Source organism: Crocodylus siamensis, chromosome 1, assembly GCF_052110815.1.
Source record: "Crocodylus siamensis isolate JL-2025a chromosome 1, ASM5211081v1, whole genome shotgun sequence".
Classification (NCBI taxonomy): Eukaryota; Metazoa; Chordata; order Crocodylia; family Crocodylidae; genus Crocodylus; species Crocodylus siamensis.
In genome coordinates, this window is record NC_143395.1 from 136,569,239 (window position 1) to 136,698,352 (window position 129,114).

Sequence of the window (129,114 nt, forward strand, 5' to 3'; positions counted from 1 at the left end):
CATAGCTTGCTTCAAAAGGTAGATTTAAGAAATGTTTACCTTTATGTCACACAACAAATGAGACACGAGCTCATTCAACATATACTTTTGAAAAAAGCATATTGCCCATATATGCATTCATGCTTCAGGCCTGATGTTTAAACTGTATCAGGTATATTTGATATCCCAAGACATGATCAGTAATCCCTCAATTCAAGAATGATCTCTGCCATGACTCATTGAGGTGACTTAACAGCCTAATCCTTGAGAGGTCAATCCCCAGAATGTGAAGGTCTTTCTACAGGGGCGAATAGGCCATAGGCTGGAATCTCTCTCCTTTTCCTTTCACCACTATCTCTTGTCTGCTTTGAAGGCAAGGTGCTTTACCTCAAAGTGAGCTGCCATTTAGTTGAGGCTGTGGCACCACTGCAATCCATTAGCAGTCAGCTTCTCCCAACTCCTGACCTCGGAATCCATTTTCTTGAGGTATTGCTTCAATGTGTCCTTGTAGCATTTCCTCACTGCTGTGAGATCTCAGGCCATGACTAAGATTGAAGTAGAGCACTTGTTTTGGGAGTTGAGAGTCTGGCATGCATAGAGGTGGATTAAGATTCACTGGGGCTCCCCACTTCCCCCTGACCTGTGCTCTGTTGCGCAGCCATGTGCTCCATCCCTAGCTGGTGCAGTGGGAGCAGTAGCTGGAGTGGGATGCACTGGCCCCAAGTCCCAGGACAGTAGCTGTGGCTGCCACTGCCCACAAGTCCACACTGGAGCCAGATCTCAGGGCTGGTTGTGCAGGACCCCACATAATATTGCCCAATGGCTGAGCAATGCCAGGGGTGCAGAGCTGCTTTCCGCTGCGTATGTTTAGTGCAGACTGAGCTCCGGGGGTGGCCCCTTACCCTGCCGCGGCTCAGTCCGGCTGCAGAGGTGCCAGGCAAAGGCTCAAGATTGTGGCTGTGGTGGGCCAGGCTGGGACCTGGCTGTGCTGGGACCACCCTGCTGCTGGCAGGTCCCAGCCATGCACTGCACCCAGCTCTGCTCCCTGACATCATGTGCCCCATGGCCCACCCGGTACCTGGCAGCCATGGCCCATCACATCGCACATTCCCAGCCTGGCCTGGCTGCCCCCGCTTCCCCCTGTGCCTACCCTCCAGGCATCTGGGGGCCCCTGTTTTGGAGGACCCCTGGTCCCAGGCCCAGCTGGCCTGTATGTTAGTCCACCTATGCATTCACACACAATTTGCCAAGGCCCTGATCCCTGGCTATCATGAGTGCCCCATTTCTCTGGAACTGGATTGGCTGCTGAAAGTGCCACTCAACCCTTATAAGCACACCTGCAGTCTCAGGCTTCAGACAACCTTTGTGTCTTCTGGCAAGCCTTGTGTCACTGCCATCTGGTCTTCCTGGCTCCTAATTTGGCTTTGGCTTTCCTTACCCTGATCTTTGATCCCCCTTGAACCTTGGCACTGGCCTTGCTCTCTCTTGTTTCCTGGGCATCCTGACTCAGCTTGGCTTCCTTGACCCTGACCTTAGATCTTCCTTGGAACTCAACAACAGTTCTATGACTCCTGGCTCCTGACCTCAGCTTACATCTCAGAGTGTGTTTCTTGGATCTCCCCTCTTGGCTCTGGTAACCTGTGCTCTCATCCTGCTGACCCCCAGGTCACTCCTAGTGGCCCATCACAGACCTGACTGCTTACATCCTGACTGAGCCCTCACACAATGTCCCATCCAGCCAAGTTGGAGCTTGAGGATCACCGACTCAATGCTGGCAACATTGGCTTCAGCAAGCGTGCTGGCATTTGTGCATTGTAATCTGCCCATTTGATGCAGAGGACTTTCCAGAGTCATTGTTGGTGACACCTTTCCAAGCTCTTGTGATAACAATGATAGGTTACCCACATTTCACATCTGTAGAGAAGAATGGGGATGATGACTGCATTGTAGGCCTGGTTATTGGTGTCTTTCTAGAGATGCTGATCAATAAAACATGATGAAGTGATTTCCCAGAGGAAACGCTTGCACACTGGATCCTGGGCTGGATCCCTTCATCAATCACCTTTATCCCATGCATGCTTACCAGATGCATAGAGAATAAGACAGTTTCTCCAGACCCCTTCATCATTCACTCATTAAATAATTGACAACATGGCTACTTTTTCATGCATGCCTGAACAATGCAGCCTGCCTTCCCTCAGAAACTAAGGCAAACAGTTGATAATACTCCAGTTATTAAAAATGTACTTAGTGTGCACAAAGCATGATGTCCAAAGGCACATAGCTCAAGCAAATCAAAGGCATTTATTACTGAAACACTCCAAGGTACTTTGCCTCCAGAAGGGCTATTTCCCTGCCAAATTCTAACTTTCAGCCTGCAGCTGTTTCAGTGTCAAAGCTGTTAACAAACTTACATTTTTTTCTTTTTTACATCAAAGGGAAGATATATATTTCTTATGCTCCACTTCCTTGAAAATGTTGACCAGCTTTTCCTCAAGCCCTTCAAATAAGGTCACATTTGGGCAAAGATCAGGCCTATTAAAATTTCAGCCCAAGAAATAAGTAAAGTTTTGTTAGTCAAGTAAGTCTTAAATCAGGTAGAAGGCAGGGCAGTTTGACACCTTAGAGGCTGCCTCAGTCAGAAGGGCATAAAAAAGTCACACAACCCCTTTCTGAGTAAGGTAGTGTCTAAAGTGCTGCCCTGCTCTGTCATCTGTTAATCAAAAAAATGGAGGGTTTGGAGAAGTATGAAAATAGAGGATTAAAATGGAAATCTTTAGGCACCTATAGATTTAGCTGCCAGCAGCACTTCAACTTCACTCATTTTAAAGATATTTTTAAAGGAAAAAACTCTTCGTCATTGCTTCCAGGTCCACATTATCTAACTGTGAAGAACACTTGAGGTGGGGAGGTGTCTCCAGACACCCATGTATGGGCTAACATGTGTGGGGTACAGCAGGCTCTGCAGGACTAATCTTCTCCATTCTCTGTTGGAGGGATAAGAATACATTATAGCTAAGCTAGCACAGAGGGGGCTGTAATATGCGTAAAGCATAGGGCTGGCATGGACAGCTTCCCTCAGAGCAAGGTGTGAATGAGACTTGATACTCTGAGATTTAATCTTCTGTGGCAGTGTTACACAGTGGGCATGTCTACACATTCATTAATGCACCCTAGTTACTGCACATTAAGTTTAGTACTTGGTTAACCAAATACTAATTCAATATACAGTAACTCATGCTGCTGTGCAGGAGCACCAGTGCATGGTGTTTTAGTGACGCTTACTACACAGTAGCCAAATAACACTGCGCAGTAGTGTATTAGGATGGATTTTGCCCAGCACACTGCTGCACAGTATTATTTGGCTATTGTACGTAACTGTCTCATGTAGAGACGCCCACTGGCCCCCCACCCAAGTTTATGCTAAAACCACAGTCTAAGTCTTTGAAGTGTGGTAAAGTTAAAAAAAATAAATATGTAAAAATAGCACTGTCTAATTCCAAGCACATATTCCACATTTTCTGACTCATTGCTGTTTGTTTTGCTGATAAACCACTTTTTGTTCCTAGTTATGCTTTGGACCCCCTGGGGACCATACTTCTAAGGAAGAGTGAGAGGGGTTTGTTTTGCCTTAGACACCACCAGCCAGAATGTCCATTCAGCTCTGACTTTCTGCCTTTCTGTACTGTTGGTGAGGCACTGAGAGGCAGAGAGAACATAGGCTGAAACTCTAGTTCAAGGCTGGGTTTGCAGAGCTGGGAATTTATAAATAGAACAAGTATAATGATTCCCATGCTTGTAACAGGGTAATGCTTAGGATCCTGCATCATGGATCAGGACTCTAGGGGCTGTACAAAAACAGAACAAAGACCCAGCCACAAATAACTTGTAATCTAAATGTTACAAATCATTCCCTAAGAGACAATAAATGGGAAATGCCATTATAGAGCATGTAAGGAATTGTCTTTTCAAGAGTAATCAAATTTTAAAACCAAGTGTGTTGTATGGGGGTAGTGCAAATAGCCACAGGACTCTTATACCACTTCACCTCATGCATAGCATCAGAGAAAGATTCAATCCTCTCTTCCCTCCCAGTCAGTCATGTAACTAGGGGTGGGTGAGAAGGACACTTGCCCTGGGCACCAAGTTAGGAGGGGCACTGGAATTGCCCCCCACCCCCACAGAGCCTGTGGCCCCACAGCATTCCCATGCCTGGAGGATTCAGAACAGTTCCTGGCTTTTGAGAGCAACAGCCAGGGCAGGCTGAGGACTTCCTGGCGTAAGTAAGACTTCTGCCCGCCTCCAGTGCTCCCCCTCCACCTGGCTCTCAGAACCTGCACCCTCCATCCCCTGTCCCCCTGCTCTCAGAACCAGGAACTCTACCCCCACCCTGACACATGGGACCCGCACACTCCCCTGCCACCCACAGGGTTTTGCCCCGGGTGCCAACTCTGCTTGTTAAGCCACTGCTCCCATTCATGACAGTATAATATCCTTGTGGCAGCAGCAGTGCTCAGATGGGTGGAAAGCTCCTGGTGTATTTTATCCATCTTTAATACTATTCGACAGGTCAATAAAAGAAGCAGATTTAGAAACATGTGGCTGACATGTTTGTGGCCCTGCAGCAAACTTTCTGCGGACTGCCAGCCATCCACAGCCAAGTATGGGAGAACTATGACTGTAGCCAAAGAATAAACTGAAATAGCCATTTTATGTCATGTTTTTAACATAACTAGTCAAACAATAAAATAAGAGCTCTGCTTACATTGGGAGTCAAATCAAACTCCCACTGACTGCAGTGGTCCCAAATTGTGCCAGATGAATATCTGAATTTAGATGAATATCCAGCAGAACATACTGCACTCTGCTTCATATGCTTTGATTTTAAAAGAAGTGTGATTTTGTCACTTATTTTAAGGACTATTTTGACTGGTAGGTGAGGTTGAAGGAATTTTCCTAGAAGTTAAATGATTTATTGGTGAAGCTGAGACCCTGTGCCTAATATAATCTCAACCCCAAAGGGCAGGTTATTTGGAGCCCATTACTGTTAGTGTACTAAAAATATAGACAGGTAAAGGGTGACAAAGAAACCCCTTCTATGTGGGAAAGTTAAAAGTGGAAGTGCAGGTTGCCATGGTTACAATAGCCAGTTGACTGTAGTGGTCTTTCCCTTGGCACCAAACACCAGTATAAGTAATTAAGAGTAAAGCCAGACTTTATTTGTAATGTTTCATTAGGTTTGTATATGTACTGAGGTCCATTAAAACAACCCCAATGACTTTTTTGCTTTCATTGTTTTTATAACCTACCCGAGCTGAGCTTTAGTTTTTCCTTTCTTACCCTCTGCACAATTATATCATGTATGATCAAACAAATACTAACATTTCTGACATTTCATTTTTCCACATTCTAGTGCTTAGAGACTCATCTGTGTTTTGGGTCACACTTGGTCCTGTTAGCAGCTGTCAAGGCCATTGTGAGATGAATGCATGACAGCTGAGCACAGGGCCAAATGAAGGCAAGCTAGAATCATGGGCAAGCCTCAACGTGTGGGTCATCCTGCCTCAGAGCTGTGGTATTACCCCCAAGCCATGGTCTCCCCATATTCAGAGTGGTTGGTACAGATACCACCCACACAAGACCAATCCATTCAAAAGCTGGGAGGGGCACAGAAACCATTTCCTGGCTTTAGCTGTCCTAAGACTTGTCCCCGTGATGTCTGGGGTGTTCATTGGTAAACAGGGAAACTGACTTCCTCTGCTTACCAAAGCAAGCCCCAGAGATCTGGGGGTGCATCTTGGTAATCTGGGAAAGCTGAGCAGGTTCTCCTAGGGCTTGGGGGGCCCTACTCTACCTGGAAATTCCTTGGATGTGCAGGATCAGGCTTCTCAACCTGGGACAGCTAGACAGTGCAGCTAGAGAGTACATCTGCCATAATAAAGCAGCATAAATTATTACTACCCTTTGTTGCAACCACATCATTTTATGGAATGCACAAATTTTCATTTTTTTTATGGTGGCAAAGATGACAAAAGGCAACATCTGATTCAGGGCAGATTCAAGCAGATGTCACTGCATTTTCAGGCTTACTGTGCATTTTTAAAAAAAATTTCTGCACAAACACAAGAGCTAGAAATGCATTTGTATAATGAAAGCTTTAATTCTCATCACATGATTCCAGGAGTTGAGACCTTAGGCACATGTCTATGCCTTAATCCAGCCATGCTTAATTCCTTTGTGTAAGCTTTTTGGGTGAAGTGTGAAGGATTTGGGAGGTAAATTCCATGCGTGAACCAACAGCTCCCTTACGAAGCATTATTTCAGTCTGTGAGCTGCTCCTCTATACCACTAGCCTCCTATGTCCAACAGGCCTTGCCTTCCTCTATCTGTATGAACTTCCAACACAATACTTTTTGCTTTCATAGAGGATGTGGAGATCATCCCTCTACATTGGGGTGGGCAAAATGCGGCCTGTGGGTCGGATGTGGCCCTCCAAGCCATTCTATCCAGCTCGCGGGGCCCCTAAAAAATTTAGAAAATTAATATTAATCTGCCCTGGGCTGCCTGTCATGCCACCCTCAATGGCTTGCCAAAACTCAGTAAGCGGCCCTCCACCCAAAATAATTGCCTGCCCCTGCTCTACATCATCTCTAATTGTCCCCTCCCTCAGAGGAAGCTCCAAAATGCGTTCTCTAAACCGGGATTAATTCTGCACTGCATGCACTATGAATGCTATATCCCTAACAAAATTACATTGCTAATACCTATACTATACAATAATGTAACGTAGAACCACCAACACCCTTAGAGTAGAAGTGGCATCGCTGGGGTTATGTTTATTGTGTCTTGTGGGATGTACATAGACCAGATTTCTTTTGTTAAGAATGTTATTTTCCAGCTGGCAGCTGACAACCTGAGCTCAAGCTGCTCGCTTAGTATCCCCAGTAAGAAAGATTCTGCATCTCTGTTTATGTCCTTTGGGCAATTCCACTGTTTTCAAATGATTACCAGAGGGTAACAATATTGTTTAGCAGGTTAAATTTGAAGTCACCCTCAGGAGACAATGGAGATGCACAAAAGTGACTAAACACTTAGTTTGGCCTATTAAAGCATTATAACGTGATGCTGAGAAGGAAATAATCTATTTTGCATCTCATATTACAGCTTGAGTTTGCTGCAGTAAAAAATATGCCCCCCCCCCCAAATCCCTAAAAGAAATTTTTCTTTTTTTGCAGGTATAAAATTAGTTCATTTTATACTTGAACATACATGCCATAAACATAGAAATTCATAATTTTATTTTTCAAAATTACTCTTCAGAGTTATACTAACCCTAAATTAAACTGGTGCCTCGTATGTGCTCAGAGAGGGATTCTCTCAGAGGGGACTTGTTGGGCACTTAGTATAAAGCATTTGAGTTCACTGAACTTTTCCCTATATTTTTAATTAGAAAATTCCAGTTTAAAAATACATTAAAAGAACATTAGGTAGCACAGGTAAGCACTTACATCTGTATGCCTTTTTGTGTATTGTTTCTGCTAACTCTAGAATAATCAGAAAGAAACAATTAACTTTGATTTTAAAAGGGAGAGAATTTCAAAATTATAATATTTCCAATTTGCAGCACAAAATGGATGTTCAGATTAAATTAAATTGATTTTTTAGAGACCTCTGTTGTACGTTACGGCACGTTATAACAGGTTTTCAGAGAATTTGCTTGGTGATCATTTTTAAAAAAGCATTTCTGACAAAGGCTGAAATTCACATTCAATATTAACCACTGTTTGGGAGGGCTGGGATTATCTTTTTAACAAGTATTTCTCTAGCGACTACTGCAGTGGGTTGCCAGTCATCTTCCTCTTCTGTCTTCTCCTTGAGCATGGCTCTGACATGGTACCAGGTGTTAATTATATTAAACTCTCTAGACACTCTGGTTTGCTGAGAATTCATAAGTGCAGCCCTATCTGAGCATTGCAAGTTTTTCCTTAATAAAGATCAGGTCCTTTAAATTGCTTTATAAAATCCTCTCATTAATTTAGGGATATTTTTAGCCATATTCGATCATTTCAGCCAGTATATAATTCATTTTTTTCTTTATTTTATCTCAGGCCACCATATTAATTTTTAAATTAGTTGCAGGCATGTACATATCTGCTGGAACAACTATTACTTCACACCATATGATGACCCGAAAATAAGAGACAAAGGATTTTAAGGGCCCGTCCTACAGGAAGCTGGGTATTCTGATCTTGAACCAGAAAAACAACGTGCATGTGCTTAACTTTAAGCAAGAGGCAAGGATTTCTTAGTGTGATATCTTTTATGGGACCAAATATGCAGCTGGGTAAAGTTAGACAAATTCTTTCAAGTTCAAGAGTCTTCCTCAGATTTTGAATGTCTTGCATTCAAAAGCTTGTTTACCTCTATCCCAACTGCATAGCTGGTTCCATAAAAGATACTACCCTAAGAAATCCTTACATCTCACATCATTTCTGGACTATCATGACTAAAACATCACTGTTACACTACCTTTAGCTTTAAGCACATGAATAGTTTCACCAAAGTTAATGAATGTATTCCAGGGCTTAAAATAAGCATGAATTTAAGTGTTTTGCTGTATTCGTACACAGAGTTAAGCCCACCCACATTGGCTCACGTATTTACTTCTTCAATGGGCATCTTACTGTGAAATAAAAAATATTGTGGAAGGCTGAGCTGGTTCCTGTCAGCTCAGGGTGTCTTAATCCCAGTTATTTTTGGACCGGTGAAAAAAGAAATCTAACATGTTGCAAAATTCTTAGTCATGTTTATCCACATGATGTGAAATCATGAAGAGTTTCACCATGGCCTAGAACCAAATCCTACAGAAGTCATCAAGAGTCCTATTAGCTTCAGTTTAAATGGATTCAGGTCAATATTATGGGCTATCAATAGGATTCTTTTTATACTCATTAGATTTTAGTTGCAGCTGAGTTTGTACCACTGATTTTGATGCCTTGCTTAGAATGCATTAGTCATAGAGAAGTAGGGCTAGAAGAAAACTCCAGAGGGCATGTAGTACGACCTGCTGCCTGAGGCAGGATCAGCCCAATCCAAACCATCCAGTACAATCCATAATCTAAATGCTACATAAGACTACCATCAACCCTGAAACAGCACAGACCAAACACCCTAATCTGCCACAGGTAAAGCAGGGGAACCATGGCAGCTAATGTCCTGCTCCTATGAAATGTTGTCAATATGTGTTCAAGAAATTCCAGGTAGAGGGCCACACTGCCCGTTACAGAAGAAGGCAAACCCCCCCACAGTCTGTACCAATTTGACTATGAGGTCATATTCCCTCCTGACCCCAAATATGGCAATTGGTCTGATCCTGAGCAGAAGGTCAAGACCCTCTACTCAGGAACCTCTGGCTTTGGTCCCAGAAGGAGCATTGGAAAACTCCAGTCAAAGTCCCCAATAGCCAGGACCCAATGCCTCAGGGAGGGCTTAAAACCTCCCTGAAACACTTCAGTTAATTGTAACACAACTGACATAGATTTGGGCCAGGGAAACTATTTTCCCATGGGGTGGTACCCAGCCCAGGCTATTTTTCTCTCTTGAAGGAACTGGGATAGAAAAAGGAATCGTTATTAAGCTGATAATTTAGGATAAAGTGTGCATCCTCCGCTCTCCTTGCATGTTTTGGATCCACTCTGGTTTGCACGCTGGTAGTGTGAAATGCTCTGAAAGACCTTAGTCATGCTGCCTGGGCCTTGCTCTTCTGCTCACACCTGCTGGTGAAAGTGTCACCTTCCAAAGCTGGTCTACCTCTGCTACTCAGTGGTTCCAAGCCCAGGCATCACCTTTAGACATCCTTGCCTCTGCCTAGAGTAGTGGTTGATCATGGAGCCTCTGGCAGTTGATCTGAGGCTAGGGGGCTACCCAGTCTGTGGGGGAGGGAAAGGGCAGGGGCCAGATTGAGGTCCCCGTGGTGAGGGAGGGAATGTGGCACAGGCAGGAGTGGGGGCTGAGGTGAGTTGGGCCTAGGTGGGCTGGATGGTGGGAGGATCAGAGCCCAGGTGGCTTGTGCAGGGCTGCAGGGGGCTCCTATCACTGTGTGCACCGCGGCAGAGGCCTGGGGAGCACGTGCCCCACCATCTGTGCATGGGGTGGAAGCGGCTGCTACTGTGCACTGCGTTTTGCACCCCGAACCTTAATGTAGCTGCCCCAGGAGCGGCGGGATGCACATGGCATTGGGCTGCAGCAGGGCTCAGGGCACAAAGCACAGCGGCAGCTGCCTCCACCCCATGCACAGATTGTGTGGGCACATGCCCCCTGGGCCTCTGCTGGGGTGTGCATTGCAGCAAGAGCTCCCCTGCGTGCCTGGATGAGCCGCCTGGGATCCAATCCTCCTACTACCTGGCCCAGCTGGTGCCCCACTCACCGCTGCCACTGCCACTGCCTCTGCCTCTGCCTCTGCCCCTGCCCCACTCCCTCCCTCATCACAGGGGCAGTGAGATTACTTTTATACTTAAAGTGCAACCCAGGATCTACTGCACGCTACCCCCTGTCCCTCCCTGCCCCTTCCCTCCCCAACAGACTGACCTGCTGGGTGGAGGTGGGGTGGGGGCGCACAGTAGATCTTGGATTGCACTTTAATTAAAAAAGTGAACTCATACTTTAAAAGGTTGGAGACAGCTGGCCTAGAGCAAAGGGGGAAGGAAGCCAAGTGGGGCGTGGTGGCCATGTGACCCTCACAACACTTCAGCTCAGGTGCAGGCTATGTCTTTCTCATTCCTTCCCCTTGCTTCCCTGTTGCTTGCTGCCTCCCCGTGGCTGCCAGCAGGCCAGGACCTGCCCCGCTTTGACTACGGCCAGTCATTCAAGGCCTTGTTACACCTTATGCTGTCAGCTGCATGCATGTTGTTCAGTATTAGTGCTAGCTTGAGTTTGGACCAGTCACATCCTTAGTCTGGAAACCTTCTCTGACTGTCCCCCACCTGTACAGCTGTGACTTGCCACCAGAGGCCTTGTGAGCAGGGGCAAGGCTAGGAGCTGGAGCTCTGAGTTGCAACTAGAGCACTGGTCTCCATACCTTTCTACGTTGGAGATCATTTTTTGAATTACAGTCCAACTCAGGATCTACCGGGCACCGGTGCCACCTGCCTCCTGCCCAGCAGGGGCCTGCTGGGTGGTGGGGAGGGGGCACTGGTGCCTGGAGGGAGTGGAGCAGAGGCAGGGGCAAGAATGAGTGCTCTGGGAAGAGGTGGCTGCTGCTGTGGACTGTCCACTGCACTTGAAGCATAGGTTGCAGGGCATGGCTCCCCAAGGCCTCCACTGGACTCCACACAGCAGCGGGAGCTCCTCACACACCCCTGGACCATGGAGAGTCCCAGACTCATCCGGACTGGGGCCCGACTCCACTTCTGTGCCACTGCTGTGCTGAGCCACACCTGCGCGGAGGGAGGCCAGACTCATGTGACATCAGGCCCCAGCCCAGCCTGGTTTTGGACTCTCCATGGTCTGGGGGCATGTGAGGGAAGCCTCCCAGTGGAAGCCTTGGGGGCCCATGCACCACCACCCCACACACCTGTGCTCCAGGTGCAGTGGGCAGCCCCAGCAGCAGCTGCCTCCACCTGGAACACAGATTGGGGTGGGGGGGGGATGAGATGTTGCAGCTGCCACCAGGCTATGTCCCATGGTGGGAGTGCCCGCCCTGCATGTGCCCCTAGATGACCAGATTTTCCCAGACCCAGCTGGGCCATGGCCCAACCCACGTGAGTCCCGCTGCTGAACTGAGCTGCGCCCACACATGGCTAGCTGCAGCAGGGTTTGAGGCACAGCGGCAGCTGCCTTCACCACCACAGAGATGGGGGGCATATGCCCCCAAGGCCTCTGCAGGGGTGCGCCCAATGGTAGGAGAATGGGGGAGTCCCCCAGGATCCAATCCTCCCATACCCTGGCCAGGCTAGGGCCCCACTTACCTTCCACTGTTCCTGGCTGGGCTGCAGAATCAGTCCCTCACTGGGGGGGCCTTGATCTGGCCCCTGCCCCTGCCCCTTCCCTTCACCACAGACTGATCTGCTGGGCTGGGGGGGTGGGGTGTGTGCACATATGCACGTGCGCCCAGCAGTCCTCTCCATCCCCAGCTCAGGATCGACCACAGTAAGCTCCATGATTGATCTGTATACTGGGTTGGGGACCACTGACCTAGAGGGCTAGTGAGTCAGGACAGGCTTCTATCCCTGCTCTTGAGACAGGGGTGTGAGAGATCCTGGGATACCGGAGGACTTCAATTTGAGCTACACATCTGTGGGGAGTGGCCACACCTAAATGGACCAGGAGCTGGGTAGTGCAGATCAGAGATAATCCTGCCCTGGAGTGGCCTCACTTTGAGCTACACAAAGTCTGTGTCTACATGACAGAGCTGTTACTTCACAGGCATTTATTTAGTACCTGTGTATACAGCTGTATAGGAGCTGTGCAGTAACAACTGCAGTCATTTAGTACTTGTGTATATGAGTACGAAAGGACTACGTAACTGTGCAGCAGTATCACCAAACAGCTTTTAGGTGATGCTGAGCAGCTTGTTACCACTGTGCAGTAGTATCACGCCTTGCTTTGTGCCACTGTGCAGTAGTACCAAACTCCTGCACAGTCACTGTCTGATGTAGACCAGGCCAAAGAGTACTTCACCCTGCTTTAAGGTATTTAATGGGCAGACAAGTCAGGAGTCAAGTGCTCCAAGAGCAGCCCCAAATGCCCCTGTCAGAAGGCCCCCAAGCACAGGCCGTGTGCCTCTGTGACCCTTCCCCTGTCCCTTGCCCCCTCCCAGTAGCGGCTGTCGCCCAGGAGCCCCACACTTTAGCTCCCCCCCACAATTTTATTGCATTTTTGGGGATGAAGTTTTTGCAAGGAGGTGGCTCTCTTTGCATTGGAACACTTGGCTATTTATCTGCTTCCCTCAAAGAAGATTAAAAAGACCCCCGCATGACTCTGTCGCCCCTGGGCGCGGCTGAGCTTCAGAACCAGGGCGGGGGGACAGCTCCGTGCGCCCCCAGCGGGGCGGGGCGGGGCGGGGCGGGTTGGGAGGCGGGCGGCCCCCCCTCCCGGGGGGCGGGGCGGCCGTAGGCCCCGCCCCGCCGTCCCCTCCCTGCCGGGCGCCGGGCGCTGCGGCGATCATTGGCTGCATGTGGTACTTGGAGATGCTGAGCTGGAGCCTTCCCCCCATGGCCCTGCACGCGCGCAGGGGCGGGGGGGAGCGCGGGGCCGGGCGGGCGGGGAGCGGCGGCCCCGGCGCCTGCCTGCCCGAGCCGCTGGAGCTGCTGGGCTGCTGCCTGCGGCCGGCGGCGGCGGAGCCGGAGCCGGCCCGGGGGGAGCGGGGCATGATGGCGGAGGGCGGCGGGCTGGGGCTGGGGCTGCGGCTGCCGCTGCCGCCGTCGCTGCTGGAGGCGGCGCGCTGCCGCTACGAGAGCCTGCAGATCTCGGACGACGTGTTCGGCGAGTCGGGGCCGGACAGCAGCGGGAACCCCTTCTACAGCACCTCGGCCGACTCCCGCTCCGCCTCCTCGCACGACGAGGAGGGCGACGCCGGCCCCGAGCTGCCCCCCGGCGCCGCGGGGCAGGCCGGGGAGGAGCGCAGCCGGGCCGGGGCGCGCCGCGGGCGGCGGCCCAAGGAGGGCGCCCCCGGGCAGGACGAGCCGGAGGACGAGGGCGGCTGGAGCCAGGCGCTGCGAGACGTCCCGGCCCCGCGCTTCAAGGATAGCTGTGGTAATTGGGGGGGGGGCCAGGGAGGCCTGCCTGGGGCAGCGGCCCGCGGCTTGCAAGGGGCGGGGGGCTCTCTTAGTGCCTTTTGGGGTGGGGGAGCTGGGCCTGCACCCGCTAGGGCGGGGTGGGAAGGATCCCACCCTCCCCAGCACAGATATGCCAGACATGCATGCAGACATGAGCATACATGACATACATGTGAGATGTGGACATGAGACACATGTTTCTCCCCCTGCCCCCCACAGAGATATGACAGACATGTGGACACAAGGCACATGGATCATAGCAGGGTGCAGGGCCCAGACACAAGAAGCCAGTGGCACGGGTGGTGAGCGCACAGTCACCAGCACTAGGCGGACCCTGCGGGAGGGGCCACGGCTGCTCCGCCTGGCTTCACGGCACCCCCCAAAGTGTGGGGCACAGGGTGGCCACCCCAATTTTCCTCCCCTTCCCCTGCCTCCCTGGATGGCCTTGGTGGACATACAAGAGACCAGTCATCCCCCCCCAACACACACACACACCCCCCCACACACACACACACACACACACACACACACACACACACACACACACACACACGGCAGATGTGGGTGCAAGATGCATGGGCACAGACATACATGATGCATGGACAGGACAGGAGGGTGTGAGCATGGGACATGCAGACATGTGACATACCTGAGTCACACAGACACATATGACCAACATGAGACATGCAGGTATGTTGAGATGTGGATGTAAGATGCACGTTGCCCACCCCAGCATAGATGTGACAGACACATGAACACAAGATGCATGGATGCAGACATACATGAGACAGACATGTATGACTGACATGAGACGCACGGCAGACAAGACATGCAGACATGTGAACACAGACACAAGACACAGACTTTCTCAGGGCTCTGGATCTGTGGTCCTAGCTGGGTCCCAGCCTGTACTGATGGATGGATGGATGGATGGATGGATAAAATCCCTGGGCCCAGGTGCCATGACTGAAATGAAATGGTGTGTGTAATAAGAGGGGAGGAGAGGTGGGGAGAGACCCCCCCCCCCCATCCTTCTGTCTCCTGTTCTGCTCCTCAGAGCCACAGGCTACCTTATGCTATTCTGTGTTGCTTTGGAAGCTAGAAGCCCTGCTCAGCCACTGCCTTTCAGGATGCTAGTAGTGTGGGAAATAACAAAGACAGCATGCTGCTGTGTAGAAGGGCAGGGGGTGGCACAGAGCAACAAAGCAACCTGCCTCAGGTCATGAAGGAAGTCAGTAGCAAACCTGGGAGCCAGGTGTTGGATCCCTGGTGCTCACAAACCCCTCCTCAGTCCCAGGCAGCGTTATACAAGCCTTTGGCAAAGTAAATCCTGAGAGATCTGAGAACTGATTTGATGTATTATAGGCAATGTATTGTGTGGAGCTTTTAATAGACCTGTGTGCATGACATGTCACATCACAATGTTTTATAAGGAGCTGTGACAACCTATCGGTCAACAGTATTGAACCATCATGTTGTGTTTGTAGCCCAAGAAAAGGTTATGCAGGATGAAATATCACAGGCTGGGAATAGCTCAACGATGAAATAAAACTCTTACATACGCTTACAAGGCATACTAATCGAGAGTTTACCATGTGCTTCTAAACTGATGCCTTGCCCAATCTTGCATTTTGCTAAATGCTGCTCCTCTGGCTTCTGATTCCTGATTTGTCTTGGAATCTTGTGAGGCTTAATTAACATTGCTGATAACAGCTAAATGAAGATGCATGAGATACACCAAGTGCACTTCAGCACATGCAGTGCACCACAGTGGTTTAAAACAGAACTGGAGGAAGCGGTATTTTGGTGGGGCTGGCACTAAAAAGAACCCAAGATAAGTTAAATCCTTAGTACTACACTACAATAACATTATATTTTTGACTGACCTGTAAAAAGGCTGCCATTCAAAGCGACCCCTAAAACGCCTAGATTCCATGTGATATTAAGCATTCGTGTACCGATGCAAAACTGCTTTTGCTCTTTAAAGAGATATCCAAAAAGGCCCTTTTGGATGTTTCTCCTTCCTAAACCTATCCACATTAAGTATTTGAACTATAAGTTTCATGGATTAAATGAAGGTTGAAATTTGTTAACATTTAACTTCTTTGCTTTAGCTAATTTATTTATATATATCATGTATCTTGTTCAAATGACTTCATATTTTTATATATCTATATCTATAGCTATAGATATATAAAAAAAATTTGTGTGTGTGTCTAAAATCATGAGCTAACAGGTCAGCAACTTCATTTTCTTTTTTTCAAAGCAGCAATGAAACACTAATCCCATCCCCATTTATGCTAAAGGCAGAGCACTACTTTAAAGATTGCTATATATATAACAATCTTAAAGTAGGGCTCTGCCTTTAGCATAAATGGAGATAGAATCAGTGTTTCATTAGTGTTTCAAAAAAGGAAATTAAGTTGATGACCTGTTAGCTCATGAATTCAGATTTCCCTAGAAATAAAGGAGGCTGTCTGATTTGTGGGAGACAGAAATAGATGCAGAAATCTCTGGAGAAAGAGTTGGTAATGCAGAGAAGGTTTCTTAGCAATAGATTGCGAGAGATTGCAGCTGCCTCTTAATCTGATGATGATGATGGTATGAACTGCAGGCCATATCTAAAATAGTGATTTGGTTTGGCAAAAGCTTGCTTGGTAGAGTGTTTTAGTATGCATAAGTCATAAGCCAGAAAGGTTCCAAATTTAATAACTCTGAGATTAAACAAAAACAAAAAAAACCCCAAAAGAAACCAGAACAAACAACCCTCCTCCCACTGCAGTATTTTAGCGCGTATGTCTCTCCTCATGGTAGCAATAATGTTACGGTCTTGTCTATGGTATAGTTAGAATGATGTTATGTATAACCTTTTCTCCCATAGTTCTGGCTACAGGTCTCAGACTTCTAACCCTCAGCAGAACATCCCTACTGAAATTAATGAAAAATTCTGTGCAAGGACAAAATGAGCTTTTTTTAAGCCTCATCTTGAGATTGCAATTACTCAGGCAACTGTGACTGCAATTAGTTAGGCAAAATGTAATGCATAGGAGGAGGAGAAAATACGGGGTCAGGTCTGTAGCAGTGACATGAGCTTTGTGTCAGAATTCCTTGCCTGAACAGACCATTTTCTTTATAGTTGGGCGAGTTTATATTCAAAGCCTTAGATTGCATTGATACTAAAATCAAGTCTTAATTTGGATTAGGTGGCTTCAGAATCTTGCAAATTGTACTTTGTCATTTGGCAATTGTGCCAAATGGCAGAAGTCTTACAAGATCATCTGATCTTGCAGGCTTTGCTATCATGATTGGTGGACAATTTGCAACATGAGTTTCAAGATGAATATTCTCTTGAGTTGAAATGTCACGAGACTGCTGCATCTGTACTGGAAAATGAGTCCTTTTTTCCCTTGGATCTGACAGGGGACTTGAAGTGCTTTGCTAGCTTCAACTCCAGAGACTTCCCAAAATGTAAAAAGATTATCAATTCATAATTTACATTTAGCCCCTCTTTCTTCTCCTTTAAGAAAATTTATTTTATACTTCAAGGGGCCTCTTCTAAAAATTAGTCAGAAAGGAGAAGCTGATGGGGAGGGAGGCAGGGGTGTTTGTGTGCGACTAATAGCTTCTGCAACAAAACATTTAAATGCTTCCTTTCTTTTGCCCCTCAAGTGGATGCCTGCCTTAAAGCATTGTATTATCACCTGTCAGGCTGGATGTGCTCAACAATGATTTGATAAGTCATCACAAAAGCTTACAAGAAGCCTGCTTTCTTGAGGACGGCTGGCTATTGGATGGCACTATCTGTCTCCAGTCTGGAGTCGGTCACCTGGATTTTTGCATTTGGACAGAACAGCTTTATGACTCTGGCAGCTTTCAAGGAGTCAAGAAGGGTTTGGACTTCTGGACTGAGCTAGTTCCATGTTGGAAGAGACATGAGGAATGGAGGGAGTCCACTTTTCTAACATTTAGGCATGTGAGTGCTTAGAAGCTCTGAAAAATAACACACACTGTTCCAATTGATAGGCTTCACATGGGAGAACAAAATGCTTGACCTGAATGTAGCACCAAAAATCTCTGTTCTCATCTCCAGCCAGGTGGATCTTTTCCCAAGTTAACCATCTCCAGCTTATGGAAAAACAGGCAACATTTTGAACTGTTGCTCTGTGCATGCGTTGGTGCAACTAACAGCGTAATATTATCTGTGGGTGTGTCTACATGAGATGCTTACTGCAGTTGCTTAATTAGCTCTGCAGTAAACATCTCAGCATCTACACATGCAGTGCTATCAGGACAGAGTAAGCTAATTAACTCTGCTGTAGGTTGGTACTTGTAAATACAAGTATTATTCAGCAACCAACACACATGTAGACTGGCTGGGGCAGGAGAGTGCTTCAGTGCAGGGGGTGCCTGCTGGCTAGCCCTACACTTAACCACCTTTGTGCCCCAGTCAACCTGGCTCCAGTATGTTGAGCCAGGTCAGAGCAGCTCCAGACTGGGAGGCTGACCTGCAGACACCCTGCCAGTTGGGGCTGCTGTGACCCATCTCAATGTGCTGTGGTCCCTGACATGCATGTAAATGTGGCACGCAGGAGCAATGAACTCCAGCGTGGTATGCATCAGAGTTCATTGTGCACTAACAAGTGTAGACATACTTTGTTTGTCTAATTCCTTCCCTTCCCCCCACTCACCCTCCACACTCCTTTTGTACTTATGGTAGTTCAGGAAAGGAGAAGGATCTCAGCTGGGTGGGGAGGGTGGAGAAAAGAGAAGAACATGAGGACCAGTGAAAGAATTTACTCTTGAATAATTTACATTTTTGAGCATAGTCAAAATGTGTTCAAACACTGGGCAGCATTGGACTAGGACATGGTCCTGGTGATCTCCCATATCTGAATCAGCCAGGATGAAGAATCGCACCATTGTGATGAACCTGGATTGATAGAAGGGAACGTGGAGGTGGAAGAGGGAAGCAGACAAACAATTGAGCAGGCTGCAGGGAAGTGTTCCTTCTAGGAAATGGCTTTTATTAGTGCTGTCATTTCCAACCTCCTTACATTTTAAGAATCTTAAAGAAATTCTGGATTATGAGATGGGGCATGTTGGTGCCCATTGTGGAGGAAAGAAAGGAGTGACTGGGTTCTCTAAAAGGAAGGGAGACATGGGGGGGGGAAATCTCATTTTAGAGGAGAGAGTAAGAAAAGGGGATCCCAGCTTGGGAAGGGGAGCATTTCCTCTTCTTCCTTTCAAGTGTTGGTGTTGACACTTCACCCACTGGTGGGAAAGGCCAACTGAGGGCCCCAGGTATCCCACATGCAGGCCCCTCTGCTTCTGTTGCTACCCCTTTAGGTTTATTCTGTTTGGAGTGACCTCATTTCCTCAGGTAAAAAAGAGAGGCATCTCTGGAGAATCGTTTTCTGCAGTGGTGTGGGGAAGCTTGTACTAGAAACATGCCAAATAATTGTGCATAAGCACACTTGTTAACCTGGTTCCAGCTGCCTGATGTGGAGGGTTGGTATTAGGAAGTGTCTAAACTAGGCTGTTATTGTTTGTGGCCTTTTTGGTTTGTTTTTAGCCAAGCATCCCAATATTGTTACAGCTAGTGCAACTGAAAGGTTGATGGGTGATACGAATCCTGACAGTGTACCTACATGTGTTGATGTTTCCCTTTTGTGTGTCTGTCTCTGTTTTGTTCCAACTAACACAGCCCTCTGAGTGTTGCTGTCATTGGGTCTAAAGTAACACACTACCCAATTCTGTCTACTACTGTTGAACCAGAAATACTATTAAGTGCAGAAATACTCTTGTAGACATTTTGAATGCAGCGGGCAATCAGTGCCAATAGCATTGATTGCCGCTTTCCTCTCTTCTCCCACCTGCATAGTTTTTATTTCCTATTAGAATTTACCCTCTGGTATATGACCAAAGATGCATGTAAAACTGTTAGAGATTTTTTTCCTTATCCCATCCCCTGTTGAAAATGTAGATTGCCCCTCACTGTGCACATGTACTCAAAGCATGGCTTATTGAGCACTATTCTGTCTTTGCACAGTATTACATACAGTAGAAGATAGCTTTCAAGTCTTTGAAGAACAAATTCCAACAGAAAAGTAAAACTACTAGTGAGAAGTCATATGGAACATGTTGTTAACACTTATCAGACTTTGCTAATGATTTGAGGGGATTTAAATGCTTAATTAAGCATTCTTTCTTTATTGACCTGCATTTATGGTATGGGAGAATTTTCTAAAAGTCAGATGATAGAAAACGTTAAATGAGCATATTGTATTATGTGCAGTCAGCACATATGTCTTGAACCGTCTGTTCAGATCACCTTTGGGAGATGAGGATTTCATTTACATGGAGCAACATAGCATATTCTAGATCTTCATGTCAGGTAGGAAGGGACAGCCTTAGATTGACACAGCAGGCTAGCCACATCTTTTGGGAACTAGTGAGTTAAATATTTAAATTGGATCTGCTGCTCCATGATAAATAAACAGACTGAACCCTCGACACTTTATTTAAAGAACTTTCATTTTACTTGTTTTAATAGTTTAAAGGGTATGAAAGTTTTATTTATAGGTGTGCATTATAGCAGCTTTAATCAATTATTAAATTTGGCTATGCTTACTTCTCAATTAAAATACTCTGAGCAGCAGCTGAAGCACTGACTAAGCATATCTGAGAGAGGCAGTCTGTCTTCCTGATTATGTGATCATTAAACTTAGTACTTGGATTCCTAAAACTTTGTAAGGCAGGTTTTGGTGAAAAGCAGGGAAGAGACTTACGAAAAATGGGCCAATCTCCAATTCAGTGGGTGACAGTCATAAGAATGTCAAGGTGAGAATTTTCATCCAGGTGTTTTTGATGCCTTAGTATAGCACTAGGAAGTGCTAGACTGACGTGCTCTTCATACAGTACTTCTCAAACAGAAGTATCATAGCAGGGTTCAAGCAGCACTGGCTGAGTGCTAGTAAGCTCCCCTGAGAGGCAAGGCTTGTTGACCACGTTCCTAGTGTTTCCCTAAGCCAGCTGCGTTATTTCCAGTTTGGGAGGTAGCGTGCACAAAGCTGACACAGTGCTGTTCTGGGTAAGTATAGATGTATGATTAGTATGCTTGTATAGCATCTAACACAGAGGAATGCTCTGGTTTAGGCTCTTTTGGCAATGCTGTTTAAAAACAGTAAACAAGGATAAGGAATTCAACTCCCTTTATCTAATCTGGTATACTGATGTAGTCTGGAGCCATTCATATGACCTACACTCAAATAGTTTGCAAGAGTTTGTTGCAGCTGGCATTAAGTAATAACTAAAGAAAAGGAAAAAGGATGGCTATGAGGGAGAAAAAGGAAGGTTTTCTTTAGGGATTTGAAAGGATACAATCCCGGCTGTGTAGAGAGGGAAGACTGTGTGGAAGGGAAGAGGAGATAGAGAAGGCTCACACATCAAGAATAGCAAGGTCACGTAAAAGAAGGGAAGCCCACATGAGAGGAGCAGGGTAGAAAGCAGATGGAGGGAGCTCTTGAGGTAAGCAGAAGCATGTCTGTGTCTCCTTGTAATAAGGAGGTCAGATTTGGTGTGAATTTTGAAAATGAATCAGGAGCCAATGGAATTGTGGGTGAGGGACAATCACTATTCCCGAGAGCTCCAGAATAGCAGGAAAGATGAAGCAGAAAATCTTTAAGCATCACTTTTGCCAGAATCTCCTTCAGAGTTGTATGGGCCAAGTTCTCAGCTTGCATAAGGGGGTGCAACTCCTCTGTGTTCATTGCATATCTGTGCTCTTGAAAAACCTGAAGTCTGAACATCCTCTTCAGAAGGCTTTACTGGGCTTAGAGGAGATTTCTCTACTTCACTTGCTTACAGTGATTTCAGTGCAAGACAGACAGCCATACCGATCTTAAAATATAATGCAGTTTAAGTCTCCCTTCCCCCACCACAGAAGTCTGTATTAGTCACTTGTTGTAAATTCAGTAGCAAAATGCTGATAAACTTGGCAGGAAAACCAGTTTTTCTGCTCTTAGAAGACCAGTGCACTGTACTTGACACATGAAAGTCGACAAATGCTGCAAATTAAGGGTTCTTGCATACACTATATCTGCAGTCTTCTGAGAGGATCATCATTTTCCCAGATTAATTTCTTGCAATTGGCTAATGATTTCTCCCCCTTCTCTTGTGACGTTAATGTAGTGGTCATATTAAGCTAATGGGCAAGGTAGCTTTGCCACTTCTGCTGTTGATAGAGATCCTACAACTATATTGATATACCTCAGACCCCAGAGAACAGGCAGGCGTGTGCAGCTGAGGCAGTTGCATTTCTAGTAGAGGTGAGGTAAAGGGAGTGACATTTCCCTTGGCCTGCTTCTGTATGCAAATTTGTAACTATGTATGTGCAAATGAGCAGCTGTGCTCACTCACATGCTGTGACTGGATTGAGCAGCCTGCCATCTGAAGGAACAGTGGTCCACTGGTGTTGAAGGTAGGCTGAGGAGCAATGTTGGAGGGAGGAGACTGGAGGTCCATGCAGGGGAGGGGGATGCCCCCACTTTACACTTCCAAGGCCCCTGCCACACATTACATATATTGCACAACTAATTGCTCCCAAGACAAATTTAGATTGGCCACAGCTGCAAAGTAATTAGCAAGCCATGAAAATAACCAGCCAGCTATAAAAAGAGCCAGTCAGCTACAAAGTTAGTGCTTGAAAATGTGTAACAACTTTATAGCTAGTTTTTGTCCAGCTATAAATTTGAACATATGGCAGGGCCCTTACACTTCATGTGCAAGGGGCTAATGAACTGGTGGGTACAGGAATGCATGGTGCTGGAAGAGATGGGTGTATTTTGGGGAGGGCTATGGTAAATCAGGCGGGAGGGTCTGGGTTACTTGGGAGTTGTGGTGGATGTTTTGGGTATGGAACAGTTGAGATATAGGGCGCTGAGCATGAATACTGGCTTGAGGACATTTAGTAAAGGTTGAGGTTCAGATTTGTTTCAAGATTGTTGTAACCAGCAGAGTAGCCTCTGGCTGTATCCTTGATGGGTCCCTTGAGGGCTAGGCTGGGTTGGACCTTGTCTGCTGGGATTGAGGGATAGGATGTGGAGAGGGAGTTTCACCAGTTCCATCCTTGGGGACTACGTGAGATTGATCAAATCTATTATGCAGGTGTGGGATACAGTATCTGGGGAGCCAGTCACTCTCTGCCCACACTTTTGGTGAGCAATCACACTCTCTCTGTGTTCCTCACCCCTTCCTACTATTTGATTTATAATCTCAAAGTATTATAGCAAAGAGATTTATGCATGCCATACCTTTAGAACTGCAGTTTTCAAACCGTTTTGATTGCATAGCTCTTTATGTGCAAAATACTGCTGCTCATACCCCTATTCCATATGCATCTCCGCGTGTTAGTTTCATAGGAAGTGTGTTGTTAATATGGCCTCTCAATCTCTGTTCTCAGCGCTTTTCCCCTCCTTTCTCTTCCATGCTCAGTGACACCTCCTCTGCACTCCTATTTGCCCCTGCCCATTGCTGCCACTGTTGCCAGTTAACTTGGGAGTGGGCAGAGTGCCAGAGCTACTCCTTCCCTGCTTCAGCCCACCACCTTTGCTGTTCCTGGATGTGGCTATCTCCCTGTGCAGCCACTGCCTGCAGCTGGAGTAGGGCAGGAGTGGCCAAGGCAGCATCAATCAGACCTTCACCCAGAGGTGTTAAGTGGGGGGGGGATTCAGGAGGAGAGGTGCTGCTAAGTGTCAGGGGCACAGGGTAAAGAGAGCAGGGTGGGGAGGGGAGGGGAGGGGATTCTTACTTGAATCTGTCCCTGTCTGCTGCTCCTGCTGGCCTCATTTGGGGTGGGGGTATGGATGGAAGCTACTGGGGGTGCAGTCACCCATGTAGCATCATTGTTTCTCCCACACCCTCTGCCCTCTCAAAATTCTGGATCTACCTATTACCATATACATGTTGAGCATTCTCATGATCTGGGACTTGTTTGCAGAAGCTATTCCTCAGGAGATGATCAGAGAGGAGCCTGTGCTTTACCATCTGGGAGAGAAGGAGCAGAGACATTGAAGCACAGAGTGTTGCCAAAAGCCCTCCTTGAGAGAAAAAATTGTGCATTGGATAGGAAGATTACTGAACTGACATAACAGCACTGGTATGGAATAACTGGTGATGCTTCTGAAGCAAAAGCAGAAAAGAGTCTTAGCAGTTGGCTGCAAGAGTGATTCATCTCTGATTGCATATGACAGAAGCAGATGGGATATCCAGTAGATTAATAAGGCAAAAAAAAATCTAATGTTGTTGCTTTAAATTAGAGTTTACCTGAGGAATTCTCTGTTGCACAAAGTAGTCGTATAGCTTTAAAAAAACAACCCCTATCTAACTTTCTGGCCAAAAACAACCTTTGCAGTTGTGCAAACCTAGAGCTCTAATACGGCAGGATGGTTAAACTCTTGCCAGCTGTTCCCTCTTAGAAGAGAAGTGCTGGGCCCTGGACTGAATCGCATCCTTCTTTCTATACCTGCCTTTTTGTGATTTAAATAAGACATGACCCTCTCCCAAGAACATACTTTCCTCTGCCTATTTCTGTACAGCTAGGTAATGACTCATTCTCTCACGTCAGTTTTAGTAACAATCTGAGCGAGGGATTCTCAGACACTTTTTAAAGAAGTATGACTCTTACATATAACCACCTGTTCCCAAGTTGATTCCAAACCACCTCTGCAACCAGCTCCTCTCATGAGGGAGAGGAGGATAATGAGAAGGAAAAAAATGACCATGGTGTTGTTGCTTGGCTAGAGAGTCAAGATGGTAATCTTCAAAATGACCTTTTTCTGGCATTAGGACTTTACTTACAGATACGAAACCTCCACTCATTCCTGAAACCATCATTGCTGTAGTCCAGCAGATTACTTTGTGGTTTTATTTAGTTTTACCATGCATTGGTTGCCTTTCCAGCTTGGGCACAGCTGGCAGGAATGTAGCCACATTTGGCTTTGCAGAAAAATAAATGTCAAACGTAGAAAGCTACTGTATAGGGCCTAGCCTTTTTTTTCAAGCGCATCTGACTAGAAACCCTGACAGAGTTATGGACTGGTATGTAACTAGCAAGAAATAATGCTGCTTAGAGCTAGAAGGACACTTCATTTGTTACCTTATGCTCCTCTCTCTGTCTGCCCCTCATCATACATTTAAATTATAAGTTCTTTGGGTGGGGGAGTGTACACAGTTTGGTGCAGCTGAGCCTCTATACATTACTTCAATGGAAATAAATAAATGTAACAAATGTACCTCCAGCTGAAATAGAATTACACTGGGGGTGAATGAGGTAATTTACCATTATGAGAGCATGTGATTGAGCAGCTACATCTTTTTAATGAGATTACTCAAAAGGAACCGTGTCATATCATCGCTGTTCCTATCAGCGTGTCTCTCTTTGCAGTTAGTCGAGATGCATTGACTTGCTCTAACTGTGTGTCTGGCTCAGAATTTCTAAAAAAAAAAAAAAAAAATTGTTGCATAACAAAGGCTTCCATTTATTTAACGTAGTATTTGTTCTGTTTCCCTGATTAATTTTTGCCTTTGTTACAGTTCAGTGTCAGCCTAAGCTGCAGGGTTTGTAGTAGCTGATGGGGGAGAGGGTGTTGGGGCCATGGAGGAAGAGGGTTAGTATCATCCACTTAAAAAAAAAATATTGGCTTGGATCATTCTGGGGGCATTCCAGTCTGGGATCAGGCATTGGGCCTACTTATGGCTGCCATGCTGTATTGTCTAAACAGATCTGTTTGGGCTTCACAGAGGAATGAGAACTCCCCCTGATCCCGCAGACCAGACACACCGGCCGCAAGTTGTATGCAGCCAATGGGAAAGATCTCATAACTGCTCAGTAAAAACCCTTATACTTCATTAGGATGAAATTCCTTTGTGTTATTTTTTTTCTCAATTAGGATGGTGCACCACTTTTTAAGGGTGCGATGGTATGCCACCCAATATTAGCATTGTTAGGTGTGTAAACACACACACGATTCACAAGATAAACCCAGAGGTTTTGAGTAAGAAGGAATCCATGGTGTCAAAACATTCTGACCTATTGCAGGCTTTCTAAGTTCCTTGTAACAGAAGAACTTTCCTATTTATTTTCCATAGTCAAAAATGAATGAAAGATGAGAGCTGGCATTTTCTTAGGGGTGCCATGAGTCTAACGAGGTTGAGAACCACTGGTGTAGAGAAACAGCATGAGGGATGTGTGCCATTTTCATCATTGTCGACACTTGCAATTTATCTCATAAGCCTAGGTGTTTTTTCTTTTTTTGAAAGTTCCATCTCCCAGACTCAAATGCTTTTAAGACAATCTCTTCTGTTTGAAACAAAGTAAGCTTTTATGCTTCATGGTTGCAGAGACATTCTTAAACATGAACACTGCGCGTCCAAATTTTTCAGAACCAAGGTGGTAAATGAAAAGCAACTAAACAATAGCTTAAATCAATCTTACTGAATTAGGTACCCAAAGAGAGAATTTGTGGAATACTTAATGGGTTGACAATACTGAATTTTAGACACAGTCCTTCAAACTTTGCAAATGGTGAATAGGCCTTGTGTTGGCTGTCTACCCAACCTCTTGTGGAAACTGTAGACACTGTAGAGGAAATACCTATAGTATGGTGTCTCCAAATAGATCCAGGATTTGGCGTTCATGACAGTGCTGTGGATGTGGGAAAGATGGATATTAGGGCTCTGCGAAATTTCGCTGGGTGTTTCGTTTCGAAGCTGTTTCAATGCATTTTGAGCTTGAAACAGCAAGATCGAAATAAAACGAGGGCACTCAAAACATTTTGAAAGTTTTTGTTTTGCAGCTGGGCTTACTAGGCTTTAGCGCTGGTCCCAAGTGGCAGCTTCCACTCATCCAGCGCGCAGATCTGGGGGCCTGCACCCCAGGGAGGGCTGCAGGGCTGTGCCAGACACCTCCCAGGGGTGCAAGCCCTCGGATCTACATGCTGGATGACAGGAGGCTGCCGTGACCAGCAGTAGCAGCAATCTTCCCCAGCACCGGGCAGGGGCTGTGAGCCCCCGAGTCTGTGCCCTGTGCCCTAGATGAGAGGAGGCTCAGGTTGCCCCTCCCACCTGGCACCAGTGCAAGCTGTGTGCAGCACTGGACAAGATTGCTGCTGCCGCCTGTCCTAGGACTGAATTTTCTATTAAGAATATTTCAGTTACCAGACAGGTACATTTTTAATCAGTGAAAAGAAATCTGACGTTAATAATTGAGTTGCTTTTAGAGAACAAAAAGCAGTTGCCTACATTGAGAGGAGAGCGCTGATAGCATTTTGTAGGAATGTACTGAAATTGTGCAATACAGATGGTGCCTACCTTCTACTTCATAGATAGCTCTGTTTTTCTACATTTACCTTTCCCAAATACTGTTAAAAGAGGCAGCTGGTTAGCTATTGACCTGAAGTGGTCTGGCTTCAAGCAGTGGACCACCAGTTGCTCTTAATATGGCATTTGCTCATAAGATGAAAAAGCCTAAGATGAGAACCTATTTCTTGTTATGCCAAGCCAGGCTGGTGAAGGAAAAAAACTCTTAAGCAGAATACTCTTGATCTGAAAAGGAACAAGAGATGCATACAGCAAAACTGTGCTAAACTTTGCTTTGAAGTTATCTGTATCCGCTGAATCTTTTTAATCTGTGTTGTAACCTTTTCCTCACCTCTCTCTCTGTGATGGTATTCGGTTTGTCTAATAGTGCTTAGCTCCATGGAATCCTCCAGACTGAATGCTGCTTTTCCTTTTTGCTATAGCCTATAATGAGAACTAGAACATCTCACTGTAGGACCAAGTTATCAGTTGTTTTGTCTTTATCAGGTTGTTTGGGGCAAAATTTAACACCAGGTTTTGCCTCAGGCTGATTTTTATTTTTTTTTAATTTGGCTCAAAATTACTCTTTTTTTCTTTTTTCCAAAGACAGAACTGAGGAGGACAAACACATTGTTCAGTCCATATTAAAACCCTCCTGCTCTTTCCTTTGATTACCTGTAGTGCCCCCTTGCTTTGGAGAAAGCACTTGAAACTTGGCAGGAGAGTGGTCTTACGGTTTCAGGATTGCTGCGTCTTCCCATCTCTACTAAAATATGCTGAGAGTAAGCTTTTGAAAAAATAATTCTGCACGTGTTCAGAGACTCCATTTTTTACTGTAGCAGCTAAATTCCCTGAGGATCCTATTCTCACCCTGAACAGGACTTTCCCTGCCCTTGCAGTTCTGGAGTGTGGTAAGCTGTACTCTTCCAGGCACCTTGGTTGAGAACAAGAAACCTGAATTTCCTATGCTCTCAGTAACCTTCCAGCTGCAGAGAAAAGGAAATTGTCAGATTCCGATGCAGAAGGTAGAAGAAGCCAGACCTGCAGAGGTGCTTGAGGGTGTTTTGGACCAGACAAAGAGGCTGGGGGTGGAATTAGCTGGGCAAGGAAATTTGAGAACCAGCGGGGCAGACGGAGGGAAGTGAGGCAGATGGATCCTGACACTGAGCTGGACTGCTGGGTGAGAACCAGGACTGAATGGGCACATTGGGCTGAACAGGTGCGGGTGACATGACCCTGCAATTGGAAGGGGTGTCTGGAAGATGGACCTTCGTGGGAAGTGATAATTCGGAGGCAAGGGCTGGGGGATGTTAGGGGAAAGACTGGTTGAGGAACTGGGAAGTGCGGCAGCTAGGACTGTGGAGAGTCTGGAGGAGCAAGGCTAGATCTTGAATTTAAGGACTGTATCATATTTTGTGTGTGTTGGCCTCAAATCTAAGGATGCACAGAACCCTTAATGTCTTTTTTGAGTGCTTGACTTTACAAACTTAATGTTGTTATTTTTTAATGCAGTAGTTTTGAAGTGTAAAATGTATTCTAGTCTTTAATTTCCTTGGACTTTTCTCAACATCTGTCTTTTCAAGGTTTGTCTTAGGCTGTTAGCACTTTGGAACAGGGACTGACTGCATTTTTAAAAAATCTCTTCTGGAGATTTAAAAAACACTGCTGGAGCTTCAGTATTAACCACCATATATATATGTGAGTGACTGCCATGTGGTCAGTTGCTTTTATCAAGCACCTTTTTACCACACTATTAGTCCACTAACATTCAAAAACTGAGGAACTTGTCAGACGCACACAATTATTTTATTATTCTTTGTAATAAACTGCCACACACAATTCATATGCGAGTACTCTACACCAGTGGTTTTCCTCCAGGAAGTTATGCTCTGCTTCAGGGTTTTCTGCTACCTGATATGATGCAAGTCCTGAGCAGATTGGACTATGGAAAAGTGTTAGGTATCAGGGGGACTGTGTTGAATAGACTGTACCTTTCAAACCTAGACTTTGCGTGGAGGGGGAAAAAAAACCGGTGCAATCTTCACACAGATAGGTAACAAAAATAAAGTCCAGGGGCTGTGGAGGGGCCAGGGAGGAGGACACATCGTAGAAGAAAACTAGCTTACAAAGAAGTCAATAATACATTATTAAGATAGACTGAGACAAGAATTTTTGCTCAGCAGGTTTTTAAGAAGCATTCCTTATTTCCCTGGACCATCTATTTACCTTCTGCTCACTTCTCCAACTTTTCTCAGTACAGTCTCCCTGATGCCCAAAATAAGTTTTGGTATTGTGAGCAAAACAAAGTAAGCCATATGTTTTCTGAGTAGAGCTAATATTTCTGAACAGTATTGATCTGTTAATTTTCTCTTTCTCGCCTTCACTTGTGATGCTGGTTGATTCTCTGTCTTGCGTCCTGTGTAGTCTTTTATAGTGGATAGAAAAATTCACCTGATTTAGAATAGTAGCATTTCACATTTATTTACTGCTCACTGGTGACTGGTAAAAATGGGTAAAGAAGAGGCAGAATAGCAATGAATTGGTCCCTGCCTAGGTCTGCTTCAGTAACAGGGATCAAGGGGGGAAAAAACCAAAGTAAGTTGTGCCTGTCTTGTTGCCCTTTTGTAGGGAGATACTGTCATATGAATCTGGGAGTGAAAATGAGTAGGAATGGGGAGAGAGGAAGATGGGCTTTTTTTGTATGTCATGGGTTTTTTTGATTCCCTGTTTCTCTTTGGACAAATCCACCCAGGCAAAACAAAGGAACTGTCTATAAGGAAAACAAGGAAAATAATCATAAATCAAATGCACATGGTAACCAGTCTGAAACAAGCCATAAGCCAGTAATATCGTAAGGTTCTTATGATGCCATTGCTCCTGGTCTGAGTGGCTTATGAAGGGAAAACTTCTTTAATCATTGTGACATTGAGGTAGGGAAACACAAGTTTATCCTTGCTTTGTAGGCCTTGTTCCAGACACACTTATTTGTGTGCTTCTAAGTTGATCAAAACTGTAGTCACAAATTAAGCCTGTGCCAGAATGCTTTGTTGGATTGCAGCCCAAATAATGTGTTAAAGTGGGCTGTAGGACTGCCAGGTATTAAATGAGGAACTTGTGAGTCCTAGCTCAGCACTTTAGCTGCAAGCTTATCTTCCCTGTTAAAGATTATCTGCTGTACAAAGTTTTGCTCACGTTACTCCATCCATACCCCAAACCTCTCTATAGCAGCAGTGTCCTCCACGTCTGGTTGGTGTAGGGCTTCTGCTGCCACTTGGCAGACAGCTGACAGCACATGTCCACACCCCGCTGCTGCCATGGTCCGTTCACCAGCTGGTGCCTTCCCAGACTGTATTTTACAAAGCTGCTATAATGGAGCTACCAGAAACACACACGGTGTAAATGCTCTCAGCAGCTTGGTGCACAGAATCAGAATCTAGAAATGTGGTCTCTAATGTCCTTCTGATCTGAGTACCAGCGGAGGTTAGAGAGAGGCAAAAATGTTCAGACAGAGAAGGGTGCATTTTCTTTTAGACAGTGTTCCTTCTGATGTAGTAGAAGCACACAAGAGTGAATGATGCTGTTACAGTTAACGCTGACAAGAAATGAGAAAAGACAGGCGATTCCATTATTTGAGGGAGGGAACTATGGCCCCATACTGAAGGAGAGACCAGACTTCAAGCCCTGATGCCTGCATCTGAGAATTGCTGACTAATTGGCATTGAATTGATCAAAACTGCAAGGACAGTTAAAGTAAACATGACAAAGAGAAATACCAGCCAAATGAATAATCACTGAAGAAGAAACAATTGAGTAAAAGCTTCCCTTTCTCAAACCAATCAGCTTCTGTTTCTGGGAACAACCTTGCTAAAATCTTATTGAGGTATAATATAAAATTTATAAAATGACTCGTGCTCGTTGCCAACCCCATGCATTCAGAAATTATGCATCATGCCACAAGAAGCTATTAGATATAAAAGGGAGGATTCTATTTTTGCCTGGTTTTTGTATCTGAACATTAAGGGGACCCCCCCCACACACAACCTCCTCCTCCCCCAGTTTGTGTACTGTTTTAAATGTTAAGCTTAGTTGTGTGCACACACATACAGACATACCTAACACTGAAAAGAAAGGAATTCTACATATATCAAATCCCTGGGATGAAGGAGCTGCTAATGTCACTTCCCACCTACATCTGTGTGGGTAATATTCAGCTGCTTAGAGGGTCGTGGAAAGTGAATAATAAAGGACTTGACTGAAACAAATTTTTAAATTTGAAGTGATTAATCTTTGAAATAGAACTGAGTGAGTAGTCCAGAATAGCTCTTTAGCATCTTATAGTAGCTAGAAAGAACCAAATTGCATAGGCAATCTGGGTATAAAGAGAGGTACCAATATTAGGATACATAGTTAGAAGGAAAATCTGTGCTACTGAAGAACACAGAGTAAGAACAAACAGGATACACTGAAGCAGTAGAGCTATATATAAAATTAGCAACGGAAGAACGGGGACTGCAGAAAAAAACCTTTGTGCTGGAGTTGGGTGGCTCTGGCAAAGGTAGAGGTATTTTCTAGCCTTCATGGCTAGGTGCAGATAATCAAAAAGCCCGAGCTAGAATTGATCTAAGTTATGTGGCTTTCTGTAAGCAGGGTAGTTTGACTGATAGGCAAATAGACCACACATTTGTCCTTTGGGAGAACGGGGGCGCTAATCTTAGACGGGGGCGCTAATCTTAGACTGGGCTCCACCATTTTTAAACGAGTCTGTGCACCAAACGGCTGTTCTGTTACAAGTATAGACCAGGTTTTTGTGTGCAACTTCTGTTACAACTGTAGACCAGTTTCTGGTCACTTATACTGGTAAAAAAAAACTGTAATGTCTGTACGCGACCGATATGATTTGAGTATATTTTGCTTGTATGAGTAGTAATATGAGACACAATCAGTGCACAATAGGCTGTGCTCTGAGTACATCTTCACTAGAGAACAAACCCAAACCTGTTAAACCTTGCTTTGATTATTGAGGGATGCAGATTAAAATTTTAAATGCAGGTATCAAGGGATGTTCCTATCCTGCGTTAGGCCTTGGATCCAGAAAAGCACATAAAAGCATACTTAAAGTCGCAGGCTATGTACGAACCTACATATTCTGCTTAAACCATAGCAGGATAATTAAATCCCAAGGACGGGATGTTTTTGTATTAATCTAAATAATTCCCCTTTCTGAACAGGGATAACTGCATTAGAGGGGCGTGGTTTAATTTCTGTTCGTTCAAAATCCGTGTATAGACAGATCCTTGTAGAAGGTGACTGGATGCAAATACGTGCTTGATGCTTAGGGCCTGATCTGGACTTGTTATACCACTTTAGTCCCCAACTATCAGCACTAAATTATGAAAGGATCTTGATTAATAATAGCCTTGGAGACTGAAATTTTTAAACTGAAGAATAGATGCACAGGAAACAGTAATGCAAGCTTCCCAACTTTATGTAGGTGCTTCACCTCTGGTATGGAAACACTTTATAAGGTAGTTCAGTTCTATCTGCTAGGAATATTAATAAAAGAAAGTAGTGGCTAGCTGTATTGTGATGACAAGATATCACTTCTCCCTTCCCCCCACAATATTCAACCTCTCTCCTTCCAGGATGTGAGGCTAGAGGTGCCAGACTATGCCCAACTATGCTTCAATGGGACTTGCTGCACTTAGCACCTGATATCATCAGGCCCTAAAGGAGCAAGGCAATCAATTCTTGATGTGCAAGGGAAAGCACTGCCTATTCAGGACAATATGCAGCCAGCAGGAAGGAAAGGAGCCACATCAAAGAGGATGACACAACACAGCTGAGGCACTGGGGTTTTTTTTGTTATGGTCAGCAAACCTGGAAATTTCTTTGTGAACATAGCAACAGGGAGCTGAGAAACACAGAATAACAGTCTCAGCCAAAAGGAATTCTAGCAGTTCCACAAGATTATGTAGCATAAGATTTTTGTGGAGTTACACGCACGTTTGTGTGCATCTGTTTACCATATCTTCCTTGCCATGCTATCCCTGCACACGTTACCTTGAGCAAAAGACTAATACACGAACCTTGGACTATAAACGGCTTTTAAATTCCATGTTTTCTAAGACCAATTCAAAACTGAAAAAGAACCTCAAAGAAAGCAAGACAAGGGGTCATCACTGAACAAAGGGGCACCAGAGCTGTGTTATCCTTAGAGCAGTAGCATAGCTTTCTGTCTTCAGGAGAAAGATCTAAGATCTTGGGTTTGATGGGTGGAAACTGACTTGACTGAGGCAGTGTCACAGCAAGGGTGTGAAGGGAGTTCACAGAATCCTAGAACAATTGATGGTAAAGTCACAGTTGGCAACGTGGAAAGGAAGACTTTACGGTGTGGGAGTAATAATGGGCTTGAACAATACTAAGCTGTTTGGTTTTTTTTTTTTTTTGGTTTTTTTTAAGGGGGTGGACATTTTTAAAGAAAGTTTGCTTTACCAGTGTGCTGATGTAGCACAAAAGAAGAAAATTCTAGGAGAATTCAGTACATATATCTCAAGCCGTTTCTCATCTGGAAGGCCCGGAGACAAAAAAAAAAAACCAAACAAACTTGCAGTTTATCAGTGTGAGTTGTCATAGTTTTCATCTTTGTCAAGAACTAGTGACAGTATTTTGTTTTATTTTATTTTTTTCCTTATCTAATTCCAAAAGTGCATGGGCCTTCTCTGCCTTTAACACCACAAAACATAGAATTAAAAAATGTCATGGCCAATATGCCTTTCAATATCCATATGCTGAATGCAATTTCATACTATTTACTTGTGCTGTAACATCTATGTGGAGACTGTGGGTGAAAAGGATTCAACTCTTTGCCTGGTCATGCCATGTAATCCAGACCTCAAAACAAAATGCAAAATCAGGGGAAACCCCCAGTTATAAATTTAATCCACAGGCAATTTGATATCTATGGGCGTGTCTACACAAGACTGTTACTGTGGAGCTGCCTAATTAGCTCTGCAGTAAAGTCTCAGCATCTGGACATGTAGCCCTACTAGGCTGCAGGAAACTAATTTGCTCTGCTGTAGGTTAGTGCTTATAAATACAAGTACTACCCTAAAGCAGCGTTCTTTAGTGCATAGCAACGCAAGCATACATGCTGACGGGGCTGGCTGGGGCATGAGGGTGCTTCAGCCTGGGGCTTTCTGCTGGCTAGCCCGGCACTGAATCACCCTTGTGCCCCTTCCAGCCCTTCTGCAGCACGCTGAACCTGATCAAAGCAGCCCTGGGCTGGCAGGCTGACTCCCAGGGCCCCTTGCCTGCTGGGGCTGCTCCAACCTAGCTCTCAACATGCTGCAGTCTCGGGCACATGTAAGGATGCGGCACCCAGAAGCAAAAAACTCTGGCATGATATTCACCAGAGTTTATTGCTTTGCGTTAATTTCACATGTAGACACGCCCAGTGTATATGTATATGCGCATGTGTACATGCGCTTGCCTGTTGGTTTTTTGGAAGGAACCCCCAATGCATGGCAAACTCCACTATTTGAGTAGGATCACAAAAAAAGTAGCGGTCTTAACAATACAGCCTAGGGGAGCTAGTGTGTGCAAACAAGCATTTGGAAGATGCAGCTCAGGTTTAGGCAACTTAGTTTAAACTGCCTAAACCTGAGTTGGGATTGCTGTGTGCAGGCAGTCAGGCAGCTGGTGGTGGCAAGTAAGCTGGTGGTGGGAGGGTGCTGGCAGGTCCACAGGGGGTGGGGTGCTGCCTGGTTCATGGGTATGTTGGTCTGGGGAGGAGTGGAAAACAGCCTGAATGGGTTCAAGGACTGGTGAAGAGGGGTGGTAAAAACAGCACAGCACAGCACAGCACCAAGATTATGGAGAGTAGGTAGGCTGGGGGACCAGTGCAACCCTTGGTAACTTGGGTTAATCCTATGCCAACTCTTGTCTGATAAGAACTAACTTTAGTTCGGTCATGCCATTTTTCAGGCAATCTAAGCCCTGTGAACACTTGAACACTTAGCTATTTAGATATAATGCTTGTATATGAACCTAGTATCTCTTGCCCTTGTTCTTTTTCTTAGTTCCTTTATTTGTTTTCTTTTCTTTTCCTTTTTTTTACTTAAAAATAAAAAAGCGAGATCAGATATGCAATCTAGAACTGCATCTTCTATGATTTGCACTGGAGATATCCCCAGTTGACTATTGGATGTTACTTCCCCTCTGTACAAATTAGGCTGACCCTCCATTTATCTGACAATGGATTTTTTGACCCGAAGAAAGAACAATAGAAGCTGCAGTTAAATGCCTCCTGCTATTGTAAGTCATTGCCTGTACCTCTGAATGTGTGGCAGCCTTTGCAAAACAGAGTTTTGGGGGAGGGAAGAGAGAGAAGAGGAAGAAGCAAGATGAGAGACTAGGAATGAACACGGTTGAAAAAAAACAAGAAGAGACAAATTCCATTTCCCACTTGGGAAATGGGTAAGCTGAAGTATGCATTTAACCTCAAGGCATACAGTGGCAAGTCCTTAGCAGTCAAAAACTCTGGGGTGAGTCAGAACCTCTGCTCTAATTAGGTATTTCCATTCTGTGGTGTTTAGGCAAACCCAGGGCTGTGTCAGCTGATTTTTATGTACTACCCAAGAGAGAGTGCTTGTTTTCCAGGTCGTGGTTAAAATGTGTATGGTGTAATACTTCGGAAGTGGAAAAGGTCAATACATTTAATGTACAGTACAGTAAATATACTTCCCTTAAACAAATCCTGAGAGAGTAAACTAGCATTTAGGAGCAAGAGCTTAAAAGATTTTTTTTTTTTTCATTTTCCCTGTAAGAAACCCAAATTATAAAGCTTTTTTTGTTAAAATGACCAGTGAACTTTGCTTATTATTAAAGGCCAAGATTTCACTATCATGAAAGTCAGTACATTCAAAGATGGTATTCTTGCTATATGAATCTTCAGTCAGAAATATGCTTATGTCTGTGTAATTAAACTAAAATTTAGGATGCATTACATTTTGTTTCCAGCTGAAATACAAGTCACAAGATTTGGATCTGGATCCAGAATGAGAGACTTAAGAGTATTTGGGTCTGGACTTCTGGCTGAAACTAATGTAGAGACATGAATTGGTTCTATAGACTGAAGATCTGCAGGTTCAGTTTGGGTTCATCCCTGTATTGGAAGTGTGTGGTTTTCTGAGCAGCAGGAAAATGGAGGTAGTGTGGAGGTGCAGAACATGGCAGGATCTCACTAGCTGTAAGAGAGAAAGAGATAACTGCCAGCAGAGGTTAAATTTCTGGCTTAATATGAAGAAAGGCACTGTCTCTCCCAACTACATATATGATCCAATAGGATTTTACCAAAAAACAACCATCTTGCTTCTAATCTAGAGATGCTGTTACTTTTACTATGGTCCCTAGAGACCTCAGTAAAGAGCAGGATTCTCAGTGTACCAGGTTCTGTACAAACTCAGTTTTCTTCTGTTGGGCATATTTTTATAAATGTAGATGATTACATTTTCTATATTTAGATTGGCTGTTCAAAAATCCTGAAGCTGGTGCTTCATAGGCTTGCCAGCATGGAATTTTGAGTCCCAAGGTTTATACAGGGACAAAAGAGGTGCTTGGTGCTTTTCTGGCTTTATTTCTATAGATCCCTTAGAAGTCTTTCTTCCCTGCTTCCTGGAACAGAGGCCCAAAGTTAAGCACTTCAAGGAGTCCCTCTCACTGTATTGTGACTGCATAGTAAAACACCTGGAAATCTTGACTACATTACCACTAGGCTTTAAATGAGAGATGTACTACTTTTTCTTTTATTACGAGCTGAGGTGCATGACTCGAGCTGCTGCTATTAAAGAGGTATAACAGAGCAGCTTTGCTCGCTGGCCAGGGGTGGCACAACTGGCAGCAGTGGCAACTGGAAACTTTTTTGCACCCTTCCCATGTTGGTGCCCAGGGCTCCTACCCTGGTTGCCTTCCCTGCCCCCACCTTAGTTATGCTATGAATAACAAATACAAAAGGAACGTAGGAAACTTGACATACAGTGTGAGGGGGTGGAATTAGTTGGCCTTCATGCTGGCTGCCTAAGAAAGAAAAAAGACTGATTGGAAAAAACCAAAACACATGAAATTTGCATCTGATGCCTTGAGGTCATCCCTCCAATCTGATTGGAGGCAGGGCAGTGAGGCAACACAGCGAGGATCATGTCCATAGCATACACTGCTTATCTGGTAACTTTAAATACATGATTTCCTTGGTCTCGGAAATGTGGAGCAATAAAAGATTAGGTGGGCCAGAGCAGTCTCTGGGACAAATTCCTTCCTGAGAGGCTGGTGAAGGTTACAGTAAGGTGATAAGGGATTGTTTTTATGGCCCACTTCTGGCTCCAGTGGCCCTATGATAGCTGTGCAATGCAGTTCAGACTCTGGACAAAAGCTCTACGACATGCTGATAATAACTTATGTCTCTTGAACACAGTAACTAGAAAGAGGTTGCAGTGGTGGTGCTCTGCTGCTGAGGGACTGCTATTTCTAGATGCTGCTCTGACTTCACCATATTTGAGTGTGATTTGCATTTCCCACTCTGTGCAAGTACAACTCCCTAACAGCCTCCCCCAGAGAGCCGACTGCTGTAAACACCTACACTGCAGCATGGATTCAACATCAGGCATGCCAGGAAGTGAGGCTACCAATGGCTGGAGTCACACTGATGACTGCAGGTTTTATACATTTAAATACACTGTCCAAGAAATTATTTCAATTTCCTTATACTAAGGAAGTATGAATTAACATTTAGGTTAGTGGGAAGTCTAATCACTCAGTTCTATGGGAAATGCTACATATTCTATATGGAGAGAGGCTTAAGAATGTTTACTTGTATGCTCCCTCTGGGACTTGGCAAACCTGTTTAGCCTCTTTATACTGTGAGTTGAGAAGTTCAGAAGACTTATGCTGTTGGGATCCGGTTCTGCTAAGCAGAGGCTCTGGAAAGAAATAGAAGTAGAAAATGTAATTAAATAAATGGGGAAAAATACAGCAGTGTGTGCAGAATTGCCCTCGGGCTGGATGAGCAAAGTGTCGACAAAAATGTATATACCACAGCCACCTGTATACTTCCTCCTCATTCCCCAGGAAATGTCTATCTCCAGGCAGAAAACATGGGGTTCTCTTTAGCTAGAAAAAATATTTGTTTAATTGACTTCCACCATAGTAAAAACATATGTATAAAACCATAGGAAAAACTCACTAGCTAAAACTAATTTTGTGAACTCAGACTAGTTTAAAGGGATCCCAATAAAGAATCAGCAGTATTCAGGTGAAGGTGCCAGTGATCTGAGTATTAGATCAAAGCATTTTTTCCTTTATGAGCCTTTTAAAGAGAAAAGCTCTCAAATGTCTTCCACTGGCTGATCTGTTCCTCCCTCACTCTATGCTTCTGCCTACAAGAGATCTCATCCTTTGGCTTACGGGTTGGGATTGAAGCTTCCCCTCAGGCTGTATCCCCTACAGCAGCAGAATCCAAAGCTTGGGGTAATGTTGCAAACCAAGGTGGATTCAGATTCTTTCTATTTCTAATACATGAGAGAGCTTGTGTTTGGAAAGTGTCACTATTGTGGAATCCATTTTCCACCAACTTATAGCATGTAAAGCACGTAAAGTTGAGAGGTCTTGTAGAAATTTTAGTCTGGCAGACCAGTATTGTTGCTCAAAAAAGGTGAGGACAATGGCTCTAGTTTCAGTACTGAGTTGTCTGGATTTTTGATTGATTTTTATCTTTTTATCTCAGGTAATTTGCATTTTCTTAAAAATCAATCTATGAACAAGGCATCAGGCTTGAGACTTGCTGAGAAGCCAAAGATCCATTTCTCTGTGACATGCAAGCTTTGCATGTGAATATAGTAATTGACCCCTATGCTTTTTACATCTCATTATGTGGGTCACTTGCTTGTTAACTTTATTTATGTTAAGTGTCCTGGTCCTTGACCTGGAAAGCCTACTGTGCCATTTCACTTGCATCCATACATCCCTTCCCCAACCTTTGTAAGCAGGGCCTTAATACAGCTACTCCTTGCTTAACGCTGTAGTTACGTTCTTGAAAAATGTGACTTTAAGCAAAACCATGTTAAGCGAATCCAGTTATGTCATAGTAGTTACCTACTAGCAGGCGGTGGCCAAACAATGTTATAACTGAACATTGCACAACTTTAAATGAGTATGTTCTCTAATAGATCAGTGATGTAATAATGATACAACATTAACCAGGATGACATTAAGTGAGGAGTACCCATAATATGTATTGGGAGTGGTTGATTGGGTGGATCTTTTGTTTGTTTTTAAAATTTTTAAAAATACTTTCAGAGCATGTCCGCTTAAGACGTTTACTGCAGAGTTGCCTACTTAGCTCTACAGTTAACGTCTCCTCATCTACACGTCCAGTGCTATTAGGTCAGAGGAAACTAATTAACTGCAGTGGATTAGCACTTGTCAATTCAAGTACTATCCTGCTGCGGAGTTTTTTACTGGAGGGGATGCTGGAAGGGCTGGCTGGGGTACAAGAGTGTTTCAGTGCAGGGGCTGCCTGCTGGCTAGGCCCTCCCTGGAGCACCCTTGTGCCCCAGACAACCCCTTTGCAGCACGTTGAGCCAGGTTGAAGCAGTCCCAAGCTGGCATGCTGACCCCCAGGGCCCCTGCCAACTCAGGTTGCTATGCCCTGGCTCAGTGTACGGTGGTCCTGGGTGCATGTGGAAACAGCATGCCCAGGAGCAATAAACTCTGGTGCAATATGGTGATGGACACTGGAGTTTATTGTTGTGTGTTAATTGCATGTGTAGATGTGCCTGTGGAGTAGAAGTGACCTGTTTTTATTGATTCTGAATTGTGAGCAGGAAGACTTAGTAGACTGCTTCTTGGTTCACATTTTACCCAAGAATAATGGAGACTTGGTGGGATAGATCATCTGACTAGGGTATTGTCATGGATGGGTATAAACTGTTCAGGAAGGACAGGCAGGGGAGAAGAGGAGGAGGAATTGCACTTCATATACAGGAGTTGTATGATTGGTCAGACCTTAAATATGAAACTGGAGATAGGCCTGTTGGAAATCTCTGGGTTAGGGTCAGAGGGGAGAGCAAGTAGGGTGATGTCATGGTGGGTGTCTGCTATAGAGCACCAGACAAGGAGGATGAGGTAGATGAGACTTTCTTCAAACAGCTAGAAGAAGTTTCCTGATCACAGGCCCTAGTTTTCATGGGGGTCTTCAGTCACTTGGACATTTGCTGGGAGGGCAATGCAGCAGCGCACAGGCAATTGCAGGAAGTTTTTAGAGAGTGTTGGGGACAATTTCCTGGTGCAAGTCTTAGAGAGGCCAGTTAGGGGCTGTACTCTTTTTGTCATGGTGCCGCCTTAGTCAGGGGGGCATGTGCCCCTCCCCTGCAACCACTCCCGCCAACGGGGAGGGGGGATCCCCCATGTGTGATCCTGCAGACCGTGGGGTCCCTTTGGCAATCCTACGACAGCGGATTGTTTGGGCTATCGCTGCAGCCACTCCTGGGTGTGGCTGTGGCTGCTTCTGGGAGCAAGCGCCAGCCGATTGCTGCAGCCGCAGCCAATCCCAGAAGCTGCTGCAGCAATCACAGCAATCAGCCAGTGCTTGCAAGTGTGGGGAGCACCAGTGCTCCTCCCTGCGCCCCGCCCATCACCTAAGCAGCAAGCATGGCCAGTCAGGGTGCACCAGTGCTCTCAGTGGGTGCATGTGCACCTCCTATGCATCACCACTGCTTCTTGCCCTGCTACACAAATGGAAGATTTGGTGGGGAATGTAGTAGTGGATGGCAAGTTGGCAGCAGTGACCATGACATGATTGAGTTCAGGATCCTGAGGAAAGGAAGGATGGCAGCAGAGTAAGGCTCTTGGACTTCAGAAAAGCAGACTTCAACTCACTCAGGGAACTGATGGGCAGGATCCCCTGAAAGGCCAGTTTGAGAGGAAAAGGAGTCCAGAAGAGCTGATTGTACTTTAAAGAAACCTTACTGAGGGTTCAGAAATGAACCACCCTAATGCTCAGGAAGACTAGCAAATATGGCAGAAGACCAGCTTGGCATAGTAGGGAACTCTTTAGTGAACTAAAACAAAAACGAAGCTTACAAAAAGTGGAAGCTTGGACAAACAACTGTGGGGGAGTATAAAACTGTAGCTCAGGCATGTAGGGATGAAATCAGGAAGGCCACAGCACAACTGGTGTTGCAACTAGCAAGGGATATGAAGGGTAACAAGAAGGTGTTTCTACAAATATGTCAGCAACCAGAGGAAGATCAGGGAAGCTGAGGGTCTTTTACTGAATGGGGGGAAGCAACCTACTGACAGATGATGTGGAAAAGGCTGAAGTACTCGATGTCTTTTTTTACCTCAGTCATCACAGGCAAGATCAATTCCCAGACTACTGCACCTGGCTGCACAGTTTGGGAGCAGGTGAGCAGCCAACGGTGGTGAAAGAATAGGTTAGGGACTACTTAGAAAGCTGGATTTGTGCAAGTCCTTGGGGCCAGATGGGATGCACCCGAGGGTACTGAGAGAGTTGACCAATGTAATTGCAGAGCTGTTAGCAATTATCTTTGAAAATTTGTGGTGATCAAGAGAGCTCCTGGACTATTGGAAAAGGGCAAATATAGTGCCTGTCTTTAAGAAAGGGAAGAAGGAAGAGCCAAAGAACTGCAGATTGGTCAGCCTCACCTCAGTCCTTGGAAAAATCATGGAGCAGGTCCTCAATTAATCCATTTCTAAGCACTTGGAGGAGGAGAAGGTGATTACAAACAGTCAGCATGGATTCACCAACGGTATGTCAAGCCTGACCAACCTGATAGCCTTTTATGATGAGATGACTGGTTCTGTGGATGTAGGAAAAGCACTGGATGTGATATACCTTGACTTTAGCAAGGCTTTTGATACCGTCTCCCACAACATTCTTGCAAGCAAGCTAAGGAAATCCAGTTTGGATGAACAGACTGTAAGGTGGATAGAAAACTGGTTGGATCATGAGGCTCAAAGGATAATAATCATTAGCTCAATGTTGGCAGCCAGTATCAGTTTTGTTCAATATCAGTTTTGTTTAGTAATCTGGAAGATGGCACAGAGTGCACCCTCAGCAAGTTTGCGGATGACACCAAGTTGTGGGAAGTAGTAGATGCACTGGAGGGTACAGTAGGCAATATCCATCCTTGGAGGTTTTTAAGACCCAGCTAAGCAAAGCCTTGGCAGGGATGACATACTTAGGGATGGTATTGCCTTAAGCTGGTGGTTTGGACTAGATGACCTCCTGAGGTCCCTTTCAACTCTAATTTTCCATAACTTTGATTAGAATGACTAGCATGGTGGTACATAAAAGCTCACAAAGGGATCCTTCGACAGGGGGTAGAGAGAGGAGGAGAGGGAGGGGGAGGATGTATATCAAATCCAAAGCAATAAACTGGAGATTTAGCTGTGAGTTTCTTTAGCCTTAATGGGAACTGTCCTGTTGCAAATCCCTCTGCTTATCCCAGATAAATGTACACTGTAGGCATAGCTGAGGAAAAGCTATGTTTATGATCTGCTGAAAGCAGCCTAAGGACGTTTTGTATGAATCAAACTTAGCAGGTTGGAGGCAACCATCTATATCTAGGTACATCCAGAGAGTCCGCTTGGCTGTTCCATAGAACCAGGCAGTCCTGATGACTGAGGGTAGTAGGATGTTAATAGAATCAACACCAAAAAATGTAGCAGGGCATATTGACATAGAAGCAGTTAAAGGATAAAGCCAAAGTTTAATTTACTCAGAGCACATATTCCCAGTCCCATGCCAAAACAAATAAATATATGTGCAAATGCCTGTTATGTAAGGTGACACTATATACTATTAGCTTAATGTCAGCTGTGTTGTCCTAATGTTTGGCTGTAAACCCTTGTAAACAAATGTTGGGAGGTTGTTTGAGTGCTGATTATCACTGATTGGCAGAAAGCAGATCTCCCCATAGGAATGAGCTACACATAGATAATTAAAGACATCATTGCTATGTCAGTTGCGGGCTTTGTTTTTTCCAACTCAGTAGTCGCAGCATGAAGATTTTGCTTTTAAAGTGATAAGTACAAGGAAATATGCTAATATTTAGGTTCTGGTTTAAGTTTATCTTTCTCATTATGAATTTTTAAAGAAAGGCTACCACATGGTACCTTTTTTAATTCTCCCCCGTTCCCTCTAAGTTGATGCCCTTTGGTGATTTAGGGCACCTAAAGTTAGTTTAGTTAAAGCGGCCCTGCTGCCATTTTGAAATGCAGGGACACTGAATGCGTGAATGCTAATTAGCATGCTCCAGCAGACTTGCAGCAAACTCAATTAATAGAGTCTGCTCTGAGGTGTGCTAATTGGCACGTGTCAGAGCAGAGTTGTATTGTGTATATGTCCCCAGTGGTGTCAAATATGACTCCTAGAAGGCTGATTTTAGTGGGCTGTTGTTCCAAGTCTTCTTCTGAAGACAAGCAAAGAATAGGTTTGATGCATGAACTATCCTCTTGTGTTCTTAGGGGCAGCTTTTCCACATCAGCATGGAGGTTCATCGTTCACATGAGAAACCAAATGTTGCCACTATTGCTGAAGTCAGAGCTGATACATAAGTAATGCTGTTACTAAAGAAAATCCTCTGTATAAAGCTATTAAGACTACCCTCTGCATATGTTGCACAGTAAGGGTCTGATTCTTTGCGATCCAAACTCAGCCTTACACTTCAGGTATCAGTGGAATTGCTCCTGTTCTATACCAGTGTAAGTGGGAGGAAAATCAAGCCCTAAGAGTTTGGCAAAAAGCCAGGCTTGCTTTTATAAGCCATCTTTTCTGACACCTCATACCTTGGAACTAATTTCACTCCTCTCTGGAGGTAAGAGACTAAAGTTCACTAGGCTTTCTTGAACCAAACCAATGCTAAATATCACTCCACAGCCTCCTGTGTTTTCAGAGGGCTGTGGAGCAGCTGGAAATTCATTGCTGTAGTCAGCAATAGCCCATATCAACCAGATCTCATTTCTCTTTATAGCTAGTGCTCCGGATGCCACATGTAGATCACTTATTGCCTGGACTATAAAGGAAATGATAAAATTTAATGCTGGTGGAGGGGGGAGCCAAATCACTGGAATGTGCTCTGAACAGGTTTTATGATAGAATTTATTACAAAAAAATTTGAAAGATCGTCAGCTATTTATTTATGGAGTTTTGTTAGGTGCAAGCAAGTCATATATTACTAAATGACTTGGGGGTCATCATTGACCACAAGATGAACATGAGCCTGCAATGCGATGCTGCGGCTAGTAAAGCGACCAAAACGCTGGCTTGCATCCATAGATGCTTCTCAGGCAAATCCCGGGACGTCATTCTCCCCTTGTACTCAGCCTTGGTGAGGCCGCAGCTGGAGTACTGCGTCCAGTTTTGGGCTCCACAATTCAAAAAGGATGTGGAGAAGCTTGAGAGGGTCCAGAGAAGAGCCATGCGCATGATCAGAGGTCAGGAAAACAGACCTTACAACGACAGACTGAGAGCCATGGGGCTCTTTAGCCTGGAAAAGCACAGGCTGGGGGTGATCTGATGGCCACCTATAAGTTTATCGGGGTGGCCATCAGTACCTGGGGGAACGTTTGTTCACCAGAGCACCCCAAGGGATGACGAGGTCGAACAGTCATAAACTACTGCGAGACCGTTTCAGTCTGGACATAAGGAAGAATTTCTTTACTGTCCAAGCCCCCAAGGTCTGGAACAGTCTGCCAGCGGAGGTGGTTCAAGCACCTACATTGAGCACCTTCAAGAGTAAATTGGATGCTTACCTTGCTGGGATCCTATGATTTCTGCTGACTTCCTGCCCCTAGAGTAGGGGGCTGGACTCAATGATCTTCCAAGGTCCCTTCCAGCCCTAATGTCTATGAAATCTATGAAACAGCTTGGAATAAACTTTAAAAAAAATTAAAACAAAAATGGGTTATGATTGGGTGCTCTTTCTTTAAGAGCAGGGCAAGATGGGAACTCCAAGATGTAAAATTAGTTTCCAGGGAAGGGAGGTTGCTCATCTAATGTGGATCTGCTAAAAGAGGCCTGGAGTACAAAGATCTTATGGCCGAATGAAGTAACAGTCTTTGGAATGTATCATCTCTGCCTGATTTCTTTTCTCTGTTTGGTGACCATTGCTCTGGGAATTAACAGCCTTTTCCTTAGATCTTCGCATCTTCAGGTTCTGACTTCTAAGAGGCCCTTCATAATGGTTCATACTTTCAATATTTTGGTTTGGTTTAGTTTTTGTTTTTTGTTTTTTTTTAAATGGCTGCTTTAAGCATTTCCATGTTAGGACATCAACCAGTCCCCTCCTACCATGATACTCTGTTCAGGGGTGTCAGACTCACATTTGCCACAGACTAGATCCAGATCTCAGGGCTGCTTCCAGGCCAGATCTAGCCCTGGGCACAAGGTGGCTCCAATGGCTGCCACTCGCACCTAGTGGCTACAATGGCAGGGGCTCTCGCTTACACCATGTGCCTCATGCCAAACCTGGAGCTGCTGTTCCTGACACGTTTCATGTTGGGATGGCAGCTTTGACTCCAGCATGGAGCACACAGCAGCATCAGGATCAGTTTGGGATGTATAGCAGTGGAGCTGGCAGATGAGGAGCTGGGATCACAGTAGTAGTGATGGTTGAAGCAGCCAAAGGGTAACTGGGCTGTGTCAGCCCTCACTCGCCCTCATGACACCATTCAGCCCCAACTTTTAGTAACCTGGCTGTCCAAATTCAACAGGTCCACAGGCTAGATCTGGCCCTTGGGCTGTATGTTTGATACCCTTGCTCTGCATCCTAAATAACTATGCAATATAGATCAAAAATGCTTTGTTTGGCCAGTGTTGAACAAACTTGGGTATAGCTGAAGTTGAAAATGTAACAAGCAACAACTTATTTAGATGGTTTCCTATCAAGTTTTGTCCATTGATGTGCTCCTGGGAAAAACCTTGATGAAACTGCATTTTCCAACTGAAAACTGTTCTGTTAAAAGTGTTGACTAGCTCTGATTAGGAGTATGCCTTTGGACAGTTAGTCTGTGAATATTCAGCAGTCTCTGATAGTTAGCTATGATGTCCTGTATTCAAGTTAGGTCCTAGTTAATTAAAGCCTCTTAAACCTTTCGGCATTAAAATCTGTGCACTGTTACTAGGAAGGAGTTTTCATTTTACTGCTGGAAGAAGCTGGATTTCAGGCACCCTGATGTTTAGCTGTCTTTGAGCATTGCATAAATGCGTCAACATGCTGATTGTTCAGTAGTACAGGACTTGTTCCATGAGCTCAATAACATAATGATTTGGATTTTAATATATTCATTCTTTCCTTGACTGATACTTCAACTAGTATTATAATGCCTGACCTCATATGATGCAGGAAATAAACTGAGTCTTGCTTTTGACCGTGATCTGGGCTCATCCAAATTCACAAAAAGAATCCCTGGAAATATCAGTCGATCAGGTTCTCTATGAGGCCTTTCTGTCCAGATCTTTATACATGCCCAAAATCTGGGCCTACTGAAGTTGCAGAAGTATCTGACCATAGACTCTAGTGAGACTAAGTTTCAGGTTTGGGCTGTTTTTATGTAATGGGTGTATGGCTCTCATACAAACGGGGATTTGTCTGTTTTGACAAATGATGTCTCCAGTCAAAAACACAATAATTATCCATATATAAGACTGAACAGATGGAAACTCAGGAAATCAGCACTTTGCAACATGTTTTGCCACATCTTTTGCTCTTAGACACCATGAATTCTAAGCGGTAGACCAGAAATGAAAACTGGGGATAAAATACCACTAATTCGCAGGTATGCAATATCCATTAGCTTATTCAAAGAATTTGTTCTGATTTACTTGTTCAATTAAAAAACAAAAGTTATTTATGAAAGTGTATTGATTGTCTTAATTACAGAACAATCATTATAGCCTCCATCTTGCCCTGAGTCCCAGTGGAGCTATTACGGTCACTGAGGCTAGGGACAGACATTTAAAAAGCCTGAGCCTGAATTGATTCAATCTTTGCAGGTTAGTCTAACCTGGCTAGGCTAAACTGGTTTGTAACTGTACAGACATCCCAGACGTGCAGGCACATGTCTGCCGTGGCTCAGGCTAGAAGACGGGGTGCTAAAGCAGCCCTCCTTCCCTCCCTTTCCGTAGTGCTAAGCTGAGAGGGGGCATGGCCAGACCCCAGCAGAATGCTGTGATTAGGGAGGGGTCCCCCCCTGCTTCTGACCAGCCCAGCATGGAACTGATAACTCAGTGTTTATCACCCGATTAAGAAAACAACAGAGGGACATTACCGGCTACCTGTTGATTCTTCCTTTGTCCTGTCTGCCACAGCATTGACTGTAGCCAGCATGTGATCTGCGAGCTAATGCTGAGAGATGCCTCTGTAAGGAATCCCTGCTTAGAGGGGAGGGGGTGTTGCACTTAAAAAGTGGGTTTTTAAACCTAGTTAGTGCTATAGCAGAAAGGCTTGTTTTAATAATTTCCAACAAGCTACAAAACTAAATAACAGACTCTTTCCCAATATAAAACAAGCTATTTAGTCCTTAGTATTATCTTAGCTGCACAGAGATCCTTACCCAATACAGGCAGGAAGCAGTCTTGTACAGCCCAGCAGTGTGGATCCTGCACTTCTGGCTGGGTCATGCAGGTGGCTTTTTGATCTTTCCTGGACTGCACACACCTTGCTGGCACATTTGCTTAGCTTTTATACTGTGTAATTGTATAGCTTCAGAGCATTTTCCCTTCATGGTTGGCTGATGAAAGTCTGAACAAAACAGAGAGGAAAAGGTTGATAACTGTTAATTGCCTGGCTCCTGTTCTGGATTTGTCTAGGTGTGATGACCTAGGTTTTTCTGCAGTCCCTGCAATTATGGGTCAGTTGCAGGTGATGGGCCTTGAGTGGTCACACAGAATGCTTAGAGGCATTGGTTAAAGACCTATTTTTGGGTATATGTTTATCAATGGGGCACACTTGCAGTAGCCTGTATAGGTGGTGGTTTGTTTACCAGACTCCAGACATGCATTAAATGGTTGAGACATTGGATGCTGTTGGGAGAAATGTGAGCAGGGTGTGTTTGTCATGGACAGGGCATCTTTCCTGTACCTTTTCCAAGTTTCTCTTGAAATGTATATTTAGTTTTTTGTTTTGGTTATCTGTGAGGTAAATTGAATTGCACATGTAGTTGCTTTGCTTTCATGGGCTCAGCTTTTCCTTTGGCTCTTTTAGCTTGGAATACACATATGATGAGCATGGCAGGACCCTGCCTATACTTTTAACCATTTTTATTATTTTATGGCATGGGTCTGGTATTGGGTACTGCAAGCACTCCACTGTCTCAATACCTAATGGGTTGCAAGCCATTAGCAGAGTTTGATTTTCTTGTGGCAGTCTTGTTACCACAATCCAGTCTTGCCCCAGCCATTGTCTTGTTTTTTTGCACAAGAGACACTGTTAAAGCTTTCAGTTTTTGTATGCAGCGGGGTAGGGGGAAGCAGAAGCCAGTCATCAGTTTCTGCTGGAGCTGCAGCCAGGGAGCAGAGGGGGGGGCCAGCTCTGCTGTGGAGCAGAGAGCTCTGCCCAGCCCAAAGAGCTGCTGGGGTGCTGGAGGTGTCTGATTTAACTTAAACCAAGAAGGGGTCTGGGACAGACATTGTATAAACTGGTTTATCAGTTAAGTCTGATATTACATTCAACCAGGTTTATCTCAAACTGGTTTCAGTCATTTTCCAACTGGTTTGTGAGCACTGAATTTCTGTTCTGTTACAGGTTTAAATAAGTTTTTGATCACTTAAACTGGTTTATGTGTAATGTCTGTCCCTAGCCTGAATGGGTTTTCATAAAGTTGACAGGGTCTACCTGCTCAGTTCTCATGATCAGAAACTATGCATGCATGACTGTTTTTTGCCTAAGCTTCCTTGGAGGCTTTACATTTTAACAACTTACTTCTGGCTGGCAGACTGAGTATGCAGCTAATTTTCCCCCCCTAGATGCTGGATCCAGAAAGACTGCTGCAGCAAGCACTCTTGCTTATTAGGCCAGAGAGATCTCTGCAATGCACACAGTACAAGGGCTAGGTTCCAACAGCCTAGCTTCAGTGCAAAAACAAATGACTTTCTGTGCTTGGCTTCCTTGCTGTCCTCACAATTCTTATAATTAAATAGCCATTGGCCCTGTTTGGTTTTGTAAGAGGTGTTATTTCCAAATGCAAAATACAAAGCTAGGCTCATTTGGCTAATAAACTGGTGGTGTTCAGAAGCCTTTATAGGCTGCAGTTGATTTTATGAATTAGTTTATTGTGGGGAGGGGTAATAAGTGTGTGTGAGAAACTAACTTGATGCAGAAAACTTGCTTTATTTTCCATCTGCCAATTCATCTCTTTAAAAAGTAAAATGCACCAAATTAAGAAATATGCAGAAAACACCAACATATTGTAGAGGTAACTTTCTGTGAACATTGATGGGCTGGTGTAAAATGTCCAAAGCTGACCCGTTTAGGGCCCTGATCCTACAGTGACATTGTATGCAGATGCAGTAGCTTGTGCTGATGAGTTGGACTTTAAGCCCAGCTACATGTATAGTTCTGGGCTCTGGCCTACAGAAATAGGAGTGCAATGGCCATGCCAGTGTATTTGAAAAGTAGTGTAAACCTGCAGATTTATGTGTTCTTCTAACAGGCAGCCTGATAATCTAGTCCAGGGCTTTTTTAAATATATTAAAGTCCAGCTTCTTCAAAGAGGAATAAAAAGAGATAGGCCACATAAAGTTCAGGATAAATGGGAACGCAAATGATGCACATCTGAAATCAGGTCACTATTTTGGATAATTAATTTTGGGTGTGTAGCTGAAGTTAATAAAGTATTACTACAATTCTCTGAAGGTCCAGATTCTCTGGCCAGGGTTTGTTGCACATCTCACGTGGAGGATGCATATGCTTAAATAGAGTATCTTAATTAACTAAAAAAAGTTTGCTTATTTATGTTAGCCTGACCATATAAATATATATCCGGGTACAGACATTCAAAAAGCCCAAGGTAGAATTGATTAAACTTTTGCAGGTTTCTCTAAGCTGCGTAGAATGGATGGGGAATGAACAAAACACTTGTTTTCCCTTCAGTGAGGGGAAGGGGCATGCAGAGGCTTTCCTGCTTTGTCTCTGTGACAGCCCAGGGATGGGGCCAGCCTGGATTCACCAGAGCAGGCGAGCCTGGGCTGAGGCTGGCCTGCCCACTCGGCAAGTGGGAGTTAGTGGGGGCTAGCAAAGGTTCCTGGGATGCTGGGGGACTGCAACCTAACTTGAGTCGAGAGGGGATCTGGTTCAATAGATTGGCCTAACCTCAACCAATTAAATCTGATACTGCATCCATTAAGGTCTGTCTTAGAATGGGTTCCTTCATTTTAAACCAGTCTATGTGGAAGAGCTAGACTTTAGGAAGGCTGACTTCAGCGAGCTCAGGCGTTTAGTCAATGACGCACTGCAGAGTAAGAGATTTGGCAAGATGGGAGCCCAGGAAGGGTGGCTGTGCCTTAAGGAAGCAATCCTTTGGGCACAGAGGGAGACAATCCCGATGTGAGGGAAAAGGGCCAAGAGGCTTCCTTGGCTGACCAGAGAAATCCAAAGCAGCCTAAGGGCAAAAAGGGGGGCATATAAGCAGTAGAAACAGGGAGAGATTACTAAAGAGGAGTATGCCTCCTCAGCTCGCGGTTGTAGGGAGGCAGTTAGAACAGCCAAAGCTGCCATGGAGCTGAGGATGGCATCCCAAGTTAAGGATAACAACATTGTTTTTCGGATATATAGGGAGTACGAGGAAGGCCCAGAGAAGTATAGGACCACTACTGAATGGGCAAAAGCAATTGGTGGCAGACAGGGAGGACAAGGGTGAACTCCTCAATGATTTCTTTGCCTCAGTCTTCCTAAACGAGGGGCAAGGCAAGTCTCACAATGGGATCATAGAGAGATAACAGCTTGGCACCAGATTACCAAGCGATGACCCTGAGATGGTGTAGAGTCACTTGGAAGGACTGGATGTGTTTAAGTTGGCAGGCCTGGATGAGCTCCATCCAAGGGTACTGAAGGCACTGGCTGACGTTATTGCACAGCCACTGGCAAGAATATTTGAGCACTTGTGGCGCATGGGCCAGGCCCCGGAGGACTAGAAAAGGGTCAATGTGGTCCCTATTTTCAAGAAGGGGAGGAAGGAAGATCCAGGCGACTACAGGCCAGTCAGTCTCACCTCCATCCTTGGTAAAGTCTTTGAAAACATTATTAAGGCTCATATATATGAGAGCTGAGCAGGAAAAATATGCTGAGGGGAAACCAACATGAGTTCGTAGCAGGTCTATCATGCCTGACTAATCTAGTCTCTTTTTATGACCAGGTTACAAAACACCTGGATGCAGGAGAAGGGGTAGATATCATTTACTTAGACTTCAGGAAGGCCTTTGATACTGTATCCCACCCCATACTGGTGAACAAATTAAGAGGCTGTGACTCGGATGATTACACAGTCCGGTGGGTGGCAAATTGGCTAGAGGGTCGTACCCAGAGAGCGGTGGTGGACGGGTCGGTATTGAACAAGAAGGACATGGGCAGTGGGGTCCCATAGGGCTTGGTCCTTGGACCGATACTCTTCAATGTCTTTATCAGTGACTTGGACGAGGGAGTGAAGTGTACTCTGTCCAAGTTTGCAGATGATACAAAACTGGGGAGAAGTGGACACACCGGAGGGCAGGGAACAACTACAGGCAGACCTGGACAGGTTGGACAAATGGGCAGAAAACAATAGAATGCGATTTAACAAGGAGAAATGAAAGTGCTGCATCTAGGGAGGAAAAATGTCCAGCACACCTACTGCCTAGGAAATGATCTGCTCGGCATCACAGAAGCAGAAAGGGATCTCGAAGTCCTAGTGGACTCCAAGATGAACATGTGTCGTCAGATGCACTTTACCGTGCATCATCAGATGCATGACAAACAGAACCGAGGTGATACTTCCCCTCTATCAGGCGCTGGTCAGGCTGCAGTTGGAGTACTGCATCCAGTTTTGGGCACCACACTTCAAGAGGGATGTGGATAACATGGAGAGGGTCCAGAGAAGGGCCACTTGTATGGTTAAGGGCTTGCAGGCCAAGCCCTACATGGAGAGACTAAGGCACCTGGACCTCTTCAGCCTCCGCAAGAGAAGGTTGAGAGGCGACCTTGTGGCTGCCTATAAATTCATCATGAGGGCACAAAAGGGAATTGGTGAGGCTCTACTCACCAAGGCGCCCCTGGCGGTTACAAGAAATAATGGCCATAAGCTAGTAGAGAGCAGATTTAGACTGGACATTAGGAGGAACTTCTCAGTTAGAGTGGACAAAATCTGGAATGGGCTCCTAGGGGAGGTGGTGCTCCCCCCTGCCCTGGGGGTCTTCAAGAGGAGGTTGGATGGGCATCTGGCTGGGGTCATCTGAACCGAGCACTCTTTCTGTCTATGCAGGAAGTTGGACTTGATGATCTATTGAGGTCCCTTCTGACCCTAACATCTATGAATCTATCTATGTGCACTGAACTTCTGTTGTGTTACAGGTTTATGTATAATGTCTGTACCTAGCCATAACGGGGTTTGCATTTTTAGAATTCAGCTTTAAAAGCATCATTGTGGAGTTCAGTCTCTATAAGAGTGTCTCAGTTAATTTTAAACCCAAATGTGTTTTTCATTTGCCAGTAAGACATCTGATTTCCTTAAGACCATAGGATTGTTCAAGTTGCCTTTCAATTGACGTCAACAACTACATTAATGTATGAGCTAGAAACAATTCCAAGAATGAACTGAATTTGATTGGGTTCTGCATGGCTGGAGGTAGTAAAATCTTATTTATTTTTTACTAAGGAAAGTAAATAGGATACTCCATAAGCACAGGAAGCAGATCTCTGGAGTAAGAAAGTGTCACTTTTTACATAATCACTTTTCAAGGTAGAACCGTAGTTTAAGTGCCAGCTATTGAAAATGTAATTACACACAAAATTGCCAGTTTTGCAAGCTGGATTGCTCCAAGCTTACTGAAAATGTACCTCTGTGCACACTTACTGCCAATATCCACCTGTCTCGGGGACAGAATATTCAGCCTTCCTAAGGCAGAGGGGTCTTATGAAAATATCTCTGGTGGGGACAAGTTTAAAAACATTATCCCTTTTCCCAGGTTGCTACCCCTAGGACAGGAATTAAAAAGTTGCCTCCATGTTGTCCTTGGTACTGGGATTCAAAAGCTAGGTTAAGAGATTTTGTGGAGCCAAGAATGCATTGTATGCAGCCACCAAGCTATAGGAACCTCTTGTAGTGGGCAATAGCAAAATATGGTCAAGTGGTATCAAAAAGTGCAAGGAAGTGTTTATGGGAAGATGCATTTACCCCATTCTCTCCCTCAGTTCTTTAATGTTGTCCTTCCTTTGCAGGTTACCGGTGCTTTGGCCACATGTGTCACTGTGCTCTGTCACTTATTGTTCATGTAGTTATAGTCCAGTTTGTAAATAGTCTTCAGTTTGGCCCTGGCTGGCCTGGCACAGGTATGCAGAGCTCTGCCAGAAGAGAGCTCCTTTGTAACAGGCTTGATGTATAACGAAGCAAATGAAACCCTTACAGGAGTGATTCTCAATCAGAGTGCTGCAGCCTTAAAGTTCTTAACCTTAATCTGCCTGGAGTTCATTTCAGGTGTGCCACATAATGCTGAAAACATAGGCTGCGTCCACATGAGAGTGGACATTTGGTTCCCCAAGGACAACTAGCAGCAGGACACTGTGCCACCACCAGTTGTCCCTGAGAAATGCCTGTGCCATATGCCCTCTGAGGCCCTTGGGCCCAGCAACAGCAGTGATCCTGCCACTTGGAGCCTGCCTGGCAACTGGAGCATGGCTCTGGCTGGCCCAGTTCTGGTTTTGAGCCGTGCATGCTGCTCCTGCGTGCGCCACTCAGGGTTTCTTTTGTTTGTTTTTTTTGGAAGCGGGGGGGTGAGGTTTTTTTTGACCACAGGATATCCAGGGTTCACCCCCCACCCCCCACACTGCTACCTTGCAGCATGGAGAACATCTGAACATGCACTGTGGCACTGGAGAAGTGTCTGCGGCACCACATACTGCACAGCTGCACTTGTCTGGACATGGCTACAGGGTGCAAATATGATTTACAAAATGAACGAAGAGATTTCAAACAGGAACCCAGAACGTTAAAAACTTTCTTATCTGTTGTGGTTTCCTGACTTCTCTGCAACTGCTCTGTTATATTTCTGTAGTCAAAAAATGAGTGAAAACTAAGAACTGGCATTTTGTGCGTGGTGGCTTGAGGCTAATGAGTGGTGTCTTGAATCTAAAAAGATTGAGAGCCACTGCCTTATTTTTGGACAGTATAGCCATATCCATCTTAACTCCTTGTTTTTTAGTAGTAATTGAAAACCTTTCACCACTTATGATTTCCTGTTAGGTTACTACAGAGTATTGGGTGGTATTCGGTTTCAGTAATTTGGAAACAAAACACTTCAGCCTTTTTGAGTCTGCACTATTTCACACTTAATATAAGTGTCCAATAGAATATAAATATAAATTAGATGTTTTTTCATAGGAAAAAAAATCCTGCCCGTTTTTTTCCTCTGAAATTTTTGGTATTTGAATGCTTAACTATGCAACTTTGACATTTTTAGTGCCATTTTTGATGGAGTTTATAAAACACTGAGGGTTTCTTGTAGGCTGTAATCCAATATCTTGGGCTTAACAGAGTTGGAGGCCAAAAATGAACACTATTTATATTTTATAACAAATATGGTCATGCCATACTGGCCCAAGTTTTTTTTATGTTTTTATTGCCATGTTCAAAAGAAGCACTGAAATCCATGGTGTCCCAAACCATGCAAACAAAAAGTCTTTAATGAATTTCTGTCCCAAAACCCACAGAATTTCCTACATCTCTTCCACCTTTTGACATGCATACCGAATCAGGATGCAAGTAGTTGTACAATGCAAAAGGAACCCATTTCTGTTGTTAACCAGAACTTTAAATGCTGAAGGTGCAGTCAAAAACCATTAGAAGAACCCAAGCATATCTATCTACACATACTAAGATGTGGGCAAAAACATTAAGAGCTTCAGGACTAGAAAAGCTGGAATCCTTGGTCTTGCTCTCATGATTAGTAGTAGAAAATCCATAAACAGTTTAGTGGGCACATTAGAAGGGAGGAATAGGCTGCAATTAGACCTAGACAGGTTACAAGGGTGGGCGGACAAGAATAGGATGGGATTCAACACAGACAAGTGCAAAGTGATGCACCTGGAGAGGAACAACCGGCACCATACCTACAGGCTGGGGAACTCCCTTCTTGTCAGTACAGAGGCAGAAAAGGATCTTGGAGTCGTCATTGATGCCAAGATGAACATGGGAAGGCAGTTAGGAAGGCCAACCGCACCTTGTCATGCATCCACAGATGCATCTCAAGCTGGTCCAAGGAGGTGATCCTCCCCCTCTATGCGGCACTGGTCAGGCCGCAGTTGGAGTACTGCGTCCAGTTCTGAACACCGCACTTCAGGAGGGATGTGGACAACACGGAGAGGGTCCAGAGGAGGGCCACTTGCATGATCAGGGAGCAGCAGGGCAGACCCTACGAGGAGAGGGTACTGGAGGCTGAACAGGTTCAGGTCCTGAAGAGAAGGCTGAGGGGGGATCTAGTGGCCTGTTACAAACTAGTCAGGGGGGATCAGCAGGCATTGGGGGAGTCCCTGTTCCCCCAAGCACTACCAGGAGTGACCAGGAATAACGGTCACAAGCTGGCAGAGGGTAGATTTAGGTTAGATATCAGGAGGCGCTACTTCACGGTCAGGGCAGCTAGGATCTGGAACCAACTTCCCAGAGAAGTGGTGCAGGCTCCTACCCTGGGGGTCTTTAAGAGGAGGTTAGATGAACACCTTGCTGGAGTCGTTTGACCCAGTACTCTTTCCTGCCATGGCAGGGGTCAGACTCGATCTGCTCAGGTCCCTTCCGACCCTAGAAACTATGAAAATGGCCTAAAACCCAGAGCTCACCTCTCCCACACAAGTGCCCTACCTTCCCCCCCGCTTCCAGCTTTGCTTTGAGAGGCCAAAAATGCATTTTGTGAGTCAGATGTTTTCACTGTCATAGGCTTGCTCAGAGCATGCCTGCTGGTTCAGAACCATCAGAAGACAGGGATGCTCACTTCCTGGACCTGAATTGCATGTGTGCACCAAGGAGACTGGGGCAGTTCTGGACATGTGCAGAAGCAGAACTCAAGGTACCTCCAGAGAATGTAGGTACCTGCAGAGAGAGGTGGCAGCTAAGTGGGTATTTTGGATGTTTCAGATTTGGGCAGCATAATTCAGAAACACAGTGGTTATGACTGGAACCTTGATATTAAAAGTTGAGCTGCTTTATAGACATAAAAACAGGGCAATGAGGTAACACGGTATGCAAATGTTGTGGTAGGCTATTAAGTAATTGCATGGATAATAACAGTAAAACAACCTTTTGAGAGAGAATATTGCTAGGGGAAGCTAGTTTGAGTTTCAGTGGGGATAGAGCTGTAACTCTGCTATAGACAACGTGTATCAGATTTGGATATGAGTAGAGACCTGCAGAATACTACAGGAATTGTATTCTGGAAGACTTCAATCTCTTCCCAGGAGTGTTAGAGTACAAATACTACTAATAATGGCAGGGCCCAGATATCCCTGGGAGTGATAGGTGACAGGCTTCACCAAAGTCTCACTTAATGAACAAGATGTGAAATTATTTAAAACGTGGCTTTAGTAGTTAATGAAGATATGGTAGGAAAATGGGTTCAGTGATGATTAACTGATACAGGAAATTAAATGGAAAGATAAATGCAAGTAGTTCTGACAAAGGACAAAGTCTGAAAATAAGGGAATTAGGAAAGGACTAAGGACAGACTTGAAATCAGAGGAGAACTGCAATTTCTTCATGTTAGAGCTGCTAAAACTATCAGGAATCTGTAGCCTAAACAAGTGGAGAGAAAAATGTAAGAACTTGCAAACCTAACTGCATGAATGATGAATATTGGGAAGAAGGAAAGAGCACAAGAAATGGAAAAAGGACTGATCAGCAAAAAAGACTGCCTCAGAGGTCAGGAGGCATCAAGAGAGTGAGGCATACTAACAGCCAGTGAGTTGCATCTTGCAAAGAATAGTTAAATCTTTGATTATTTAAATACACAGGACAATGCAAGTAGTGGGGCCACTATGCAGCGAGGATAGGGTAGAAATTTAAAGATAATTTAACTATGGACTAAAATGTAAGTAAGTACTTTGCCTCAGCTTTTGTCAAGGATGGTAATGATTATTTTTTTGCAGGGGGGAGTTAGGATGGATAATAGAAGTAAGGGTATAGTCACAGAAATTAATATAGCCAAGCTTGGAGAAAGGCTCAAGGAACTTAAAATCTTCAAGCTTGGAGACCAGTAATTTCCATCCTAGGACTCTGAAGGAACTGGTATGTGAAACCACAGATCCAGAAGCCAGATTTTAATAAATTCATTGGGGGAAGACAGGGATATGAGAAATACAAAGCTAGGTCCATTTGGCCAATAAAGGCTTCTGAATACCAACAGTTTATAGGATGTCTGCAACTGATTTTGTGCATTAGTTTTTTGTGGGAGAGGTACTGAGTGTGTGAGAGAAACTGTAACTTGATGCAGAAAAATTGCTTTATTTTCCATCTGCAAAATTCATCTTTTAAAAAGGTGAAATGCATCAAATTAAGAAATATGCAGCAAACACCAACATCTTGCAAAGGTAATTTTCTGTGACCATTTCTGGGCTGGTGTAAAATGCACAGTTTAAGGCCCCAATCCTAAAGCTACATTCTATGCAGGTGCAGTAGCTTGTTTTGCTGAATTGAATTGTAAGATTGGGACTTACATCATCATATAACTGGAGAACAGTAAAAGTAATTTATGTATTTATGGCATGGACCAAGGTGGTCAAGGGCCCGAAGGCTCGCCGCACCAAGGGCCCTCCCTCGCCGGAGCTTAGCAACAGGTTTGCACCTCTTGCAGCCCCAGCAGAGACTGATCAGTTGCCGGCTCCTGCAGGCAACCCAGGCTCGACCACAGCTACTGGCCCCGCTCTCCCCAAGACAAAGCGTAAGGTGTTTGTTGTGGGAGACTCCATCCTGCGGGGCACTGAGGGGGCAATCTGCCACGCCGACCCCTTAGCCCAGGAAGTCTGCTGCTTCCCGGGGGCCCGCATCCGAGACATTGCGGAGAGGATCCTGCAGCTCCTCCGGCCCACAGACCACTACCCCATGCTCCTTATTCACGTGGGCACCAATGACACGGCTCGGAGCACCCCCAGCCAGGTCATGAGGCGCTACAGGGATTTGAGAGTAGGGCTTAGGGGTCTGGGAGCTCAGGTGGTGTTTCCGTCGATCCTCCCAGTCTCGGGCTATGGGCTGAGGAGGGAGAGGAGGATCCACGCGGTGAACCAAAGACTGCGGCGCTGGTGTCTTCGGGAAGGCTTTGGCTTCCATGACCACAGCCCGCTCTTTGGCGAGAGAGGCAGCAAGCTGCTGGGAAGAGATGGCCTCTACCTCTCTCCCTTGGGGAGGAAGCTCTTCTCAGCCAGGCTGGCTGACCTGCTCCACCGGGCTTTAAACTAAGCCTGCTGGGGGATAGGGGGACTACTACCGCTGCTGGCCCGCTGAGCGACCCTTGCAAAGCCAGCGGACCAAGGCACTTAAGGGAGCCCACCCCTGCCCCAGCCCTGGCACAATCTGTGGGCAAGGCAAGAGCCCCAAGGGGACACTTGCCTGCCTGTACACTAATGCCAGGAGCCTGGGCAACAAGCAGGACGAGCTCGTCCTCCTGCTCAGTGCAAATAACTACGATGTCATTGGGATAACAGAGACCTGGTGGGACTCCACCCATGACTGGACCATGGGTATAGAGGGCTATACCCTGTACAGGAGGGATCGTGTTGAGAAAAGGGGCGGGGGTGTAGCTCTCTATGTGAAGGAAAGCTACATGTCCCTGCAAGCTGATGTTGGCGACCGGCATGGACAGCTAGAGACCCTCTGCGTAAAAATTCGTGGGGAATACAGCAGAGGGGACACAATGGTGGGAGTCTACTACAAACCTCCCACTCAAAGTCCTGAGCTTGACCAGGAGTTCGCCTGGAAACTGACTGAGGCCGCTTGCTCCAGGACCTTGGTTGTCATGGGTGACTTCAATTACCCGGACATCTCGTGGGAAGATCACTCAGCAAAATCCGAGCGATCGCAAAGCTTTCTCTCGTGCGTGGATGACCTCTACCTGACTCAAGAAGTCTATGGGCCAACGAGAGGCAAAGCGCTGCTCGACCTGGTACTGGCTACGGGGGATGACCTAATCGGCGACCTAGTGATTGATGGGAAGCTGGGTGACAGCAACCACGAGCTGATCACCTTCACCATCCGCCATAAAGCTGGCAAGTCAGTCAGCAACACAGAAGTTCTTGACTTCAGAAAAGCCGACTTTGACAAGCTCAAGAGGCTTGTTGGTCAGGCCCTCGGACCATGACCCCAGGGTGATGGGAGTTCAAGAAGAGTGGTTGCTCCTCAAGGAAGCGATCCTCAGTAGACAAGCTAAATCTATTCCAACACGGAGGAAAGGCAGCAAGAAGGAACAGCAGCACCCCCTGGCTCTCCAGGGACCTAGCGGACCTCCTGTGGCTTAAAAGGAAAGCCTACAAAGGATGGAGGATGGGATTCACCTCCAAGGAGGATTACTCCGTGCTGGTCCGGTCCTGCAGGGACCAAACCAGGAAAGCCAAGGCTGCAACTGAACTCCAACTAGCTTCAGGCATCAAGGACAGCAAAAAGTCCTTTTTCAGATATATGGGGAGCCGGAGGAAAAGCAAGGGCAACGTTGGACCCCTGCTGAACCAGATGGGGCAACTGGCAACTGACACCCAGGAAAAAGCCAACCTATTAAATAGGTACTTTGCGTCAGTCTTTCATCAGTCACACGGGATGCCCATGCCTGCTATGGGACAGGGAAATCTGGGTGAGGGGGATCCCCTACCCTCCATAAATGCTGATCTCGTGAAGGAACATCTTGAGAAGCTGGATACCTTCAAGTCAGCCGGCCCTGACAATCTGCACCCCAGGGTACTCAAGGAGCTGGCGAGCATCATAGCCCAGCCCCTGGCACGGATCTTTGAAAACTCCTGGCGCTCTGGTGTAGTGCCCGAAGACTGGGGGAAGGCCAATGTGGTGCCGATCTTCAAGAAAGGGAGGAGAGTGGATCCGGCTAACTACAGGCCCATTAGCCTGACTTCTATCCTGGGGAAGATCTTAGAAAAGTTTATTAAGGAGGCCATGCTTGAGGGACTGGCCCAGGCTAACATTCTAAGGGATAGCCAGCACAGGTTTGTTGCGGGTAGGTCTTGTTTGACCAATCTCACTTCCTTCTATGACCAGGTGACCTATCATCTGGACAAGGGAGAAGAGATTGATGTCATATATCTTGACTTCAAAAAAGCTTCTGATCTGGTATCCCATGATCACCTCTTGGCCAAACTGCCCAGTTGTGGCCTTGGCTCCACCACGATCCGCTGGCTGGGAAACTGGCTCCGTGGTCGGACCCAGAGGGTTGTAATCGATGGCAGTCACTCATCGTGGTGCCCTGTGACCAGTGGGGTCCCTCAAGGCTCTGTCCTGGGACCCATACTGTTCAACATCTTCATTAACCATGTGGACATTGAAGTCAGGAGTGGACTGGCCAAGTTCGCTGATGACACCAAACTTTGGGGCAAAGCATCCACGCCAGAAGATAGGCGGGTGATCCAGGCTGACCTGGACAAACTCAGCAAATGGGCAGACGAGAACCTGATGGTGTTTAACACCGAAAAATGCAAGGTTCTCCACCTTGGGAGGAAAAACCTGCAGCATCCTTATAGGCTCGGCAGTGCTACGTTGGTTAGCACTACAGAAGAAAGAGACTTGGGGGTCATCATTGACCACAAGATGAACATGAGCCTGCAATGCAATGCTGTGGCTAATAAAGCGACCAAAACGCTGGCTTACATCCGTAGATGCTTCTCGAGCAAATCCTGGGACGTCATTCTCCCTTTGTACTCGGCCTTGGTAAGGCCGCAGCTGGAGTACTGTGTCCAGTTTTGGGCTCCACAATTCAAAAAGGATGTGGAGAAGCTTGAGAGAGTCCAGAGGAGAGCCACACGCATGATCAGAGGTCAGGAAAACAGATCTTACGATGACAGGCTGAGAGACATGGGACTCTTTAGCCTGGAAAAACGTAGGCTCAGGGGTGATCTGATCGCCACCTATAAGTTTATCAAGGGTGAGACCACCAGGATCTGGGGGAACGTTTGTTCACCAGAGCGCCCCAAGGGATGACGAGGTCGAACGGTCACAAACTCCTGCAAGACCGTTTCAGGCTGGACATAAGGAAGAATTTCTTTACTGTCCGAGCCCCCAAGGTCTGGAACAGTCTGCCAGCGGAGGTAGTTCAAGCACCCACATTGAACACCTTCAAGAGTAAATTGGATGCTTATCTTGCTGGGATCCTATGACCCCAGCTGACTTCCTGCCCTTTGGGCAGGGGGCTGGACTCGATGATCTCCCGAGGTCCCTTCCAGCCCTAATGTCTATGAAATCTATGAAATTTATGAAGAGGGGGGAGGTGCTGCGCTACACGCCTTTTAATCTTGTACCAAGAGTTTGCAAGACTTTAAAAGAAAATCTGAAAGAAAGAATAATTTGATCATGAAGACAAATGGAAAATGAAATAAAGGGCAACACTGGTTTGCTAAATGTAGATGGTGCCAGGCCAATGAGCTCTTATTTTTATATATATAGTGTGTATATAGTATAATGACACATGGGAGATTGCTATTTAAACTTGAGTTGGGAATTAGTAGACAAATTGTAAGGTGGGTAATGAATTTGTTAAAGGCAGTGCTGAAAGGGGAAGTATCAAGCTGGAAAGCGTTAACTAGAGAGTGTCTCAGTCTCAGTGTTGGGATTGATCTCATTATTAATATTTCCATTGACAACTCATGACAAGGTCAGAGAAGACATTTGGAGTCAAAAGGCATCAGGTGTAGAATACTGCGCTATTGATATAGAAAGAATGAGTGACTTTGTGGACTAAAATACAAGATGAGATTATATTTGGTAGTACAGAATCCAAGGCCATGCCCAACTTCAACTATAAGCTGAGAAGTGATTAGTTAGAAGTGACTGAAGTGGGAAAGGACATGGGATACTAGAAGATCATAAGATGACTAAGATACCAATGTGATGCAGTCATGAAAAAGACAGATGGATCCTGGAGTGTGTTAGTTAAGACAGGGAAATAATAACACCATTGTACAAAGCTGAGGTGAGGCTTGGCATACTTAGGGATTTACCAAAATCATGGCGGAAGTGGGCTGCGCATCAGGTGGTCCTTTAATCCTGCAGGTTCCTCCACACACACTCCTCCCTACTGGCCCTACTACTTGTTGCTGACCAACAGGGAGGCAAAAAAATGCCATGTTTAAAACCTTGCTGGTCAGGAGTGAGTGGTGGGGCCCCACTGCTGATCAGTGGTGGGGGCATGCAGGGCAACCTCAAAGATTAAAGGAGCTGCTGCACAGCATGCTTCCACCAGCATTTCAGTAGTTCTCTAGACATACTATTTCTGATTCTGGTCTCCCATGTTTGAAAAGGCCAAGACAGGCTGTGTTATGGTCTGAAAACACACTGGGAAGTAAACAGCAGGGAGAAAGAGGAGCTATTTAAACTAAGGAGAATGTCAGCATATAAATGGGTATAAGTTGCCCATTAATGGAGTTAGATTGGAAATTAGAAGATTTTTAATTATTAGAGCAATAAGGTTCTTAAACAGCATTTTAATCAATGCAATAAGCAAGAAATCTACCTATTTTTAAAATGAAGCTCTCTAGATATATGAAAGGTGTTATACAATGTGATGTGTACAACAGCAGGGGATTGGACCCTGATCTAAGAGGTCCCTTGAGATCCTGTGTTCCTAATTCCCCTAAGTCTTGTAGTTGCATCTCACCTTAACGTTCATTACAGTGATCAGCCTGCAACCCTGATTTCTACTTGTTTTGCTTCTTTTGGGTTTTTTCTCAAAAACTTGCAGGTTTTGTTGATCAGAATAATTAGAGGGAGGGAAAGCAAGATTTATGATTTAAGAAGAATGATACGTGAAGTAGGATACTTTTTACAGTAAAAAATGTATACAATGTAATGCTTTTTCCAAAGGGTGCTCTAACTTGTAATAGACCTCTCTGATTGTCCCTGGAATTGAAAGCCAGTATTCCTTAGATTTGAGGGTGCAGGATCAGGTCTTAAAATGGGATGCTGAATAGTGCAACGTAAACAACCATACCTAAAAAATCATGCTGGTTACATGCACTGGCAAAGAGGTAACTTGAGAGTTGCAAGGCTGATGGGGGCAGTAGTTGAAGGAGACTTTGAAGTCCGGTGTGACAAAGTGAATTCAAGTTTTAATTGCAGGAGAATCCTGTTATGTAGCATGGTTGTATGCCTGATCTTGGATTATGGCATTTGAGACACCACCTTAATTTTGAGGCACCGACAAACTGGGCAGAATTCAAAGAAGCAACAACAGTTGTCTGGGGGATGAGGAGGTTTGAGGGACTGATTTAACTTTTGGGAAAGAGTAAGAATGTTTTATCTGCCTGGTCAAAGGACTGAAATAGAAAACATCTATCTATGGATATCTGGAGGCCGTGCAGTAGGGCAGGGAGGTGTGGTAGGTTCTGTGAGGGCTTTTCCTTGGAAGCTGTTTATAAAACTCTAAATAATAGGACTTTGAGATTTTTAGTTCAATCTTGCTGTGCTGCTGAGACGAGGGGAACTGACTGAAATGAGATTGATTAGCTATCATTTTTGCTGCTGCAATGAAGAACTCATCAAAAATAAGATTTTTGTTTCACTTTTGTTCTAGGTCCAACCCGTAAAATGCCTCCAACTGCCAGCGTCATGGACTTTTTTCAGCTATTTGTCCCTGACCATGTACTAAAGAATATGGTGGTGCAAACCAATATGTATGCCAAGAAGTACCAGGAGAGATTTGGCAGTGATGATGCCTGGGTGGACGTCACGCTAACCGAAATGAAAGCCTTCCTAGGCTACATGATATCAACGAGCATTCACCACTGTGAGTCTGTCCTCAGCATCTGGAGTAGTGGATTCTACAGCAACAAGAGCATAGCACTTATCATGACACAGACCCGGTTCGAGAAGATCCTGAAGTACTTCCACATTGTGGCCTTTCGCTCCAGCCAGACAACACATGGCCTCTACAAAATCCAGCCGTTTCTGGACTCCTTACAGAATGGCTTTGACTCTACTTTTAGACCTTCTCAAACCCAGGTAAGAGTTGCCCTTTTCTTGGCTTTAAAAAAAAGTAAGTATGATATGACTAGGTTATGTACCAGTAAGGAGTAATAGTGAAACTGTCATACCTATAGGTAACCATATTCTGCTAGGTATTATGCTATGAAGACACACCATCCTTTAACTACTGCTGAACAAAAGTGGCATAAGGTTGTTTGCCTTCTTTAACAGGAACCCAAATGATGTGGGGCATTTTCAGCTCTTGAAAAAAAAACTCAGCCATTCAGGGTTTAACCTCTTTCAATTGATTTTTTTTTTTTTTTTTTTTTTTTTTTTTACTGGATGTGTTTACATGAGACTAATCTAATGTGCATTAAAGCATCAGCATCTACACATACATAATTATTACCATGAAGTAGATTAGTCTAATGTGCCATTTTCTAATACCTGTAAATACAGGTACTAAAAATCAGCTCATTAAATTAATGCACCAAAGCACATGTGTAGATACTGACTGGGAACAAATTGCCTAGGTAGCAGGGGTCACAGGGAGTAGGGAGAACTGTCCCAGCTTGGCTGATACTGCCTCCTAGCCACATGGAGATCAGGACCTATCCTGTCCTGATCTCCATGTGGCTAGGAGAGCTGTCCTGACTTGGTGGGAAACTGCCTTCCAGCCACATAGAGATCAAGACCCATCCCAATCTCCATGTGGCTGGGAGAGCTGTCCCAGCTGCCTCCCAGCCACGTGGTGACTGTGCTGATCTCCATCTCCACACGGTTGGGAGGCAGCTGCCCGGCAGCCAGGACAGTTTTCCCCCTACCCTGCAGAGATTGAGCCCAGCCCCTGTGCCTCCTGCCAGTCCAGGGCTGGCACTTGTAGTGGGGGGAGAGAACCTGGAGCCCCCTTGGCTGCTGCAGGGAGTGGTAGAGCAGCTGTAAACTGAATTGTTCCCTTCAGGAACAAATTTGCTCCTGATGGATGCATGTTCAGATGTATGCTGGGGTCTAGTTTAATGCACATTAATTGCACATGAAGATTAAATGTGATTTAAAATTTGCTTACCCTTATGAGTACTGCCCTTCATAACACCTCCAACAAAACTGTCAGTAAAGTGTCAGAGGCAGAAGCCAGGTGGATTTTTCAGAACCCCAGGAAGGGACTTTAGACTTCTGACACTGAACAAATTCATATGATACTGAGGAGCTGAGCATATAGACGTGCATGATGATATTTGTTTGACTATAGCTGCATAATATAATAACAAAATGAGCTGAGATCAAGGAAATATAGTATATGACTGGTTAAACAACTGTCCCTTGCATCTCCACCCATTGCACAGAATGTTAAAATAGCAGCAATTCTGTGGGAAGATACTTACCTCTTTCAAAAATCTGAAATAGGAAGGGCAGCAAAACACATGCAGCCTGAACTTTTCCTCTGTACACTTTTTGACCATGTTCATACTTTTCAGGTTGTAAGATGATCTAATACAGAGATCAGCAAAGGATAGCCTTTCTCATCTGCCCAACATTTGCTATATAACTATGCACCCTGGTGTATTAGAAGAGATAAAGGACTCTCCTCTGGAAAGTGATCTGTTAGGCATGACTAGAGACTCAATAATAGACTAGATAGACCTGATCTGGTATGGCAATGCTTCTATGGATGTGCAACTAAAAATGGGTAGAGCATAGTAGTAAATGGAGAGCTGCCTACTTTGTGGAAGAGGAGGAGAAAGCCAGCAAATCAGTATGGGTATAAAATTTAGGACAATACAGTCACTTGCAATCCAATTTTAAGTAGATTTGAGGTAGAAGGAACAAGACAAGCACCTTCCCATCGGGCTGTGGAAAAAAATTCTGGTGACATTTCTACAAGAGCAAAATGGCAAGGAAAGGCTGTCAGGATTAGGGTGTTCCTTAGGATAGATGTGCGTCTAATCCTTATTTCTTTTGATGTTGCTGGATTAGGAGTGAAGGTTTTACATAATCTGAAGTAAACCCCCATAAGATTGGACTCCTGTGGGACACTTTTTAAAAGTTCAAATACTATTGGAGTACAATATGAATTGTATGTTACATATCCCCCTCCCCCACCACACGTGGATTGAACCAACATGCTAAAATAATCTATGCTGTCTTTACAGTGACTAAATGTCTGGATCCCGCTGGGTCGTGTGTGTGTGTGTGTGTGTGTGTATATATATGTATGTGTGTATATATATGTATAATATGTGTGTGCGGTTTTTCCAGGGGGACTGTTTTAAAAGCACAGTCAAACTCTGCTCCCTTTTCAGACTTCATGTTAGCAATTTTGTAAAACATCCTTGAGGTGGATCAAGCTGAACATCAAACATCAAAGCACTGCATCCGAAATAACTAGAGGAGACAGAGTTTTTAATTCTGTCACTAAAAATAGTTCAACAGTTAGGGAAATAGGTGTCCTATTGGAGGACATTCCTGACTTGATCCTAACACGTCCCGAGTGCTCTCATTCTCAGTGGAATCAATAAGGTTTGTCTCAAGAGATGTTGCAAGTTACCTGAAGCAACAGGGAAAACCTCTAACCCTACACATTTCTCAGAGTGCAGGGAATATGCTGTGTCAAGTATTGTGTTAGAACATAAGGCCCAGGGGAAAATTTCTGTGCAATCGGATTAGTATTTATGAAGAAAAATGGCTAGGAAAAGCTCACTCTGGTCGGCCGTTGGATCTGTCAGATCTGTAGCTATGGCATTTGTTCTGTTGAATGCAAGCTTTTATCAAGGATTCTTGGGAGCGTTGAAAAACTGTTCTGTACACAGAGGCTATTGGGGCCACCACTCTGACACTGTTTTTTTTCTGGATGGTTTGTTGCCCTAGAGACAGTCCAAGTATTCAGTGTCCACTGGTTTTGATTTCACTGGAAAAAAATTGTACCCAAGCTGTAATTTTTTTAAATCTAGATTTTGATGCAATATTCCCAAACTGGGGCCATATATGGTAACTGTGTAGTGCTTTGTTATCCTCATTTCTGGCTAGTTCACACATAAATGATAATCTGATACAGCATGGGTGTTGGGAAGCTTTTTTTCTTTAACTCAGAACGCAGTAGCTCATACCTAAAAGTCCTGGGACAGATTATTGCTGTCATCCAGGGGCATCCATATTTATAATGAAAACCAGTAAGCTCCCCTAAACTCCTGTGTTTCTGGTTGGCTTTTGCTAAAGGTCTGTTTCTGTCTTGAAACCCAGATAGGAATCCTCTTAAATATGAGAACTAGATAGTATTATGTGCCCTAGTGCTTGTGATATGGAAACCTCTTGCAAAAGGAGTTTACAAAAAGTATGTGGTATTGGTGAGAACTATCCCAGTATTTCAGAATGAAGTAAACAAAAGTAGCAATCTAAGGTATAGTCATCAAGGCTAAGCACAGACAGTCGAAAAGCCTGAGGCTGAATTGATTTAGTCTTTACAGGTTAGTTTAAGCTGCAAAGACTGAACCAATAAGTAAATGAACAGACATTCACTTTTGATTCAGGAAATGCAGCCACATGCCTTCAGTGGCTCAAGCCAGAAGCCAGAGGGTGCTATAGCGCGGCTCTCTAACATTGCCAGCATGGGCTGTGTGTTTCCTCCCTTTTCCTGCTGCCCTTTAGATCTCTGGGATTTGCAGTCCAGAATCACAGCATCAGGACTCTGCAGGGATGCTCATCACTTCCTCTTCCTGTTTCTAGATGCTTCTGGGATTCATAGTCCACAGTCACAGACAGCAGTAAGCAAGCAGGACAGGGCAGCTCTGCACTCGGGGGGAAGGGGAGTTTAACCCCTGCCTTCCTGGACCCAAATTCCAGCAGGGGCTTACCAGGGGTGGGGAGGATGACTGTGAGCCAGCCAGTGACCCAGCCCTCACTACTCCAGCTAGGGAGCAGAGGGGTGGGGCCAGCCCTGCTCTCTGGAGCACACAACACAGCCCAGCTCAGGGCTGCAAAGCATGCTGGGATGCTAGGGGACTGTGATTTAACTTGAATGAGGAAGGGGTCTGGGATTGAAGTTTCATAAACCAGTTTGAACTAAATCAGCTAAGTCTGATACTACATTCAACCAAGTTTATCTTAAATCAGTTTCAGCCATTTTGAAACTGGTTTATGCACACTGAGCTTCTATTCTGTTACAAGTTTAAACCAGTTTCTGATAACTTAAACTGGTTCATGTGTAACTTCTGTCCCTAGCCCTAATGATGAACCAAGTATACAACACACAGAAGGAAATCCTCATTTCCCAGAAGTTATGAGATCTGTGGCTTGTAGCTGAATAGCTCCTCTGGCTTCAGCTATTGTTTTAACCAAAGAGGAGTAGAACACTCTCTCTGAAGGACAGAGGAATGTTCACAGCTCTCCATTGCTTCCCAGCAAATAGGCTGCTGCTTTTATCTGGCAAAAGGAAAGAGGGATTTGGAGGCTTGAGCATTGGGATAGGTGTTTCCTCTGTTTATCCCTTAGGTGCTAGTAACTTTAGGAACGGGTATGATGCTGTGTAGCTTGAAGGCGGGAAGACATCTGAAGGGGAGCTCTAAAAAAATGTATGGTATTAAATCCCAAGGTACCCAGGCCTGCAGCATTCGTCACAATGTCACATTCCTTGCGACCTCAGGCCTCCCTGTTGACAATAGGGACAGGACTTAGCCTCCTGCTCAAGAAGCATGAGCCCTTATTTGGCCACTTATTAACAAGGTATTTGTGTTAGCTGTGAGCAGCACAGGAGTACTGTTGAGCTGTTTGGATTTGAATGTTTCTTCCTCCCCCACCTCCATTCCTTTGTTACAGATGCTTCACAGTATTAAGCAATAGCGAGTTTTAAAGTATAATAACAGAAAAATAAAGAAACAATCAAATCCCTACCCTCTCTTGCTTTTAAGAGAAGCCTGTCTTTAATTTGCAGATGCATACCAGGGCTAGGATAAGGTCATAAACTTTGTACCTAATTTTCTCTTTGTGAGACACAGCTCTCAGAATTTGTTAGCTTTCTGGTGCAGGGAACATCCAAGTACAAGACCAGAAACAACAGACCGATAGGGAAGGTGGAGGAAGCACCAGGAAACAATGAGACAATACTAATGGGTAGGACAGAGGGTTTAAGTGTTATGACTACCGCCCAGCCACTCGCAAAGTTCTGTGGGCTTAGCTGGGTTTTTAGGAGGATAATAGCTTGGCAGATATTTTCAGGGAGCTTCTCCAGTGCTCAGAGTCTGAAAGTTAGAGTGGTATAACGAGGAGGGTAGTAGGACTGAAAGGAGAGAGTGAGTTTTTAGTGGGGGAGGTACGTATGGCTGCAGGATTTCCACCAGGGATGTACCACAGAACAAGAGCAGGGTTGGAGGTACGTAGGAGATGGACTCTGTGATATGGGTGGTGGGGAGGGCAAAGATGAAAGGATGGAGAGATGCATGGAAAGAACCAGACACTACAAATGGTGAGGGTTGAGAGCAGGTGACAAGCTGTCAGTGTTGATGGACTGTAGGCTGAATGCCAGGACATAGGGGTGGGCACTTATGGGCCATTGAAAGAATACATGCTAGACAGTGAGGGGAAACTTGGCACAAAGGTGGCAGTGCTTGCTAAAGATCAAGATGGTGTGAAGTGGCAGGGCTTGAACCCAGGTGGCAGGTCAGATGAAGTAAGTATGACGAGTCCTGCAACTGAGTGGTCATCTGGTCACTAGCAGGAAAGCTGAAGCCAAAATGGATACCTTTGAGAGATTCTGAAGGGTGGGAGATGGAGCTAGGAGTTGGAGTCAGAGAGCACAGTGCAGAGGATGTGGGTGAGTGGCAGACAATGGCACTAAGGAAGTCAGATGCACATGTGGCTCAAAAGAGAGAAGGGGGAGGCAGCAAGAAGGAAAAGGAATAGAAAGGGGGAAGCCCAGCTCTCTCCATGACTGATCCACTGGAGGTAGCATAAGAAGGCAGCTGCAGAGGCAGTGTCAGATGAAGTGATCCAGGTCTGAGAGCCAGAAGCCAGAGGGAGTGAGATCCACTATCAGTGGCCTGGGCACTGCAGAGACAGTCAGGGGATTGATTGAACGTGAGGTTAGAAGGGGTTGCACCAGAAGATGGGAGAGGTGGAAGCATGAGGATGGAAGGAAGAGAAAGTTAGGGCAAATGTCTCTAGAGGCAAGGTGGGTACAATGTGAATTTAGGATTTAGCTGTTGGGAGAAGCAGGAAGATCAGGATGCAGAGAGGAGGAGCAGGCCTCGCTGGTGGAAGATTGAGGGTGACAAAGAAATGGAGACATACAAAGAGGAAGGTGGATATGTTGATGCAGAAGATGGATGTGCTGACAGTCATGGGCAGTGGGAGATGGACAGACTCATGAAAAAATAATAGAGCTCTACAGATACTGTTGGTGCAGTCCTGACCCTATAAGTAGCCAGGGTGCACTGCTTTCTCTTACTGGGGAGGAGGCAGACAGTGACCAGGCTGCAACATGACCTGGATCGCACAAGGAAAAAGAGGGGCATCCTGAGAGCAGAGCAGCTTCCTGGTAGTTATGCAACTCCCTCTTTTCAGGTTGCTGGGATATGCTGCCCTACCCCTACAGAGGAGAAAGCAGCAGGGAAGAGTTGAAGCTTATTACATGTTGCAAAGTGGTTTGAGATATTCAAATGTGAGGAGCTGTAGAAATGCAAAACTTTTAATTAAATTGTAATTCTAAAAAAGAGGAAGATGGTTCTGTCCAGATGGCATAGCAAGGCAGGAGGTATCCTGGCCCTCTTAGCTTCAGTAACAAGCAGATTTTGTATACCTGTAGCTAGATTGCTGTATGTAAGTATGTACGTTTGAATAGTCCTGTGAATGTGTCATGAGCCTTAAGAGCTGGAGTGTGTACACATGAAAGTGTACAGCAGCCACCACCATATAGAGGGCATGTATGTCTGCTCCAAGTTGAAAGGAAGAGACTGAAGGACTGCTGTTTTAACACCTTCTCACATCTGAGAGGCAAACAGCTGCCTGTGAGTGACTCTAACCCAGGGGTGGATGATTATGTTGGGCAGAGGGCTGCTTACTGAGTTTCAACAAGCCATTGAGGGCCGCATGGCAGGCAGCCCAGAGCATATTAATATTAATTTTCTAAAGTTTTTAAGGGCCCCACAGGCCAGATAGAATGGCCTGGCAGGCCACGTCTGGACCCCAGGCCGCATTTTGCCCACCCCTGCTCTAACCACTAGTGTGATACACTTCTGTACATGCATATCCTCGGTGCAGCAGCAAAATGGCAGGAAATTCCCCTGACTTTCATCATTGGGTGCCTGTAAGTTAGGAGTACAAGTCAAGTAGCTGCAGATGCAGGATCCATTCAGAGCAACAAATGTCTTTGCACCTACTTCAGTGGATTTTGGATCCAGGCCCGTGTAACTGTTTGCCTGACTAGGTAGGTACACAACTAGGTATGTTTGCATTTGAAACGCCCGAGACCCATAGTGTACCGGGAAGTTCTGGAGACCTCAACTTTAATGCAGAACAAATAGATCAAAGAAGGCCAATGTAAACAGTAAGAAGAAATGGATGGGCAGGGAAGCCCACGTGACGAGACCAGAAGTAAGAGTGACTTGACTGGAAAAAATAGTAAGAGACAGTAGGGCAGCAATAGAGTCACCATCATTTAAAAAATGATTGCTAAAGCAAACAGACACTTGTAGTTGGTAACTAAGGCTAGCTGTTTGCCATCCTGTAATAAAAGATTTGTGCCGCTGTTTTGGCCCAAATCAAATGTAGTGCCTGTTCTTATCACTTCTCAGCCTCTCAAAGGCTCAGATCAAGCGTAGTCTATGCTTACCTGGCAAGGGAAACACCATGACCACAGAGGCGGTCTTCCTGGCTGAACCGGGGAGGGCTGCTCTCCTGGCATGGGGATAATATCTGCCAAGGTAATGTATGGTAAACCTCCCACTTCGGTGCTGGACTGGGAAGGTCTCAGCTTTAAGCTTACGTTATGGAAATGAGAGATTCCTCCCTGGCTTGCCCCTGGAGCCTTATGCCTGAGGACAAGCAAAACTCAGGGGCATCCAAACCCCAAGTCTCTGGGCTTGGGCCTGCAAGTAGGATGCCTGCCAAAGGCTTTAGAAACATCTGAAGCCCCAGAAGGGGGTGAAGGATATTTGTTGGTAGTAGGGCCACTTACGGTTCTGGACTGACTCTTGGGTGACTAGAATGGGAAACACATTCCCTAAGCACATTGTGCCTTAGTACTTTCATACTACACGTTTAGTGTAGTTATCAACATTTGTTTCATAGTTTCACAGATGCTAGGGGCTGGAAGGGACCTTACAGATCATCAGGCCCAGTCCCCCTCCACTTGAGCAGGAAAGACTGCTGGGATCAAATGACCCCCAGCAAGATGGGTGTCAAGATGCTTTTTAAAGTTCGCCAGGGTGGGTGACTGTACCACCTCTGTGGGAAGCATGTTCCAAACCCTCAGTACTTGATCTGTAAAGTTTTTCCTTAAGTCTAGCCTGAAGCGATCCTCAATCAGCTTGTGCCCATTATTTCTTGTCTTCCCCTGGCCCTGATGTATACCTTTGATATACTTATAGGTTGCCACCAAGTCCCCACTGAGTCTTCTCTTCTCCAGGCTGAACAGTTTCAAGTCTTTCAGCCTCTCCTCATATGACCTGATCTCAAGGCCTCTAACCATGCGCATGGCCCTCCTTTGGACTTCTCCACACCCTTCCTGAAGTGCGGTGCCCAGAACTGAACACAGAACTCCAGCAGCAGTCTCACCAAGGCCAAGTAGAGTGGGAGGATGACATCCTTGGCCTTGCTCAAGATGGCTCAGTAGATGCATGCCAGTGTTTGAGTAGCTCTGCCAGCTATAGCACTGCATTGGTGGCTCATGTTCATTTTATTGTCCATCGCAACACCCAGGTCTCGTTTAGGTCTCAATGTGGTGCTAGAAAGTGTAGCGCTGCCGAGCCTGTAAGTGTTGTGGATTATTTCTCCCCAGTTGTAACATTTTTTCCATATTAAACAACATCAGGTTGAGCTCCGCCCACCTCGTGAGCATGTATGTGTCCAGGTCAGCCTGGATTGCCAGCCTGCCTTCAAGCGTGACCACGCTCTCCGTAGTTTGGTGTTGTCAGCAAACTTTGCTAGTTCGCTTTTATTACCTGAATCCAAATAATTGATGAACATGTTGAAAAGCGCTGGTCCGAGTGCCGAACCCTGAGGGACACCACTGGTCACCCTCTGCCATGATGACTCAGTTCCATGAATCAATACGCTCTGGGTCCTACCACAGACCAGTTACCTAGCCACAGAGCCATAAAGTAGTCCAGGCCACATTTTCCCAATTTTTTCATGAGGACTTCATGGGAGACCAGGTGAAAGGCCTTTTTGAAGTCCAGGTATATAACATCAATAGCATTTCCCCCATCCAGGTAGTCAGTAACCTGATCATAGAAGGAAATGAGGTTGGTCTGGCATGACCTGCCTGTAATGGAGCCATGTTGGCTCTCCTTCAGAATACTGCCTTCTGCTAGCCTGTCTGTAATGGATTCTTTGATAATTTTCTCCAGGATTTTACCAGGGACTGAAGTCAAACTGACTGACCTGTAATTTCCTGGGTCCTCCTTTCTCCCTTTCTTAAAGCTAGGTACCGCATTGGCCATCTTCCAGTCTTCAGGGATATTTCCCAAGTGCCACAAGTCTTCAGATAACTTTGTCATTGGTTGCATGATGACATCGGCCAGTTTTTTTAGCCCCATTGGGTGTAGCTCATCTGGTCCTGCTGACTTGTAGACATTCAGCCTTTGTAGGTGCTCCCCTGCAAGATCTATGCCAAGTATGGGGGTGTGGTCACCCCCACCATGATCATCCTGTATCCTGTCAAGCAACAGCCATCCCGTTTTATTAATTAGGGGCCCCGTGGTTCCCTTATTGTTTTTCTCTGACTTCCTACATATCTAAAGAAGGACTTTTTGTTGTCCTTGATTCCAGTTGCCAATCTGTATTCAGTTTGTGCTTGTGCTGTCCTGATCTGCTACCTACAGGTGCAGGCTGTTGCTGAGTACTTCTTTGGTAGTTATTCTTGACTTCAATCCTTCCTAGGCTTCTTGTTTTAATTTCAGGAGGTCCATGACTGCTCTGAGCCAAGGGGGTTTCTTAGCCCTTTTGTTGCTGTTTTTACAAATGGGAGTGGACTTCCTTTGAGCTTTTAGGATTGCTTCCTTGGGGAACGACCACTCTTCTTGTACCCCCTTCCTCATTGTACTGTGGTCCCACAGGGCCTCGCCAACCAGTCCCCTAAGGTTATGGAAGTTGCCTTTCCCAAAATCAAGGATTTCTACTTTATTGGCAAATTTCCCTGATATGTGGTGATTAGGGAAAGCAATTATCTCATGGTCGCTGTCGCCCAGTTTCCCTTCAATCCTCAAGTTGCTCACTAGATCATCCCCTTTGGCCCCTTTGTGTGTGTTTTGACTTGAGCTAGAGAGGACTGCGAAGTAGCATTTTTCTCATGTAGAGTGGCAAATGCAATCACAACGCAGATCATATTAATTCAGAAGCATATGCAGCACAGTTCCTTATAAAAGTAACATACCCATTTTGCTCACAGGTACTTCATGAGCCACTGATTGATGAAGACCCAATTTTCATTGCCACATGCACAGAGAGAGAGCTACGCAAAAGGAAAAAGCGGAAATTCAGCTTGTGGGTCCGGCAGTGTTCGTCTACTGGCTTCATCTGTCAGGTAGGTTCTCGCTGGTCTTGGGCCAGATCCTAGCAAACAGACATGTACGTTAAAAGGCACCTTTATTTGCAGCCTCCACAGTGGCCACAAGATTAAATGAGCTGTGGGGACTGAACCAGGCCTCTGACCCCAGTGGGTGGTAACTCCATAACAGATTTGTGTTGTTTATGGTGCCTTCAAAACAGTTTGCAATGCCTTGCCAATGCAGTGTCTGTTCCATGGTTTAACAGGAGGTCTTCTGTCTCTAGAGTTGTAATATCCACCTGGCTGCCTGTCCTAAACTCATTTGAAAAAGGTCAAAACATAGCAATGAAGAACAGCCACATATACATTCCAAGTGCATCTCCGTGTCCAGGTACCAGGACTCTTGTCCTTTCATGGGATCGTTTATTTCCAAACATAACACTGCACATACAAGGTGGTTTAAGCTGTAGCTATGTCCAACAATTGAGGGGCAGGATCCAGACGGCACTATGTGAAAGACTTCAGTAGATTCTTCCATGACAGCCACATCAAAACAACATCAGGCACCAGAAGATGAGGACAGGGCATGAATCTGAGCAGCAAGGCCTCTTATGTGGTCTATTTGTATAGCATTTAGTTTCATAGTTTCTAGGGTTGGAAGGGACCTGAGCAGATCATCTAGTCTGACCCCCTGCCATGGCAGGAAAGAATACTGGGGTCAAACGACCCCAGCAAGGTGTTCATCTAACCTCCTCTTAAAGACCCCCAGGGTAGGAGCCTGCACCACTTCTCTGGGAAGTTGGTTCCAGACTCTAGCCGCCCTGACCATGAAATAGCGCCTCCTGATGTCTAGTCTGAATCTACCCTCTGCCAGCTTGTGACCGTTATTCCTGGTCACTCCTGGCAGTGCTCGGGGGAACAGTGACTCCCCCAGTGCCTGCTGATCCCCCCAACTAGTTTATAACAGGCCACAAGATCCCCCCTCAGCCTTCTCTTGTGGAGGCTGAACAAGTTCAGGTCCCGTAGCCTCTCCTCTTAGGGCCTGCCCTGCTGTCCCCTGATCATACGAGTGGCCCTCCTCTGGACCCTCTCCATGTTGTCCACATCCCTCTTGAAGTGTGGCGCCCAGAACTGGATGCAATACTCCAGCTGCGGCCTGACCAGTGCCGTATAGCGGGGGAGGATCACCTCTTTGGACCTGCTCGAGATGCATCTGTGGATGCATGCCAAGGTGCGGTTGGCCTTCCTAACTGCCTCTCCACACTGCCGGCCCATGTTCATCTTGGAGTCAATGATGACTTAAAGATCCTTTTCCGCCTCCGTGCTGACAAGAGGGGAGTTCCCCAGCCTGTAAGTATGGTGCCGGTTGTTCCTCCCGAGGTGCATCACCTTGCACTTGTCTGTGTTGAAACCCATCCTATTCTCATCCGCCCACCCTTGTAACCTGTCTAGGTCTGATTGTAGCCTGTTGCATCCTTCTAGTGTGCCCACGTCCCCCCACATCTTAGTGTCATCAGCAAATTTGAACAGGGTGCTTTTTACCCCGTCATCCAAATCACTGATGAAAATGTTGAACAGTGCAGGCCTGAGGACCGAGCCCTGCGGAATCCCACTGCCCACGTCCTTCCAGGTTGAGAAGGACCCATTAGGGCTGGATCTCTTCATTTACAGCATCTGCAATAGCGCTGTATTCTCCAGATTTTATTTTATAAATCTGACTTTTTCCAGTGCTGAAGATGTGTGCACCAACATGTGCGCGCTGCATTTTTTTGTGAGGGGAAAAGGAAGCAGACAGGGATCCAGCCTCCAGGGTGAGGGCTGGGCATTTCTTGAAATCTCCAGTCCATATCCATCTGTCTCGATGAGGGATCAGTAACCTAACAGCCCACAGGCCAGAAGGTCTGATCTGTTCTGCATTTTATTCATGACATGCTGATCCCCCACTACCGCCTACCTTTCAAACCCATTCTTCTTTTAACTAACAGTCTACTAGTCCCCTGTTGCCTCTCTATCCCTGCTCATTTTTCAGGGGCAAGAGAGCAGCCTTCTGCATGGAGCAGGGATGGCTGAAGTGGCAACAAGGGATTGGAAGTCTGCAGATGTGGCTGGGTGGAAAAGACTGGGCCACTGTTAGAAAAGGTTGCTGACCCCCCAGGGGTGAATCCAAAAGGATACTGTGGTGTAGTCACCTTCTTCCCAAGCTGTGGAGTAGCATCTGGGGACTTCTTTTTTTTAAGTCCCCAAATCAGGTAAGAATGCCATGTTCCCCCATCCTTGTTACCTTCTCCCTTCTCCTCCACTTTGTTCTCAGCAGCCCCCTCTCTCCTCATTTTCTCTTCTCCCACTTGCTGCTGCAGCTGTCCCTAGATGCAGTGGTGGTGAGGGATGGGTACCTTCTTCCTGCCCAATCCCCTCAGTTGTGCCTGCTCCCAGGCTGGATGGGAACAAGGAGGAGGATCCTGCCTGTTGTCACTGCTGCTGCTGTCCTCAGCTGAGCCTGGCTCCACTTGAGCTGGGCTGCACAGCGAGAGGGAGGGCAGGAGTGACTCTGGAGCTCCTCCTGCTCCCAGGGCTGCACAGGGGAACTGGGCAGAAGTGGATGGGGGTGGGGAAGTGCTGTTGAGTATGGAGGGGTAGCTGAGAGTGAAGTTGGTAGGAGCTTATTACCTGACTCAGGGACTTAAAGTCTGCAGCTGCTTCTTCCTTGGTATGGTCCTCTCATCCTGGTGGAGGTGGGAGGTGGAATGGGGCTGCCTCTCCTGTAGTGCTGCTGGTTGCTGTTCCAGTGCCACCTTCATAAAATCCTGGATCCTCTCGTGCCGACCCCTGCTCTACATTACTTGAGTAGCTGTCTACAAAAGCATTTTTTTCTTTTAGTCTGGTTAGCTAAAAAGGAGGAATTTTTGTTTTAAGTGATTCAAGGAGATGAAAGAAACATAGTCATACTTCTAATGCACAGATTTTATAGCACCAGCTTTGTCTGTCATAGGTAGGCTTATGTTGTGTATCACCCTTGGAGGTTTCCATGCTCAAGAAATTTGGAAGGTTGCTGGGAACAGAGCATTGTATTTGGTCCCTAAGGGGAACTCTGCCTGTCCTACATGCTGCTTCCTATTGAAGGATAATAGTTACAGCAAAAATGAAGTTTAAAAAGCTATCCAGAGGGAAACATTGCAGACATGCCAGGGGTTTCAGATAGTGTAATTGGCTAGAATACCCTACCCCGACCCTTCTCCGTTAATGTATTACTTTAAATGGACAAAATCAATGTGAGTGAAGGACGTACCCCCGCACTTCACAGGATTTCACCTAAGAAAATTGAGTCTCATGCTTGACTTGCATCCAGATTATAAGAACTTTAACCCATTTCCTTTCCATGATTTGATTCATTGCCATCTTCATGCAGAAATGATCGGCTGAGAGGGCTATTAAAAGGAGTAGCCATGAACATGCAGAAACACTAATATTCATCTCAAATGGGGGGGGTGAGGGGGTATCTTTTTGTAGAAAAACAGTAGGCTTTTATTCAATGTGTTAATTTACCCCTTCAGCGCATTCACAAAGGCCTTGTAAAAGCCAAAACATTTGTTTGGTGACTGCCTGCTGTTCTGTGAAAGAGTAAAACAGTAATTTATTTAATGTATCAAAAAGAGGCTTTCACTAAGCTTCAAATAAAGAGATAATTGTTCTAAATAAGAGTATTCTCCTTCTTCACCCATCTCCACACACACCCTGTAAAACTGCCAGGATCAAAACAAAACAAAAGCCTGTTGCTTGATAATTAACGGGTGATCATACATCCTCCTGTGTACACTCTAAAAAAGCAGCTTACACATGTTAGTGAATGTAGAATGAAATCTAGTAAAACCAAGAGACTAAATCCTTTCCCCACCCCAATACAGTAATTTCTGCAGGAACTTTGGCCCTTTAATTTAGGGCAGAGTTTAGTACTAAACATATTTTAGTAATGTGAATGTAATTCAGCTTGCAGAAGCCTAACAAAAGAATCAGTTAGCCTAGGAAGATTTTCAGTCATTTTCTGTCAGCTTTCTCAAATCTGTTTGAAGCTTGTTCGTGGAATAATTTTTGTGAATAACCCTTGGCCTGTGGCTCAATATTATTGCTAATATTGAAAATTTGAGTTGTTCGATTCTCCCCTGAATGGAAGAGCAGGCCTTTGAACTGGATTTTGGTGAAAATACCTGTATTCAGTATTTACTTGCTACAGATATTCCACTTTTTATAGTTTGATGTTTGGACAACAGCCTTGCCACCAAATTGATTCATGGAGTGTACATGTGGCTCATAACACGTTCCTATACATTACAGTACTGGTTCAGCACTATAGCTATCCTATGCTAAAATAACCCAATTCTGCCATTGGCAATTAAGTCCATGCTTGCCAACAAACTTCCACTTTGAATCCACAGGTCTGGCTCAATTTCCTCAGCAAAACCCCAGTTTTTAGCTACTGTGACTTTCTCCCCTCCGCCCCAGCCCTTTCTCTCATAGACCTGTGGGGTTTTGAATCAAGGAAGGGTTAACTCCTTTTGTATTTAAATAAATAGACCTCTACAGTGGCCCAGAACTCAAAAAAGGTTGAGTTTAAGGCTTATAAAAATTGATTGCCTTCCCTTACTGTATTCATTTTTCATCTTGTATGTTTGAAAAAAGTCTAAAATTGCTTTCTTGAGTTCTACTGGGCAAAAGGCTAACATTCAGTGGCCATACACAGTTGCTGCAAGTTTGCTATTGATCTGATTTTTGTTTGTATCAGTAAAAGTTATCAGTTTTGATAGAGAGGGAGGGTGTGTTCTTGGTTAAGTTCTCTTGTCACTTTAAGCATCTCTCTTTTCAAAAATCTAGTCCCTCCATCTGAATGTCATTATTATAACAAAGTAACATTTGCAGCCATCTCCAATGTTGTGGCTATTTCCATGTTGCACGCCAAACTTGCTTTATAGCAATGTAAACCATCCGGTGCAGATCATTCTACTCCAAAAGCAAAGCCCTACCACCATGAGTAAAAGAAGGAAACCTAAGCAATACATGACACAGAAGTCATATTGGGTGGATCTAGTACTGAACACTGGTGCATATTCATACTAGCTCAGTGATTCTTAACCAGGGTGCCATAGCACCATAGGGTGCCTTGAGATCCTTTCAAGTGTGCTGCAAGGTGCTACAAAATATTGGTATTGTTATGTGTGCAAGCATGATTAATAAGATAAAGCCAGAGAGATCAAATAGGAATTGAGCATTGAAAACATGTTGACCTGTTGTGTTCCAAGTTCTCTGCAACTGCAGAATTGTTGTAGTATTTTTCTGTAGTCAGAAAAAGAAGTGAAAGCTAAAAACTGTCATTCTTCAAGGACATTTTAAATCTAACAAAGGGTGCCTTGAGTCTAAAAAGGTTAAGCAACACTGCACTAGCTAACCCCTCTCAGCATTGACTCTCTTGCTGTTGTTGAGGGATAATTAACATTTGCAAAGTGCTTGGAGAACTTCTGGTAGAAAGCACTAAGGAAGTGTGAATAATTAACAGCACTATTATAATTTCCAATTATTCCAACTATTATACTGCAGAATGGATTTGTCGCCCCTTAGGAATGCTAGACTTGTAGTAGACAAGGTTCTTTGCGTAAATCTGATCTCTTTTATTATTGGACCAACTAAATAAACTTGTAGTAAGAGCTCCAAGGCTGACTTTTGAACTGGGTTCTATTATCTGACTTACAAGTTGAGCCAGTGAGCTGCCTCCCCACTACGTTTTCCTATCTATTTACTGCCACTGAGATTTGTTTTTCAAACCAAGACTGTAATATCTTAATTGCAGTTTACCCAGCCAGTAATTTAGAAGGGTTTTCTTCTTTAACGTAGGGATTTTACTGTGTAAGTCTGGCTCTTTAAATTAAAATTCCACATGTGTTTCTTTGATTTCTCTCTCCCTTGATTCCTCTCTCTCTCAAAATGTCCTGGGGTATCTTGCTTAAAACATCTGCACAAGTTTAAACAAGTAATAGGTCTCTCTAGCAATACTGACGCAGCCACATGCTTCTTGGTGGAACTTCCTGAAAATTCCTAACAGACTAGGGAAGCTTTTTCTCCTGGTAGGATGCTTCAGGCTTTATCTTTCTTTTTGCCATTCCAGTCACAGGAAATTACTGAGTATGAATGCCAGCTGAAATTGGCCAGTAAGTACATGGGGAGGAAAGGGAATAGAGTTATTGGTTCTCCTAATTTCTTTGGATAAAACGCTAACTACAATATAAGCAAACACGTCATATTCCCATTTTTGCAGATGGGGGAAGAGGGGTGGAGATGTAGCCATTTGTTATTTATTAGACCAGTGGTTCTCAACCTTTTTAGGTGCAAGGCACCTCTCATTAGACACAAGGCACCCCTCAGAAAATGCAAGGTCTTAGCTGTCACTCATTTTTAAACAACAAAAAAGTAATAAAGCAATTCTTCTGTTGCAAAGAAGAAAACCACAACAGGGCAGAATGTTTTTAACACCATGGATTCCTGTTTGAAAAGTCTTGGTTTATCCTATGACACCTACTGGTGATGTGTGGTACACCACAGCATTCTCAAAAGCTTCTCAAGGCACCCTAAGGTGTCAGGGCACCCTGGCTGAGAATCACTGTATCCGACTACGTTGCCTCGACACTGCTTGGATTCTTACAGAATCTTTCACTTGTAGGTATAACTTTTATTTTCCACTAATGTAAAAGGCCTGTTTTGTATTAAGTGCTGCTGTTCAGGCTTGATTCCAGTTTGGGTAATTACAATCCTTCCTTCTGTCTTCCTGTAATTTAAAAAAATTAGGAATCATTTCCAGAGCTCAGAAAACATCAATACTAGGGGAAATTGGAAAGGCACAACAATAAACTTATTTTGCTATCATCACACAATACAGCATATAAACTCATTCAATCTCTTGTTAAGCCTTAATTGATTTACCAGTTCTGCTTTGGAAGAAGGAGAAAAATAAGCCTGCAGTGAGTTTTGTTTCTCAAGGTCAGAGGTGCAGGAGAGTTAACCATCTGTCTGTTTGTTAAATCATGCTGTTAAACAAACAGTTGGCTTTCCATCATGTTTAAGTTCTGTGTAGAGGTTAGTTTTGGGTTTGTTTGTTTTTTAAACAGTGCCTTGTTAGTTTCATGTAGAGGTATACTGATGCATCGGTCCGATTATTGGATTGGTACCGATATAAATAAAACTGGGGCCTATAATTTGGCCAATAAATGCCCATACTGCGTGCAGCCACATTGCAGCACTCGGGCAGCAAGGAGCAGAGCCAGCAGTGCGGAGAGCTGCCCCCAGCTGGTAAGTCCGGGGGTGGGGGAGGGGACAGGGGCAAGCACTGCCCAGGCAGGGCAGAGGGTGGGGCTGGAGCCGTGGCTTGTTGGAGGTGCAGCTCCCACTGGTGCTTGCACCTGGGAGAGCATGGGGAGGCGTGTGCCCCCTGGATCTGTGCAGGGTGGGCTGCAGCTAGAGCTGCATGGGGCTCTTCTCGGTGGGCCTGGGCTCAGAATGGGTGCCAGTGGCACTGGGGGAGGATGCAGCATCCACCCCAGATTTTGCCGTTGCTCTGTTCCCAGTGCTGCTGCTGCCAGCCACTCAGCACAGCCCTGGCTCTTCTTTCCCTATGAGTCATGGCTCTGCTCCCTCCACCCCTCCTGGGCAGTGCCTGCCCCACACCCCTTCCATCTCCCCTCCCCTTCCACCACACTGGATTTACCAGCTGGAGGCAGCTGTATCAGAAATTGAATCGGTATCGGCTGATATGCCTCCTTAAATATCGGCTGTCAGTATCAGCCCCAAAAATCTTTATTGGTACACCTCTAGCTTCATTTTTTTTTTTTTAAAAAAAAGGGAGATAGAATACTATAGATCTAGTTTTATATTATTGAAAGTATTCTCCAATTCTGTCTGTCAGACAGAAAGGTTACCAAGTCTGGCTAGCTTCATCTTGGTTCCATTTAAAGAATGTTTTCATACACTACCCTCTTCCCCTTAGCCATCCAGTACTATCTGGGCTTTGAGATCAACAAACACAGAATTGCATCACAAACATTTAATTAAAACAGGGTTTTAAAAAAATGTAATCCACCTGCCAGTTCAGTAGGAGGGAAGCTTCCTTGGGTGAGCAGAAGACCAGAGAAAACAATTTCTGCAGAACATGAATGTCACATTCCTAGCTTTTATGGGAAGGGAATATAAATTTTAAAATGTGAACCAGTATATTGCTGTTCCTAAGCCCACACCCAGTCCCAGGGTCTGTTCTGCTGCCATGCTTTCCCTAAGCCACACTATAGTGAAATAATAACACTTTAAGAACTACATTGTCAGATGCTTATTCACAATGTGAGGACATTGGTATCCTAGGCAAAAATCTTACTAGGGATGCTTCTCTGCTTTGGCACAGGAAATCAGATGCTGGAGGTGGTTATAAACAGAGAAAAGGGAAAGGAAAGAAGGTGAGACTCTGCCTCTTTCAAAAAAAAAGTCTAGTACAGGAGCTTCAGTCTTGGACCAGGATCCCATTGTGCTAAATGCTGTACACGCAGCTTTCTGAGGCAGGATCTGTATTTGTTCTGACAGTTTGAGCGCGTCTACAAGAGACTTGTTAATGCGCATTACAGGCATGCGTCTACACATGCATGCCTTTAATGCACATTAACTTAGGCTAATCGTGCCTAAATTTGATACCTGTAAATGCAGGTATCAAATTTAGGCATGATTAGTTAATGTGCATTAATGCACCTGTAAATGTGACCCAGCACTAGTCTTAGTGCCAGGTCTGCCCTGCCACTAGGGGGCCAGAATGAGCTCAGGCCCTCTAGATCCTCCCCGCCCCCCCCCCCCCCCCCAAATCCTCTACACTGGGCTTGAAGACCCAAAATATTGTTTTACCCTTACAAGTGGTTTGTTTGTTTTTGTTATTGTGAGTGGGTGGGGAGGAAGGGGAGAGGAGGTGCTGTTTGTCGAGTGTGGGTGAGGGAATGGATGGGGGTGGGTGTTGTGAGGGTAATAAAGTTTTTTTGCTTCACCCATGTATGTACACTCTATGTATCCTCAGAGTGGTGCTTAGGGGGAACAGAGGGTGTGTGGGCAGCAGGGAAGGTGGGCTGGAGTGGGGAGTACAGGAGGAGAGGATCAGGCAGGGGCTCCTGCAGCTAGTGCCCTGGCCCCAGCTGGCAGGTGTGTGGCTGTCCTGGGGCCTGGGCACGGTGGAGCCTGCTGGGACCAGCAGAGCCAGCACCATGGCCAGCAGGAGCACGGAGGCGGTCATTGCTGTCAGGGGCCAGGCTGAAGCAGCAGGGTGCTGGGTGTTGCTGGCAGGGGCAGGGGCTGGAGCAGCCCTTGTGCAGTGGGGAAGGATGAGTAAGGAGGGAGTTGCCGTGCGCTGCCCCTGCACTGGGCGTGCGGCTTCTGGGCACGAAAGGGGCTGGCCAGGGGTCAGTTTCCCAGATGGCTGCCACATGGTGGCAGGTGGCTCTGGTTTCACCATGACTGCCAAGTGCTGGCAGTTATGTGGCTGGAGGCTGGTGCTCTCCACAGTAGCCACAAGGCTGCAGGGACTTGGGACTAACTTTAGTCCCAAGTCGCTGCACATGTAGAGATCTGCCAAAAATTGCATAATGCACATTAGCTTAATACATTAAATTTAGTTGCGTTTAAATGCACATGTAGCTGCGCCCTTAATGTACAAGACAGCAGAGGTAGAGCACAAAGAAATGATGAGACCTCGGTAGTCATCTTGCATCTCAATTACTGCAACAAGTTAAGAGCCTGGATGGATAGAAAAGGCTGTCAGCTGCATTTTATGCAGACAGAATCTACAGGACTGGGGCATAGCCTGGATGTAAGGGCCTAGAAAGAGGCTAGAGCCTATGATAATGTCCAAATTGTGGATATAAATTACAAGAAGGAGGATGTCCATGGTGGCATAAAAAAAGGAAGACTTTGTAGGTGGGGGAATTAAGAGCTCTGATTTAGCTATATTGAGCTTGAGGTGACCCCCTTGGCAGCTATAAAGAGATAAGGAGATAGGCAGAGACTTCAGTTTGGACACAGACAAATAGATGTGGGACAGAGGAATAAATCTGTAAGTCATCAACCAAAAAGCCAAATTTGTGTTGGCAGAGAAGAGATCCAAAGACAGAGCCTTGAGGAAGCCCCTGCAGAAGGTTGAAAGGGTGGTGATGAGGAACTCCAGAGGAAACCCATAGAGATTGGGAGAGAATCATGCACAAAAAGAAGAAATTTCAAGAAGAAGATGATGGTATGGCAGGAGGAGGAGTGTATACTGATTCTGAGCACAGGTTAGGAAGAAGTTATTACAGACTTTCGCAGGAATTGTTTCAGTTCAGTGCAGGAGGCAGAATTATAATTGAAGAGGGTCTAGGATGGAAGTGGGGAAAAAAAAGAACTCCAGAGCAATTGAATGTAGACAGCACATTCAATAAATATGGGTCAAGGCACAAGGCAGCTTGGCTGTAGTTGAAGCAGCAAGTGAGATCCAGGGTGAGCATATAATACAGGAGAGTGGATGTTTTTAATGTGAAGGGAAAGAGCCAGAGAACAAAGAGAGGGGATAAATGGGTAAGATCAGAAATCAGGGTGGGCTGAGACATCTAGAAGGGTGAAATGAGGACAAACTTTCTTGTCACAGGGACAAGTTATACAAACCAGTATAAGTGATTGGAAACCAGTTTAACTCTGTGATATGACAGAAGTTCAGTGCACATAAACTTCTTTCAAAATGACTAAAACCTGTTTAAGATAAACCTGGATGGAGGTAGCATCAGACTTAACTGATTTATGTTAAATCGGTTTATTGAATTTCTGTCTCAGGTCCCCTCCAGATTCAAGTTAACTCGCAGACTCCCAGCATCCCAGGATGCTTTGCACCCCCCCTCCGCTCTGTTGCAGTGTGGGTGGGCTAGAGTTAGCCCAAGCTGTCTGCTCCAGCTGCTCATGGAGGCATGCTCAGGCTTCTGGCCTGAGTCACTGCAGACACGTGGCTGCATTTCTCAAATCAAAAGAGAATGTCTGTTCACTTGCTTATAGGTTCAGTCCTGTGCAGGTTAGACTAATCTGTGAAGATTGAATTGATTCAGCCTCTGGCTTCTTCACTGTCTATACTTACCCTGGAGGGGAAGGGAGGGGAAGCAGAGAAGTTCAGGTATGTTGGAGCAAATCATCAAGATTCTGTGCAGATAGAATGAGAACAATTTGTGAGTGAATCAAAGGTGGCAATAATTTGGCTGGGACTAGAAGTGGATGTCAGTCCCAATTTACCCACTGGGTAAAACATGAAAATGGGGATATTCTTTCCCATGTTCCCTTACTACTTTTCCCCTCCACTGAAAGAGATCTGCATATCTGCAAAACCAGAACATGTTTGAGACCACATGAATTTGGGGTTGAGTATAGACATATCCAGTGGGGACAGGGATAGAATTAAAACAGCCACTTTTAAGATTTGCACAGTCTTTGATATAAACGTCTGCCAAACCAAGCATCAGTTTACTCGCATAAGGTTTCTCTGGGCATGTCTACCTGTTCGTTAATGTCCTGTAGGTACTGTGCATTAAGTTTAATGCTGGTATAACCAAGTACTAAATCAACATGCAGTAGTGCCGGTGCATACCTTTTTAGTGATGCTACTGCGCAGTAGCCTAATAACATAGCTCAGTAGTGTATTAGCACTGTTTCTGCCATAACATGCTACTGTGCCATATTATTAGGCTACTGCACATTTAGCATCTCATGTAGATGTGCTCTGTGTGTCAGAATGTAGTGCTATGTAATGAGATCCTGGCTAGCTCAGGTACCAGAAGCAGGATAGCCACATTATCATGGATCTCGTCCCTTAGTTACTGCTAGCTTAGCTCTATATGGCACTGCATTGGTGCTCATACTTTCTTCTTGGTGGGGATAAATGGGTATTGGGAGTAAGTCGGCAGTCCTACTGTGGCCATGACCATTTGGATGTTGTAAGATCCTAGGAGTTTATAGCAGATATTTTTCAGTCTTTTGTTCAAAGACAAGTTGAATATCCCTCTTAAACTTAACTTGAAAACTAATGGACCAACTCCTTTCAAACTTTGCCTTTAAAGACAAGTTAAAGATTAACCTAAACTAAACTAAATCCAGGCCCATATCAATGCTTTGTCCAACTTGGGAAGGGTGTGAATGCTGGTGGCTTTCAGGCACTCATGCTATACTTCAATTCCATTGCAGGTATAACTTAGAGCATCCTCATGCTGCATCGCACCAGTTGGCTCTGACACCAGGTATTACTAGAAAGCAGCAGCACTCTGTCCACATCCCTTGAAGCTAATAGTTAATTCTTGTGTGCATAGCGGCAGATATAAAAGGCCATGCTTTAAAGAGATGGGATTAGGTTTTCTGACTTCTGAAAGCTTGTTTGTTCAAGCTTCAATGTTACCCTAACATCACTCTTTACATGAAAAAGTGATGTTGTTTTCCTTTGAAAGCAACTTCACTATTTTCTTTCCAGCATTAATGTAAGATCAGCAAGCCTGTACTGCAATGAAATGTTTTGATCACAGTTGGCATATTTATGTTTTTAAAATAGTCATTTATATTCCAGTGCCTATGAAAAGTGACGGTCTTAAAACTTTGTGAGGCATCTGTCAGCCTGGGATCTAAGCACTATGCTCATAGATCTATAAACCAAGGCCAAAAAGGATTGCCCCTGATGTTTATACATGCAGGCCATAGAAATTTTATTTCATAAACTGGATTCAAGCATGTCTTCTAGAAAGAGAACCTTATCTCATCCTGAAGACTCCAAAATCTGTTGGTTCCTCCTCAGTGGGATGTTCCAGCATTTGTTTATTCTTGCACTAGAAAGGTGTAGCTTACAGGGTCTGTATCAGCAGTAGTAGCAGCTTCCCGGGGCATGTCTACATGTGTGCTTTAATGCACATAAGTTTTTATTTTAATGTGCCTTAAAGCATCAATAAAAAAACATGCTGTTTTGCTAATGCACATTAAAATAGGCCAATGCACATTAAGCATTGCTTAAAAAGCACGGGCATTTATACATATGCTTGGGAAGTTGGAGAGGTGCCATTTTGAGGCACAGGGACACTGATACATGAGACACAGGAGGCTACTGGAGTGTGGTAATTGCCACGATTCTGCAGACTCAGTTAATCGAGTCTGCTCCGATGTGCTGGAATTGCAGCACATCAGAGCAGCCTCACTGCTCACGTATAGGCACCCCAAGCTCTTTAGTTAATGTGTGTTAAACAAGCTAATGCACATTTTCTTAGTACCTCACAGGTTTAATGCACATTAACTACAGTGTGTTAATGCACGTGTAGATATGTACTTGCTTGTTTCCTGTTGCTAAGCAGAAGTACCTCTGATTCTTTTCCTTTTCTTTCCTTCTAGTTGCCAACCTCTCACTTCTCTGATCTCTGAACTATGGGTGGTTCCTGGGAAGGTTGTTGCATCAGGGAAAACCTGTCTTTGCAAGTGAAAAAAAATATTCTACATCCTTGTCTCGGTTCTGTTGATGACAATTTTCTTTGTGGACCAAAAGTCCATGGAGTAGAGTCCCACACTAAGATGTGGTCAGGCATTACTTGATAGCAGTGACTCTGGAAGAGGTACAACGGGTAAAATAGAAGTTAATTACCTTCTGGCACTTCCCATAGAAAGCGAGGTTTGCCTGAGTGCTTTGGGTAATCAATACCTCTTTATAAAGTTAGCTTTGTATTGAGCGGTAGCTTATGCACAAAAGGTGATGGCATTTGCTTAAGCAGTTGTCCTAACCACTGTCTGAAGTAGCTCAGTGACTTCAAGGACTTGAATATTTATGAAATGCTCTCTGTAAACCAGCATCTTTTATCTTCTTCTGTGAATGTTTGGCATCTAAATAGCATGTCCACTTGATTGATTTTTGTTTGCTAGCTTGTCCTTTATTGCTATATCCTCTACTAACTTGGCTGCTGTTTGCACTGTTTCAGACTCTGTCCTTTATTAGATACTCCTCCATACAATACAGTGTTCAAAATCTCTTGTTTATTACTGCTTTCCCCATTTGTTTCGCTTTTTTCCAAAATGTCATGTATTTAATCTGCGAATCGTACCCTAGGGTAATGTGGAGTACTTGTGATGTGCTATCTACAATAGCTTTCAATTTGCCATCTGAGCTTTGAACACAAACAGAATTGCCAATATTTGGTTTCTGGGGCACTTTTAAATATTTGACATAGACAGGAACAAAAGTTGACCACTTTGATCCGCCATTTTCTAGTGAGTCTTATCCTTCACATGAATAACCGTATGCAAAAATGGTCAGTGCTGGGGGAAGGGGCAGGTATTGTTGGCCTATAGCACTCAAGTCTATTCCAGATTGTAAGCAGTGGTGGCTCATATGTCAGTTTTTTCCTTTCCCAGTAGCCTTGTAGCACACTCCATCATCCTATCATCACAAACGCATTTTCCTATGAATTTGCACGTTAGTCAAGTGACTGAAATTCCCATGCTCTTACCAATGTGTGAAATTTCTTACATGAAATGTGATGCAACTTCTTCCTCTGTTCAGGTAAAATCAGTTTTTTTTCCAGGATGGTTTTCATGTTTTGTAACAGATCTCCTGGCATCATAGGGCAATGCCATTGCAGAGTTTTCTGATTAATAGTCAACTGCATCCATGACTAGAGGAGAAGGTGAAAGTTACAGGAGGAGGACTGAAGGTTAGTTAAGGAGAGGAGGAAGGTAATTTATTTTTATCAGTTTTCTCTCAGCAAAATTATTCATGGAACAACAAGCGGGGAGCTAAAGGAGAGAAGACAGGAGCGTTAAGATCGTATCAAAGGTGGTGAAGATGTAGCTGAGTTTCTGAAGGCAAGATTTGATTAAGCTGGAGAAGTAGAGTGATTTATTCAAAAAGCTGGTAGAGTCAAATCTGAAGGCTCAGCTGAGAGTAGGGAAGAAGAATAGAAAGTTCCTGTTGCCTTCCAGGACCTGGGGGCGAGTAGTCTCAGAAACTGATACTTACCAGCCAGCAGCAGCTGCTTAAGACTGAAATGGTTTGTGGGCTACAGAAGCCAGAAGGGATTAATTAAAATGGAACTGACTGGTACTGGAAGTTGTACAGTAAAAATGAGTTTTGCAGAGATCTGAGAAATGTCACTTCTGGCAACAGGCAAAGAGCGCTGGGAGTGGGTAGGATGCTAGGGAGGAAGATGGGGGCCCACAGAATTCTGGTGGGCAAAGAAAGATGGAAGGAAGAAACTGGCATGAGAGAATAAGGAAGAATAGGATTGCAATGCAATGTCCTTTATACTGGAGCTTGTTGGGTGGAGTCAGATGCCTATCAGGAAAGTGAAGGTCTCCAAACAGTTGGGCTAGGGAGAGAAATTACACACACACTGGTATAAGTGATCAAAAACCAGTTCAAATCTGTAATGCAACAGAAATTCAGTGCACATAAACCACTTTCAAAATGGCCAAAACAGGTTTAAGATAAACCTGGATGGATGTAGTAGCAGACTTAACTGACTTAGGTGAAATCGGTATACTGAGTTTCTGTCCTAGATCCCCTCCAGATTCAAGTTCACTTACAGTCCCACAGGTGCTATGCACCTCCCTTGCAAACTGCCCCTCTCAGGATGGGTGGCCTAGCCTTGGCCCAAGCTATCTGTTCCAGCGAGCAGGAAAGCATGCTCTAGCACCCCCCAGCTTCTGGCCTGGGTCACTGTTAGGGCTGTGTGAAATGGAAGCATTTCATTTCGACCAGCGTTTCACCATTTTGACAGAACAGTGTTTCATTTTTGACTTTTGTTTTCAGTTGAAACAGCTGTTCCATTTCGTTCTGTTAAAATGTTTTGATGTTGCGCCCATAGGATGTAATAGGAAGGTCAAAACAGGCTATAACTTTGTCGTTTCTGGCCTGATTTGGATGAAACCTGCAGGAATGGTAGCCCCTTCTGTGGGCATGATGTGTGCCAAGTTTCAAGATGCTGGAGGAAGAGAGTTCAAAGAAACTGCACCCCAAAATCTTGAGCGCAAAACTCATGTCACATGTCTGTGCTAAGCCACAGTGAGGTCAAAACCACAGGGGTGGTAGCCTCTGGTGAGGCCACAAAGCCTGCCAGATTTCAAGGTAATAGGTGTAGGAGTTTGGGGGGAACTGCACCTTGAGCTGCTCTCAGGCAAAACTTGTGATATCGTTTCATAGTTGTTGGGTCAGAAGGGACCTGAGCAGATCATCGAGTCCGACCCCCTGCCATGGCAGGAAAGAGTACTGGGGTCAAATGACCCCAGTAAGGTGTACATCCAGCCTCCTCTTGAAGACCCCCAGGGTAGGAGCCAGCACCACTTCCCTTGGAAGTTGGTTCCAGATCCTAGCTGTCCTGACCGTGAAGTAATGCCTCCTGATGTCTAACCTAAACCTACCCTCTGCCAGCTTGTGACCATTATTCCTGGTCACTCCTGGTAGTGCTCAGAGGAACAGGGACTCCCCCAATGCCTGCTGATCCCCCCTGACTAGTTTGTAAGTAGCCTTTAGATCCCCCCTCAGCCTTCTCTTGTGGAGGCTGAACAGGTTCAGGTCCCATAGCCTCTCCTCATAGGGCCTGCCCTGCTGCCCCTGATCATGTGAGTGGCCCTTCCCTGGACCCTCTCCATGTTGTCCACATCCCTCCTGAAGTGCAGTGTCTGGAACTGGATGCAGTACTCCAGCTGCGGCCTGACCAGTGCTGCATAGAGGGGGAGGATCACCTCCTTGGACCTGCTTGAGATGCATCTGTGGATACATGACAAGGTGCGGTTGGCCTTCCTGACCACATCCCCTTGCTTCTGGCCCATATTCATTCTGTCATCAATAATGACTCCAAGATCCTTTTCTGCCTCTGCTGACGAGAAGGGAGTTCCCCAGCCTGTAGGTATGCTGCCGGTTGTTCCTCCCCGGGTGCATCACCTTGCACTTGTCAGTGTTGAATCCCATCCTGTTCTCATCTGCCCACCTGTGTAACCTGTCTAGGTCCAATTTGCAGCCTATTCCTCCCTTCTAGCGTGCCCACTTCTCCCCACATCTTAATGTCATCAGCAAATTTGAACAGGGTGCTTTTTACCCCCTCATCCAAGTCACTGATGAAGATGTTGAACAGTGTGGACCCGAGGACCGAGCCCTGGGGTACCCCACTGCCCACATCCCTCCAAGTCAAAAATGACCCATCCACCACCACTCTCTGGGTGCAGCCCTCCAACCAACTAGTGACCCATCTGACTGTAGGTATCGATGCCACAGTCCCCTAGTTTTTAATGAGAATGGGGTGAGAGACAGTGTCGAAGGCCTTCCTAAAATCCAGAAAGACTACATCCACTGCGACACCTGCATTCTAAGGATTTTGTGACCTGGTCGTAGAAGGCCACCAGGTTGGTCTGACAGGACCTGCCTCTAATGAACCCGTGTTGGTTGCCCCTAAATATAACCTCCCCTGCTGGCCCCTCCTGGACACGTGCCAGGGTAATACTCTCAAAAAGCTTGCCCAGGATCGAGGTAAGACTAACTGGCTTATAGTTTCCTGGGTCCTCGTTCCTCCCTTTTTTGAAAATGGGAACCATATTGGCCCTTTTCCAGTTCTCTGGCACAACTCCAGAGCACTGTGAATGCTCGTAAAGCCATGCCAGGGGTCCCGCAGTGACCTCTGCTAATTCCCTCAGCACTCTGGGGTGGAGATCATCAGGACCTGCTGATTTAAATACATCCAGTCCCTCCAGAAGCTTCTTGACTAGGTCCTCACTGACCCTAGGCCTGGGTGTGCCTCCCCTGGGGTGTCATATAGATGACACTGTGTGTGTTAAGGTGCAGCAAGCTGAAAACTGCAGGGGTGGTGGCCCCTACTGAGGCTACAAAGTCTGTCAAGTTTCAAGGAGATAAGTGCAGGGGTTTGGGGGCAACTGCACCTCAAGCTGTGGACAAGCAAAACTCATGACATGGGTGCTTGTGCAACTGTGTCTGTCTTGGGGCACTGGGGGGAGGGGGGGACTACTGCAGGCCTGACTGCTAAGCTACTGTGTTACCAGTTACCAATTAATCATGAGTCACTCAGGGACCAGCTCAATACACAGTACCTAGCTACTACATAATGTCTTAATGAGCATGGATTAACACCTGCAAAACCAGAGACTAAGGAGAGGAAATAATCAATACAGACAATCAACTGCCCCAAGACAGACACAGTCAGTTGCACAAGCACCCATGTCAAGGGTTTTGTCTGTTAGCAGCTAGGGGTGCAGGACCCCAGAACCCCCCTGCACCGATCTCCTTGACAGCTGGCAGGCATTGTGGCTTCAGCAGGGGCTGGCAGGCCTGCAGCTTTCATCCTGCTGAGCCTTAATATACGCAGTGTCACTCATGTCACGAGTTTTGCTTGTCCACAGCTTGAGGGGCAGTTCCCCCAAACTCCTGTACATACCTCCTTGAAACTTGGAAGACTTTGTGGCCTCAGCAGGGGCTAGCATGCCTTCAGTTTTGACCCTGCTGTGGCTTAACACATACATGTGACGTAAGTTTGGCTCTCAAGATATTGGGGTGCAGTTTCTCCAAACCCCCTGCACCTATCTTCTTGAAACTTGACACGCTTTCTGCCCTCAGAAGGGGATACCATTTCTGCAAGTTTTATCCAAATCTGTCCAGAAATGACAGTTATAGGCTGTTTTGACCTCATTGTAGACTATGGGCAAAATGTCAAAACAGCAAAACATTTCAACTTGCCTTGTTTCATTTCGAGGCTGTTTCGACCATATCCGTTTCATTTTGATTTTGCTGTTTCGACCTCGAAACAGGTCAAAACAGCATCGAAATGCAACTGGTGGTGAAATTTCACACAGCCCTAGTCACTGTGGGCATGTGGCTATATTTCTGCAATTAAAAGTGAATGTCTGGTCACTTGCTTATCAGTTCAGTGTATGCAGGGTAGACTAACCTGCAAAGATTGAATTGATTCAGCTTCCAGCTTTTTGACTGTCTGTACTTAGCTTTGGGGATTTGTACTGAGAATTTCCAGTGCTACTAACAAAACCTAGAAATGTCATTCAAGTTTAAACATATAAGTTCTACAGCTTGCACTCATCCCTCTGTGGCTTTGAAAGTCTCAGCCTTTGCTCTTAGCTAAGAGTAAAAATTTGAAACGCACCTAAATTACTTCAGACCTTAAGTCTCACCGCACACTTCTATGCATGCACTTTACTGCACATTAGATTAATCTAATGCACAGCAAAGCCTCACTGTCTACAGGTGTGCATCAATTACTGCACAGTAGATTAATGTATAGTGCCATTTGCTATTGCTAACAGATACAGGTACTAGAAAACAAGCACTTTAAACAAATGCACTGACGTGCACGTGGAGACCCTAACCAGGAGCAAATTGTTCCTGCGTAGCTCGGGCAGCAGGGGGCCACAATTGCTGCCTGGCTAAGCCGCAAGCTCTGGGGGGGCCGGGGAGGGGCAGCTGTCGTGGTTCTGGGAGAAGCTTCCAGCTGTGTGGAGCTTGGGGCCGACCCCAAACTCCAGAGGGAAGTGGGGAGCTGTCCCAGTTCTGGGGGCACCTCTCAGCTGTATATAGCTAGGGCTGGCCTCAAGTTCCCTACAGTTGGGTGCTGCCCCTGGAGCAGGGACAGCTCTCCCATCCCCCAGAGCCCAGGTCTAACCCCTGTGCCCCCTATCAGCTCTGGGCTGTCCCAGTGCCTGTCAGCCTGGGGCTGGAACCCATGGGAGCCTGAAACTCCTCCTGGCTGCTGCAGAGGGCAAAGCAGGGCAGGAACAACCCTGGAATAAGCTGTTCCTGTCAGGCTCAGTTTGCTCCCAGTCCAGGCACATGAGAAGACCCATGAGCAGTTTAATGCACCTCAATTTACTGTGCAGTAAATTCAGGCACATTAATTGCATGTGAAGATGCGCCAACTGAGTTTAAGATCTGAGCTTCTCACTCTCTCAAGCATTTCTGGAAAAATTTTTCCAAAAGGCCTTTTTATCTAACGTATGTTGATTTCTTGAAAATGTTGTTTAATTTAAGAATATTTAAATCAGACCCCTGGAGCTCTTCACAGAGGAGAAGGTTATAAATCATAAGGAATGGAGAAAAGGCAGGGAGGCAGAACTGTGCTTCCTCCTAAAAATTGTAGTTTGTTTGTACTTTGCTTTTAGCTGACATCAGGAGCCAAAGGAGAATCAGGTACAGAGCTCATTCTTTTAAAAAAAACAACCCCATAATACTCATAGAAAATGCTGGCTAGGCAGTTCCTGGAATTTAGGGAAGTATCTAGTATTTCTGTTCATATCCCCACCAGTTTGATCTACTAAGGAGTGAGAGCTAATATCCCTTTTACAGAAATGTAGGATAGATGGCAAGGTTACATTTTTCTGAGAAGTCTTCAACTTTTGAACCAAGAGGAGGAGTAATTCCATCAGAGTCCCTGATTGTTGACATGGGAAGCCTGCTGTAAACCTCATTTATTGCCTTAGACTTCTGGGTGAAGGTTAGGGTGGTCAGATGAGAAGAAGTGCATGTGGCTTATATTTAGGAAGATTGCTAAATTGTGTGTCCTTTCTTTGTTTAAGCATTTAGATGCACTAAAAGTTATGCTTCCAAATATTGTGAATTAAATAAATGAAACCTGGAGTCTTCTGTACAAAAAATGCTACTCCCTATTTACCTACTGTGCCATAACCTTTTTTCAGACCAACTGCCTGTAGGAGAGAGAGGATAATTTCACCTCTTTGTATGTGTTCGCAGAGCATCAACAAGGGTGACTGTTGTACTGTATGTACCTATCCATACAATGATGGAGGCTATCATTAACTGTTATCAGGGAACAAACCTTTCCTGCTACTGCACCTAAGTATTTGTGGCCTGCTGTGGGTGACCACCAGGTCTTATGAGTACAGCAGAAACATTTACTGGACAATGGTAATTGTTAGCTTTAAGTTGCTATGACAGCAACACAATCTGATTTGTCCCAGCCAGCTAGGAAGGACAATTTAACTGTTAAAAGTAGCTCAAAGCACCCTGACTGCCTGTTCGCTGTGTTTTAGTGGCTTACCTTCAAATCAGAGATCTGTACAAAAGAACTAAGCTAGAACAGTACTGAGGTCGAGGTAGAACATACTGACTGCTGTGGACATGGACAGCTGGCATATATGGAAGAATGTGTCATTCTGGCATGAGTGTGTGGCCACATCACCCTCTAATGGCAGTTGAAGAGGTTATAAATCTGAATACTATTCAGCTAATGGACAGGTTCATTGGTCCTCTTGTAAAGGCCCATGTTTTTGGAACACAAAGGCCAAACATCACCTTTTACTGACAAACGTAAGCCTGTGCAAAATCAATACAGCAGCATCTCTAAGAGTAGAGGTTTACTGCATCAAGACAATGCTTTTTTTTCCAGCTTCATGGAAAGGACTCAGAAAGCCCTTGAGTCTAGACAAGGATCTCTCTCTCCCTTTGTTGTACCAGCTGCTATTCCAAGGTCATTTAAAGACAGTGCAGTGCTCCCTTGACAGGTGTATTGGGCATTTAAATAGTTGTCTACAGTCTTTATTTCCAGCTTGCCTCCACTGAAATCTAGCTGGTGGACTGACATCTGCATTTGCTTCTTCCTGAGCCATAATAACCACAATGCTTTTCTTTCTTGTTTCTACTTGCTTGTTAAGATTTATGTCCATCTCAAAGAAGGAAGTGGTGCCGATGGACTGGATGCTCTGAAGAACAAGCCTCAGCTCCACAGTATGGTGGCCAAGAGCCTTTGTCAGAATGCATCAGGAAAAAACTACATCATCTTCACTGGCCCTAGCATTACCAGTCTGAACCTTTTTGAAGAATTTGAGAAACAAGGTTTGTGACAGGTGACCCATGGAGCACTGAATGCCAAAGCACTTCTGGATATGCTACAGAAAGTCATAGTGGAAAACACCCTTAATTTCAGCTTTATCTCTTTATATATAAGAGTCTTGGCTAATCCTGAGTGTAACTTAATATGTTCATCAAGAGGTGACCTGTGGAAAGTTAAGTTGAACTTGTACTCTTCTTCATGATGCATGAAGGAGGTGTGAGAACCTTTTTTCCAAAGGAAATGGGAGGGCCCATCTCTTTCTTTACCTTAAAAATTCAGTGTCTAATCTTCTGTTCTATTTTTAAAAAGTGTGGAGATGGCCTGGACATTTAACTAAGGCCAGGTCTGGGCTAGATTTTTTTTTTTTTTTTTCCTTGCTGGGGTAATAATGCCAGTTAAGGGACTGATTTTTGTTTCTATACTGGTAAAAGCCCTAGTGTATAGGCACACTTATACCAACACAGAAGTGCTTTTGCTGGCACAGTGCACTTTTTTTCTAGGGAACCAATAGTGGTTATAAGAACAGAAACATATTTGCTGTGTCTGCAATAGAAAGGTTCACAAGCAAGTCTTGTGGAGTATAAAGGATGTCTTGGGCTTGCCCTCTGCCAGGTGCTTCTTAATCCTTGACATTATATAGAAGTCAGATTATCCAAGTAGTCACAGATTCCATTGACTATAGTTGGAGTAATGGATGCTTCCATTCTGGCAGCAATTAAACATGTCTGCCTTGTCAACTGACAAATTTAGCATCAGCTCCTGCAATATCATAACTTTTCCCTAATTTTCCTGTCAGCAGGGAGTTCTAGAGTAACTAAAATTTGAGTTGCTAGTGTCAAGGATTTGTTGTATGTAAATGCTTCAGGGCTCCTCCATATAAGAGATCCTACCAGTTCACCACTCAGGGCCAGATTCTGCTTTCAGTATGGCTTACATTGAAGTAAACTAAATCCATGTGGGGCATTCAGAAATAGAATTGAGTGATTACTTTGAATCATACTAAAAATGAAAACTCCAGAGCTTTTAGTACAGCACCATAGCTAGTCGGGGCCTTCAGTCCTACACTTGGGCCTTTACAGGAGTCTGTCTACACTGTACTCAGTGCAGGATTAGGCCCCAAGATCTTGCATACTGTAATTCCATAGAGCACTTTTTATAAGCGTATAGAAGTATTTCAAAGAAATCATGAGGGTTTTTTTCAGTGGCATAATTATAATGGCTATGTGGGCAAGATGTCAATGCCTATTGCACTAGAAGTAACCCACATGGCTATTATAGAATCTGAAAGCCATGATGCCAAGTGTCTGGTTAGGAATATTTGGCCTATCTTCTCAAGCTATTTTAGGTAAAATGTAGGGGCTTACTATGTTCTTCTATATAGAGCTATGAAACTTGTAAAGTGGCTCTTTAAGCTCAGACTTGTGAAGGAGGAAAACACAGCATGGATTTTCTCTTGGGTTGTAGTAAAAAGATGCAATGGATACCAGCTATCAGCATAATTAATTACTCAGTAACTCAAATTGCCTATAATAGTAAACTATTCATTGGCATTGTATCGGAGGGAGAATTTGAATTACCAGCTATTTGTAGGTAGCTGATTCATGTAATCCTTCCTAAAAAACTCAAAAGTAAGTGTATTTTTGATCAAATAAGTTAGCACTTCAATTTTCAGTTTGGTTCATGTTTTGTTATATGGCTTCATGGAAGTTTATGATGCACAGCTTCTAGCTTCTTTCAAAAGTAATTTCCCAATTTGTTACCACTACCACTTCTACTAGTGAATTAGTGCAGAGGAAACAGTGAGGCAGTAGATTTACTACTTATGGGGTGCATCTACATGTGCATTGTATTGGATTAGTCTAATGTGCAATACACAGTAAAGTGCCACTGTCTACATGTGCACAGCAATTACTGTGCAATAAATTAATTTAAAGCACTGTTTGCTGGTACCAACAGATACAGGTACTAGAAAATGGAGCTTTAAACTAATGCGCTGAAGCATATGTGTAGACCCTGACTGACTGGCACCAAATTGCTCCCAGTTAGCTCAGGCACCAGGGAGCCACAACTAAGCCCCTTGTAGCTGTACTCAGCTCCCCTCTGACCCCTGCCAGCCCAGGGCTGGCACCTACCCAAGGGGCCTGGAGCACCCCCTGCCTGCTGCAGGGGGACAGCAGAGCAGGAGCAGCTCTGGACTAGGCTGCTCCTGTTGGGCTCAATTTGCTCCCAACCAATGTGCACATGTAGACATGTGCCTAGGAGCAATTTAATGCACCTGAATTTAGTGTGCAGTAAATTGAGTAGCATTAATTGCACATGTAGATGCACCTATTGTTAAAAAGCTGGATGCTTCTTACAATGCAGGTTGTGGAGGTATTTATGTTGAGTAGAGGGGTTGTTTTTTTTGGTCTCTTACATTTTTAGTGTTATTGGCTAGCTTGCTGACTTGGCAGGGGCATGTTGAACTGTGTCCCCCCAAGGAACTGTGGTAACTCCCTTTAGAAAGTCTTGCTAACCACATTTGTTTCTGGCACCTTTAGCCTGAATGTCCTCCTTTTTCCTTATGCTTCACAACTTCAACAAGGTTTGAAATAATAAGGTCTCTAAAACATTAACACTATTGTCCCAAAGTGTCTGTGGAAGGGTGGAGAAGGGAATATAAGAAATATCAGTAAACTCAGTTTTCAAGGACCCATTAGGTCTTTGAAAATACGTGGGCTGATAGAACTTCAGAAAAATCAGATCAACTCTGACCATTCTTAAAACCAGGTAACAAAGCCTATAGTAAGGGGCCGAAGTGTCCAGTGGCCAAATAATCTATTTATCCCCTAACTGCCAAGAGGTAAGGCACTTGAAATGCTACAAGAAAAGCTGTTCTATGAGGCGTGTCAACCAAGACCAGAGACAGAAATGCCAGAAGTCTTACAAGAAAGCTTGTCCTTGTTGAGATTTCAAGCTTGTTCCTGATGATCATCAGGTATCTCCCTTTCTGAACTGAACCGCTGAACTTGTTGAGATTCACTGACTCCTGAATCACTTAGAAGATAACATATGCAATGCCATCATGGGTCAGACCACTGGTCCTTTGAGCCCGATATGTAGTCTCTCTCAGTGGCAGAGTTACTCTCACCTTGATCTAAAAGACCCCAAAACAGACACGTTTTGGTTTCTTTGCATGTTGAGTAATAATGGTTATAAAAAACACTAATTCGTGGAGTGCTTATTTCTCTTTATCTCCCTTTTAAACAGGTCTGTTGCTTTTGACTCTGGCTTAATTGTAATTGAGGGGTATCTCTGTAGGTATCCCTGAGCTACCTTTAATCCAGCTAGCTTGGGTAACTATGATGACGAAGTTATGGTGACACAGGCTTTGGCACAGCCTATCTGTTCTGGCCTTCCAGGGGACTCAGGGCATGTCCTTGGATGGCTAGCCTGCGTCAAAGCCCATGAGGTCATGTGCTCACTAGCACCATTACCAGAACTAGCTTGGTAACAGTCACACCTCCAGTTGTAGCACAAATGTAACAATAAGAGGAGGAAGACTGGGCTCCATTGAATTGCTCTATGCTGAGTTTTGTGTAAAACTTCATCATCTTCTGGACTGTAATAAAACGTCTTACGATCCAAGTTTAATTGCATGGAAAATGCCATTGAGCCAGATGGGCTTAATTTTTATTGTACCTACTGCCATAGCAACTGGATGTTGCAAGTACAGCTTTTCAAAAAGCCCCACAAATTAAACACGCCATCCACAACAAATGATATTATTCAATCCGTGGCAGTCATAACTGTCACCACTTCCTAGTTTATATCGCATAGATTCTTCATTATTTGTTCCTGAGAGATGGGTAAGATGGTTCCTGATGGTTTCCATTATCCTGTGAAAAGAGCAAAACATCTGCCACTGTCTTTTGCAAGCTTATTATCTAAGCTCAGGGAAAGGCTGCACTTAATTACCTTGGACCTCAGCAGTAATCATTGCTGTATTTGGTTCTAAGCAGCCCTGTATTTATAGTGTACTGGTATGCCAGTGCCCTCTACTGGGAAGAATCAGCATGGCCCTTCAGTGATTTAGAAGGCAGGCTATATATACACCTCTACACCTTCAGTGAGTTGTCAGCCCTAAATTGCTAACATCTAAAGAAAAAATGGCCCCAATTTAAGGACTTCTGGGGTAGTCTCAGAGCTCCAGTCCCACTACAGTGGTGAAGCTCTCTTTGGCATGTATTGACAACTAAAAGCTTAGATTGTTGAAGTTTTCAGGAACACTGGCTAAACACTGAATTGAAATTTCCATTGTCTCACAGGGCTTTTTCTGCCAGAATTGGCAGGACCCCTTGAGCTAGCATACATCTCCTCTCTCTCTCAAATAAGCCGATGAAGTTTTGGACCATTCTGACACTTAAGAAGAGTCTCGTGTCACTGGAGCAATGGCTGTTCCATTTCTCGCTATTGGGGAAAGAATAATTTAAACTTCTGCTGTAACATACCCGCAAGGTTAACTACGTATGGTCTTCCAGCCTGTAGTTCATTGGTTTGCATCAGTTTAACATTTTTACGAAGGCTGTACGAGAACAGAACAAAGAGTGCCCTTGCCCCAAAGAACTGAGTAGAGAGGCAGAATCACTTATGTAGGTTGTAGCATTCCCTTGAGAGAGGGTTTGATTTGATTTTTTTTTTCCCTTCCTTATTTGCTGTGGGATGACAGGTTAGATTCTGACAAGCAGATTTCAGCCCGACTGAAAAATTTAGGTCACCGCTCTCAGTTGACAAGCCTATTTCATTTTACCTTTTGAAATGCAGCAGCCTGAAGCTTCTAGTTCAATGGAGAACTCTGGCATAATAAGTACTTCACTATGAGTATACATGGGTGCATACACACTCATTCCCTTCAGCTGATTGAAATAAAACCTTTGGAGACTATGAGGAGACTTCCTTTTAAGATTTCTTGAATTTCTTTGCATAAGAATTACATTACTTGATTCAAATTAATAGAAATAGCACACTGGTATTTCTTACCACATAGAAGTGCATAATGCAAGTCGGGTCTGGTTTTCATTAACATGAGTTAAGTGGCTCTGTTATTCCAACCAAACTAGTTCAATTGCTAGAGGGCATCTCTACATGAGACACTAACTGCACAGTGGCCTAATACTACTGTGCAGTAGCACATCACAGCACCAATAGTGCTAATACACTCCTGCACAGTAGTATTAGGCTACTGCACAGTACCGTCACTAAAAAGGCATTCACTGCATAGTACCTCTGGTTACTGAGCATTTATTTAGTACTTGATTATACAATTACTAAATTAAATGCGCAGTAACCACTGCACATTAATGAATGTGGAGATGTGCCCACTGAGAGGTTAAATTTCCTTATTGCTCCCTTTTTCATAAAATAAACATTGGAGGTGGAGACATGACCAGGGGGATGAGCAGGGTTTTTACTGGTTGGCTGCTGGTGGCTGACTTGTCGGCTGCTGGTGGCTGACTTGTCAGCTGCTGGCACCAGAAGCTGTCAGCTGGATGCTGTAGAATTAAAAAGGTGTCATGGGAGCCATTTATGAGAACTCACCCGCGCCTTGACATCTCAGAAGCCACAGGCTTTTTCTGCCTTCCTCACGCTTTATTATCTCAAACATGAAAGAGACTGATTAAGTCACTAGTCCATAAAGGCTCTCTGCAGCATTTTCTCCATTCCTTTATTCAGTCTTGTTAAGAAACCCAACCAACAAGGTCTCTGTTATGGAAAGATATTGCGTTATCCTACTTGATCTTACTCTTTGGAAGATCTCAGATGTTCAGGTTGAATTCTCCTTCGCATCATATTAAGTGTTCATCTTGAGACTGGCTTCATGAACTTACTGGACTTTATAAGGAAAAACAACAACAGTTCTTGGATATTAGAAAAAAAGATTTTAGCCAAACTACGTTTCTGCTATCTTAGCTTACTAGAGAAAGACCTTTCCTGAAAAGCTAGATCAGACAGCCCCACCATCCTTTCTCTCTGCATCCACAGGAAGAGTTGCTAATGGACTTTCTCTTTCATATGCAGAGATTTATTGCTGTGGGTTGCTGAGCTCCAGGAAGAGTGATTGCACAGGCCTACCTCCATCCATGCTGAATAACCCAGACGCTCCCCAGTCCAGAGGACAGTACAGAATAAAGATGAAGGGAAATATGTCCCTAATCTGCTGGTATAACAAAGGGCATTTTCGTTTTCTCACTAATGCCTATTCTCCAGTTCAACAAGGTAAGCAGTCAGCAGTATTTTCATCTGTACGTGGACTTCTTTTTATTATAGGCCACAGAACCAGATGGGATACTTGGTAGGCTGGTAACTCCAGAGAAATTATGGACACTGTAAACCCAGATAGACCATAATATTAATTATTATTTCACTTTCTACCCTATTTATTTCCCATAGTTTAAAATGTTTACTAAGGTATTAGCTAACCTGCATGAAGTGGCTAAAAACTTGGTGGCAAGTAGTCTTCTCCACATAAAAGCTATAACAAAACTACTGCTACTAGGATTACCTATTGATGCAGATAAAAGAGCAAACTACCTTTTTAGATGCTAAAGTTTATATTCCTGTTGATTACTGGTGTGTGGACAGGATGTTTCATGGAATCACTGCAGCATGAATCTTTGAAAACAGTAACTTCTAAAGGCATGGTGTATTTGGGCACAATATTTAGTCTTAAAGCCCTATAAGCATTTATCAATTAGTTTCTGAGAGATTTAAAACCTATTCACTACAAATGTTGCTTTTGCCAAGAGAAAGTCTGATTACACTTCCTAACATATACTGAACTTTTTTTTTTTCTTTTTAGCAGCTGATAAAAAGAAAAAGACAAGACAGTTTAAAAAATATATTTGGAAATAGTTTTAGATGATAGTAAAACATTTCTTAAACTCCTGTTAAAGATTTTTTAAAGGACAACTCAGGTATTTAGAAATAGGTTTTTGAAAATGAAAAAAAAGAAAAAAAATTCAAAAACTAAATGTGGGTCCATTTAATATTTCTCTTATTAGTTCCATTGTCTAAGATGGTGGTTCTCAAACTTTATTTTTTGTGGCCCACTTGAACTCCTGTTCTGTTACAGGTTTAAACCAGTTTCTGATTACTGGTATAACTTCTGTCCCTAAAAAGCTGCTACACGTTTGTCTAATGTCACCAGTATTTAATAGTCAACACCACCTTTAAAAAAAAACAAAAACTACATGTTTGGGCATAATATAGAGAACCCACCAAATCTAAAACCAGTTGAATTTCATTTTATATAACAAACAGAAATGTCAAATGTTAGTATAATTTTAGCCATAGTAGCAAACTGTAAAAAACAATTTTTGAGATACAGGCTAGAGAGACGAAAGCACCTTCAGCTGAGATTTGAGGAGAGTTGGAGACTTAGTGAGATGCGTAGGGGACCAAACTATCAACTGGCATAAATTGACATTTCTGAAGTCATAAAGTGATGCCAGTTTCAACAGCTTAAGGATCTGGCCCAAGAAGTCTCTTCCACTGAAGGTGTCATGTGTGGAGTTAAAAATTCATAGCAAAGCCATTGCTGAGCCTGTGGATTGAGTGGGAAAGGCAGGAAACAAATACAAAAGTCAATGGGGTAAGTGGGAGTGTGGTCACAGAAAGCAGTCCTGAAACAAAGTGGGTATGAGAGTGGGAACAGGTGGCTCTCTCTTTCTGAGTGTAAAGGTGGGTGGCAGCACATTGCACACAGGAAACCAGACCAGTTTCTGATGGAACCCAGCTTGAGTTTTGCACATTTTCAGAACCCTAGATTTTTCTTTGAGGCATTTTTATGTACAACCTTAGTGAGTCAAAGGGTGGAGGAAAAGTACTACACCACTAAAACAGAGGAGCAAGCAAATTAAAAGTGGCACATTAGTGCCATGGGGTTGTATGGGTAGGCATGGAGCTATGTTTTAATGTGTTGAGGTAGGATTTCATTAAAAGGGTGGCTTATTTAAATAAAGATAACTTCAGGGGACTCTTACAGGAAGAGGATGAAGTCTGGGAAGAAGAAAAGAAGGAAGCATGGAGACTGGAAGTGGACAAGAGGGGATGGGGTAAATGAACCATATCCATGGAGAATGCCCCAAGCCCACTGTCAAAAGAAGCTTAGTAGCATCAGTCTGACAGCTGCTGAGGCTGCTTCTTTTTCTAAAGTCTCTGGCTAGCTTCTCCTGAAGGTCACTGGTGGTGGTAGGACCCCTTGTGCAGTCTCCCTGGAAGAAGCTTGTGGTCGGAAAGTGTTGGAGGAAAGAGTAACTGTATTAAGCTAAATTGACCTCCCTAAAACACTTGATTTCTCACAAAACCCCAGGAACTCAGACCAAGGGGAAAGTAATGTGAATAGTCCTTTTATTGTTAAATGATAGCTTTTAACAATAAAACTCTGATTTCAGCAGTCTCCACTGGTTAAAGCCCTAAGTTTTTTAAACATCTTTTCCATGGGCAACTGATGCTATCTGAGTCAGGGGGCGCACGTGTCCTCCCAGTGACCAGTCAGCAACTGGGGGGGTCCCCCGCAGCCAATCTCGCCTACCAGGGGTGGGGTGAGGATCCCCCTCAGTCAGTCACACTCACCTGAAAGCAACCGCAGAGCTCCCAGAAGCCACTTCTTCATTCTTGCAGGGGGGCACCAGTGCTCCCACTTGTCCCCCCACCCATCACCTAAGCGGCGAGTATGGCCTGACAAGGGGGTGCACCAGAGCTCTTAAGGGGTACATGTGTACCCCTGTGCACCCCCTACATGTCACCACTGATCCTTTCTGAGAATTCACTTCTAGCACCCAGGAAAAGTGAGCATGAGCACTTCTACAGTGGGAAAACATAGGATTGCCCCTTTCCTTACCTTTTCAGGAATTGGACTTTGCAGATGGTATTTGTGGAGCACTCTTAACGTGGAGAGCTCTATTCAACGTTGGCAGTGCTCATGGCACAAAGAAAATGCATTACCAGCTGCATCGGAATTCACTAGTCAAGCTTCCAAAAAATCATGAGATTGCCTTAAAAAGCACTCTTTGTTTTTATAGAACATTTTTAGCTGGTTTTTAAATTTAGTCTTAATGTTTACCCTTGAGAGGAGCAGTCACATTTTAAAGCTCCTTCCAGCAACCAGAAGGGCTAGAAGCTCTTAGCAACAAAAGTAGTCTCATGTAAAATACACTATTATGGGTTGCATTAAAATTGCAAACTCAGCAGCAGTGCCCACTCCCGCTGTCCTGGGAAAGAAGACCCTTGTTTGCAGCACGGTCTTTCCAGAAGTTCCTTGAGGGGATGAACTACATCAGTGCTCTGCTGACAGGCGGGCCTGGTTGAAGGACACGCCCCCAGAGATTTCCATGGAAAAGGCCAGAAATTAGGAACAGCTTGTGCCACCACAACTACCTTTTGTACAAATTTTACTGAGGAACTATCTGCGGTATCTTGAGGCTTGTAGTGGATAAACAACTTTGTATATATAACTCTTATATACAACTATTTATAATACAGAGCCAGCAGTTTTGCTTCTGCCCTTACAAGGGTCTTGTAGTTGGTGTCCTGCTGGTCTACCACCAAGAAGTTCCTAGTGACCTCACCCAAAGTCTCATGGGATTTCACACTTCATAGCTATTCTGAGGGCACGTGCAGATGAACAGGGACATATTTCCCTGGGGAATGCCCATGCCACATGCCCTGTGGCGCACAGCAGGTTACCCTGTGTGGGGTAGGGGAGGCTGGGGCCAGGAACTGTGCTGACCCCAGCAGCCTTACCTGGGGTCCTGGGGACCCCCAGGAGCTGCAGCTGTGGCACTTCTGCATCAGGAAGCCTGGCTGGCAGCCAAAGTATGGCTCCAGCTTGCCAGACTCCTATTTTGGGTGATGCACATTGTCATCACGTGCACTGTCCTGCTTTTTTTTTCTGGCGTGGGTTTTTTTTGATCCCAGGATCTCCCGGGTGTCAACTCCTCTGCCACCCCACCACACACACTGCAAAGGAGCAGCATGGGGAATGCCTGCATGTGCTGTGTGGTGCTGCAGACAGGTCTGTAGCGCTACATATTGACATATTGCATGTTTGTGCTTGTTTGGACATGCGGTGCATGTCCAGGAGGACTTACTCTGCCTCTCTGGGCACATCTACACTTACAGTTAACACAGTTTGCACTGGAGTTTATTACTTCTGGGAACCAGTGTTTACACATGTATCCAGGACTGCGGTGCATTGAGTTGGTGGCACAGCCGGGGCTGGCAGGAGCCCTGGGGGCCAGCCCAGGGCTGTTCTGACCTGGCTCACCATGCTGTGAAGGGCAGCCCCCAAACTGTAGCACCCTCATGCCCCAGCCAGCCCTGGTCGCTGTCTACACATGTGTTGCAGCAGATTAAATAACTCCATCATAGAATAGTACTTGTGCTGGGCAGTACTGTCCCATGGCAGAGTTAATTAGTTTACTCTAGCCTAATTGCGCTGCATGTGTGGATGGTGATGCTTTACTGCAGAGTTAATTAGTCAAGTCTGCAGTAAAGTGCACATGTAGCTGTCCCCACTATCAACCTGATTCTCCCTACTGCCTGACCTAAGCCTGAGAAGTGCAAGAAAAAAATCTGCATGTGTTTTAGAACTAAGGAAATTAAACTGGTTGGAACAGAAAGCAAGAGGGAGTATTTGGTGCCCATGTAGCTGTAATCATGCTGCATTTTCAATGAAAGCAAATAGTGAGCAAATTAAAAGAAATTAAGTTTTAAAACCAGAAGAAAGTTGTTTTGTTAAAAGGCCTGCATTACACAAATACCCTTCTCCTTTTCTTAGCTGTTAGGGGAAAGCCATTTTGCAGTAACGAGGAGAGATGGCACTGACTTCATAGGATTTACATATCGTTCACCACATCTTTCAGGATGATTCCAGCAAAGGCACAAAAACAAACTGCTGTGCAAGCTAGCTGGGCTACAAGCAGCAGTTTAGCTATATGTTAATGTACCCTGCTGAGAGTGTGGGTGGTTTTTACCCCTAGTTTGGTTAGGAAGGTAAAGTGACAAGTATGGTAAGCTAGCCCAAGTCAAGTGCCATGCTAACATAGCCATTTTGCTTCCTGGGCTAGCTCAGGCATTACTGTACAGCACTGGTTTTCAATTAGATGCAAACTAGGCATAGTTTACTTTAAAGAACATGCACAAGTCCTTGAACAGGAGAAACAGCACATGGGCAACTCCCACTAACAGGAACATAATGCAGCTTACCTGTAGCCAATTATTACTGTTTTTCTCCCCACCAGATGGGTGTGGACTGGGCTGGTTAGTGCTCAATGTGCCTCTTCCTCAGACCACTAGAATAGGATGTATATTTTGCAGGCATATACACATACAAGTATGGCAGCAAATAGGTTTGGAGGAAGCACCTGGGGGAGGAAGAGAGGAGTCACTTTGGAAGGACAGAGAAGTTGCAGCAGGCAGCACTCAGTTTCTTACCATGTCTGGTGACAGACTTTCTTGTGGACGCCACTAGCTCAAGGCTTATAATAGTAACAAAGGAGATTCCTGATCCCATGGATAACTTGCTGTTTCAGTCCACAGAAGAAGGATCAGTACAGTACAGACCCATAGCACTGGGTTCTGATAAACCAGTCCTGAACTTTTGCAAGTTCTGGTTTACTATCGCAGCATAACAGCATATTCATAGAAGTAGGGTCGGAAGGGACCTTGTAGATCTTCAAGTCTGACCCTGTATTAAAATTCTCCGTCTCATGAGTCTGACCAAGCACCCAGCAGTGCCAGATTTCATTGCCCGTTCTTTGGATTTCAGTTTTTCTAGGATTAGAGCTCCAAGTTCTTGTCATCTCTGGTCTGAATTATGCCTGAGAGATATTAGATACAATCACACAGGAGTCTACTGGTCAGAAAGGACGAGGGAAGCAAACTTTAGGTTCAACATGGCTCAGTTCATAAACCCAAGTTCTGATTAGTGGAGTCTCATGCTGGTGCCTCCTTTTTCACATCTTTTTCTCAGAAAGCATACTCAAAGTTTCAACTGTAATGAGATTTTGTGGCTCCCTAACGACTGTTCTTTTTGTTGATGCAGGAGTTATAATAAAGAGGAAAAGTGGAGAGATCCCGTGCCCACTGGCAGTAGAAGCTTTTGCTGCTCATCTTAGCTACATCTGTAAATATGATGACAAATACAGCAAGTGAGTGAGTAGTGACAGTTTGTGGAAACAAATCCCCTATTTGTACTGGGGTAGCTTTATCCAGCCCCATTCTGTGGTAGAGGTCCCATGTACTTCAAAGAAAGCAGAGTCCTGCTTACTAGGAGCCAGTGACACTGTAAACCAGCACGTAGGGGATTTGTGCAGGAATTGGAGATGGCCAAATAGTTTTGATTTAAACACTCCTCCCCTCTCTCACATATCCCGTTATCCATTTAAGGTACCAAATACTGGTACTCCTGTCTGGCTGTCCATCTAAAAGTGAAAAAAACCATGAAAACTGCATTCCCAACACAATTTAAATGATGTTAAAGAGCAGCTTGACAAAAGAGCCAACATGTTTGGAGCCAGGTTAGGGTGGCTCTAATGTGGATCCAGTGGGGCTAAAAAGCTCTTGGGTTCAGCCAGCTGGGTCACCAGTCCAAATAATGGCCATCTTATTTGGCCATCTGTCTTTAACATGCACACGTTGTCTCAAGCCCTGTTCAGAAAAAAATATCCCCCCTCAATTTAGAATCCAAAGGCCTATCAAGGACTTCAGGTTCAGAAACTCAGAATTCAGGTGGGTTTGGGACCTAGTGGTCCAATTTTGCCTCTCTCTGTCTAGCTCTCATGTCCATTTGGCAGGGGAAGAAAGATAGGATGAATGAACAAAAACCCACTCAGTGCTCTCCTACTCTTCATCCTTACCGAGCTCTGGATATAGAAGCAGGTGATGCACCTCCTTGCCCCCATTCCTACCTACTGCTGACAATGGCAAGCAGTCACTCGAATGCCCCAAATGAACATAATTTGCAGCATGCTTCCCTAGGTCCAAAACTAATTAGCATGGGTAGAGATCTGATGGATGCTCATACCGACTGATATGCTGCTCTCTCTTACCACAACAACAGGGAAATGATGGTCTAGTAAGCCACCAGGCAGCTACCTGACTATTGTAGGGGGAAAAAGGGCACAGCTGAGATGCCACCAGTACAGCTAAGAAGCACAGGCTTGTACCTACTGGTGTAAAATTAAAGAATATTCATTTACTATTGAGACTACCATGACAAAATGATTCATAGGGAATTACTGAGTTATCGGGAGTGAAGCTAAGGCTTGCGGTACGAAGCAAGGACAGCAGAGCTCCTGGAGAGGTATGTCCTACATTATGTGAACAGCCCTTAAATGCACAGTCCCTCTTTAGGCAAAGTAGGCCCAGAAATATATCTTTGAAGAACAGTTTCCATTAGAGGAGAGGTGATAACACCCAGCACAAGAGTAAATGCCCCACCTCTTTTAAGGCTTAAAACAGAAACAGCAGGAGTTTCTCCACCAGAGTCCATAGCTCAGTGGTTCTCAACCTCTTTAGACTCAAGCCCCCCTGCCTCAGAAAATGCCAGCTCTTAGCTTTCACTTTCTCTCTTCTTTTTCTGCACTCAAAAAGTAAGTTGTGTGTTGCAAAGAACTTCAGAAAGACCCCAGGTCAGAACGTTTTGGGCACTGTAGAGCCCTATTTGAGAGCTCTGGGTTTGTCTTGTGAATCGCATGCAGATGTTTGCACACCCAGCAGTGCTAATATGGCACGGCCCCCTTAAAAGGATCTTGCAGCACCAATTTCAGCCCCAGCATAGTCCAGCGGTGTCCAGGCTGATGGGATTAGTTGCCACATCTCAACTGCAGTAGTCCTTATTCAGCTTTTAGTTGCAGGAGGAAGAGATTTCATTTCTCTACTGGGAGCTGGTCAGCTTACAGCTGCCCTCCCTTCATATTCCTTCTAGTCTTAATGAGCATCAGCTTAGGGATATGCTAGGATTAGCAGCCTCTGCAATTTCCCCACTGCTAGGTGGGTTCCTCTTTCTGCCCTTGCCTGTCTAGGGTATTTCGTTCAGTGCTATGCTTTCTTTTTCTTTCTTTCTTTTTTTTAAGCCTTTGGTTAAAATTATTTGTCTTCCTCACAAGTGCTGTAAACATGGTAATCAGATGTGGAAGGCTTTCCTGGTCATAGGTCAGTAGCTGTGTTTACACAGTTAACAAATTCTCTGCATTTTTTTCTGTTGATTCCTTATTGCCCTTCCTTCATAATTTATCTTGGGAAGGGGTAAATCTAACTGTACCAGAGTTGGAAAATGTAGATGACTGTTTAGGGAAACACTGCATTATACACGGGATCCAAAAGGGTCTCTAGAATGTTATAAGGTTTACTCTCAGGGCAGAACCAACAAAGGATTTATGTGCCTACATTCCCTCCAAGTCCAAACCTGTGATCCTGAAACCCTTGCAGAGGTTCCACCTAACCTTGGAGCTGCCTAAATGCCATAAGTGTCTGTTTTCGGCTGCCTAGAGCTGCACTTCACAGCATGTCCACAACTACTCCAGTCTCGATAGGGTTGAGCAACTCTGCATTTAGTTTATGCCTAAGCCCGATCAGGACACAGAAATCTCTGCATTCCTCTTCCTTAGGTCCCTTATGGTGGCATATCATTGGGCATTCCCAGAGCATTTGTGACAGACACAGAGGGGATCAGGCTTCTCACAAAATGCCAGGATGACTGCTTACTCTTAAAACATGGCTGGAGGTAGTTGTGCCTCCCCTTTTATACACCAGCCTAGTGGCTGGAGCACTTGCCCAGGGTGTGGGAGCATGTGGGAGCATTCCCTTCTTCTGCAGGGATTTAAACCCTATACTTTCCACCTCCCAGAAGAGCGCCCTACTTGCTGTTGTGGGATTAGGGGGCTACCTGTTGGTCCATATTTGAGGAATTTGTGTAGGAGTTAGACACAAACTAATGTACTATCCTACTGTATACTAGTTTAGTTGTAGAACCCCATTAAGGTATCTTCTTGTCAGAATGACAGAGTAACTGGAAGGAAATTTAGAGAAGAAAGACACCATTAGGCTGGAGGGTTTAACTGGCTAGACAATGAATGATGGGGTGGAAGCCATGTACTTCTTCTTCAATTTAAGCATGGAGAGTATGAATGTTAGTGTGTGCATATGTGTAATTATTTGGAGTGGCTACAAAGAGGATGTAATTAGGCATGATGAGATTTAACAAGAAGGGACATTAACTGATTTGGTGTTGGGATGCAGAGTGGTCTGTCAAGGGAAGTGGTTGAAGCCCCTTTACTTGGGACATGGAAAACTTAAAGGCAACCAAATAGGAGAAGAGCGTTCTAGTACAGTGGATCCTGTGACCAGTCGGCCCTTTTCTGTCAAGAAGTTCTAGCACTCGTGCTTGTGTGATATGGTTTATTGGCAACACTAGCACTAGACAGTGTGACTGAGGGCAGGAAAATGCAAGAAAGAGAGGGAGACCTAAAGACCATTTTGCAACTTAACTACAACAAATACTTATTTAAACATATTAAGACAATAATAATCCATTAACTAAAGAATCCTCCTCCACAAGGGCTCCTGTGCACGTGTCCTATTTGGGACTACAGAATCTGGGTAGAGGGGTAAATATCTTGCCTCCTTGAAGAAAACACGTGGAAGCACTTGAAAGTTGACTGTCTCTTCTCTTTCTCCCCATTTTGTAGGTATTTCATTTCTCATAAACCAAACAAGACCTGGCAACAAGTGTTCTGGTTTGCTGTCAGCATTGCCATAAACAATGCCTACATCCTCTACAAAATGTCAGATGCCTATCACGTGACAAGGTACAGCCGGGCACAGTTCAGTGAGAGACTTATAAAGGAGTTGTTGGGCTTGGAGGACACTTCACCTTCTCATTGATGTATTGTTCCTTGTGGCTTAGGTAGGGATGGAGGGTAAGCAGAAGAGGAGACCATCACTCTGAAATGTCAAAGCAGGGAACTTGTGACACCACCAATGCTGCTTCCTATATGAAAATGCCAAGTGATGCCACTAGAAAGGTGGAGACTGTCAAAATTAGCAGCTGGCTTTAGAGGTGTCCTACAGAAAGTGCCACAGGAAACATCCACACATAATTACATATATGAATGCTCTGCGGGTATCTGTACATTGAAATTGATTTTAAGTTAGCAATTTCTCAGTAACACTTGTTGAACAGGTAGCATCTGTTGAGCAGGGTCATCCCATTAAGATTCCCTTTGGGCTAAACTAGGAGGTTGTCACAAGCTGATAGAGTTCAACAGTCCTCATGGGGAATTAACTTGCTTAGAGGTCTTTTAACTCTGAGACCACCAAGGTTGGCCTATGCACTGCAGTATGGCTGAGAATGCCTAGTACCTTGTAGGAATCACTGCAGTTATAACATCGTCAAAGAGAAGCAACAGATATGTATGTATATATTGAACGTTAACAGACAAAAGCAACCAGGACTTTGATGACTGGTTAAGATTACCTTTCTCCCGCCATCCCCCTGAATGCAAGGCAGTCAGGTTGCAGTATGGGACAAGATTTAGGAAATAATCACACTGGGGAATTTTTTTTAAACACTTTCAAAGTTGAGTCTTGAAATCTGGTAATATTGCCTTTTGTAACTTCCATACTCCCAGTGTCCAGGGGTGGGAAATCTCAGAGTATATAGCAACTATATTCTCCTCAACTTTCATTGCATCTTTGGGTTCTTCTAAGTGTTGCTTAAGGCCTGACATGACGGACTGTTTAAGTTTCTATCATCTATTATATTCTCTTTTCCCTATATTTTAAACATCAATTTACTTTTCATCTTGGGTTTCATTTCCTAGTGACACACTTGACAAGAAAGAGAATAATTCACGGATAGCGTGATTTGAATTATCACTGTGGAGTGTTCAGTAGAAATTCTTCTTAGAATTTGAAATTTGTCACAGTAGCTTATAATTTTGGAAATTTGTATGCTTAGAAAAATGTAACATTGTTTAAAAAAAAAAAAAAAAAAGTTCTGGTGCAACCAGATGCTAAGTGTCCCTGAATAGAATAAAACCCAAATGCGTTTCTTGTCCTGAGTGACTCTCTAGGAGGTAGAATCACTTTGAGTTTGCCCAGCCTGGTGCCAATGTTTCATAGAGGAGAGATGCCATGATTAAATGTTTTCAGAAAAATCGACTGCCTCCAGCAAAAGCAAAAGGAAAAATGATAGTGACAATGAAGTGAAAGGTTTCCTTTTATCACATTATTGGGCTTAACTAAACTAGAACATTGAACATTAGTTTGAAATTAGTTAGAAATTGTAATAAGCAATTAACTTACAGGGAACAAATATGCATCTTTTCTTTGGGTTGGACCGACTTGCACTGAAGGCAACAGAAAAGCTGTCATGGATGGGAATAGGATCAGGCTTTGATAAGGTAGTTAATGCTCATGTTTAGAGGGACACAACTAGTTCTAGTTCAAGAATTTGGACAGGTAACAAACTCTTATAAAGTCTCTGTGCTGTTCAAGTATCATCACTAAAATGCTGTGTTGGGCTTTTTACAGTCAGCAGCATTACACTGCACTTGTACCTTGCTCTTCTACTAAGGAGGTATTTCCAGTGAGACAGTCCCTGAAGGCCTATCTAACTTCACTGTCTAAGTGCCATCAATGTGAGGAAAAAATAAATGTGAATTAACAAAAAATGTATTTGATCCCTGGTGCTAAGAGTTCAACAGTGTTTTAAATGAGCTGTGTGTCCCCTGAACCTGCTGTTGTGGTTCAGTGGCAGCATCCCTGTCTACCATGTGGGAGACCTGGGTTTGATTCATGCATGCAGCTATAGCCATTTGAGATGCTGAACATCTGAACTCAGTCTGGCCTTTAGATCTGTTCTCAGTGGTCTAAAGTGAGGATACTGGGTTGCCCCTACTCCTCCCTGGGCATGTGTCAGATCTGGATGACCTCTCACATATACATCTTGATCCAGAAGGATTGACGCTTGCCTGCTATGTGCCCCCTAACCCCAGTTACCATACAGGAGGGGTTTAAAAGATAGCAAATGGCTAACTAGGGGTAGGAATGATATATTTTTTACAAATCCATCTGTTGGACCAATAGCATCTATAGTTTGAGGGGTTGTGGTGGAGGGGAGGAGTTCGACAAATGTCAGTTTTTTGCCATATTTTCCCATGTTCTCTGATGACCGTTGACATTCTCCTTTCCATTGTTGAGACCCCTTCTGTCCCTGCTAGCCTGTGATCTTCACATAAGCAAAGAGGATGGCACCCTCACAGGTTGTCTTGTGTGCAGTGAACCAGGCTCAACCCTTTTAAACCAAAATAGGTTTTTCAAATACTGCACTTGCTTACTACTTGATAGTAAGCAAAAACAGATAGGTTGGTGATAAGATACCATTATTGGCTAGAGTAGGTGAGTGGGGGGGGGCTGTAGTGAGGCACCAGTCAGTCTTTCCAGAGGTCTGAACACCTATGACACTTGGCCTAGGAAGACTGAGCCCAGGTATAGATGGAAGTACTTGAAATTACTTGAACGTGCTGCCCTAAATTAGCATGTAAGAAGTAGGTATACGCTGGTTGTGTCCTGTAGTTTCAAAATGTTGCCAAAATTCATCTAATGAGCTGGTGCAAATTTATATAAAAATCACCCAGAAAAGAGCTGACCTGAACAGCTTTTCTTCATTTGTCTCTAGTGCAAGAACGCTTCTAAGAAAACATGGGTCTAATCTGCCAACATGCTGACCATTTCCTGTGAGGAAATAGTCACCAGTACTCACTGGCATGAGCAATAGGCAAAGCCTTTCAAGATATCACCGGAAATACTCAGCAGTGTACATGATTAAGCCTCAAAATGGCTAGATGTGTTCCACCTATTCATTAGCACTTGGCCTAAGTGAATCTGGCCCATATAACATGGAAATGATTGGATCTGGCCCATATACTATGGAAATGTGATTTTGTTTAAGTGGCAGTGTAGCCAAGGCCTTAGAATATAGCTTTCCACAGATGTCTTCTGCTTGTGATATAGACTGCTTAAGCTTAAGTTATACTAGTCCTTATTTTTGCCTCAGGGATTGGCTCCTGAGTAGTTGTCCCTTGAGTTGGTGTTGACAGGGGATTACACAGTGGCTGACAATTACAGGGAAGATGCTTTATTCTCCTCTGTAGAAGGAGAACAACCTAAGACAGAAACAAAGCATGGCTTTGCAATGAATGTGAATCCTCCATTCCCAACCCTTTCCCATCACCTTCAGTCAGTTTTCTAAAGATGCATAGACATCCATTAAAATACTGCAAAGAAACCAAGACAAAAAGATCTACATATGACAAATGAACTCTGGGTTGCATAGCCTACAAGCAAAAATCAAAATGTAGCCTACATGAGTAAAATGACTGTGAGCCATCATATATTTCCTATTCTTTTTATGGGGGTGGGTGGAAGAAAAAGTGAGGAAAGTTACTCAAATAGCATCTCACACTTCTATTTTAAATATCACAAACCATGAAAACTAGCTGGTTTAAAAAAAAACAAAACTTTTGCTTGATTAAAGCCATTTAATGTCAACAGTAGTTCAGATTCTGTAGTCTTTCATCTCGCCCTTGCTGTAAACTAGCTTTTGTGATTTTTTTTCCCCCCACCCAAGTATAAATATATGGTGCTTACTTTCAGAAGTCAATACAAATGAAGGTTAAGTGTCAAAACATTGCAAGATGCTATTGATGATATCGTATAAACACTGTTTATATAATGGCTTGTAGAATGATACTGTGGTATGCTTTGTATCATCCAGATACTTGGGGTAAAGATCTTCAAGTCAGGCATTCATTAAAAGTAAGGGAAGTACCAGTTAGGCAAGAGCATCAGGTGGAGACCTTTCAGAAAGAAGACATAGAAAATGGAGCAGATGGGGACAGGAAGGCTTCTCTCTCTCCTGCTGAATTTGGCTTCGTACAGCATGTAATTCTGAGTGTTGAAAGCTCTTTGTTTGTCAGAGTATGCAAACTGCTTCAAAGAATTATGAACGTCAGTGTGATATGCAGACCACATTCTATGCACAGCACTTCTTCCAAGGAGTTTTTCACATCTTGTCAAGATTCATATTTGAAAAAGGATCTGTAACATTGATCTAACATTTGCTGCAGTTAAAAGCTGATGTGAAATATTGCTTTATTACAGTCTGCTCCATCATGGAAAACTCCACTATAAGGGCTTGCAGGAACTCTGACCCTGTTGCTTTTTATCTCTGCTCATTTGTGTGCTTGATGAGAAAGGGAACAATTTCAAGGAATCGCTCTCCTGTTTCCCTTTTTGTGTGCAGTAGCTGTGCTTTAAGCATCCCTTCTAATGCCTGTTCTCATTTCCCTTTCATTAATAGGTATTTTAAGAACACAGACTTCTCTAGAGTTCTCAAGGTCACTAAATAATTGATTCAGCGATACCATTATTTTACATTCTTAGATATTTCGTAGAGAAAAACAGGTAGTCCTCTGCTGCCACAGTAACATGCAGGGCACCGACTCAAAACCAGCATCTTCATTCCCCACCTTCGAGACCCTAGCTCCTCTTCTAGCAGCGGAGTTTATTCTGCTAAGCATTACCCTTGTGGGTCTGTGTTGAGCTGGGTAATGAGGGCTCCGCTAGCTCAATCCTATGCTTCCTTAGGGATGAGCGGTCATTCCTGGAGCTGATTTTAGTAGAGTGAGGATTATACTGCACTGTAACTTTTTTGCACTCCTATAATGCCTTCCATTCAAGGATCTTAAAGTGCTTTAACAATGTGAACGCTCATGCATTAGCCCTTCCCACACCCTTGTGACAGGGACAGATAGTATGAACACCCTCATTGTATATAGGGGAAACGGAGGCCCAAAGAGGGTCACCCAAATGTGCCTAGAAAAAGGAAATAAGATTAATTTTTAAGACTCCTACTCCTGACTATTAGGACTGCAGGCAAGACTGAAGTGGTTGATAGCTTCTGTTCATGGGCCCCAAACTCAAAATAGGTGCATTTTTCTAAACTAGAAAAAATAAATGATATGAAAATAAGCAAGGCTAATTAGCAAAGCTAATTTTCCTCCCTCCTCAAGAATAGCAGCTGAGTGACTTGAAGTTATGAGACTCATTCTGCTTTTCAGAGCTTTTGCTTGTGATTCTGAACTAAAACATTAACTGAAATCAAGGGAAAGATTTCACTGAAACCATTGGGGTTTAAAAAGGGACCCACTGACTTGCATGGGGGAGCTAGAGCAGAGACCATCCAAGGCACGATGACAATCCAGCGAAAGCTGTAAACTGTGAAGCCTGTCCCCAGATGTGCTTACAAACAAATGTCTCTAGTGAAAATAAGTCTAGGCTAGGAATAAACATGAAGTCTTCCATCCATCTCTGCTGTGGAAATCTCTATGGAGCCCCCTTGTGCTAGCTCTGAAGTACAGCTAGCCGATCCAAAAAGAACTCATTTAAGAGATGAGTGTGTGAAGTATCAAGAGACTGAGAGCAATGTTTGTAGAGGGAAGCAGCTTCATTGTGTTATATTTGGCCTGCGTCAAATAGGAAGCTTTGCAAATAATACTGTTCTGTCACCTGTGCAAATGTAATCCCAATCACCATGCTGTTTAATGTGTTCCTCCTTGTCAGGGCCTTGCCCATCCCACTCCATTTTGTTTTGTTCACAGAATAAGTGAAAACTAGAGATAGAAAAAGCCCTGCTAGGTTGTCTTGTCCCTGGGATATTTAAAACTCAACTCTGCTTTAACCAATCAGTAGTGTTTTTCTACTTCTCTTGGGAGACTGTTCTGTAGCCTAGTAGATCTCACCATTAAGCAGCTTTTCCTGATACTCCACATTTTTCTTTGCTTAATTTCACCCTCTTCTATACCCTTGCATCATGTTGAATCACCTGCTCTTGGCCTACACCTGTCTATGTAGATGGTCACTCTGGCAAGAGAAATGATAGAGACAGAGTTGGCCTTTTCTCTATTTTTTTAAATGTTCTCTAAGTAAAACAGGGTATTGTTTTCCAAGGCTATACTTAAAGCAATCACTGTGAAAGTATTGCCTGCTTAGCCCCTCTTGTGCTGCCTATTGGGTTCAGGTGGACCCAAGACAAAGATATCAGAAGTACCACACCCACAAATACACTTAGTATGGCTGCAGAATTTACCGTAAATGCGGTTTTCTGCCAGATGAGACCTTGATGTGTTCTGTTCTGCCCTCATGCACCCCCCAGTGACCCTATTGAAACTGTTAGGTGTCATATCAAGGCCTTAAATGGCAATATATACGTCTCACTCTTATGAAATAATAACTGCTTGTGTTAGATGTCAAGGTGGTTCATACAATGTGTAGTGTGCAAAACCATCAAACTATAAACACAGTCCACTGCAGGAGCACTCCTTGAATGTTACTGCAGACATGACCTTTTGTTAATATGTATGGGATCTGGAAGGACAACCTAGGTGTAAGAGATAAAACATCCTTACCCTTTGAGCCTGCTGGGTGAGGCCTGGCTAGGAACTAGCGGAGTGAACCAAGAATGATAACAAAGTTTAGGATCCAGGCTCCCTTGACTATCAAGCCTTTGTGGGAAGAAGCTGAGAGGTACACAAAGCTGTGTCAGGTCCTAGACAAACCAGGGACTCTGGAAAAAGCCACAGGCAGAAAAACAAGCTTGCCCAGCATGAGACCTCAGGAGGGGTATGGATGGGAAGTGTTCCCAGAATATTAAGACCCTTGAAAAAATGAAGTGAACTAACTTAGCCAGTTGCTCTTGGACGGGCACATCTGTTGGAAGCAAAGTAGTTAAATCTGTGTTCACTGATCTCCAAAGACCTAGGGAAAAAATAAGGTTAGAGCCCAGGTCCACTAGGTTTCTCTTCCCAAATCCCAGCCCACTCCCTCTTAGAGTAACACTGTGGTATTGTCCTCCAATTACTCTGTCAAAGTTTGTACAAAAAGTGAAGAGCTCACACCTCACCACAAACTCAAAAAAAAAAAAAGTGCTTTTATTTGATGGAAACAAGATGCAAGTGACTGATCATTTAGTTGGAATCAATAGTATTAATACAATTAATAATTATATTTCATTCTTCAGTTTACCAGCTAGCTTTGTATCTGGTATGTTGAATTCAGAGGCAAAACAATTTAACCAAGTGGAAGAAAGTGTTGAATACAAAAGAAAAAAAAAGACACAGCAGTTAAAAACAAGTGTCTGATTTCCCCCGGGACAAACGTTTTATCCTAGGATCCTAGAGACTGACAAGTCCATTTGTCCCATCTTACTTCCCTGTGAAGTATCCAAATTAACACTTTGCCCCAGGACAGCCTGTGCTTGTTCGACTGCAATTCAAGCTGTGTGTGTAAAACAACAGACTGCTGTAGTGTGAGTCAAAGCCCGGGACAACCAGCTGTGGGATAATCCTGGCATCTGGATTTAACAAAAGTTAGGCCAAACATTCCCCTGATGTAAGGCCATTGAGGTCAGTGATAAAATTAGACCACGAATAAATCTGAGCCAGCATATGGCGAGATCATCAATAGACTCTAGAAATAACGAACAAGAAACTAACAGAAAAGCACACTGGCAAATATCAGACGAAAGGATTAAAGGCTGGAAATTCAAAGGGAGAGATTCCAGCTGTTCTGCTCTAATGGCTGCCCTTCTAATATGCAGGAAGGCTCATTTCTATTCTTGGTTTCATTTAAATAAAAATCCAGGGGAGTCATGGCCTTCAGCAGTGTCAGTGCAGTTGCTCCAGCTGTAGAAAAGTCAGTGGTGTGTCACTGTATGCCTCTGCTTGTACTGCAAAGGTTCGGTGATTATAGACGTCAGAGCCTCTGGGTAGTTTGGAGATAGCAGGTAAAAGAAACAGCAGGAATAGCAGGAACAGTAGACGGCTATAGTTCTTTACTGGTATTTTTTTTAAGCTGTGCAACTTGCATTCCATCAAATGAAGCGACTGTACAGCACACAGGGATAGTATGTAGCTAATGCTTTCAAAACACCACTGTTGTCAAACTACACTCAAACAATTGCAGTTTGGTGCAAAACTTCCCCAAACTACAGAGTTCGGTTTGGAAATGTAAACATCATGGAGTAAAACCCATGGTGCCATTTATTTTCTTCTTTTGTTTAGAAACTTCTCGGAGCAATTTTATAATAGATACCGTCTTTCAGGAAATGCATGCATGTGGCCCTTCTTCAGGGTAAGGTCCACAGCGGTATTTCTGGGTGGGGGTGGGGAACTCCTTTTGTGACACTGGTTTTTGTTCTACACAAAGGCACGCTTGCAATAAATTTTTACAAGTTTTGTACACCATGAGCTAAATTCTGAGTTCCAAAAATGTGATGTGTGGCAACAACAACAAACTGGATTTATAGTATCACTCTGATATCTTGTCATGTGATTTTATTTCTTCAACAAAGTTTGTTTACAATCAACAACTTTGAAATACAGTCAAATATATTACTGGTTGCCTCTCACTGCCTTGTTCTTTCCTGGGGTGGGAAGTGGGGTATGTGAAAGGAGGTCAAAAGACTGCCGTTGGGCATGTTCCATTTCCTCACTTTAAAATGATAATGAGCCAGAATTTGAAAGCCTTATACAGTTTTACTTGGCTGAAATGTTATTGGGAGCTTTACTTGAAACAACCAAATGCTAGAGGTCCTTAAACACATCATACCCTTTGTCCTGCAAAAGGCCCTATGGTATTATCTCACATCTGCCCCAAGGGCTTTCCGGGATATCAGTGACCTGATCAGTGTGTGGAGTGGGAAGAAGGTTGCACACATTTTTCTTACACCAGTTCCTCCTTGAAAGGTAACAGGTCCCTGTCTTCACAGATATGTTACAGATGCTATCCCCCTGTGAAGATGAGGGTGGGTGTGTAAAAAACATGCCTTGGCAAACAGCTCTGTGGGAGCGCTGATGAGTTTCAGCTGACTGGAGGAGCAGCAAAGCCGAGTGGCTTGTCTTCAAGTCAGCAACTCACTGTGAACCGAGCAGATCACAAACCAACCAGATAGGAATGATCCAGGCTCTACTGTAGCATCTTGCTGATCCTTCCTTCACCAGTCATCCATGTTATCCTTCAATGGTGCACGAGTGAGCCTCACATCAGCATGTCTTGAGATGCCAAAGAGAAAAAGGAATCAATGGGTGCATCTACATGTTCATTAATGAATTGTAATTACGGTGCATTAAGTTTAGTACCTGCAGTTATAGGTACTAACATAATGTCTTGTAATTGGCACTACTGCACATTAGTACCAGCACACACTTTTTGGTGATGCTAATGCACAGTAGACTAATTCTACCGCACATTAGTGCATTAGCATGGGTTTTGCCTGCCACACTAATGTGCAGTAGAATTAGTCTACTGAGCTTGTACTGTCTCATGTAGATGTGCCCAATGAGTCCAGAGACTACTTGCTGCTGGCCCCAGTCCCTCCTGCATGAGATCCACAGGATGCATCAGCCAACTGCCAACCATTTCCTGTAAAGGGAAGGGAAATCCTGCTGCTTCCTCCATACAGTAAGTATCTATTGTCTATATTGCACACAGTGACTTTCATAAGGAAGAGCTAGGAGCCAACCTCCATTTTTGCTTCAAAACCATAGGTTTATCTAATGTCCTAAAAAAAGTCCAGAGTCATAGAAAGGTAGAGCTGATAGGAATCTCAAAAGATAGAGCCTATAGCCCTCTCCTACTGCATGCACTAAGAAGGTAGCCATTAGCTGCAGAAGTAGCATAGTTGTTTTCTCCTAGGACATTCGCTCATGCTAGATTTTTAAGAACAGGAACAAAAAAAAAACTTAGAATTCCCGTGTTCTAACAGTTGTAACCTGTTCTGCTTCCCTGGATGTGGAAAACGATATCATCAGGAACAGTGTGTAAACAGTCTATATAAGCAGAGCTGTAAGAAACAATACAAATACTCTTAAAAATGCTAACTGAACAGCATGAAGAATTTGATTTGATAAATTGTGAAATCCAGAAGCCAACTAACACCAAAACCAAAACGCACGCATAACCTCAGTGCTATCATTTAAAACAATGGCATCTATTTCTAGCACACCAAATGCTTGCACTAACTCACTTTCCAATTAAATTAACCTAAAGAATTGTCAGTGAAGACTTCCACTACTTTACCCTTTTTAACTAAACTAAGGTATCTTTTTTCCATTGCTTTCCGTAATGGTTCTCTTCTACTTTTCTATCGGCATGTAGAGAGAAGGGAACATGTCATGTCAGTCACAAAAGTGCTACAAAACCAAGTGTCAGGCACTTTTATAAAGCACCTCTCATTCAAGGATCTAAAAAGCATTTAGCCCACATTGATAAATTAAGCTTTAATCAGCTAGATAACTTATCTCCACTTGCATGCATTTCTACGCTTCAATTTCAGTATCTGGTAACAGCTATGAGCATTACATTTTGCTTTGCAACCTTTGGCTTAACAAAATTACATGCAACTTTGAGCGGTCAGATATGAACTTAACGACACCACATTCAGCAGCAAACAAGGCTCAGTCTTCTGATACATAGATGCCTATCCAGAAGGGTCCCAGCAACTGCCCCAAACTATTTCTCTGGCCTCATCATCTTTATATGCTCTTCAGATCCTTCTGCCTTACTGTTCCCTGTATTGCCCCCTTTGTCCCTGCTTCCCTCCTTCACATGCTGCCTGCTCCTTCCCTAGATCAGCATCTCTGTGACATTTTGTCCTCTACACAAGGCTTCTTCCTCGCTAACCCATTCTTCTAGCAACCTGTCCTATCATATACTGGCTGGCAGGAACTGATGTGGATGTCTCAGATATGGTCCAGAATCTGCTTACAAAAACCATCATGGACTAAGCAAGTTTACATGGTGAACCATTGCTCACACTGACTGCAGAAAATCTCTAAATCACTCTCTCCCATGCTCCTATCCCTATGCCTGGCCTCCCTAGGAGTTCTGCTTTCCATTTCCACTTTAGGCATCAGCAACAGTGCTGGCGAGTTTGTGGTTCCCATTTCAGTGTTTCTTTGTGGAATTTGCACCTCATAAAAGGGTCCATGTTGACAGCCTTAAAGACTACATTCTCCTCATTTACAAAGCAAGACAAGTATCAGTACAAGCTTTCTGCAGTTATTGAGCTCAGAGACCTGAACCAGAACCACCAGCCATGAGGGTGGTGACACAATCCAGCATTCAGCTTTGGTCATCTTTGCAAAGATTACCAAGGAGCGTGACGTTAAGTGCCTAGTGAGATAGGGGCTCTGCACTGAAGGACAACTGTTTCTTACAAACTGGAGTGAGAAAAATGAGTCTCAGTTCACGTAGGCCAAGAAGTCAAACCATATTCAATTTCAGATCACTATGATCCTGGACTTGGTTTTGAATCTCAAATGAAAGGTTCAATGTTCCTCTGTAAGCCCTCGAGTCATGCAGCCTCCCAAAGAACAATGGCTTTAAACAAAGCAGATTTTAAACCACTTGCTTATGTCCAGCAGCAAACACAGCAAAGCTTCTCTGAACGAAAAATAGCAGCGGCAGTCATAAACCAAGGTAAAGTTACAAATGTTATATCAGTCCTCATGCTCCAGAACATAAACTGATCACCAGCTGGATGCAGAGAGAGATTTTTTTTCCATAGTACAGCATTACACAACTAAGAACATGTTGAGAGAACTAAGTTTAGCTTTCTTCTGAGATCGACGACATCACTCTTGGAAACCACATAGTGGACTACACAGACAATTGGTATATTCCTATTACAGAGCTTATTTATCACTGTGGAAACTCTGGATTTTATATGTACATACGAAGTCATGCATGTATGTGGGAGGACACGGTCTTCTCTTGGCAAGCTGGAAAACGCTGGTCTTCAAAAAGCTACAGCTCCACTTTCCTGTTTCAAGCTCAGCAGCATGTTTCCCCACACACAGTCATGCTGCTGATGGGTAAAGTAAATCACTGTTTCCATGGCTTGGCCCTTTTTTGCACGTCTCTTCTTCACTAGCTCCCATAGACGCTGCCTTCAGGAAGTGAAGGGGATTGAGCTAGGCATGCAACTAGGGAACATGCTTGTGTTGAGATAGTGCATCGAAATATAAAATGCAGCTGAATATTAAAAAGGACAGAGGGTTGTCTTGTTCTGACAGGAGAAGTCAAAACTGGCGACATTGTCAAACCAGAGGTAGTCAACAGTCCAGGGTCTACAGCACAACTGAGCAATCAGTACTTTTCAGTGCTACAAGTCAGGGCTAACAAATCAGCAGAGTAAAAGATAACTCATAGTTTTAACCAGGCATTGGAGCAATGCAACATAGTGCTGGGGAAACTCTAGTTATATTCCTGACATTTATTTTAGTTGTCATATGAGGTGCTGAACATCTCTATTCACCCCTTTTATGAAGGTTGGTGAAATAAACAGCAATCAGACAAGTTTAAATGAGTTATCAATATTTATGAGGCTTTTCCTGCAGTGCAGATGACAGCAGTCAAATTTCAAGGCATTGTGTGCTAGACCAATCTTTAAAGCAGATTTTACAAGGCAGTATACATTGCCCCTTGCTGTGATCCAAAAGAGAAGCCTGCACAACTCCCATATGAAGGGTCTGAGTGATTCAGTGCTGATGTGCTGGGAACTATGGCACTTCTATCATGTTACGTTCAGGCCTACAGATCCAAGACTTCAAATTTTTCTCCACCCCCTCCCTTTCTCCATGCTCATTGGTACCTTTCCTCCCCTCTACTCCCGTCCCAGTCCCATTCCCTGATCTCCTACCCACTGCTGCTGCTACTGCTTGTATCCCAGCTGCCTTCGGGGTGGGGGCAGCTCTAGAGCAGCAGGCTGCAGGGGAGCCAGGCTCAACCAGGGATAGTGGCACAGTGGGCAGGCTTCTCCTCCCTGTGCCTGCTCCAGGGTTGGTAGGGAACAACAGGGGTCCTAAAGGGGATGCATGTGCATTAGTGCACTGGCCCCCTCGCTGCCCCCCCAATTTGCACGTGCATTCAGGATCATCTGGAGTCACTTTGTGGGAGCATGCTCTCAGTAGACACTTCTGACCTGCAGGGTGATGTGTTTGCCCCCCTGAGAGGCATCTTGGGGAGGCTAGTACACAATGCAAGGGATGTGTCTTTAACAGACTGGAGCCTTTGCATTTGGGGCTCCATTACAGCACTCCTTAGAGCCAAATCTCACTGGGGGAATGTGGAGAAAGTGATTGGAGTTAGTCGCCATGCACATGCTATTTAGTACCTCACCAGAGAGCATGGCCATGGCATGTTCTCCTCAGGCAAGGCCCTAAAATGGAAGTCATTTATCTGCCTTAGCACAGTGCTGGGTTACTGCCAATAAACTTGCTCTCTTGCAGCAGCTGTTGGCACTGGCCCAGAACCTTGCAAAGCTGTCTGCATCACATCGGATTTACTGGACAGCATACAATGAGCACCTCACTGTGACAATTCCTGGCCTAGTAGTGAGGGAATCAGCCATGACTGATGGCACTGGAAGCATGGGGCTAGACTGGAGGGAGCCTGCTCACTTGCAGCCTATCCTCAGCTCTGGAGAAGGTGTAGTTTATGCCACTCCCTAGCTTACAAGGCATAGGTCCTTGACCACACCTTAGAAGGTTTGACAGCAACATTGCCAGAAGTGCTTAGGCCCAACCTTTCTCTCCTCTTCCATTTCTTTCTAGACATATCTGCCTGCTGCCTGTTCTTGTTTCAGCTTTGCTGCTGCCAGTCATGGCAAACACCTTACCCCAGGGGCGGGCAAAATGTGGCCCACAGCCAGATGCAGCCTGCCAGGCCATTCTGTCCAGCCCGCAGCACCCCTAAAAAAATTTAGAACATGAACATTTATCTGCCTCTGGCTGTCTCTCATGTGGCCTTTGATGGCTTGCCAAAACTCAGGAAGCAGCCCTCTGCCCAAAATAATTGCCTGCCCTGACTTACCCCCTTGCAGGGACTGCACATGCAAACATTTATTTCCCTCTAAATTCTCTCTTCTAATAACCCTAGGTTACTTGTTACACTATTGGGTATTGTGCTGGCAGATGAAAATGAGATTTACCAGTCAGTGTTACTTCACACCTTCACAATACCCTGCAACATTTTACAGAGTAGGAGAAGAGAGAGGTTTGTCCCTTGGATAATGAAAGAAATAGTAGTGAATTGGATTCTTATTTTTTGCTGCTGCTACTGTTCTTATAAGGAGCTCATGCTTAACAAGTCAAATAACCTTGCATGTATTTGCAGTGTTGCCTTTTGGACAGGAATACAGGCTCTACAGTAATGGGGCAGAGTCAATGAGGTGGTCACAAGGAGTCACAAAAAGACTTTGTTCTAAATTTAAAACAAAGAAATGCATGTGATTGAAAGCCTGGAGTGTTTTCCAGTGCAAACAGGATTGTTCCCCTTCCATCCACAGCAGGGGAGAGATGCTGTGCAGCACAGAACATGCCGGCCCCATGGCAGAGGAGGGTTAGGCCATCTTTTGCCACCCAGATGATAGGCTTCTGAAGAGGCTGGCGTGCCCCACATCAAGCATAAATTAGAGCAGCTTCCTATCAGCTTTAATTTACAGCAGCCCCTGAGGGCTGCCTGTGAGTTTCTTTGGAGGCTGAAGCAGTACAGAAGAATACTGGCAATACAGTGTTCAAGAACCAGGTATCGGATGCATAAAAAAATAATGAGGTTGGCTTAAAAAAACACTTTCCCAACCTCTAGGCACCACAGTGGCACACATGGGCCTGAGTGAGCTGGAGTAGAGGTTCCCAACCACTGGGCCACAGCAGGTTGGTTGCATAGTTGTGGCACGAGCCCCCGGCTCCGACCCCTGTCTGCCCATGCAGGCAAGTGGCTTCTGGGGTCACAGCTGAGCTTCCAGGGTTAAAGCCAGGCAGTGGGAAAGCCCCGGGAGGCAGGCAGCTAGCTCCATGTGCCCTGTCCTGCTGGGCCACAGTTAAAAAAAAAAAAAAAGGTTGGGAACCACTGGGCTGGAGGACTGGTTCCTCAGCCAGACAATGTTTTACATAATGTAAATGCAATCCTTCTGCCAGGTCCTAGACAAGGGCCAGATTCAATTTTAAGGGTTTAACACCATCAGTAGGAAAAATGTAGTCAGTAAAAAGTTTGCTGATTGCCAGTAAAAAAAAAAAAATAAAAATACCTTGGGCAGCCAACTCTGCTTGACTACAGCAGGGGTCCCCTACTTACCCCCATACCCTGGTACCCCTGATCTACAACCTGCACTGGGCTGGCCCCGGCAGCCTTACCTGGGGTCCTGGGGACCTCCTTGGGCTGCAGCAGTGGTGATCCTGCCACTTGGAGACTGGCCAATAGTCAGTATATATTGCTCCAGATTTTTTTAAGCAGGTTTTTTTTTTTTTTTTGATGCCTTGGATATCATATGGATGTGGCCCATCTGTACATCAAGATGCCTTGCTTTCAATCTTATTTGATAAGATTCAATCAAGCTCAGGGTATCTTAGTTTTTTATGGATGGCTCCCTTACAGGTATTTTTAGGACTTTCTATTAAAAAAAAAAAAGAAAAAAAAAGTCTGTCCATAAATTTACTTATAGTTCACAACCCTGGTCCCAGTTTTCTTCAAAAGCTGGTACACCATGTTAGGGGGCACAGGAAATAAGCACAACTCAGAGGAGCCATTAAGCTGTTCAAAGTTGTGATAGAGGAGGGTGGCTAGAGATCAATAGAGCCCAGAGAGACTTGGCTATTTTTGCATTTGCTTTGAGCTGCAGCAGGTGCCACTTTTAGGATATTCAGGATCCAGCTAAAAGTTGTCACTATAATTTACCAGTGACAACTTCTTGCTGCTGAAAAACTTACCTGCAGGAATGAGGCTTGGGTGGCCAAATTTAATAATAAACTGAGAAGGACCCTGCATATGACAAGGTTCAATCAACCCATGCAATGGCTATGTTTGTTTTGTATGTCAACTCAAATTT

At 44.6% G+C, this 129,114-nt stretch overlaps 1 protein-coding gene across 2 annotated transcripts; it reads left to right on the forward strand.

Annotated features, from left to right (window-relative positions):
• Nucleotides 1–13,143: 13,143 nt before the first annotated feature.
• On the forward strand, nt 13,144–121,623 carry PGBD5 (piggyBac transposable element derived 5). Of its 2 annotated transcripts, none has more exons than XM_090043808.1 (7): nt 13,144–13,731; nt 64,138–64,565; nt 75,127–75,261; nt 96,943–97,123; nt 103,179–103,376; nt 109,207–109,312; nt 112,853–121,623. In XM_090043808.1, the coding sequence occupies exons 1-7, from the start codon at nt 13,152–13,154 to the stop codon at nt 113,046–113,048; spliced, it is 1,824 nt and encodes a 607-aa protein (XP_089899934.1). In that variant the 5' UTR covers nt 13,144–13,151; the 3' UTR covers nt 113,049–121,623. The 2 variants fall into 2 exon arrangements, with proteins under 2 accessions (XP_089899934.1, XP_089899939.1); XM_090043813.1 differs by having other exon boundaries at nt 109,207–109,316; nt 112,853–112,992.
• Nucleotides 121,624–129,114: the final 7,491 nt, after the last annotated feature.

Coding starts and splice junctions, on each gene's coding strand:
- PGBD5 (XM_090043808.1), top strand. CDS start 13,152: ATGTGGTACTTGGAGATGCTGAGCTGGAGCCTTCCCCCCATGGCCCTG. Junction 13,732..64,137: donor GCGCTTCAAGGATAGCTGTG/GTAATTGGGGGG, acceptor CTTTTGTTCTAG/GTCCAACCCGTAAAATGCCT. Junction 109,313..112,852: donor TATGATGACAAATACAGCAA/GTGAGTGAGTAG, acceptor CCCATTTTGTAG/GTATTTCATTTCTCATAAAC.